This window comes from Pseudochaenichthys georgianus, chromosome 14 (genome assembly GCF_902827115.2).
Source record: "Pseudochaenichthys georgianus chromosome 14, fPseGeo1.2, whole genome shotgun sequence".
Taxonomy (NCBI): Eukaryota; Metazoa; Chordata; class Actinopteri; order Perciformes; family Channichthyidae; genus Pseudochaenichthys; species Pseudochaenichthys georgianus.
In genome coordinates this window covers 28,675,998-28,784,103 of record NC_047516.1, presented here as the reverse complement: position 1 = coordinate 28,784,103, position 108,106 = coordinate 28,675,998, and the positions used below count along the sequence as shown (strand labels likewise).

The 108,106-nt window shown below is 40.9% G+C and overlaps 5 protein-coding genes across 7 annotated transcripts; 1 reads left to right on the top strand and 4 right to left on the bottom strand.

Moving 5' to 3' along the window:
- Nucleotides 1-11,518: 11,518 nt before the first annotated feature.
- On the bottom strand, nt 11,519-35,288 carry slc8a4a (solute carrier family 8 member 4a). The gene is made up of 9 exons (XM_034098978.2): nt 34,554-35,288; nt 34,171-34,246; nt 30,776-32,123; nt 29,612-30,126; nt 19,627-19,733; nt 18,436-18,554; nt 16,273-16,372; nt 14,731-15,003; nt 11,519-13,126 (listed from the first exon to the last, which is right to left on the bottom strand). Exons 3-9 carry the CDS (start codon nt 32,096-32,098, stop codon nt 12,747-12,749), a joined length of 2,817 nt encoding a protein of 938 aa, XP_033954869.1. The 5' UTR covers nt 32,099-32,123; nt 34,171-34,246; nt 34,554-35,288; the 3' UTR covers nt 11,519-12,746.
- Nucleotides 35,289-47,854: 12,566 nt separating this feature from the next.
- cnih2 (cornichon family AMPA receptor auxiliary protein 2) lies at nt 47,855-61,092 on the top strand. Of its 2 annotated transcripts, none has more exons than XM_034098363.1 (6): nt 47,855-48,331; nt 49,153-49,382; nt 51,432-51,500; nt 54,649-54,696; nt 57,883-57,995; nt 58,075-61,092. In XM_034098363.1, the coding sequence occupies exons 2-6, from the start codon at nt 49,287-49,289 to the stop codon at nt 58,262-58,264; spliced, it is 516 nt and encodes a 171-aa protein (XP_033954254.1). In that variant the 5' UTR covers nt 47,855-48,331; nt 49,153-49,286; the 3' UTR covers nt 58,265-61,092. The 2 variants fall into 2 exon arrangements, with proteins under 2 accessions (XP_033954254.1, XP_033954255.1); XM_034098364.1 differs by having other exon boundaries at nt 47,855-49,382; nt 58,075-58,218; nt 58,386-61,092.
- A 4,262-nt stretch (nt 61,093-65,354) lies between these two features.
- tm7sf2 (transmembrane 7 superfamily member 2) lies at nt 65,355-75,648 on the bottom strand. The gene is made up of 11 exons (XM_034099329.1): nt 75,573-75,648; nt 74,224-74,306; nt 73,825-74,021; nt 72,685-72,739; nt 72,055-72,249; nt 70,724-70,827; nt 68,644-68,763; nt 67,736-67,904; nt 67,563-67,643; nt 67,275-67,397; nt 65,355-65,930 (listed from the first exon to the last, which is right to left on the bottom strand). Exons 1-11 carry the CDS (start codon nt 75,617-75,619, stop codon nt 65,770-65,772), a joined length of 1,335 nt encoding a protein of 444 aa, XP_033955220.1. The 5' UTR covers nt 75,620-75,648; the 3' UTR covers nt 65,355-65,769.
- Nucleotides 75,649-75,886: 238 nt separating this feature from the next.
- Nucleotides 75,887-85,882, bottom strand: vps51 (VPS51 subunit of GARP complex). The gene is made up of 11 exons (XM_034099399.1): nt 85,473-85,882; nt 84,345-84,474; nt 84,098-84,244; nt 83,794-84,013; nt 79,519-80,419; nt 78,427-78,642; nt 78,201-78,284; nt 77,953-78,087; nt 77,739-77,860; nt 76,891-76,978; nt 75,887-76,816 (listed from the first exon to the last, which is right to left on the bottom strand). Exons 1-11 carry the CDS (start codon nt 85,653-85,655, stop codon nt 76,556-76,558), a joined length of 2,487 nt encoding a protein of 828 aa, XP_033955290.1. The 5' UTR covers nt 85,656-85,882; the 3' UTR covers nt 75,887-76,555.
- Nucleotides 85,883-87,127: 1,245 nt separating this feature from the next.
- Nucleotides 87,128-99,254, bottom strand: frmd8 (FERM domain containing 8). 2 transcript variants are annotated; one of them, XM_034098836.1, is made up of 11 exons: nt 99,116-99,254; nt 97,870-97,967; nt 97,543-97,710; nt 96,953-97,054; nt 95,298-95,356; nt 94,997-95,163; nt 93,274-93,489; nt 92,971-93,094; nt 92,307-92,456; nt 90,518-90,746; nt 87,128-90,378 (listed from the first exon to the last, which is right to left on the bottom strand). In XM_034098836.1, exons 2-11 carry the CDS (start codon nt 97,958-97,960, stop codon nt 90,266-90,268), a joined length of 1,419 nt encoding a protein of 472 aa, XP_033954727.1. In that variant the 5' UTR covers nt 97,961-97,967; nt 99,116-99,254; the 3' UTR covers nt 87,128-90,265. The 2 variants fall into 2 exon arrangements, with proteins under 2 accessions (XP_033954727.1, XP_033954728.1); XM_034098837.1 differs by having other exon boundaries at nt 97,870-97,962.
- Between the last annotated feature and the right edge of the window lie 8,852 nt (nt 99,255-108,106).

Below are 108,106 nucleotides of genomic sequence, written 5' to 3'. Positions count from 1 at the left end.
CAAAGAAAAGATAAGATAAGATGGACCTTTATTAAAAAAAAGCACACAAGCTTCAACACTGTAGGCTATTGATAAAACAAATGAGAACATATTGTAAATCAAGGCAAATATTATTGAACCAGCTCATGGTTTGAAATGGCAAACATTGAAAGGCAAAAGTATTCTTAAAACCATGTACTAAACATCACCTTGGTCCCATCATATACTCTGGGAAGTGAATATTTACTGTGCTTGAAAACTGGTATCACATCATCATGTGAGGTTGACTTTGCCGGGGCCCTGCCTGCCAGTAGCTTTGCCAATATCTGTGTTGATAGGAAATAGATTAAGAGCGGTGAATCAGCTTAGAAACAGGAAGTGCTCAAACGTTTGTGTGAGTTTATCAAATTTAGCAGTGATTCCATGTCAGCCACAGCTTGTCACAAAAAATCTTACTGATAGTGTGTTTAACAAACTTAAACTAGCTTTATTAAATGTCAGGTCTCTGGCAGGAAAAACATTTTTAATCAATGATTTTATCACTGAGCACAATCTTGATTTTATGTTTTTAACAGAAACTTGGATTGAACAAACAGTGCAGCTGTTCTTATCGAATCAACTCCTCCCAACTTTACTTTTATGAGTCAGGAAATAATGCATAAGAAAGGGGGTGGAGTTGCTATTCTGTTCAATGATTCCCTTCAATGCAGGAAGACATCGTATGGAAACTTTGATTCTTTTGAATATGTGGCCCTTCAGCTGCTATGCTCCTCTCGAGCTCTGTTCCTAAATATCTATAGACCACCCAAATACTGTGCAAGCTTTTTTGATGACTTTACTGAACTGCTGTCTATAGTGTGTATTGACTTTGACCGTCTAGTCATTGTTGGTGATTTTAACATCCATGTTGACAACCCCCAGGACAGAGGGGCTAAAGAACTGTTTTGTGTTCTTGATAACTATGGACTGACTCAGCATGTGACGGAGCCCACGCACAATAAGGGGCACACTCTGGACTTAAATATCTCAAAGGGTCTGAATATCTCTAAGGTTGTGGTGACTGATGTTGCACTCTCTGATCATTCCTGTGTTTTCTTTGAGAGCTCTATTTCTGTTCACAAAAATGCTCAAAAAGAGGTAACCACAAAGCAATATTTAACTGAAAATACTAGGGAAATGTTTACTCAGAATTTTTCTTCCACACTTGCCCCTGCTAACATCTCAGTAAATGAGCTAGTAGATCATTTTAATTCAAAAATTAAAAATGTTATAGATGCCATTGCTCCAACTAAGGTAAAGGATGTGACTGGGAAGAAAATATCTCCATGGAGAAAGGCCATGACTGTGAGAGCAGAAAAAAGAGAGTATCGAAAAGCTGAATGTAGGTGGCGAAAAACAAATCTCCAGGTTCACTTTGAAATCTATAAAGAGAGACTTGGCCTTTATAATTTGGAATTGAAAAACGCACGACAGTCTTTCTTCTCTGACATCATTACCAAAAACAAAAACAATGCACGTGCTACCGTCGACAGACTAACTAACCCCCCAGTGTCAGTAGCCTCTGAATTTCTATCCACCAGGGCATGCAATGATTTTGCCTCCTTCTTCAGTGACAACATTCAGAAAATCAGACAAGCAGTCAGTGCCTCTGCATCAGGTACAGCAAATGTGTTGTCCCTATGTCCACCTAATATCAATTCAAACACCATGACACAATTCCATCAGATTAATGATAAAAACCTAGAGGACATTATTCAACTTCTGAAATCCTCCTTCTGCTGCCTTGATATTATTCCAACAGGATTTTTCAAAGATGTTTTTCGTTGCATGGCCTCAGATCTACTTCATATAGTAAACAAATCTCTTCACTCAGGTATTTTTCCACAGGCCCTGAAAACTGCAGTCATTAAACCGCTCTTAAAAAAGAATAATCCAGATGCTTCAGTAATGAACAATTACAGGCCCATATCAAACCTGCCATTTCTAGGTAAAATCATTGAAAAAGTAGTTTTTCAACAGTTGAGTAATTTCTTGCAATAGTTGTTTCGATGTGTTCCAGTCAGGCTTTCGTCCAAACCACAGCACTGAGACTGCTCTTGTAAAGGTATTCAATGACATCCACTTAAACACAGACAGTGGCAGAACTTCAGTGTTAGTATTATTAGATCTCAGTGCTGTGTTTGACACTGTTGACCACAACATATTACTCGACCGACTAGAAAACTGGGTGGAACTTTCGGAAACAGTTCTAAATTGGTTTGAATCCTACTTAAAGGACAGAAAAAACTTTGTTTCTATAGGTAAATACACATCTGAGTTGACAAATATGACATGTGGGGTACCTCAAGGCTCCATCTTGGGGCCTCTTCTCTTTAACATCTACATGCTACCACTGGCTCAGATAATGAAAAACAACAAAATAAGTTACCATAGCTATGCGGATGACACACACATTTACGTAACAATTTCACCAGGAGACTATGCTCCAATTCAAACACTGAGTAAGTGCATTGAACAAATCAATGACTGGACTGAAAACAACAGATAAAGCCAGAAATCTAGGTGTAGTCATGGACTCTGACCTGAGTTTCAACAGTCACATTAAAACAGTTACTAAATCAGCCTACTATCACCTAAAAAATATATCTAGGATTAAAAGACTAATGTCACAGCAGGATTTTGAAAAACTTGTCCATGCTTTTATCTTCAGTAGACTGGACTACTGTAATGGTGTCTTTACAGGTCTCACTACAAAATCTATTAGAAAGCTGCAGCTGATTCAGAATGCTGCTGCTCAAGTCCTCACTAACACTAAGAAAGTGGATCACATCACTCCTGTTCTGAAGTCTTTACACTGGCTTCCTGTGTGTCAAAGAATAGATTTCAAAATACTGCTGGTTTATAAAGCTTTGAATGGTTTAGGCACAAAATACATTTCTGACCTCCTGCTAAATTATGAACCATCCAGATCTCTCAGGTCTTCAGGGACTGGTCAGCTTTCTGTCCCCAGAGTCAGAACTAAACATGGTAAAGCAGCGTTTAGTTATTATGCTCCAAATATCTGGAACAAACTCCCAGAAACCTGCAGGTCCGCTACAACTCTTACTAATTTTAAATCCAGACTAAAGACTTTTATTTTTGCCGCTGCTTTTAATTGAACTATTCACATCTTAAACTGCACTGTAATTTTTATCCATGTATTTTTTCTTTTAATGTTTATTTTATTATCTTTTCTTTTTAATGACTTTTTAAGCACTTTGAATTGCCTTGTGTTGAAAGGTGCTATATAAATAAACTTGCCTTGCCTTCCCTTGCCTTTGTGACCTGGAGAACATTTCAGCTGCAACATTAGCTTGTTGATAAGCTTGGGATACGAGACCTTTGTGTAGCCATTCGTGGTGAAGGCATCTGTGCTATTGTATGCATTATTTGACCCAACATTTCTACAGGCATGGCAGAATATGGCGCTATTTTCACATGAATATTCTAGCCATTGTCTATGTTTATACCACGAGCTGCAAAATGACCGCCTAACCCCACTGTATAGGCGAGTTGTGTACTTGTTTAGATATACCTGGGCAGGCTCTGTTTTGCCGAGGTCCCCTGGCACTGGTGGCGTTGTTTCTGGCAACGAGGACAGCTGCTCCGGGGGCGAGGGCAGCGAGTTGGCCGGGAGTAATGCCCCCATCTGACCTGTTACGTGCTGGCGTTTAGTGATGGTTGTTTTGTAACCATTTTCATATATCCATGATTATCCACAGATGTGTGTCACTGCTGTGGAAGCACTTTGGAAATGATGCAGGCGCAGCGGAGCAGGCCACGCGCACCTGACACAATTTATATTGTATTCTATTATTGTTGTTCGCTCCCTTCTCTTTTTTGAATAGAGGGTGCATAACATTCAACTGGGGGTGCAATGCATGCCTATGCACCCCCGTAGAACCGGGCCCGGTTAGCTGGCCAGCTCTATTGTCGTTTATCAATCGCTAAGAGATGTCCCGCCCCTTAGCCCCTATATCACGTACAATGTGTTGGAGCGCTAGACGTTAGAATCATGAGTGTTGCATAGTGATGTCAGGAAGTGAATACTATACAATTGGTGCCGCTTGTCATGTGTAATCTTTGGTTATAGAGCATCTTTGTGACAACTGAGCAGTGGTAAAACATTGCCTGGTCCCCCCTATTGTGGCTGCATCTGTGTGTGCTTATCCATTTATTGTTTTTATTGTTTTTATAGTGTCTTGTTGTTTTTATATTGTCTTGTTGTTTTTATATTGTCTTGTTGTTGCGTGTTGGCACCTTGAGTCTGTTGTAATTTCGTTGTACCTGTACAATGACAAATAAAGTTCTATCTATCTATCTATCTATCTATCTACTGTAACTTGTGAAATCAATCAATCAATGTTTATTTATATAGCCCAATATCACAAATGTTACATTTGTCTCAGTGGTCTTCACAGTGTGTACAGAATATCAGTATGACAATACGACACCCTCTGTCCTTAGACCCTCACATCGTACAAGGAAAAACTTCCGGAGAAAACTCACAGTTTAAAGGGAAAAATGGGAGAAGAAACCTCAGGGAGAGCAACAGAGGAGGGATCCCTCTCCCAGGACGGACAGACGTGCAATAGATGCCGTGTGTAAATTGAAAAGATAATACATTTGCAACATAGGTAGTCCAAATGTTTGGAAATGCATGTGTGTATAATAGGAAGATGAATCTACGAGGATATCCATCCAGGACCGATGATCCAGGACCACAGCCACGACTCGCGATCCAGGGCTCGCGATCCAGGACACAGGACCGCAGGATCATCCATGACTCCGGATCCCGGCGTAAGACATCAAAAAGAAAGAAATTTGGGGAAGCTGGGTTAATCGGAACATGAGAGTACACAGGTATAGACAGAGAGAAGGAAGAAGTAAGATGTCCCCCGACAAACTAAGCCTATATCAGCAAAACTAGGGGCTGAATCTAATCAGCCCTAACTATAAGCTTTATCAAAAAGGAAGGTCTTAAGCGCACTCTTATAAACGGATAGGGTGCCTCCCGCCCGAACACAAACTGGAAGCTGATTCCACAAATGTGGAGCTTGATAAGAAAAGGCTCTGGCTCCCATTGTACTTTTAGAGACTCTAGGAACAACCAACAACCCTGCATTCTTGGAACGCAATGCCCTAGTAGGATAGTAGGGTATAATGAGTTCTTTAAGGTAAGATGGTGCCTGCCCATTAAGGGCTTTGTAGGCGAGAAGAAGAATTTTAAATTCTATCCGGTGTTCTATAGGGAGCCAGTGTAAAGCAGCCAGAACAGGAGTAATGTGGTCCGTTTTCCTAACTCTGGTTAGTACACGAGCTGCAGCATTTTGAATCAGCTGAAGCGACTTGACTGACTTCTTGGTACTCCCTGATAATAAATACTTACAATAATCCAGCCTAGAAGTAACAAATGCATGGACTAGTTTCTCTGCATCGTTTTGAGGCAAGATATGCCTGATTTTTGCAATGTTACGTAGATGGAAGTAGGCGGTCCTTGAAATTGATTTTATGTGGGCGTTAAAGGATAAATCCTGATCAAATATAACACCAAGATTCCTTAAAGTCTCACTGGAGGCCAAATTAATGCCATCCATAGTTAGTATATCTTTAGATAATTTGTTTCGTAGATTCTTCGGGCCAAGTACAATAACTTCAGTTTTGGTCGTGTTTAACATCAAAACGTTTAAGGTCATCCACGTTTTTAAGTCCTTAAGGCAGTCTTGAATTTTATTTAGATGATTAATTTCATCAGGTTTGATTGATAAATATAGTTGAGTATCATCCGCATAACAATGAAAGTTTACAGAATGATTCCTTATAATATTGCCTAACAGAAGCATATATAATGTGAACATAATATGTCCGAGCACTGAGCCCTGTGGCACTCCATGGCTAACTTTGGTTTGCGTGGAAGATTCATCGTTAACACGTACAAACTGAGAGCGTTCAGATAGATAGGACCTAAACCAGCCTAAAGCAGTTCCCTGTATGCCAACTAAGTGCTCTAGTCTTTGCAATAGGATATCATGGTCGATAGTATCAAATGCAGCACTGAGATCGAGCAAAACAAGAATAGAGACAAGTCCCTTGTCTGAGGCTATTAGAATGTCATTTGTGACTTTAACCAGAGCTGTCTCTGTGCTATGATGTGTTCTAAAGCCAGACTGAAAATCTTCAAATAAATCATTGTTTTTTAAGTAATCACACAACTGTTTTGCGACCGCTTTCTCAAGAATTTTTGAAAGGAACGGAAGATTAGAAATAGGTCTATAGTTGTCTAAAACCTCTGGATTGAGGTTGTGCTTTTTAAGAAGCGGTTTTATCACTGCTACTTTGAATGATTGTGGAACATAGCCTGATAATAAAGACATATTCATAATATTTAATAAAGAAGTGCTAATTAATGGGAAAACTTCCTTGAACAGCTGAGTTGGAATTGGGTCTAACATGCACGTTGATGGTTTAGAAGAGAGAATCATTGAATTTAATTGTTCAAGGTTTATGGCTGAAAAGCATTCTAGTTTACTTTCTAGTGTAATATTAGAACTTACGTTTCCGGGTGCTATTGATAACACTATACTGGTCAAAGGCAAGAGGTCATTAATTTAGTTTCTAAGAGTAACAATTTTATCGTTAAAAAAGCACATAAAATCATTACTACTGAGTGCTATGGGAATAGAAGGCTCAATCGAGCTGTGGCTCTCTGTCAGCCTGGCTACAGTGCTGAAAAGAAATCTTGCATTATTCTTATTCTAATCTATTAATGAAGAGTAGTTGGCTGCTCTCGCTTTACGCAGTGCTTTCTTATATTCAAACGAGATTCTTCAAGTTTAGTGGAACGCCATATCCTTTCAAGTTGTCTAGACTTTTGCTTTATTTTGCTGGTTTCGGCATTATGCCATGGAGCTAATCTATGTTGTTTTATTTTCTTCTTTTTCAAAGGAGCAACAGAGTCTAATTGTATTCGCAGCGCATCTGTAGCACTATCAACAACATGATCAATTTGGGGTGGTATACATTTTGTATACGTTTCTTCCCCTACATGCAGACATGCTATCGAGTTAAGTATTGGTGGAATCTCTTCCTTAAATTTGGCTATAGCACTAACAGATAGGTTTCTGCTGCAAGAGCTTTTGACTAATGCTTTGTAATCGTAATAGTACTTCAAAAGTTACTAAGAAATGGTCGGATAAAGCAGGATTATGCGGTTTGACTAATAGTTGCTCGATTTCAATACCATAAGTCAGAACAATGTCGAGAGTGTGATTATAGCAGTGGGTTGGTTTATTTACACTCTGACAGAAACCAACAGAATCTAATATAGAGTTAAATGCAACAGTAAATGTGTGTTTCACAGATAATCACAGCTTGTCTGTCTGTCATTTATATTACAAAAACGACTACTAATTGACACATTGATTAATGTGTCTGCGACCTTTCTTAAACTGAAGCCACTTCACCTCCCAGCCTCATTTAGGCCCATTCACAGCTATGTCTGTAATGTGCAAAGAGAGGCTTACAGTTTCCCACATTAACAGCATTTCATATTCAAGTGTGCAATGATGTGTAAACCTTAAGATATTATCACATTCTAAAAAAGCATCATAAATCTCTTAATGTGTCACAATTAACCATGGCTGTGATGCCTGTAAGCTAGATGTTATTTATGATAACAAAAAGTATCCGTAATATATTTCATCCCTCTTAATAACCCATTATCTGTTGCTGGAATGATCCGTCACGCCCTGAAGAAGTGTATCTGGTCCTGTGTCTCGTGCAACCGAGATTGTGTGTGTGTGGTCCATACTTAGCGTAGTGCAGCAGGAACAGGAGGAAGGTGATGAATTTCAATAAGCTTCTTTAATTTATTTTCAGGAAGTTATTTCACGATCTGTTGCCAAAGTTCTGTTAATCCATCCGGTCCCAGGAGGTGGAAGTGACACCTCCTGTTAGGATATTGATGTAACAAACCTAGAGGATTGTTTTATGTCTGTTCTACTAACTTAGAATATGCAGGAAAAAGTCAATGACAAATATGAGTCACTTTGGAAAAACAATCATAGGGGTGGGTCTGTGTAGATAAGTGTCTTTGTGATATTGAGGGTACAAGATAATTTCATAAAATGTCAAACTATTGCTTCAGTCATACCATGAGATAAGAAAATCCTATATTAGTCCCACAGCAGGAAGATTTGCAGTGTCACAGCAGCAAGGGGGATACTGCAATAACATGAAGTGTCTGTACAAAAAAAGCAAGATACAATAAACAAGTAAACCATTCTAGCAATATATAATAAGTAGACGGACCGAACGGCTGAAGAAACTGTACCACTGGGGGGCATTGCAACAATTTGTAGCACTGGTATTATCCGGCTTTAATGTTGTTGAGGCAAACTTGTTGGCACAACATGCCCAGCAGACACAGAGAAACATCATTAGCTTCATGTGGATTCCTCTTTCTGGCCACTTAGTCGATACAATTCCAATATTCACTCTACTTTTAGATGTGTTTTGTTTTGCCTCTAATAACTCCTGGGGGAAATTTTGGGCTCATAAACTGTAAAATGCTTAACGATGTTCATCACATTTGGTGCTGGCCAGGTATCTTAACATGAGATAATCAGAGCATTGCTAGTAAAACCCAAAATGCAACAAAAAGAAGAACAACAACCACAGTGCTGACGCTCATCTTTGGAGACATCACTTCAGGTGAACTCTTCACATTAAACATATTTATTTTATTCATGGTAATATCATATATATGTATTTGTAACCAAACTTTATAGGGGCCCTATTACACTCATTTTCAGATTTCATATCCGTATTTTGTGCCTCCACTGTGACATGTGGATATTCAAGAAGGTCATTATTTTTCTTCTCATACTGCCTGTGCTGCTGCTGCACCTCTTTTCACCCTCTGTCTGAAACCAGAGCCCAGTCTGCTCTGATTGGTTAGCTGGCCGGCTCTGTTGTGATTGGTCAACCGCTAAGAGTACTGCCCCTTAGCCTCTCACATACAATGTGTTGGAGCGCTAGTCAATAGAAGTGCGAGTGTTATATAGTGATGTCACTATGTAACAAAGGAATCCATAGAGTCGTTTCAGGCAGGGGGGAGTGTGTGGGAGAGAAACTCCCTCTGGAGGGATGGGATTTTTACCTTTGGAGACCATTTACATTCACAAAAACCTATGTAACACACTACAGGAAAGGGAAAACCCCTAACAGCATAATAATAATAAAAATAATAAATAATAATAAGGGCCCCTTTAACTATCGAGGTAGCTGATCAGAAAACGTTTTCATGGTCATACACTGCTGCTCTTTAGCTGACTAAGAAAAAGAACGACAAAAGAGATAAGCAGAGGATTTAGGATCAATAAAGTATCACATCACTTTTTGCCTGTTATTTATCAGCCCCTGTCTTTAAACCGCGTATTGCTTCTCAGGGGGCCAGAGCATATCCCAGCATGCCCATGGCAGAGAGTACTAACCCAGTCTCGGCTCAGCCTGTGTATCCCTATAAGTCCACGGCTCATTTCCCGCTCAATACGGCGAAATGGTAGAGCTGGGAAATAGACATGACCAATAATAATCCAATATTTGTAAGCCTTGATAAAGTAAATAGATTTTTGTGAATAGAATATGTTAGGCCTGCCAGCTGCACTGCAATGTACTGGTATAAAGTTTGAGAGTTATTTTTCCAAACTTTCACACTAGGCTGGTGCAAAAGAAAGACAAATCCATAGAACAGGAAATTCTGCAGCTTCATCTTCTCCCAGTTTATTTATTCATAACCGTCCTCAGACTCTCAAACACACAGCATATACGACCTTGATTAACCTTGCCAAAGAGTTGACAGCGCATGGAACGTCTTTTTTAGTTGTCTAAAGTGACAGTTTGTCCACAACAAATACTGATTATCTTCCACAGAGGAGGTTCATTTCCCAGTTAATGCGTTTAGTACATCTTAGTAACATTAGTACATCTTAATGGTTGCTATACAAAAGGCAGAATTATCGACCTACGGTGAGGAAAGCAATGAAATAATAATTATCCTACACCAAACTTCAACTTTCAAATTATATTCTGTAATGAGTTGCTGCTATTGAGCATAAGGTTGAATTATCATCGACGTCTTGAAACCTGAACATCACATAACGGAGCTCAGAGTTTTTTTTCATCAAAGTGGAGCTCCAGTTTCCCTTTGAAGACTTGATGAAAGTCATTTAATTATTTCTATCCTATATTTCGACTTATACTTAAATTCCTCTATCTATACATTCAAAGTGGGTTATTGTCATTTCTGTGACAAATAGGTCGTTTATTCGTCAGATTAAGGAATTTATCGCCATCTCATTTGTCAATATCTGGCGGCAGTGGCTCAGACTTGGCCTTGAGACCGAATGGTCGCCGGTTCGAGTCCCGATCGGACCCAAAAAATACGGAGTGTGGACCGGTAGCTGGAGAGGTGCCGTTTATCTTCTGAGCCCTGAAGTGTGTGTGTGTGTGTGTGTGTGTGTGTGTGTGTGTGTGTGTGTGTGTGTGTGTGTGTGTGTGTGTGTGTGTGTGTGTGTGTGTGTGTGTGTGTGTGTGTGTGTGTGTGTGTGTGTGTGTGTGTGTGTGTGTGTGTGTGTGTGTGTGTGTGTGTGTGTGTGTGTGTGTGTGTGTGTGTGTGTGTTACATAAAGTATAATCGCCTTCTTCAAAAATACTTTGCCTTTAAAATACAATGCACTGATAAATATCAAACCAGTTGTCCCTGAAAATGTTGTGTTGAGACCCCTTAAAATGTGTATTATTTGTTAGGAGTTCCCCCCCCCCAAAATGATTTAGATGGTTTAATATAATAATGTTTAAAGAAGTCAAACAGTTAATGTAAGTTAATTAACTTACAAAAAACCTCATGATTTATCTTGTGGCCCTAGATAGGAGACAGACCTATACTGTAAAAGCCCCATTGGAAACAGCTTTGCCCGACAACCAAATGCATCGATCATTTGGCGGTGATGAGGCTTAATGATCAGAATAACACTTGTAGCTTAATGTAGCTTGGCAACCTCCGGACTAAACTGTAAATTAAGTGGTTTAAACTAGCTCCACCTAGAGACGATATACAAGTAGTAGAACAACATTGCAACGACTTAATGCAGTATTACCAAGATAATTATACAATAATACTTATTTTTATAGTTTAATTACATTTTGATGATGTTGTGTTTTTTCTTTTAGCAATGTAGGGTTGGTGCATCTTCACTTATAATGGATTACTTTTACATTGGTGTACTGATACTTGAGCGAAAGGATTTGAATATTTTTGGTGTTGCATTAAATGGTTACTTTGTACTTTATAATTGTAAATATATAGATAGCATAATTGTAAGTTTGTTCACTTTGTCAAACCACCATACAGCTGGTTTTGTAATTCCTCAGTTTAATAAAATAGTCAGATATGTAGTGGTATTAAGAAATGTGGAAAAAGGAAACAAGGCATCTTACAGCGTTATAAATGAGCAACATTTATTTCCACTTTTTGTACATTAAGCGTGCATATCAATACAACTGAAATTGGTCATATAAATACCTTTACCATAATACTGTTACAATAAATACGGCTCTACTGATCCGAGAGTAAATAAAAACAAATTTCAATATCAACCGCCGTGCGAAAAACAAAAGACTGTACATGTGTTTGGGCACATTTTCATCTCAGACGATGGGTTTGGGGATTGTGCTAAGATTAGGGCCGAATAACTATTCCTATTCTCATCTGGAAAGTGACCCCTTTCGTGGCTGTGCTTCATTCTAAAAGTTCAAGAAAACAGGTGTCCTTCGCCACTTTGTCAATAAGGAAATTGTGCCATGCCTTCGCCAATTTGTGCTGGAGAGCAGAAGTGCACGCACACACACACAGCACACATACACAGCACACACACACACACAGCACACAATGCTCAAATAATGTATACTTCATAGTACAATTTTTAAAGCGGGCACTCTGCTCCAGGTCGATGTATGTTGTAACTAAAAGAAGGCATTGTTACCCTGGCGAGCAGTGACACAGCAGTGATTCACAGCAACACATCATCACATCATGTCAAAGTATTACTTACAGTACTTTAAATAAGATTACCAAGAAGCTCTTAATCTGATAACGTGCTAAATTAAACACACCTATCCATTCACAAAACTCCCACGCACAATGTTCATCTTTTTGATGATACACACAATGAGTAATTAATGTATAGATTGAGTAATAAATATCAACACACAAATACCTCACTCCAGCCTCAGTAATATCTTTCCTTTCAAGCAAATGTCATTAAAATGTCATTCCATGCACTTTCCTTCAATTCACTTTACAACACCTTTCAAAATACTGCTTACATCTTGTGCTTTCTCAACACTACAAACTAAAATAATTGTCCACACAGAGAGAGGACACGATGGCAGAAGTTTTAAGTGACAGAAGGTTGGATGCCGTTCATGCTGAAAGCAATGATTGGATCAATATCCAATGTATCGTGTTTTTAATTTCAGTGGCTAAATCTATACTTAACAGCATAGCAAAGTTCCAAAGTCCAAAGATTCAAAGTCAATCAAATAGCCAATAATAACTAATGATACAAAGAGTTATAAACATCTGTGAAAATAGACAAAAACCGAGAGTAAACACGTTCAGTAGACTGTAGAAACAAGGAGAGGAGGCGCGCTGTGTTTCCCTCCACCTCAGAAGCCAGGCACATGGCAGTACGCCTCCAGGGAGGACAACAGGATGTAGATGAACCAGAGGGAGAGGAAGAGGAAGAAGGTGAGGAGCTTGGGTGTCCGTGGGCCCCCGAGCTCTCCGCCCGCCACGCTGGGACGCCGGCGGTAGACCAGCACCACCACACACACCAGCGCCATGACGGTGAACACGGTGACGGAGAAGGCCAGCGAGCCCGGGTCCACCTTGAACACCTTGCCTTTGGACTTCCAGTAAACAGCGGCGATGGTCCACGCCACCCCGATACCCAGGAACACGTTGACGGCGTTGCTGCCCGTCACGTTACCGATGGAGGCGTCAGCGTATTGGTCCTGGATGGCAGCCGTTTTACTCGCAAATGTATCTGTAACAGAAATGTAGGTATAGATTAGGCATAGAGATCAGTGTGAGCACTCTGACCAGGGACTTTAGAACCGCAAATGACAGTTGGTCCTGTAAGGGTAGCAGGCAATTACATAGTAAACATATACACATATATACATATAGCAAACTTTATTATAAAAAATCTTTCAGATCATTTGTTATAGGTAATAAAAATAAATGTATTTTTGATTGGTCTCTTAACTCCTATCACTTCGCCCAGCCCCATGGCTTTTTTTTTTATAATTAACTAATAATATATTAATGCTTTAAAGTTAGAGACCATGAACATGAATATGTTTTACGTTGCTGGGTTGTGGAAAATCTTTGCAGTGTTTCCCCTACCATTGTCTTGGAGGGGCGCTGTGCCCCACCAACGGAGCCCCGCGCCCCCCCTGCAATTCAAGGTGTTTAAAAAATAAAATAAAATAAACAATATATATTTTTTTTTATTATTATTTTTTTTTATTTGGAACCAAATTGCAACTAATCTATATCTACTATCACTTTTCACATTGAACATGTGCTCTTTTATTAAATAAACTAAACGCTTTCATTTGAAGTTGTGAGTTTAGTGTTTTTGACCCTAAGAAACACTGATGCACTAAAAAAAAGTAATGATTGTTGTTAAGAAAGATTAAGGTAGAGAATAAAATAAGATAATAAAAGACAGATCGTTGGATGTTGAAACTCCACCCAGTCTGCAGCAAGTTACAAATGTAAAAGTTCAACATATTGAGAAATGTGCTTTCTGGAGGGGAGTGAGACGAATATTGATTATAACTCTTGTATCTTGTCCAGCAGATGGTCGGCTTAGTTAAGCTGGGGATGTCAAAGACAACTAACTTTACTTTAAGCGTGCTGACGATGGAATGACACTCAGGTCACAGATTAAATGAGCGGGATGCAACAGGTCAAGTAGTGAGCTTTAAAGGCGCTGGTTATATCCTGTTTCCTTTCTACAGAACCAGGTGAGCTGTTTTCAGTCTTGCTGCTAAGCTATATTAACTGTCTCCGGGATGTAGCTTCATATTTATAGTTCAGACACGAGTGGTATGGATCTTCTCATTAAAGTCTTTGCCAGAGAGTTAACAAGCATATAATGTCAAACCATTCCTTTAAGTTTAAGTTGTTAATACATTTAGTCGCGGTCAAAGACAAAGACGATGTTACCCAGCTAAAAGTATGTTTTGACACAGGGGTAAAACGTGTACATACAAATGGCTTCTGACTGATCTGTGGAGCATTAAATGTTTTGTTTACCACAAATTACTTAAACCCCCCCCTTGTACAACATTTATCAGTATTTTCTTCACATTAAACTGGAAAAACAATTGGTTTTTAAAGCCGGTCTCCTGTGTCAGTGATTAAGACGTGGTGACATGGAAATGCAATTAGGCGGCAGGGAGAGAACAAGGGAAACAGTCTTTTCCTTTGTTTACAGCTTGTTTCAGACACGAGCTCAGGAGAGAATGATTCTGACAGCACATTGTGGCACAGGTTACACCAGTCTACAGCACGCACGAAACACAGAGGTAACTAAGGACACGTCCCCTGTCAGAGTGGACAGACACCACAGACGCCCACCTGGTACAGAGGTGCCGAGGGCCACAAACACCACGGCGGTGACCGAGTCCTTGAGCCCGACGGTGCAGCCGAAGTGACAGGCCAGGTCTCCGGTCACAGCTGTCAGGACGCCGATGAGGGAAATGGACACAAAGAAACACGCCCAGCCATTCCAGTACTCAGTGGGGGGGACAAAAGCGAAGAGGACTTTCCAGAAAACTGTCAGGAAGTGCATAATGTAGTCAAAGCAGGACGGCAGGCGCTCCTCCCCGCTGTCTTCCTCGTCGTCGTTACCTGGCAGACACAGATAAGATGCATGAAGGCAAAATATTTACTCCCTGCGTTTGCATGCTGCTCATCCCTCAGTATAGAAAACTGAATCAGACCAGAGAATATATTCTCTAATATCCTCAAAAGATAACAATCTTGTAACCAATTTAAATCCTGATTATCACTACCCAATATGCATTCCTTTTCAGAGTTTTAACCCTTTAAATTCCTTTACAATGAAAGAATATGTGTATTTTTTATGCTAGGATGTTTTTTTACAGTCTCTGCAGTGTTTTTTGCAGAAACAGGAAAATGGCATGTATTTAAATGATGGTGTAAGTGTGCAAAAATGGCCAAATCTGAAGGAAAATTGAAAAAAATAATATATAAAGTAATTGTGGATGTTATGCTGTAATAACTGTCAGAACAAAATGTAATAACAAACAAGCCAAATGATAGAAAACCTTGAAATAGCAGTGACCTTACATCTCATGTTGGAAATTGATATTAAATCATGATGGAGCAAATAGTTTCAGGTTTCATGATTTAGTTCAACTTAAAATACGTGTCTTACAGTCAAATCTAACCAAGACGATACCCAAACCCCCCCCCCCCCCCCCCCCCCCCATTGCATTCAAGCCATCCGACGATTGTGTGGGTGCTAACCTTTTCAACTCTCTGCATTAAATCTGTAAATATAGCCGCGACTCAGTTCTTGAGACATACGTATAGGCAGGCAACATACTTTCTATTTATATATGCACTCAGCATGTGATATAAGTGAACCTGATATTAAAGAGCGTATTAACAGGAAGACACATCTCTGGTGTCACAGTCAGCTTTTAGCTCAAATGCTTTGTGCACTAGGGCAGATCGAAAGGTTCACAAAACCAAGTGAATGGCTGTTGAAAGGGCAAACAGGGTTCACCACACCATACAGCACATCTGCATCATTCCTTCTGAGCCAATAGTTGTCCGGGCAGAGCTGGACAGATTCGTTTTTTATGGTGAGCCATTCGTAAAATCAGCACATCATGCATTTGTTATGAACCGTCTGGATTTAAAGGGTGCATCAAAGGCATGGAAATGCCACAATGTAATAAAGCAGGCTTTTGTGTTGTAAGCTTGTTCATGTTAAACCAGGATTCTAAACTGAGCTAATGTCAAACTGTAGCATTATAGATTCAAACAAAGAAGTATCTAAAGCATAGAGAGAAACTGAAGTGAGGCAGATCCTGCAGACTTCCTCTTCCTCAGGTGCTCACAGAGGCACGAACAGATGAGACATCTCACCTGCACTGACAGTGACAGCACTAACAAACTGCTCCCTCCAGCTGCTGCTCCCCACCACCAGAGCCAGGTTCGTCTTCTTTATCAGCTTGTCCACTGTGCTCTGCAGACGGCCACAAAGAAAGAAAGCAAAAGGACGTGATGCACAGTATCAACATAATCCTAACATTGCCTATGAGACGAGGGAGTCCAATGTGATGAATTAAGGTGCAGTAAACCGTGTTACTGTTCCCTCGGTGGTGCACTGCGAGTCACTAAAACAGATGCAGGGAAGCACAACAGCCCACAATCCCACAAATGCACATTGCCAGCATGAAGCTGCTCTGCAGAATGTAAAGCCGTTAGTATCAGCGCACACAACTGGAGCTCTGAGAATAAGAGCAGGATAATGTTCCAGCTTAAAGCGGCAAAACACCAATTCTACACATGCAGATTGTTTTCATTTTCAAAAAGATGACAACAGAAAACGTTCGGAAATGTACCTGACAGAAGCGTGTGCAAGGCTACAATAATACAGATGATGTCATAGTGATGTCATTAGGGTTATGTCAGTTTGAGTTTGGAGAGAAGGCGTTCGTGGCTGCAAAATGAGGGCGTGCAGTATGAAGGACGCTCTGTTGAAATTGCTAACATACTATATATGCTATTCTTACTATGAGTTAAACAATGTAATGCCTTTTGACTGCACACTATTCGGTTTTTGTCTATCAAGAAATGACCAAATGAATATAGATTGGCAAGTAATTCTGAGTATGTGACGTGAGATTATCTGAAATTCCAGCTGCCCTGGAAATGCATTTTGGCTTTTTAAACTGGCCAATGGTGGACTACGAGGCGGGTGGCTTTAGTACTTAAAGGGCCCTATTATGCACATGTTCAGGTTCATATTTGTATTTTGTGCCTTTACTGTGAAACGTTTACTTTAATGTTCAAAAAGGTCTATATTTGTCCTCATACTGCCTGTGCTGCAGCAGAAACCAGAGCCCGGTCTGCTCTGATTGGTTAGCTGGCTGGCTCTGGTGTGATTGGTCAGAAGAATTATAATCAAGGCTTTTCAGGCAGGGGGCGGGGGAAGTGTGTGGGAGAGAAACTCCTTCTGGAGGGGACTTTGGGATTTTAGCCTTTGCAGACCATTTACGTTCACAAAGACCTATAACACACTGCAGGAAAGGGATACCCCCAAGAGGCATACTAGGGCCACTTAAACATTGTTTAATAAGTAATACGGAAAAATATGTAACTGTTCGGAAGAGGAAATTTTGATTTAAATGTGCGATTAATTGTTTTCATTCAATGTTAGCTTGGACCTGTAACCATCATGTGATGCAGGGAAGATGTTTTCCTTTAGGTTCCTTCAGTGTGCCGGGAATGGAAAACGTAGTTGATGAATATACGTATTGGAGTATTTAGTACGTTAGTTTGAGATTTCGAACACAACCATGGACATAGCAGACATAAGCAAGTTGCGTTGTGGAAAATGTAGGATATATAGATTTTTTATATATCTCAGCCTCTGTTGCATCCATTTTTATTGAATGGTTCTCTTTACCCAGGCACGTACAACCCCACACTTTATGGCAGTCCATTTCAAAACCAACTTTGACCCCTTTAAATGCTGCATTACAGTTAAATGATACACTTTTCTCAACTTATTTGACTTTTCAAGTTGGATGAAATTATAAGTGACAGAATCTACTTGCAGACCCATTAGTTACATGCACATCACACATAATTCATCCCCCTATAAAAGATTACATATGAATCCTTAAATGTCATATTCTAAATATTATGACATAATTGAGGTTGCTTCAAAAATAAAATCATTAATGTTTTATACCCCCAGCTCTAACAAAATCATACAAATGAGCAAACACTGAATAAGGTCAGGATGGATTGAGCACTCATGGTGATTACAAGAGATTTCTTTAGATGTCATGTTTGTTAATCAGTTGGCACAGTGTAAAATAGTTAAAGGATTTAAAGGTTGTGACAGCTTTTTCTAATGTAAAAAAACGGCTGTAATGGGTACTCAGTATACGGTAAATAATTTAAGAAGAAACTAAATATTGGCATTCATCAGCCTACAGCAGCTTGAGACAAGTACACGATCATTAATGTGATGGCTGAGGGCCACTCTGGAGCAAAGAGCTGATTCTTTTGAGTTACCTTGAATTCATAGGACTCCTCAATCACCACCTCCAGCTTGGTGTGCTCGCCCAGGATGGGGCAGCCCATCTTTGACACGTCCTCCGGTCCCGCGCCTGTCTTGTTATCGTTGGTGTCTCCTGCGGCACAGTGTGAGAAAAGTGTCAACTATGAGCCGTTATTTCCCACACAGGGGATCGGCTACTTAATAAGACAACACATCTACTGATAAGGAAACCCATCTACAATGTGAACTGTTTGATAATGAAGTATAATTAACCATTTGCTTGTCTAATTGATTTCAGGTATAAAAAAGATTTTTTCGATATTGTCTATGTTGATTATTTCTAACAATGCTTTATTTGTAAGTATTGTATGACCTAAACAAGTTTAATTGACGTCATTGTGTTGACATGAGTTGGGTGGGTAGGGGGTAAGCTTGTTATACAATCATTAAAGGAGCACTGTTATCCTCTTTTTCAGATTCATAATTGTGTTGTCTGCCTCTACTGCGACATGTTTCCATGCTTTGATGTTCAAAAAGCTCTTTATTCTTCTCATACTGCCTGTGCTGCAGCACCTCTTTTCACCCTCTGTCTGAAACCAGAGCCCAGTCTGCTCTGATTGGTTAGCTGGCTGGCTCTGCTGTGATTGGTAAATCGCTTAAAGATGTCCCGCCCCTTAGCCTATCACGTATTTTGCAATATTGTCAGATAATTCAACACATGAAAAAAATATGATTAGGTCGTACTTGTCCCTTTTAGCTCTAATCCTGATATCATTATTTTAAACGCTGAATAATTGTTCTGCTGCAAAAAGGGCTCTCAATAAAAGCAATAACACAATTGTGGTGTTGCCAACTAGAGTGGTGTCGTGGGATTTTGTGTTTACAGTAAGCTTCCCCCGGTTACTGTTATGTCACTGTTCATTGTAGTATTTGTTTTTTGGCATTTAAATGCAGAAATGTAATACCTTCAACCCAGGCTATTTGACAGTTCAACAATTTAAACACAAGTGCTCAATCATAAAACTAAGGGACAAAAGAGATCACACCTTAGACCTTAAGAGTTTCCCCAGAATCATGAGGAATTTGTATTGATGCATGTCAACGGCTCCAGTAAGAGACTAAATAAAATATTAACGAGGGAGGATCCAAATTAAAATATATCTCGAGCCATAAAATAATAATGAAAATCTCTCTGCTCAGCTCACCGTGTCTCTTTCCCACATCCAGCAGGATGGGCTCCTCCAACACAATAGTGAAAGTCTTGTTCTTCTCGTACTCCTCGTCATCGATGACCTTCACATTCAGCAGCTTCCTGTAAGCAGAGGGGTCAAGGAACAAGGAAAGGATGGAGCCAACAAGTGAATTGATTAGCATTATTTAGGAAATACACAACGCTGTCAACATACATTAACCTGCAATATATTTAATCAAAAATAGATCCCAGGCATCCAGTATTGCTACATGCTTTTGTACAAAAACAAAGAGTGTAGCCAAGAGGTTAACTGCCTACACAATGATTCATGAAACAGAGATGTTAGATAAGAGCACGGAAGCCTGAGATTTTTCCAACAAAAGTCCTGTAGTACGGAACACCATGTACAACACAAAATCATCTTTTATTTTTCCCCTAGCACCCCACAAGAGGGCGGACGCCTTCTACACCATTAATCCCATTAGAGCACGAGAGGAATAAAGTGAGATAGCCCACACCCCTCCCACACACATACAGTTATTATAAGTCATTGGAAATTGAATTATTATCTTGCTCTCTATGGAAATCAAGCTCCTCCTATCTGGGAATCCATGCAGGATCACACAAGCTCTTAAGACGTGTTTACAAAATACAGCTTTTGCCCTTAAATGCGAGTGCTACCAAAAACATGTGAGTGAGGGTGTCAAACTATGACCGACATATTCAGCCGCAGCCCCGCTTCATTCTCCCACTCTGTCACAGCGAGTCTTTCTCTCCCTCTCCCTCCATCTCCCTAATGATATGTGGGTGGGTCTATTTCTGTCTACTCATGTGCACTCAGGATTCGACAGCACGGTAGAAAGAAGAGCTGTTTGCTTGCAATAGAGAAGAAGTTTCTTTTAAACACGAACAATACGTCATCAGCTGTTTAATGTCAAGGATATATACCAGTGGGAGCAAAGGGAATCGCAGTATCGCCTGCAGTCCTTACCAAGGAAATGAAAGGGTTTCTTTTACACAATATGTTATTTTTAAAAGCAATATGTACAGGGACACAGTAAGTTTAAAGGTCATCAAATAAAATGTAGTGTTTCACCTGCCAGGGACTGTATTCATCCTTTTGTATCTTACATCACACTTTGGCCAGATACCGTTTATCCCGCTTTAGTTTATGAAGCTGCGCAGGACATATAACTGGCAGGGAAAAGAACACATTTACATTTTGCACACCTCTCACTCAAATACAATCTAGATATGAAGGATGGGATCAGGAACAATTTAAATCGTAACCTGTGCCTGAGTTTTTGCTCTAACTTCAGAAAACAAATGTGGGTAATGATACCAAAACCAAATGTTATCCAATCAAAAGTAACTACAGATTCCAAAAAAGTAAAAGGAGCTTAAGGTATGATTAGTTTGATGAATAAGTCTCACAGTTTCTTTTATTTGTTTAAATGGTTTAATATAATTGTGTTGCACTGTTGTTGGAGCCTGGGACCTAAGGTTTTCATCGTCATAACTACACTGTATGTACGTATGACTAATACAAGCCTTGAACCTTGAAATAAAGCCAATTAAAACATTCTGGTTCAATGAAACAACCCCAAAAGAAAACATACACATAGTATTATGTTCATTGTACTGCCAATACATGTACAAAGTGAACACTGTACAGTAAACTGAATAATCAAGAATACATTATAAATATGCCAGCGCTCAATGAGACTCATTGGAATTGGACAATCAAGATAATGAACTATTTAACAAAAGTTCTACTACCCATTAGAGCTCTAAATGTAATGGGATATACACAACATATTTCTAAAGTAAATTAAAGGAAGTCCATGTGGCATCCTTTGTAACTCTCTTGAGAACTGGCCTTGCAAGACTACCAATGAACTACCAACGAACCAATTATCTAGCTAATAGCTGATCGGCTAGTAAGCTAGTTGAAAGAATAGTTCAACATTTGGGAAATATGGATTTCTTGCTGAGAGATAAGAAGGGCGGTTCATGCCATCCTGCCGCCTGTAGTCGAAACATTAAGCCAGAGCTGCTCTTGTTAGCTTAGCATACCATCAAGGCTGCTAACGGTGAACATAAATGGTTCCAGCATGTAACTCACTGTGAAGCCACACCTTGCCATCTCAGCAAGTTAGAATCATTCCAAAAATATCTTTCTGTCCATTGACATTTGGTGAGGAATTAATGAGGTTCCTGTAACTACTGTAACTGTAACTCTTTCAGTTTCTGAATGGTGAGGGAATCAGGTTAACAGTGAAAATAGCACCATGAATTGTCCTGAGCTGCGTATCTCTGCAGGTCTTACCTCTCATTACAACAGTCACAGTAGGATTATCCAGACAGTAAATCCCTCACTTTCTGCATGATATCACATTTCACAGTTTATCATCTCTACCCACCGGCTCTATTCCCGGGAAAGTTTCTGAGAATCCAAAGTCGATAACATTCCTTGCTATCGAGTCTGTCAAACACATATGTGAAGGACGCCACGACTGCATTCTCTGATCGATCTCTGATTCCCTTGAAACACCCATAATCTCTGCTGAGAGGGGAACATCTGCTCTTTTCATAAGTTCCATCAATGCTTTTTGACTTTGAATTTCCTTTCTCACATTTCTCAACAGCCTATTGTCTGTCAAAATGGTATCTGTATATTAATTTGCTGGATTATCCTGGTAAATGAAGGTTAACTATATAGGAATGTTGTGCGTAGACGGCTCTGCTAAGGCTGCGGCCACACGAGGACGAATTCGGTCGTTTGCGTTACTGTTTAGTGTCATATAGACCGTTCGGCCACACGAGGACGACCGAATACGGCACTAAACGACTGAGGAAACGATAACGGGTCCCAAGGTGGATAGAAATGCATACGCAACTCTCTGGGGGGTCAAACGGCTCCGTGTGTACGCCCTATCCGAACATTTTCAGATCACTGATAGTGATTGCGCAATAGCCCCGCCTCTCCCCACCTCTTCTGCTCACCTCCGCTTACCCCGCGCCAGTGCTGAAGTGTTTCGCCACCAACAACAACAACAATGGCGGATCGCAGAGTTGCTATCCTGCTCCGGACGCTATTGACCATGCTACAGTTGTTTGTGCAACATCTACAGCAATAATGATGAGGCAATAGCCCCGCCTCTCCCCACCTCTGCTGCTCACCCCCACGTCAAAGTAAACTGCACCCTGAATTCAGATTATTTATCTTTCTCTCGCGAGTGAAGTCTAATCTGACAGGACGGAGACACGCAGCTCTGCTCACCTGCAGCTCCTCCCGCTGCAGCAAAACACACACTTCAAGTCAGATCATCACCCTTAGCTATTTTGTCCGGAAGATTTAAACTTTAATACACGCTGACTGGTGAAAAACTCTGCCCGGTTCCCTCGGCCCCCACCGCGGAGAATAAACAGAAGGGCAACCATGACAACCATGCTTCTTCGCTGCTTTTGTGGAGGAAGTTACAGCGCCACGTACAGGCTCCTGCATATGTACTGCAGCTTCTCCAGCGGTTGGAGCTAAACGGAGCGGTCTCGTGTGGACAGACACTATCCGGATGACTATTGCGTGTGGACGGAAGCTTGTTTGCGATTGCGTTTGCGTTAATCCTATGCGTTTAGCCGTTTTCGTCCTTGTGTGGCCGCAGCCTAAGATTGTTCCCTAGTTTAGGTTTCATGTTATGTGTTTAGATTTTTGTTTTCCCGATGCTGTGATTGTCTAATTGTCTTCACCTGGTGTTGTCTGTCTAGTATATAGTTCTCGTCTTCCCCTGTCTCGTTGCCAGATTGTCTTGTGTGTTCCAAGCCTTCCAGCGTAAGATCATTTTGTCATTGTCCATAGAGTTATCGTCCATAGAGTTAGATTAGTGTATTAGTAGTTTTTGTTTTGTTGCTTTATGTATTCAGTGTGTTATGACCTGTCTACATTAAAACACTTTATGATGATACTTTGTTTGTCTCTGCATCGTGCATTTGATTCCACGCCTTTGTACAGCCCTAACAAGGAATACCGTGCATTGATTTGTGATTGAGACTGCAGCAGCTGTTAGTCTTTTTTTGGGAGTTTCCCTCTCCCTCACATTGCGCTGGTTGGATAAGGGTGCTCCAGTTTCCTCCCACAACCAAAGACATATACACACATGTAAGTTATGAGGACTGGAGACTCTGAAATGCCTGTAGGTATGGGAGTAACAGATTTTACGCTTCTATGTTCACCCTATAGTATCTCTGCCTTCTGCAGTCTCCACGCTGGGATGGGCTCCAGCCCTCCTGAGAGCCTGACAAAAACTAAGCCTGTAGGGAGAATGAGTGAATGCATAAATGCATGACAGTATGTCGAATGCCCTGACTGAACGGGGCACTGCCATTCAGTTGGAGAATCATGGATCAAACCAAGGTGTCACTGTATCAGCATGTGTCTATCTTGCTGATGTGTCCTTGAGCAAAAAACTGGTGCTCTATCAGCTCCAGAAACACTGCATAGTACGGTAGATATGAACATAAGGCTGCAGCACGATGATGAAATGTGTTTTTCTCATATCCACAGCAGATACAGTACAAGAGATTGTTTCTTGCACTGTTATAACCTAATGAGTGTGATTTATGTGTTTTTTGTATTTGTTGCTAGTGACATGCAAGCTCAGCATGCAAATTGGAGCACTATAAACCAGAGGGATCTGGAGGGACATTTGGGATTGTAGCCTTTGCAGACCATCTACACTCTACAGGCACACAAACACTACAGGAAAGGGACAACCCCAAAAAGCTCAAAAGGGCCCCTTTAAACTAAAACCAACATTTTCCGTTTGCTTGGATTTAATGTTTGCCTTTTTAAACATTACTTTTACCGTCTGAATATGATTGTTAAAAAGCAGGTTTTTCAACAAAAAACACATTTTTAAATATAATATGTTCTTTTTCAATTTTTGTTCTGATGTCCCATAATGTAAGTATTGAGGCATGTCTTTGTTTGCATTGCATTGATATTGAGGGAATCCAAAAGTAATGTAAAGTAATCAGGTTTCTGTTAAGCCCCAAGGTCCCCGCCGGCGGGTACTTTTTATTTATTTTTCACGACACTGTGTCTCAGGGGATCTTAATATTTAAGAACCTATGTGTTATACCCAACCTGATCTCACCAGAATGCGTGACTCCACCACGACTCCTTAACACCACATTGTGTGGTGGAGTCACAGGGACTACAGACGGAAAATAGCCTGTTGGCTAACTCTGGCGCATTTACAGAAATGTCAATTAATGTGCACTGTTCCTGTCAAATAAATATATTAAAAAAAAAAAAGACTAATTTTGTTACATTTACGTGTCGGCACCACGCAAACAACCCCAATGTAAAGTGAATGAGGCTCCTTTGTCCAACCTGATCTCACCAGAATGCGTGACACACAATGCACTGTTTTTTGAGAACAAAAATTGGTAACTAATGCACCATAATAGGCCTACATTCTGACGAAAAATACAAATGATTATGAATACGAATAAAATAAAATAAGCCTCCCGTGAGTTACTACAAGCTTTAAAATAGATTTTAAAAACGTTGTATAGAATACAAAGCTCACTGCAGGACGTTGTAGAAATGCGTGTGTGCACCACGACCAAGGTAATTCACTTTACATTGGGGTTGTTTGCGTGGTGCCGACACGTAAATGTAACAAAGTTAGTGACTCCACCACGCAATGTGGTGTTAAGGACTCGTGGTGGAGTCACGCAATCTGGTGAGATCAGGTTGGTTATACCAGATTAACGGGAATAATCTCAGCTAACTGACGATACAAACCATTTTTACCAAAACAAAACACAAGTCTCATAAAAAGCATCTAAATGACCCCTGAGCGAAAAATGCTAACGCACTTTGGCACAGAACTCAAGATAAAAGATACCCTTATTACTTATCGTAGCTGCACATACAAGATATCCGATTAAAGCTGAGGTTCCACAGATTATTTAGGTATATATATCATCACTGAGTGAGTGATCCGAACTCTTGACAGGGGAAGCAAACACAGACATCACAACACGTACCTTTACGGAGCTTTTACGGGAGATCGTCTCACTGTAGCTGTCAATCTGATCAAAAGACTAGTTCAATGGCATTAAAACGAGAAAAAACGCGTATGAATCGGTTAATCCATAGGTTGATAATGTTTGTGGGTAATATTTATTTTAATTTATAATCCATAATTCCATTTGTATGTAAAAATTAGCTGCTAATAGTAGCCACCAGAGCTAATAGTAGCCACCAGAGCAGCTTCCGGTCTTGGCAATGCGGCAGTCTTACACACACACACTACCAAATAAGGAGTATGTGGGAGTTCCCCTCGATTCCATTGGCTCTGACGGTTAGAAAAAGATGTCAATCAGCAAAATCGACTAAGGGGGGCCAGAGATATGGAAAATCCACCCAAATGACGCCAGAAGTGTTTTTTTTTGTGCTAAATCTCTCTAAAAAGGTCAAATTTCACTTGTTTTGCATCAATCTTGATACAGGGTATTTATTATATGTTGTAGTGTGGATTCCTAAAGCTTTTAGTCTACCATCCCATCATTCAAGGGTGGTTTTCACTATAAGTAATTTTTTCTTTTTGGACGGACACAATAATTAAAATTGTTTTACTGTGTTCAATCTGAATTTACTTTAAAATAAAAACATCTATATTGATTCTGACACTTCTACATCCAACTCACAGGTGTAACCTTGCTTTGAGAAAAAAGATTATTAATTTAACCCATTTAGAAGGGAAGATGGTCATTTGTTCTGGGAAAGTCATTTTTCGAGCCTGAGACCTGAAAAACATCCTCGGGGCTTAACAAGTTTTAATGGGGCGGAGCCTGCGAGCTCGTTCAGGCAGTCAACTCCAGCACCAATGATACATTAACACGTGACGCTCCTCGTCCCTCTTACAACCAACCAAACACAGTGCTGTTACTGCTGCTCGCCGGCCCCCCCACCACCCAGCTTCCACCTGTAGGCTCGGGGGGATAGTTATCTAATCATCACTCTATGTTCTCTGTAAATCTGTGGAGGCCCGAGCCTAGACACCAAACTCAAACTATATGCTGCTTCTAATAAACATATTAAAGAAACAGGTGAGTTGTCTGACCTTTGCCTTGAACTTGTATAATGTGATAGTAAGATTAGATGAAATGTTTCCACAGGTAACTAGTAATTGTAAAGGAATACATTTTATTAAAAGTAACTAATGATATTTGGGAAATGACAGCCGAACGAGAAAATGTTGCAATGTAATTTTTTTCCAACATGTGAGCATTCCATTTGAGAGTGAATGTTTAACAAAAGGAAGCATATCAGTGCTGCTTAAACGGAGCAATGCTTTTCTTCTTCCTTGATGAGTCCCCAGAGAAAGCACTCTGTTGGGGAAAGATTTGAACTTTTCCAAATGCGTAAACATTAGCCAACCCTGATTCTGCGGCGTCTGCTTTTATCCATTTGTGTCATGAAGTTCCTCATATCATTGATCCTGACTGCATTAGGCGTGAGAAAGAAAGAACATCACGCTATTGATTCTCCTTTTGAGAAAGTGATCTCCTCGCATCTCTTTCATTTTTGCTTATCTAACTGCCCCCGTTATCCACCTCAGCCTCAACTAGTGTTTAGAGCCTCACATTTTGAGGCGCTAACGAAAAAACAGATACAAGAGGAAGCTACACACAGCCATCAAAGGGTCTGCGCAGATCTTCCTCTAATCCATAAACAGGGAATGTAAAACAGTATTCTATGTCAGCCTGTTTACCTTGGCTCAGATGCTTGTGTTCGTACATCATAATCTATTTACTGCAGTGCAGAATTTAGATGGTAAATTGTTATTTATCTGCACAGTTGGATTTAAAACCGTTCCTCCATGGCTCTGAGTCAAAAGCTTAAAACCTGCCTCTTCTGTTCCTTCTGCGCGCTCAAACATCGACCGGGATAGCAGATGTACACAAAGACACACATAGCTGTAACACACACACACACGCACGCACGCACGCACGCACGCACACACACACAGCTGCCTTGAGGCCAGCTGCCGAGTGTGAGCTCTTTGCCCCGAGTGCTCCAGGGAAACATTTGTGTAAGCTTTGTTTGAAGGATGAACTTTGTCAGACGGCTGAGCGGTATGGCACATTATGCATAGAGCATGTGCACAAGGTCACGCGCATAGATACGTGCACAAGGTCACGCGCATAGATACGTAGAAGAACTACCTCGAGATGACGTTGACTATTTTTCCGCTGCATCTTTTAACAGGACTGACAGAACGTTTCAAATTAAACAACCTCATAAAAAATGCAGTGTGACTGGGGCATCCGAGGCACAACACGCATTACTGTCCAAAGACTTAGGCACTTAAAATCTGTTCAACAGGGTGAATTCGCTCCAGTACCTTCTACGCCAGCTTTAATACCTTCATGGGGAAAATATAGCTTTCCTTTCTCTTACCGTCTGACAACAGGTGTCTTGGATTAAAACTACACCATGGCTTAACAGATAAATTGCTGTGATTTGACCCATCTGGACTCAAGATCTTAGTCGAAGCACATTCAAAGGAGCACAGGAGTAGCTCAGCACAGCTTTGGCGCTTCCCGTGGCTGTTGTGTTCTCTTTTCATCGACTTTCTCGTATGGAAAGTGATCCAGCTCTCCACGGTCCTTCCTCGCCTGCTACACAGCGACTGCTGAGAGAGGCATGACTCCAGATACATATGAAGTGCGCAGATGCTTGTGTCACTGTCGGCTCGCTACAGACAGATGATCAGAGTCTTGGCTCAGGAGATGAGGATTTCAGATAATGCTCCGTTTGAATGCAGCCTGACGGTCTACTCAACTGTCTCATTAACTGCAGCTTCTGTAGCCGCCCGCGCTCTGTTGAGAACTTTGTGGACTCCTTGAACCCCTCTTCACACGCTTTAATAGCTCCGGATGCTCAAGGAGCTCTTTTGAGTTCCCCTCTGGAGCGACATTCTGTTTGATGTGGGTTTAAAGTGGATGCGGCGCGCAGACATGCACTCTTAAAGATGCACACAGACAAGCGCACTTCAAGCAAGCAAACATGCAGAATAATGTGCAAACAGAGGAATATATTAAAATCACACCTGCACTGCGAGGCAACAAAGACAAATCTGCAGTCTCTTTGGCACGCGGTGTTCACCTGCCTCTCCTCCCACTCAGCCGACCTACACAATACGCCTACACGCGGGCCCTGAAATCCTCCTCACACAAACGGATTAATCTGACACATTTTCATTCCTTTGTTTAGTGCTCTGTGTTCTGAATCATGTCGACGTGATGAGCTTTAAGAGCGCTTTCTTTTTTGGGGATCAAATCAAAAATAACTGCCGTGGATAATTGCAAAGCTATGCACATCGCGTCGTAAAACAAACACCACAAGTGCTCTCGTCATTCAACCAAACCTTCCGTGCAACGTTCGAGGGAAAGCTGGAAAAACACCGGACTTTCACCCCTCTTTCTGCGGCCTCTCTGCTGCCGCATCCATGAAACTATCACACAGGTTTCACTGAATGCACCTGTTTCCCTATGTGCTCAACCCTTCACCCCCTCCCCGCTGCTGTTCAGTCAACTGCCTGATTTTCTTTCCCGCTTCTCTGTCGCTGCCAGACACTTCCTTTTGTTTTCTGAGTGTGTAACATCTAGCCAAATCCCACAGGGCTGCGTGTCAACTCATTCATAGAAAGCTGTTCCCTCACTCCTTCCTTTACGTCAGCCACATTGTTCCGTTATCTGCCGCACAATTATATCCTCCCACATCATCCCTCTGGAAGATCTAAAGTTCTCAGAGCCAACGTATCAATGACGCATATGAATAGCCACTTTAATGCTTCACCAGAATAGATCCTTTACAGTAATCCAGCAGAACTCTTTACACCGCCAACGTGTGGGCTGTGATGTTTGATCAAGTGATTAGAAGCAAAACTAGACATCACATAAAAGAAGGAAAAACTCACATGGTCTCATCGTTCTGAAACTCCAGCTTGCCGGACACGTCCTCGTAGTCTTCGCCGGCCTTGGCGGTGCCCTCGACGGTGCGGTAGGGCACCGCCACCTTCCCCCTGGCCCCGGACGTCCGGTGGACCTTCACCTGCATGTCACCCACGCTCTCGCTGATCCTCATGGACATATTCTCGAAGGTGAAGATGCCGGCGTGGTCGTCATCGTAAATGGTGACAGTGGCGGTGCTGGCGGTGCCCAGGGCGGCCTTGGGGGGGGCGTTGGAGATCCCTCCCGTGCTGTTGCTGGAGGTGATGGAGTTTGGCTCCAGGACAGAGACCTCAGCCCGGTGCACGATGCGTGGATTACTCAGGCGCACATAGAAATGCTCATCTTCTTCAAAAATATCATCATCAATGACACCGACGGTGAACTCTTTGGTGGTCTCGCCAGGCTTGAAGACCAGAGTGCCCTCGGCAAACTCGTAGTCTGAGCCGGCGTTGGCGGTCGCATCCTCCGTACGGTAGTCCACCTGAGCAAAGGAAGAAGCTTCATTATATATGAATTATTAATCTATGTTATCCCTCAAGCAATCCATTACCTTTGAAGTCCTCCACATACAGTTTTTCATGCACTGGTCAGTTTTGAGATTTGGGGCTTTTCTTTGCTTCCATTCCAAAACATCCAAACTCTGTTAGGTGCTTATTTCCCTTTGTCTATGTGCCGTAGATTTAATCCTAAATGTACCTAATGTTACTTCACGCGCATTTTTTGAAACCCTTTAATTAATCCTAAAAAAGATTGCTTTAAAGGTTGCAAAATTGAGTGTATTCATGGAATTTTACAAAACATTTATCAAAATCATTTATTTGTGAGTCAGAAATCTCCACTTCAGTAACACTTACGTACCAAACTATCCACTCTCACTCCTATTTTTAGTCCTAAGGTTTTAAAGCATTGGTTAAAAACACAAAATGTGTATTTATTTAGTGATAAAAGGAGATCCAAAATTATTTTCTACATACTGCCTAATTTGCATATTTAAACCTGTTATTTAAAAAAGAATTGTTTTAATGCAAATAATGAACTCGCAAAGTTTAAAGTATTTTTCTTTCCCTGATTCACACGAAGTATTTCCCTCAAATTGACCATTTGCTGTATTTGTCCTAATGTCTTCTTACCTTCACGGTGCAGCCGCTCTCCCCCCCGTGCCGAGTGACTGACAGCTTCAGAGAGCCGCAGTTCTCGAAGCACTGGTAGTGATCGGAGTCGAACTGCAGGTAGATGGTGTTGGGGTCTTCCTCCTGCCCACTGGCCTCATGACAGCTCACCACCTTCCTGGCCTGGTCGGCGGCGTGCTTCTTCAAGATGTTCCCCGCTCCAATCATCATGCGCGTGGCTTGGATGCGATAGAAGGCCCGGCTCTTATGTTGGTGCACCAGCACTTGGTAGTTGGCCATCTCGATCAGCTGCTCCATGTCTTTCTCCGGGTGCCTTTGTTTTAAATCTTTCAGATTGCGAGCCATGTCCCGTCGGGCCTCTTCTTCCTCATCCTGCTCCGTGCTCCCTCCACCTTCCTCCACGCCCTCCAGCATCCCATCCAGCGCCTCTTTGGGGTGAGTGTGGGAGTTCCCACCCTGGCCGTCCATCTCCAAGTCCATTTTAGTAAACATGGCGTCTCCTTCCGACTCGATGATAATGCCTCGGGTCTTATCAGCACGATAACGCTTATGGACGTACTTGTAGAAGAGAAGGCGGCGGTCTGCGATCCAGGCTTGGAGCACACAGATGGGGAAGAAGAGGAAGGTAAGGACCGCCTCCCACACCTCCACCTCTCCCGGGGAGACCACAGACAGGATGATATACAGCCAGATGTAGGCGAACACGCTCCAGGAAGCAGTGACGAAAAACACCCGCAGGTGCTTTACCTTCCGGACTTCATTTTCGGGCACCACGTGCACACAGATGGCGATGATAATGAACATGTTGAACGCAGCGCTGCCCACAATGGTGCTGGGGCCCAGAGATCCAGCCTCGAAGTTATGGCCGACCACTTCAATGAGGGACAGAAGGATCTCTGGTGCAGATGAGCCCAGCGCCATCAGAGTCAGGTTGGATACCGTCTCGTTCCAGATGCGTACAGTGGTCGTGGTCGTCTCACCGTTGGGCTTCTTGATGGTGATCTCCTTCTCCTGGGAGGTTATGACCTCGATGGAAGACATGAAGCGGTCTGCGATGATGGACATGCCCAGGAACATGTATATGAGGGCTGCAAAGTAAACTATGGCGCGTGCCACCTTGTCCCCCACCGCGGGGTTTGTGGGGTTCCACATGGGCAGCACCACGCCATCCGTGCAGTTTTCAGTGCTGGAGCAGTTGCCTGCTGCGACGTCAGTATCTTCAAGGCTGGCGCTGCCCTGGGAGACACGAGTGACTCCTGGGAGCAGAACCAGCAGCAAGGACATGAACACGCATGGAGTGAGGATACGCTTGTTCAGAAACATGGCAGCGTGATGATGCTTGGAGTCCCTGAAAGATAGAAGAACAAGCATTTTGCGTTGAGGTAATCACATGCATTGGGTGGCTCATCATCAGGGTTCAGAAACACCAGCACAGAAGTGCTCACAGTCTACTTGTGTGTGTGCAAACGTGGGATCCAGCATTTCCGTTGGTCCGAGTTTGGAAAGCCAGAAATATTGGCAACTACAAATCATTGAGTCATTGGTATTGAACTGCCCGGTCCAACTCCCACACATATAATGGTCATTCTGCGCTAAGCAAGCAGCATTATAAATATGCCGCTCTGCATCCGGAGTACTGAGAGATAAAGTGACTCAGTCCACTTTGTATTGTCGAGGTAGAGAGGAGTCCAAAAATAATCCTCGCTGAAAGTAAAAAAAGAAAAGCGATGTTGTTTTGAGGCAGCCGAGATAAAGATATCAAATGATTTAAAGGAGGTGAAGCATGCCCCTCAACTCTGGCGTGTTTTATACTGTCTAATGCTAAAGCTACTTAACACCCTTTTTGCATTTTACTTAAGCGATTTACACTGTCAGGGGACAATTTCAGATCCGTTCAGAGTGGCTTTCTTGGCAGCAGCGTGGAAATCACTGGCAGATCAATACCGTCCAGAGGATTAGCATCTGCATCCATGTGAACAGAGAGAAAAAAACAGCTAAAGAAGGTAATCTAATGCTTCCTAATTCAAATGTCAAGACCACCTCCATCTCAAAATAGGCTGCCAACCCAGTAGAAGAGGTTTGACAATGCTTCATGTACGCCACCTGCTCTCATTGACATGCAGCTGTGAAAAGCTGCAATCTCCACTCTGACCTGCATAACGTTTTCCATCAAGGATACCTTTCAGGGTGAAGCCACGCGGCACAGATGTAGACAACGAGTTGTCAAGTTTGTTGTCACCTTGTTAATAAACGACAAATATATTGTGTTTGTGCAGCAACAGCTTTGTGCAACACATGTCTGCTGACGGAGTGAGACGTCAGCAGGACCGGCACCATGGACAGAAAAACACATCGGCACAGGCAACATGTGTCCCTCGGCCCGATGATACATCCTTATTCAACAACAATCAATAAATAAATGAGAAGACACAGCGTCGTCCAGAGATATCATAGATTCCTTCCTATCATTTAATATAATCCTGCATTCGTCTGGCAGACAACCTTGCACAAATTTTGAGTGGGTGACGTTTCTATGGTAAAAGCAAGCTCTCCAACTGGTGGGAAGGAAGGAATAACATTTCTTGTATCCACAGTACTATAGAGACAAATGTGTCTACATTTTGAATGTGGTCTAGTGGTGCCATACGCAGTTCAGTGACATACATTCCTCTATGAATCACCAGGTGCCCACCAGCTAGCAATGTAAAGACATGTAGAGATACTCTGTCCCTGAAGAATGCAGGATGTGCATCATCGCCACCAAGCTGCATGTCTTTCACCTTGCTAGCCCCTTTTGGACTTCAATTCTCTGCATGGCTGATATTAAACAACATTTTCCTTTATAACAACATCAGTTTAACAGTTATACCACTTTTCCAATTCATTAAGTGACTCCTTCAACCTTTAATAATTAAAAAAATCCCCCAAATGTATAAAAAAAAGTGCCTCCATTTAAATGGAGTCCTCAAACGTGTTCCTGTTTGGTGAGAAGAGGTCTCAGGTTGGCAAGTACACACTTGTTCTTAATAATGAGTTACACTTTGATGCTGCCACTCGTTTTGTGAGACTTTTTTCCCCCTCTTCAAATGGTGGAAGTTTCAATTTGCAATGAGACTCGTCATAAATGTCATTGCTTTTGTCTTGGGAATGAAAAGTCATAAACACAAACAAGCAGAAGGAAAATAAAGAGTAAACAATGCATGAACAGAACAATCTAATCTAATCTAACACACACCATATCTAAACTAAAAAAGACATACGCCATGATAGGTGTTTGCATGCTATGAGCTTTAGGGCCCAGCATACAAGAGAAAAAGACAAGGTGCTCATGCAGGAGTATACTTTAGGTTAAAATGGGTCCTATTTTTTATATTGCAAGACATGTAATTACTCACCGAGGTGCAGTTTTCTGTGAGTCAGCTCAGAGTGGAAGTTATGGCCTCAGGAAAGGAACTTATCTTTCATATCGCTCTGTGGGAAGACAGGTTATCTGTAATGAACAAATTGTGCAGAGAGTTTCATAATCACCATGCAAACTATCGCCGGAGAGGATTCCGTTAGAGAGTTTTAAGAAAACGAGAAGAGATGACAGAGTAGATTCAGCAACTGGAGCAGAAATACAAAAAAAGACATCACTGTTGCACAAATCTTAAATTGCACGTGTTCTAAAACAACTATATTATTGGAGATTACAGAACATAATTCCGTCAGTTCGCTGTGGACAATGGACAAATAGACTGGTCCATTTGGTGCGCACAGCAGTCCCATGGATACTCACAGAAAGCCCCGAATCTCAGCTGGACCCTGGTCTCCGCGAGGCTGCTCTGCACCAGCTCAAGAGAAGAAGACACCCAGTGTGCCATCCACGCAGCAGGCTGGTGTAATGGTGTTGGCTTGTTGCGCTGGTGTCTTGGAAATGACGCGTGTATCTTTCCACGGTGCTTCTTCGCTATTTATTTCCCTGACAGGTAGCCTACCTCAGCAAACTTAACACTGTTGGATTAGTTATTCAATTCCCCTCGCTTCAACGCGGCGACACCGTCCACAAAGCTAAGTCATTCTTTCAGAAAACACTGGGCTACGTGCGAATGTTGATGCGTAAAATAATAAATGAAATGACAGTCTGTCTTGATCCGTCCCGCTTCTTCTATCAGTCAGAAATTCTTCTAAACTATCAATTTGTTTAAAAAAGGCTTTTAAGGTGTATTTTTTTCTCCGTAAAATAAACTGAGTGGAAAAATTCCCTTGCTTTTCTGTCTGAGCGTGAGAGTAGGCGTGAATGAATGGTGACGGATTGAGAGGACGCAAAACCACACAAACGGATCAGGACAAGATGGATATCAAGCAGAAGGATGGTGGCAGACAGGAGAGGAGAGGAGTGTGGTGCAGATGGAAGTATTGTCTTACTCTTACGGAGGGCAGCATTAGCACAAGAAACGATGAGCAAGAAGGCAAAGCCGTAACACTGCAGAAACAGGGGAGGAGACGTTCAGGAACAGCGCCACACGCACGGCTGGTCCTCCTGACTGCGCACCAGGAGTCCAGGACGAATGGCCATTTCACTCCTAAACCCTCATTATATGCTCATCACCGTTATCAGACAGCCATCATCACAGATAGATCTGCTGAGGGTCTTAGTCTGGTAGTCCTGTTCAATGCTCAGTACATGCCAGATGTTGCTGCTGTCTGCTATGGGTTTCTGTCTGGATGTTAATACACAAACACGGAGTGGGCAATTAAACTATTCACTTATTATTGTGTCCTTAGCCCTGAATTCATGATGCAATCTTACTCGATAAGTTAGGGTGAGGAAAAAACAAACCAAACTTGAGTTGGAAGAAAAAACTGAGGGAGATTAAAGAGGCTAAAAGTCGATAGTGAGACAAGCCACACTGATCTTTACCAGTAATGGGGTTGACTAAGGTTTGAAGTTTGCCTATGAGTTGCTATAGAAAAAGCAGCCAATTGTATACATAAAGGTCACTGTACTGGTCATATTGTGACTACTTCTCAGAGCGAAGCCTTTAAAAAAAGTTATTACAAGGCTTAGTTTAATACTTGATTCTGATTGGTCAATCTGGACATTTCGGAGGTTGTTAATTCTCACTAACAGACCCACTGCTAAGGAGAACAGACTGTTGCTAAGGAGGAGCAAGGGACTGTGTGCAGTCATATAAATCCGCAGAAAGAAGTCCGGTCGATTTAATGTACAAACAAACATTCCTTTTTTCCGTGAATATGCACGTTTGTGGAGAGCACGAAAACGTTGGATTGATGATGGCTAAACTGTCCCAAGAAAAGAAAAAGATAAAACAGTGTGTGAGAAGGAAATAGGTTAAAAGAGAAGAAGACAAGGAAGTAAACACTAACAGGGACACGGCAGTGTTTAAAGTTAACGGAAAAGAAAATGTGAACAGACTTGTACATTAACAGCCGTGCTGCCGTCATGGTAAGTGTCGTTGCTGTCGCCGCAGTACGGAGTGGAACGGACCATTTGTTTTCTTTCTGAGCAGAAGCAATACAATAATTTTTAAATCTATAAAATACATTTTAATTCAATCTTGTGAATCTAGTCGATAGTTCATTTAGTAGGTAGCCGTATAGTTATCCCGTACTCAACAGTTGTATACATTCTTAGCTCTGGTGAGGCTCACTAAAGTCTAGACAAAATAACCCTGATGATGTCATCACGGTTATGTTGTGTAGGCTTCAGTGTTTTTGAGTTACAAGCACAAAGACTTCTCAGCGTCTGCTGCAGAGATGTCGACTCTTTAACTCTCTAAAAGTATCTTATTAATCCCCTAAATGTATAGAATTATAATACTAAATCTCTTGATTACCCATTTCATTTATCAAAATAAAAATGCTGATACTGTTAAAATTGGAGACCCTTTTTTTGTATCTATAATGTACTAAGTATTTTATCAGGTATAATCTCAAGAGACCCATCAAAGAAAAAAAACATTTTGAAAACTGAAAAACAGGAAAGAAACTGCATAATGAAAAAATGCAATAATCATGAAAAGCAACAGAAAATAAAACGTTAAACTCCTCAATGCAAGACAGTTTACAGGTAGCTTCCAGCTCAATCTATTTTAAAGGTGCAAAGTACCATAACGTGTTCCAACAGTTGTGAGAGGGATATTTGAGGTTCAGTAGTTTTAAAGGAGGCAAGAGATGTGGGTCAGTTTGAAAGCTTTGACTGTGAAGCTTTATAAATAAATGACATTAGGTGGCCTTCTTGTCTTGACTGTGAGGCCGTCGGTACGTCCCTGAGATGCAGATAACGTGTGACATATAGCATATTAGAATGAACATGCTCTATTTACATGGCTATACATGTTTAGTTCAGTGATTAAATAAAATAAAAGGTAAGTGGAAAGTCAGGTGATTAATCATTTGGGTACCATGCATTTCTTCCTCCAAAAGCGTCACTAGTTGTTCAAGCTGGAAGTGTTGAAACACTGAATAACAAACAATGTTTCCGCCATGCCCGCAGCCAAGCAAAGCAAGAAAATATAACTTTCATTTGTATAAAATTCATTTAGTTTTCATTGCTGGATGATTGGCTGTAATAATGGTGGGATGGAGGCGGTATATAACCCACCTGAAGCGATGATTATGGCAAACCTTGGGGAGAAATAAAAGAGATTAGAGGACAGGAGGACAGATAGCACGGGGGGAGGGAACACTACCCGAGCAGCATGGGGGGGGGGGGGGCACACCGGAAGCCTCTCTAAGAGGACTCAGTATACAATGAAGTGGAAAGTACATCTTGTGCAGAAGTCTCCTAATGACTTTGTGCACATATTTTCTGCAACATATATCACAAAGTTCTACTAAACTTAACACCCTCATAAGTGTCTAGTGATCCATTTATTTTCTAAGTTTGTTATGTAAAAGGTTACTTTCATAAGTGTACTAGATTTTGGGGGAGCACATTGAGATTCAGTTCCTTTAGATTATGATGTGAGTAGCTGCTGCTCAGCAGGCAGTATAACCCATGACACGGATGGGTCCTCTCCACCTGCACTCACAAACCATCACATTCTCATATGAGCAGGTCTGTCTGACGGAGGCCGGTCAGCTCAGACAACGTCACTCTCTATCTCTCATATCTCACCACGGACAGCGATGACCTGCTTTCACACTGAGAGAATGATAGGCTGTGGAACAACAACGCGGTCAATGGAAACCAGTGCACAGAATGCGTCTTAATCTGAAACCAAACGCTCTGAGGCTATTTACACTCTTTTTCTTCTTGTACCAGACGTGCACTTTGACAAGACCTGCACTAATAAGACATGTGAGCGATTGTCAAAGTGACAAAACCTGCAGTTTGTGGAATGTGTTAAAATACCTGATTTAAATCTAGATCACCAGTTGAAATGTATTAGGGCTCCAAGTTGTTCATAATTAAGGTCACGGAAGGTCATGGCCACTTTAATGACAGGTAGGTGCCTTCACAGTCACTGAACTCAGAGAAACAACATGTCTCGCTCCGTGGTTCATTGTACCAACAGACAGTCAAAGAAGTTGGTGAAGGACATTTTAGTATTTAGTTTGTATGTGAGCACCACCTTGCTTGTTAGCTTAGCTTGTTATAAGAGACTTTCCAAATCAGTGATACTCAATTTATGACATGTGCCAAATCTGGCCAGCAACAGGGTGCAGATGGGCCCGCTGAACACTTCTTAATAACAGTGCAAATAATTTTTTCATTTTTTTTTCTTGTATTGTCAATAAGTTGGGCGAATACATACAAAAAATATTTAAATAGAAGAGAATAGTGCAATGTTTTGCCAGGGAAGGATCTGAATGTCCTGGCCTGGTCCTTGGCTGTTAAATGAGTACTCAGTCACTGAAGGATGCATAACTTAACTCGAGGTCTACTTATTAGCTTTAACAGTATCTCACTGCGGATGGACCTGCCTGTGTGTCCTCATGGGTACAACAAGCATGTCACCTTTGATGATGTCCTTTGCTTGTATTAGTAAGAGCAGGGCTTATTGGTCTCATAGGAGATGGCTGACGTTGCCGTGACAGCACAAGCCCTTGATAACTGTTGGAAAATGGGGACCCAGTTTTCTGATGTAACATAAGAGAAATTCACGAAGCTGCAACAACAAGCCGAACCTTTGGTGAGTTGTGCTTTCGAGAAGCAAAAGTGATTTCCACACTGTGTGCCCTCTGGACCTGGACTCCTTGGTATGCTCATTACATCATATATGAAACGGTATTGTTTGGAAATACTTTGCTGTCTGACTTTGGTCTTTTCCAGCTGTTGTGTTGACTTTAAGCCTCTGTGGAAGTAGACGCCACATTTGGATTTATGAGAAGATGAAGCACACATTGCAGAATGAAAGAGTGAAGGCAGAAATATAACTCTACAAGTACAGATGGCAACAGGTGGCTACACGAAGCCCAGTCCTTTTTCTAAATATGCAAATCTCTCCTTACATCCTCGTTGATGACATCTCAACAGCTGTTTCGGCTTTTAGTTTCTTTGAGTTTTCTTAATCTTTGAAGGGGTTTCTAACACCAGCCTCAAGGTGGGGATGGAAGGTGGAGTTGCTCCAGTGTTTGTGAAAAGAGGTTGTGTTTTTCTTCACCACATGTGGTAAGGTTTGATGTGGTTTGGAGAGGTATACAGATACTGAAATATATATATATAAAATAAGACAGATACTCTCATTCAAATGATCTGAATTCCTGCAATTTTAGCACATATTGCTATGTGTGATAATTCATGCTTTGTTATTAGCAGTTGTTGTTGAAACTGAATTATCACACAGACACATGTAGTAAATATCCCTTTTGTCTCTGATTTTGGTCTTCATTACCTCACATTCCACACGTCTATTACCTCACCTCCTTTCCTCGTCTCTCATCTGTCCTGTTTGCTGCTGCTTTGTGTTCAATTAAATACATATTAATATCTTATTATTATCAATAACTTATTCTATTTATTATAATTAGTTTGTAATGTAATTCTGTATGTATGTATTAGATGCTCGTGTTCTTTTGTAAAGCACTTTGCATTGCCATGTGTTGAAATGTGCTATATAAATGCCTTGACTAATTGGTGTTGTTTTCTCCCTGATTGAACTGATTAATTTCACCTGTCCCTATCTTAGGGGTCCTCCTCCCCTCTCAATCTGTGTCACCTTCACAGTTATATTGGGCTGAAGTTATACTCTTAAGTCCCTTTGTGTCTTTATTTATCCTTGTTTTTTGTGAAACTAATTAGATTTATTTGAGTTCTTATCTTCTGTGTGTCTTGTGTTCCTTAAGATCACGCTATTATGTATGGAGAGAATAAGCTTTGTTCATGTTATTTAAAACTCCTGCCTCCATTCCTTCCGTTAATCCTGAACCTCCTAATAAAGAGATCCCTCCTGCCAGAGAACTTGAAACCAAGCGTACCTCCATGAAACATTATATAAACAGAATTTAAAGGGCACAAATAATTTGATCAGGCCGATAAGCAACCGTAATGGATTTGTTGTTGTTGCTATGGTAACTGTTCCGCTACTGTGTATCCATGGACGTTTTTTACGGTTGCAATCCTGCTGAGCTTTTTTTTTTATTTGGCAGAGACAGTATATTTATTTTTATCTTGGAATAAATTCATTTGAAACGGGATAATGTTCGGTGAGGCGCTTGCTGTATTGTTGCTTTACATCACTGTGTGGGTAGTCTCTGTGGTGAACAGGATTCAAGGTCAATGCAAACGTCTGAAGTCTCCTTGTTACCACAAGGTCACAATAAACACAAATAACACACTCGGACTTGTTTTCCATGTTTGTTACAGCATCTGCAAACCTGTGAGCTGTCACTGCCCGAAGGTATTTGTATCTTTGAAGGGCAGGAAGACAAACACATCATAACCCTGTTGTAGAGGGAGAATATCAGGAACACTGTTTCTTGTTAGAGAAAAGGGTTATTGACCGGCGCCGTTGTGCACAATTAAGCCCAGTTTCAAACAGCTCTTTAAACACACATTAAGCAGTTTGACTCCGCATGCTTACATTTATTCCCTTGACCAACTCTATGCCACCCGGTTCCCTTTGGAATCTCTCTTAGTTCACCTTCATGTCCTACTATGCTAAAGTGATCAATAAAGCAGTACGTAACACTTTACATTTCTGTGAGGAAGGTCAGTAGACATTACATTGATCCCATCGTGTTGCTTGTAGCATAGAGCAGATGCGCAATACCCTCTTTGTAACCTTGGCGTGGTCGTGCTTCAATCTCACGGCACTCATCCGGCTGGGCCGTCATTTCCACTGTGGTACTGTAACCAGGGTTCATGAGTAATCAGAACACCATGTGATAGTAATTCTGCTGTGGATCAGCATATCCAGATGCAGATTGAATTACTTTATTTCACAAGGCAGTAGTTCTTGCTGTGTTTCATCTGAATTATCAGAAAGCATGCTCTCCCTGTTTCATTTGTCAGCAATGGTGCCGCAGCGTGCACGTGGAAGAAGAATTCTGCTCTGTTCTAGAGTCATTAGTCCATCAATACCGTTGTTAGACTCTTAATGGGACCATCTGTTGCTGCCTTTGCTGCTCGTATGTCGCCATCTTGTGGACAATGTATAATGTGTCAGTCTTCATTTGCACTAATACACCATTACAATGTTCTTTGAATTCCATAGAGACCACAGATTTGAACCAGGTGAGTTCATGACTAACAGTTTCAGTTTTTGTTCCTGCATAGGTGTAAACACTCAACAAAGCTGACATGGCAAACGTCCAACAAACTCATTTCTAAGAAGGGAACATTGTATACTGCAGTAATGTAAATGGTTCACTTTTTAAAGTGAAATAAAAGAAATGCCAGCGATGCAGCAGTGAACACAGCCGCATGTATCCGAGACATTATCAGGATTTAGAGATCTTCAGAATTTGCTTAAAGGCTGAAGAGTTGTAATAAGTAGCTGTCTTTGCTTTTTCATCATCATAAAGAGGGATACTTTACTTACATATGTTAGCCTCATATTTATACATTCCTCTTTATGTATCTGTCTCTGGCAGTTAGCAGGTGCTTTGGTTTCAATAAAAAGAAATACATTCATAGAAAATACTCATTGAACAATATTTACAAACCGAATTAGAAAAAAAATCCACATTTACACAATGTACCACCTCTATGACATTTGTGTTAAAACTATAAATAAACAAGCTAGAAATAGGTTGACGTCAGTTCACATTGTCATGCATTTTGCATTGTGACAGGAATATATAAAAGGACAGAGCTGCAGTCCCGTACTATGAACACCAGGGGGCAGCATAAAGCCAGCAATGAGACAACATGAAAGAAACAAACAATCCTGGAAGGTTCCGTTTACATGTTTAAACTAAATGCAGCAGCTGATTATTGTTTTTTCAACCAATTTCTTTAACCTCATTTTTCTAAATAAGGTCTACACACTAAATCAAGACGGATAAACTTAACGCATTTCATGAGGATTAATAATTGGAGAAGTTTCTTTGGTGTCTCTCTCACAAGTGACTAATTCAAACCAGTGCCACATTTGAAGAACATGCCAAAGGAAGCAGCAAACACTTGTAAGATGCATTTAAGGTGCTTTACATGGCTGAAGATCAAGTAAGGTATAGTTTTAACCAGAAAGAGCAAACAGGTGTTCAAGTGTTCCCCCTGATGTCCAGAAGACTAACCTTCTTGGACTCCTTGCATTGGTTTTCTTCCAGACTCATGTGGTACTCATGATTTATGGACTTCCGGCTGCAGATGGAGCCAAAGCTCTCTGCTGGTATCAGCCTGTCCATAAAAAACGGAGACCGAGTGGAAATATTCGAAAAAAACTGCTTTGTTTTTGTTTTGGAACATTTGCCTTTTTTCAATTTAATCTTGCATTTTGAAGGTGAGTGAAGTCAATGGAGAGGGTGAACATGAGATCATAAACATAAAGCAATGTGTGAAAACTTGGCAGGTGATTAAGACACTTTTGTGTGAATTCGTTGTTGAAAAGTTAGCTGGTTAGTGCAATATTGTTTTATCGAAACATTAAAAAAACGTATTTGTTTCCCCCTTATGATCGGAAATAACTTTTGAAACCAAACTCTACAAATAAAGATGGCAACAAACCATACCTTATGTAAGATATACATTTTGGATAAGGGTCCCCCCTTATGTCCTGAATACACAAGGGTCCCCATTCATAAAAACATTACTTCTTACATAAGATCCCCCTTATATATGTTACTTTTTAGATACTTTTGTCCAGAACTAACTTTTGAATTAAGGGTCCCCCCTTATATGAAAAGTTGACCTTTTCGATAAGGGTCCCCCTTATGTAGGGGAGACCAGGGACAGTTGTAACACTTTTAGGGTTCTCCCCAATAAGTACAAACACATTTACACTAGGATAGCCATTTTGCTATATTATACATTCTTAATGTGTCAACTACTGAAACAATGCATTTAAGTGTTTTTATGAAATAAGTACAGGTTGAAAAATGTATTTAAATACAGTCACTCAACTGTTACAACCATCCCAGTGTAACAGTCTAATAACGGTTAACTTTTTTCACACTACATGACAAAAAAGAGGGAAAGCTGTCAAATTCTAAGGCAACAAGATTTGAATGGGGTTTCACACATCCTCCAACAAACAATAAACAATGAACAGAACTTAAAACCGAACACCATGGAATTAATCTGATTCAGTTGTGGCAGGTGTAAAAGTCACTTCCATCTGTGCAGTCCTTGTGTGCCCAGGCTTTACAGGAGCAACACTGCAGCCAGATCTCCTTGGACCCTTATCTAAAATGTAACTGTATAGGCTACACTATGCCGTCTTTTTTTATTTTCGACATTTATTTTTGCACACAATACTGTCGTTTTTTCTATGATATTTTCAACATACTATACTATGACTCTTATGACATTTTTTACATACTATACTCTGTCATTTTTTAAATATCTTGTACATACAATATTATGTTTTAAAAAAAATACATTTTCTACATACTATACTACGCCGCCTTTTTCATATTTTTGACAAACTATGTTGTTCTTTCTGATAATTTCGAAAATGTTGTGATATTTCTTATGTCAAAAATGTCACCGAAAACGAAATTTAAAAAACTTAAACAAAATCTCAATGTACAGGCATCACATACACATCAATAAAATAAATCAAGTAATACAACTTTGATTTTAAATGCAAATAATAAATTGAAGGCGAACAGGAATGTAGACTTGTGTAAATAAATTAATAACAACAATACGTTTATAAGTATGTTTGTAAAATGGAAGACAAATGCAAAAAGCAGTAAGTTCAAGTTTAAATGACGAGGAAAAAGTTCAGAAGTTTTGTTGGGCCGGATGCTGCAGGTGCAGACTGGATGGTTTGAGGCTGGGGATGAAGGAGGTCATCCATGATCCATGTGGCCTTCTTTCTTCTCCGCTGGATTCAGTCGTCCTCCTCCTAGTGATGGACTGTGCCAAATTCATCCAAATATATAGAGCTTAACGGTTAAGGGCATATTGTATCACAACAAACAACACAGCATAATATCTCGGGAGAAGTCACAGTATAATATGCAGAAAATATCAGAAAACATGACATCGTGTATTGTGTTTAAAAAAATAGTAAGATTGAAAATATCACCAAAAAAACAAAAAACATGGTATAACATGTTGTTAATATCAGATAAAACAGCATGATATAGTTTGTCGGAAAAGTTCAAGAAACTCAAAAGTATATTGTGTTGAATAATACACAGAAATGAACATATATGGAGCGAAGCCTGCAAGCTATTTCAGGCAGTCAACTCGAGCACCAATCATACATTAAAGGGCCCATGTCATGCTTTCCCGGTTATTACCCGTCCCCTTGTGTGTTATGAAGGTTTTTCTGCATGTAAACGGTCTGCAGAGTCAAAACCCTCAAAGTACACCCTGTAGCGAGTAAAACTCTAACACAGTCTATGCTGCCCCAAAACGCCTCATTGGAGATTTCTCATTTTCCATTATTTACTTCCTGGGTACTCTGACGTGGGGATACCCAGAGGCCACACCCTCTGCCAGCATTTCACGAAACAAAGCTTCACAAACCTTTCAGTGATTCATGCCGGATATGTACAGCATTGGGCACTGAAGAACGATGCTGTTCCTACTTTGTTTGGACCAGCGGGAGATTTGAAAAGGGTTTTACACACCGTCTTATTTGACTTTCTCAGGACTTGAAACTGTTTTTTGGGGGCAGACCCCCACAAAGAAGAAAAATGTTATACACACGTAAGGTCATCATCTCAACAGTTTGTTATGCTCATCGAGTCATCCGTGAGCAGAGCATCAAGTTGGCATGCCTATAAGCTGAATGCGGCGATTACCATGTTGTTCAGCAAATCGCCTCACAAACTTATTAAGATCCAAAGCTTCAGTGCGTTTTGATTCAATGCTGAGTACAGCCAAACTTGACAGTCTCTTCTCTGTCATTGTAGACCGCAAATACCTCATTCCTTCAGTGCTTGGATCCGAATGCTTCTCCTTTTGCACCGTCCCGTTCAAATGAAATAGCCACCAATCATATTTCCATGCTCGCGCCAGGGCCAGGAGAGGGGTTACAAGTCTTGTGCTGCATTCACTTGCACTCGGACATTAGAGATTTTCTCTCATAAATGTCCGATGAGCCACAACTTTTCTTTCAAAACAAAGCTGCCAACTGGGTGGCAAGGCATTTTTCTGAGGTGGCAGCTGCCACCCCGTGCCACCCCGTAGAACCGCCACTGTGTACATACAAGACTTTTGTCGAATATTTAGGAAACTGTGTTATGTAGCAAGCTAGAAAACACAGATACATACATATTTGACTAAAGATTTAGGATATAATCGAATTTCTATAATAATCTAATGAGTACATGAAGAAATAGCTTGCTGCCATGTTTTTAGCACATCTTTGAGAATATAAAATTTGTTCTCAACTTTGAGGGAGCAATAACTAATAAACTTTCCATTTGTCTGCATTTCAACAGCAGAAAGAGTGTTAGAACAGAGAATTTGTACCAGTTGCCTAACTTTGCTGTGATAACTCCAGGGCGCTGTCCATGGTGCTGAAGTGGCAGATAGATTTGAACCCTTTTCGTTAAAACCAATCCTTCTGTCAGTTTTGTATTCGACCTACCGTTTTCTTAATCATTATGCTAAGATAGTTAGTCACAACAATGAGACTGAAGTCTTAACATTGAGATAATAAATGTTATCCCCCCCACACGTTCAGCCTCAGACTCATCTCGGACAGTCATTTGTGCCTGTAGCCATCAGGCTGTACAACAAGGGCTGACCATGTGACCCAATAAAAGTAACCTGTACTGGACATTCATCTGCACTGTTTGTACAGATGACTTTGACCTGCACTTGCATCTGCACACTTACATGTAAATAAATCTAACAATCGATAGTTCATGTTTTTCACTCTTACTTTGTTGCTGCTTTAACTCCTGAATTTCCCCATGGGGATAAATAAAAGTCCATCTTATCTTATCTTAATGAGATTAGTCTTACTAATGAGATACTTAGTCATACTGTAGTAATGAGAAAACTAAGTCATAATAATGTCTTAATATAGTAAATCATATATTTGTTTCCTCTCACTAGCGGAAATGGGCTTCCATAGTTAAGCTTGTTAGTAAGACAGCAGCAAAGCGGAAATAGTTGGCTGGCTAAAATGGATAAATAGTGGAAATATCTTGATGGAGTAAGCAAATAGAGCAATGGATAAACAGTTGAAATAGTGGCTAAAAGTAATACATAAACAGTTTAAACAGTTAGCCTAAAGTGTGGGATGAAAAGTAAGCTAACCATAATAAATGAACAGTTTAAATATTTAAAAACAATGAATAAAAGTTGAATTAGTTGATTTAAAGTACTCGTACTAGCAGGGCCGTCCCTCCCTACAGGCCGACATTGCGCAGGGGGCCTCGGCTTATGAGCTCGGCTTGTGCGCAGTTCTCCGCGCAGTTCTCCGCGCAGTTCTCCGCGCAGTTCTCCGCGCAGTTCTCCGCGCATCCAGGAAATGTCGACGTATTCACCTGTAAAAGCATACTGAACGACATACATGCACATTCACCATTTATCTCACTGTATAAAAAAGTAACTGTGTTGATAATAATAATAAACAGGACATTTTGCAAAGTACTTTGTTTCCCAAAAACATTTTTCACTCCTGTCGGGTGGGGGGCCTCATCTCACAATGTTGCTTGGGGCCCCAAGTTGGCCAGGGACGGCCCTGCGTACTAGTATGAAAAACAGTTTTTTCACCCAATTGATAGTAGGCTAGAATGCTTCAAATCACTTGACCAAGCTTGGACGACTCACATTTTTTAAAGAATATCCACTGTCATGACTAATAATGTTGAATAAAGAACACATTTGGAAGATAGCGAGTGGTGTGGGGGATTGGACCTCATGTGATAAGAACATGGGTTGTGAGTCTGGAAAGGTTGGGAACCACTGCATTACGTCATCACATCTGTGTGACCCGTGCATTTAACGAGACAGTGGTGCGGTTTGTGTATTTATGATGCAGGCGATTCTTTAAAGAGTTTTGCATTTGTCAAAGATATAATGTACAAATAGACATGGATAATCAGCGATGTCAATATTGAATACTTCTAACAAAAGATGTCAAATAAAAAGTGGTTTCTAAATCAGGTAAAAATACACCAAAGGGAATATGAGCAATTTCAATAGATGTTAAGTGAAATACAAATAGACCGAATCATTTTAAAAAGTGACAGTTGATTGAGAGCAACACCCTCTTAGAGCACATTTCGATGACATGATGGATTCCTGAAGACTCTGGTGAAAAGAAAGGAGAGGAATGGAAAGAGAGACACAGAGAGAGAGAGAAAGGAAAAACATTTGCAGCCTGCCCTGCCCCCTCATCGCTCCCTGGTGAACAAGAGATTATCCAAATGTATAAATGCAAGACAGAGGGAAACAGACTGACAGAGAGGAGGAGGAGAGAGGAGGGACAGAGAGAGAGAGAGAGGAGGGAGAGGGAGGGATACACAGCGACGCGATTGGACGAGCGTTAGAACATCAAGCGTGATAGAAATATTTCTCTCGCAGTCTGAGAAATAGAGGTAGAGACCGACAGGGACAGCAGACTCCGCTTTGAACATCTCAGAAAGAGACTTAAAGAAAGAGGACAACAAGGCAATAAGGAAAGGAGGAGACAATAGAGAGCTGGACTGATTGACTTATGACTTCTGAGGGCTGTGGACATTTTGGCTTGAGAACAGAAGAGATTTCAAAGTCAGAGTAAACGCGGCTCAACATGTAGATGTTCTGCACGGTTCTGGTTAAACCTCCCCCTTCCCTCCGCCCCAGACTTGAGTCATTTACCCTGCACGCCAGTCAGCAGAGACAAATCTAAATGTGTTTGGATACATCTGGGGGGTGCGTCTGAGAGAAAGATGCACAGAGAAGAAGTGTGACATGGTGCCGACCCAAATTGACAGAGACGAGGAAAGAGAGGACTGTTCAGGGGCAGACTCGTCTCCAGCCAGACACAGGTATTCTCTATTTGATACTACGATCAGTCAGAAAAGGGTACATGTTTAAGAGAACTACAGTCCATATAATACTCTAATTTTGTAATTCTAAGTCTCTTTGTGTGTTTGGCTTTGTAATGTTAAATAGTTCTTTCATTTGAAATTCCAATGTGTACGGCTTCATTCTTTTATTATATTATAGTATTTAATAGAAGAATCAGCAGTAATTAGCTTTGTGAGAATATAACTGTCTAAAGTGCAAAGCAATACCGTGTATCTTCAATACATTTGCAGATTCATGTTCCAATACATGTAGTAATAACATAAGTAATACTTAGCAGGCTGTCTCTGTAAACTATAACTTACAGACAACACACCTCTGGTTGTTTACAACTGGATCCAATGCGTCATTAATGGTGTTCTTGATTTAGAGCAACAGATTAAATGAAAGCCATACGACTAACTGCCGAACCGTCACAAGCCATAACCGCCCGAGACTATAATCAATAATAATAAAACGCAGCGCTGTGCTTAGTATCGATGAGAATCCTGTGGTCAGCCTGTCACTCACACACTTTGTTGCGCTTGTTACTGTGAGGAGAAAATGTGTAGGCTCTGTCTAGAGAGAAAGTACATGAAGATGGAGGAGGAGGAGGAGGAGGAGGAGGAGACAGACATGTTGCCTGTCAGAGACTAGAGAAAAGGGAGCAACTAGAGACAACCGGCTGCTAACAGACTTATAAGTGCTAAATCAAAGGGGTCGCCCTGCTGTCAGATATACAAAAAGAGACAAAGACGTGACTGCTGGGTATCGATTGTGACTGAGTGCTCTACCTACTTAGACAATACAGCCCCTGCTCGCAGCAGAGGGGGAGACAGGCAATAACCTCTACCTAAGAGGGAGGCAGTAGCCACAGAGAGAAAGAGAGCAGGGGAGAAATCCTCTTCCTCTCTCTCGAGCCATCTCGTCTTCAGGATGGCGGGCTCAGCCATGGCATTCACCTTTGCGGCCTTCTGCTACATGCTCACCTTGGTGCTGTGCGCTGCCCTCATCTTCTTCGTCATATGGCAGGTGAGTAGCACTGGGAGCAGAAATGTATGGTCTGTTAACGCTTCCTCCCACGCAGGCAGACAAACACATCCGCCTACACAGGGTTGAACAACACCAACGGGCACACACACACACACACACACACACACACACACACACACACACACACACACACACACACACACACACACACACACACACACACACACACACACACACACACACACACACACACACACACACACACACACACACACACACACACACACACACACACACACACACACACACACACACACACACACACACACACACACACACAGGTACTCAGGAGGCACAGTAATGACATGCATAAATGTTCCCAATCTCAGTGTAATTGTACCTTATATTTGACTGACATTTCAAATTGCCTCTTCCAAGTCAACAAATGCCACTTTATACCCTTCAATTTCAACACCTACATGAAACTGGAAATACATAATTAGTTGAAATAGACCAGAGAGTTGCAGGAGTTGAACAACATTGTGTTCAGTCTGAATTCCTTCACCTATTTCCGTACGGTAACATGCTGGTTGATCAACAGTATAATGACCTGGAGCTCGTCTGACACCCCTCTACCGTAGGCGACCTGTCATCCCAGAGAACTGACACACAGTTCCTCAAACAAGACGTCCGGGCTTCAGCAAACTGCAGCAAATGAGTACAGGGAGAAAGCAATAATCACACATCTCAGTGCCAGGCTGCTGTGAATCTCTGCCGGCGGCATTTTGAGTGAAATTTGCACAGATATGGCCGCACACCGGTGCACTCGGTTTGCTCGTTTACTCAAGGGCAGGCTGAACAAACACTGGAAGCTGTAATCTGCCACCTTTCAGCATTCAAACCCACGGAGGCAGGAATCATGTGAAATACATCATTATGAACATTAGAAATGACGTACCAAGTGACCAAGTGGGTGAGACTCCATGTGAGTCAGGCCCTGTGTCTGTGAGAGAGAGGTGGCTCAGCGCTCAACCATGTGATCCAAACGCTTATCAAAGTATGATGATGTCCACCCCTTCCCCCAGTCCGCCTCTACCCACTGGTCCAGCACCCCAAATCTACGTGGCTCTCAACCAATCAGAACGTGTTATAGTAACCATGGAGCCCACTGAGGGGCTCACCGTGTCGCCATGGAAACTGCATCTGTTTACAACAGTGTGAAGGAAGACCAGGGAGAGCCCTATAGACTTGTATGGGGAAATTACCAGCAGGGCTTTCTTCTATTTTAACCCGGATCTGTCATTGTTGATCAGCCAATCAGACGCTCTCTTATCTGTGAATAATGTCTGCTTTTATAGCTTCTCAATGAGCCGGCAAAGATAAGCTCCACTGTTTAAAGGCTCCACTGATGATAAGCACAGCGGGTGGCCTTTACACCAAGACGTATTAGTGTTTTTATGGAGCCATTAATCAGAGAGAGCTGGAACAAGTATCCTTCATACTCCCACGCAGGGAGCAGGGGGATGATTGATACGAACCATTACGGTATTTTCTCTACAGTGACCCTCAATTCCATATGGTTATTTATTCTCCTACATACTCAGTTTTATATTTCAAATACAACACTTTGTTCAATGTGCAGTGATTTCAGATAATTGATAAATAAAAGATACTTTTCCCTTCACAGCTGTCCATGTCCGGGTATTTCCACATCATTTCCAATGCGAACAAAGCGTTCATACTTTATCAATATATTATTATTATTTTAGATGAAAAACAGGAAAAAGGGGTAATTCTAGCTCCTTGGGGGACTTCATCATGACACATGAGCTCACAGTACGTATGCACGTAGCATTCAATGGAGCAAAGTGTGCGATGTGGCTGCAGCTGCACCAGAAGCAGTGGGTGTGCAGAACAGAGCGCTACGTGTTGAACAACAGGCTGAGGCAGGAATATTTCTCGAGAGCGTGCTGTTGAAAAGACACCAACTTTGCCTCTATTTGATATACAGTTACAGAATGTGCATTCATTAGTGCCCTGAAGGAAACCCACCGGAAAGAAACAACTAACACGTCTGTTGTTTTTCAGATCATTGCATTTGATGAGCTCGGCACAGACTTCAAAAACCCCATTGATCAGAGCAATCCCACCAGAGCGGTAAGAACCATGCTGCTTCACTTCTTTCAAGCTGATCAAACCCTCGTGTGCACACAGGAATCCCACCTTTTCCTTTCCAAGAAGAACTTTACTGAACTACACATAAATGCTGCGAACACATCCAGGGTTTTACCCCCAAGATGTTGCATTTGACCTTTAATCTATCAGCCAATATTACACACGTCCAAAGCAGAGATCGAAACCTCCTTAAGACACACAGACTCCACGTGTTTACAGATTACCCCTCTATTATCCTAAAGTAGCAAGCACCCCTTTATATAAATGCAGTTTTGTGATTTTGGAATGAAATCTTTCAAATGTTTTATTCAGCTGCAGTTAGTATGCAGATTGAGACAATCAACCTTCTTTCAATACAAAAAAGAGCAGTGAAAATAAAGCTGCCGTTCACGCAATGAAACACTCAAATAAGTGCATATACTTGGTTTCCCTCACTGTAACACAAACTAAAAAGTCACATCTGAAAGTCTCTGTCTCATTCCTTTGCAAGAACAGACAATATCAGCACCATGAGTCAATAACGACGACTGCCATTATTCATTTAGCAAGTTAACAGTAGCTGTGAATGTCTTTTTCACAAGTTAGCTAATGTTCCAGCAACCATGTGAACCTGCATCTGAAGTGCAGCGTGAGGGTGATGAGGAGTGGGAGAGGAAACTGTGAAAGCAGACCGGGGGTGTGGAGGCACGCCCCCAGCTACAGGGGGGTGGACACAATAACGGCAACACCTGTACAAAATATAATGCAACTGAAAACAGAAGCTGTCCAAACACTGATGTGAAGGAGTAGATGTGTTATTTCTGACTAATATAAATCATTAGAGGACAGGTTGGGGTTTTCCCTTTCCTGTAGTGTGTGGTTTGTGTGCATGCAAATGGTCCATCCCAAAGTGCCCTCCAGAGGGAGTTTCTCTCCCACACTCAAACCTCTGCCTGAAACGCCTCCATTGGACTCCTTTGTTGATTTTCGTAACATAGTGAGATCGCTAGGTAACTCTTCTATTGGCTATAATCCACCATTGTACGTGATAAACTAAGGGAGGGACATCTCTAAGTGGTTGAACAATCACAACAGAGCAGCTAACCAATCAGAACAGACCGGGCTCTGGTTTCAGAGGTGCTGGGGGAGGGGCCCATTTCATCAACAACTGTACATGTCACCATGTGAGATGTGTTCAGATAGATAGAATATAAACTGCTGGTGTGTTCCGCTGCTACCAGACTCAATAAACTGCACAAACAGACGAAAACATACCTGGCAACAGCTTCGGAAAATAAACAGCAATTATTTCTGATTTGAGTGAAGAGCAATGTCGTAACTCAACTGCTGCCGTCTGTGAAAAAGACGTGTGACATTCCAAATGAACACAACAGACTAACCAACACGTGCTTCCTCATCAGGTTCCTGTGCAAAGCCTTCCATCACAGTTGCAGTATAAAGGAGAGACAAAGTGTTTGGCTGCTTGACAGAGGAGGGACTGAAATGTAGTATTATTCCTTCTTGCTAAGCCTTTGAAAAGAGCTTGCCAAATTGCTGCAGTATTTTACCTCTTAATTAAATAGCACATTACAAAAGTCAAGCCCTTGACCTTTCCTTCATTTAAAGCCTTCTTTATTGGTGAAACCAGTTGAATCAATTATATTGTTCTTCCCTGCCACTTAAATAGCGTACGCATTATTCTCTGTTCTTGACTACTCTCTTTGCCGTTTATTTCTTTGACTTGTTATGCACACTGTGACATGTCCCCAATGCGTTTGATTCATGTCTAAAGTCGTGTTTCGCTTATTGCAACAATAACAAAATGCATAGTGCAGTTATGACCTGTAACTAATTAGGGCAGTTTCCAAGTTGGAAATCTAAACACATACAGGAGGACAATAATTTGTAAGTGCGATTACCAACCATAAAATGTCAAATAATTTAGCCGGCACGTCAAATACAATTCTAAACACTTTGTCTCGGGGGCAAATTGAAGAGGCACGTAGTTGGCCTACATTCATGGAAATTAAGAAAAAATTACTTTCATAAAGAAAGGAGCTCACTTTACACATCAGTCCATTGTTGTGGTTTTCACATTTCAAAGTGTCATTGAAGGACAAAGCACGCATAATAACAAATTGACAAAAACCAACATCTGAAAATGGACATTGGCGCTGGAGAGCCGGCGTCGGTCTTGCACGCTGGATGTTGTGGATTCAGGGCAGAATCTACTTTCAGGTCACCGAGGGAGTTTGAATTCATGTCCACAGTTTGAGAGAAGGTGCAGTCTGTGCCTCGGGCCAAAGGGAATCGACATCACACAGCCTCCATTCTGGAAGCCAACATCCTGTAACTTAGACAGATGTCTTAATATGTCCCAAAATGAGTAAGAGAGTCTTTCCAGCTGAAGCTATCTATAGCATATCAATGCTGCTTATCCAATCACAGAGTGAGTGAAGCAAAACAAATAAAAGATCCATCTGGTAATTACCTAGAATATTGGTTCTTTTCTTTGGTCAATACCAATCAGAGAATAATGTAGATTGATGAATTACAGCACAACATCTCATTTGCCTAGCTAATGAATAGACACCCAAATATCAGCGTAGAGGCCCCTAGGTGCTGGCTATGGAAGATAAATGGCTTTCATTTGGAGAAAATTATCACTGAGCCCTCTCACAGCTCTCAGGAGACAAGAACATGTGACCTCTACTGAAAATGGCTGATGTTCTTTATGTGTTGATGGAAAATATCCATCAAATGGTCTTTCTCGACAACCCATAATTACATTTTTCGCTTAGTTGCAAGGGGATTTTTGTTTTCATTATATAATGGAAAGCGACTTAAGAATTTGAAATGGAAAATGACGTTGTTTTGGCAGAAAGTTATTATTCATTATATGTATTTTCCAGCCATATCTGTAATCATAGCCATAGCACTGACATTTAGGCAGGATTCTCTTTGTGTTTGAAAGCTCTCATCAGATCTAGCTTTTGCATATTGTTGATGCGTCAGTGAAATATGTCAACAATTGTCAGCTTTAAACAAAAGCATGTGTTATCTCTGCCTGGAGATGTTCATGGGAGATACAAGAAGTAGGTAGGATGAAGAAATATGCAGACCATTAACCAGACATTCCTTACATTTGCAGAGGGAAAGGATTCTCAACATTGAAAGAATCTGCAACCTGCTCCGCAGAGTGAGTAATCGTTTTTTACTTCTTTTTTCTTGTATGTTTTGCTGCTGGTGGATGACTAAAACAGAGGGGCTTCACGCATGACCATTTGACTTTCTAGCTATTGTGAGGACCATGACGCACTCTGATTAATGTCACATGTAGCTTTTCTGTACATGGACATAACTGTAACTGGACATTCAGTTACACCGTCAAGGTTCTGTGTGTTGTGATGGATTTATGTTTCCATTTCAAGGCATTCAAAAAGAGAACTTGATGTCCCTGAAAATAAACGTGACTTGCTGTGGAGGCCATTTTGACAATTTATGTGTTGAGTTTTAAATAAGCTCAACTAATCATTAACAAATAGAACAGTGAAGTTTGATGTATTAGAGATGGTAGCATGCTAATGGTAGTAATCCACATACATTTAAACAAAGTATAGTTTAATCTCATAAGTTCAGAATCACAATTTGAACCATAATGCATTTCAATTGTGTGAAAATCGTTTTTTTTAATGATTTGAATTAAGAGTTAGTCATGGGATACACTGGGGTTAGTAGATAATGCTTAAAACATAAATAATACATGAATGTGTTTAAAATAACAACATTTTCTAAACATAAGTGCAGTAAAAAAAGTGGAACTGAAATGTTTTATTTATTTTTGACTTATTGAAATGATTCTCAAAATAATTGAGGTAATAATTTGTTTGGACATTTGAGGATTATGGAATTACATAAATACGTTATAATAGCTTATATAAAGTCATTTTATCATTTAATACCACCACAACTTTTCAATTAATATTAAGTTGGTTCAACTCAATAAAGCTTTTAAAGTTCAAAGCAAATTATGTTGGTTGTCCTCAATAAGTTTGGTTAGACAGAACATACTTGTAGGATCAACTACAACTCTTCAATAATGAGAAGAGTTGGAACTACTTAAAATGATATTGTTTTGCCACAGAGTTGCACTGAAGGGAGCTTATGTCACAAATATATACCCACTCCACTATCATTGAAAAAGAAATGAGTGGACACGTGTGTTAATTATAGTCTATACGGGAAATGTTATTTATAACAATAGTCTTTAACTGTTGCAGAGAGAAACAATTTGAAAAGATGTACACATTACATATTCAAAATTGAGAAAAAAAAAAAAAGGTTTTAACAACATGTTTATTTATTGACTTGTCATTCCTGTATAATCATTTTGCGCAAAGATGGCACTGTTTGTCAGAGCACTTCATCCTTCTGGGATTTCATGAAGAACAGCTCCAACGCCTGTGCGTATGGGAACGCCTCTGGTGCTGGTCCATTAACTGCCAGTGTTTCCCACAGATCTGAAATATACTTGGGGGGGTGGTGGTAGCAGGGGGGGGGGGGGGGGTTGTTGACGTGCAACAACATTAACCTTTCTGTTGGTCGCTTGTTAGCAGACCCTTCACGCGATGGCAGAGCGAACAGGTACAGGCAGGGCCCATAATGATCGCCTTATAGTTTAAATATACTACCCACACATGAACATATGGAAATGGGTTACTATTTAAAAACTTAAATGTATTTATAAATGTATTTAGGAACCTATCCATGTGATTTTTAGTGGGGGTCGACCTCAAATCCTCTACGGGGGTCCAGGGGCATGCTCCCCCGGTACGATTTTTATTTCATTTTGGAGTTAAATGCATCAATCTGGTGCATTTTGAGGGGGAAATAAAGAGACTAGATCTATGGAAACACCTATATTAAACAGAACTGTATACATTTCAATAATCATAAAATCATGGCCATAACCAATAACATACCATTTCCAATATGAAAAAAACACTGAAACTTGTTTCTTAATTTATTCTTGGTTCATTTATAGTTGTGAGTGTGTCTGTGCTCCTGAATCAGCCTCTCCTGTCTCCCTCCTCTCCCCCCTGCTCCTCTTTGAGGCAGCAGCAAAGACTAGTTTTCTCTCAACAAGTTTTAAAAGTGTATCTTACCTTTTTTCACCTAGTTAACTTTTTATTTATTTATTCATGCATATTTTAATAATCACATTATATTTCATTTAGCTGACGCTTTTATCCAAAGCGACTTATAATGACCGATTACAGGGACATTCTCCCTGGAGTAACTAAGGGCTAAGTGCCTTACTCAAGGGCACACTATAGGTGGTGTTCCTGGCGGGATTTGAACTCACCGCCTTCCGATCTTCAGCCCACCTCACTATCCATTAGACCAATCACTACCCTCTCAAATGGAAATATGTGTTTACATAAATGGTGACCACACCGTTTGAGACCCACTGAGAACTTAGACTAAGTTAACTATCTAAACACTCAGAGAGTCCTTTACCTCACCTGAGCTGAGCTTATCCCGAGCTTGAATGACACACAGAGAGAGACCAATCAAGGGCTTTGATTTATGATCTGTATGACAGTGGCCATGTCGGCAGGCCACATCATGTGGACAGCCATCACCCTGTGTGAGGCAGGCCACTTAACAGGCCAGAAGGAGGCGAGATCAGAGCAAGGGAGCGAGGGATCATTGTCCACAAGTTAATCGATCGCAGATGTCGTCGTGGTCACGGACGAATAAAACCCCGCCCAAAAAAAAACGAAATGGGTCGCGAAATATACTTGGGCGGCCCGCCCAAGTATAGTCTATGTGTGGGAAACTCTGGACCGTGATGTCATCCATTGGTCTATGGCCTCATTTTACAAAACTAGGCGAGGTCATCCAGCAGTGAGTCTGCCTCCAGTTGTTCCCACATTTACATCCAGGGTTACCAATGGGTCTTGATCCATTTTTGCCAATCGATCAAATTGTTTTGTTAGGAGCCAGAAGCGATGTAAATAAAATACAGGTTTCTGGCAGATCTGCATTGGTTTCACTATTCAGACTCTTAGGCTATGTCCACTTCTTTTATAGAGCCTATGATTTCTACGTACCTCTCAAAAGCAGTGAACATGTACGTGAAACTATATTTTATCCAGTCTTTTACTATATTTGCATCCGTAACAGCAGGTTATTTGTAACATTTACACTTTCTGTGTGAAAGTCTTTGCCTTGCAGTGTGATTCTGGTTTTATCGAGTGTATCCAACATCTAGCCCATGCATTTTTCAGTGTTTTCCCCGCAGTTGTTGAAGAGCGATTACTCATGAGTGTTATGTTACGCAGACCTATCTAACCTGCCTCCCTGTGCCTGCTCTGGTTAGTTGGTGGTACCGGAGTACTCCATCCACGGGCTCTTCTGCTTGATGTTCATGTGTGCTGCAGAGTGGGTCACGCTTGGCCTAAATGTCCCACTTCTCTTCTACCATCTCTGGAGGTAAGGTCCCATAACATATGTCTGACATGCTTTTGTATATCTGGTGCGCGCGTGAGCCAAAAGTCTCTCTTTTTTCCAGGTTTCTTCATCGGCCAGCTGACGGCTCTGTGGTCATGTATGATCCTGTCAGTGTGATGAACGCCGACATTCTCAATTACTGCCAGAAGGAGTCCTGGTGTAAGCTAGGCTTTTATCTGCTTTCTTTCTTCTATTATCTCTACAGGTCAGTACAAATTCACAATCTTCTCAATTCACAGATGCTTGATTAGGTTTCAGTGATGGCTTTCAGATTTTCTTGCAATGTTCTGTGACCTTAGTTGCAAAAGAGAAGCGCAATTACAGTTTTCTCCGTATTTTCCATCTATTGCCGTGGACTTTTTCCTGCTGAAGTATGGTCTACTCCTTGATCAGCTTCTAGCAGACAGGATATCTGGAGAAATAAAAGGACGTATCAGTAAGAAAGACTCAGAGGAACAAATGGAGACATTAACTCTTCCTCTCTCCATGTATCTTTCCCGACACTGGCTTGGGTTGTCAACAGTCTAACATTGGACAAACACAAGAAGACTTATCCGAGTGATCATTTGAATGTAAAGGACTCCATTATATCACTTTGACCCAGACCATGCTGTCAGACGACTGGACAAAGTTTGAAAGGACTGAAACAAAACAGAAAGAGGACGCGTCAGGTGTGTTGCCTTTGAACCATTATACGAATCAACAGTACATCTCTGAAGGGCTGGAGTTTTCCCATGCTGCTCTTACTGATCCAGTCGCTCAACTCACTGTGAATCTCCAAACACTTAGGGGCTGGAAAACGAAATAACATGTCTGTATTCTTTGACTTTGAAAATGTACTCAGAGCAGGGTTGTTTTAGTAAGATTACATGTGCTTAAGATGAGAGACATCTGTATTATCAAACCACTGCTTTGATTGTGTTAGAGGTGCATATAACTGTAAGAAACAGGTTCAAGTGTATAGGAGGACTTTAAAGCACTGTAAGCAATTGACACGGCTGGCAGGGGAATGGAGATGAACCAACACAACATCTCCTTGACGCCACCCCCTACCAAAAGTCAAATGTCACACTGTATCTAAAACAACGAGGAATAACTATAACTTTGACCGCGAGGGTCAGTGCTTGTGATGTGCATTTCATAATAAGTATGTCCATACATGTAAGGATGTATTTTAGCTTCAGGTTCATGCTTTTCAAAGAGCTTCGTGCTCAGACATTTAATGCCAAAACATATATCTGAAAAAAACATTGTGCCAAATCAATTGGGGCGAGTGAAAGGAAACTAATAGTGTGGCTTTTTCAACTACATGCTCAGGCACTGTCAAGTTCTGTTCTCTATTTTCACTTTCTGTAACACACATTTCATTTTGGCACAATGTTTTTTAATTGATGAACATTTAAAAAACATGTAGATCTGTTGTGGTTTTTTTTTTTTTAAGTGACCTTTTTCCAGTTTATTCTAACTTATCAGCATCTATACTATTGTCGTTTTTAGCACAGCAAATTTACTCTGATGTGAGGTAGAATGTAGAAATCTCATGTACAAGAAGCAATTAAAAACAGCAAACAAGCAATGTGATTGGATTGAGAAGACATTTCCATGCAGTGTTATTTATGTATGTAATAACGGCGAGTGGGATACAAGCGGCAGACGAGACAATTATTGCCTATGACAATGTTTCCGTTTTTCTCAGAAGTGTAAAGGCAGTGATGTCCTCTCATCACGTCTGCAATCATACAGACAGAAGTGAAATGCTGATGATGGAGATTCGTAACAGTAAAGCCTTTCCTCAACTAGCCTTTGTTATCATGTGTTCATTAGTTTGATCTGTGAGTAGATAAGTGATGGTTCAAATGTGTGATTTTAAACATCAGTAGAAAATACAGAAGATACTGGACCCTGAGAACAAACTGTGTTTGTCATATGCCCGACACGTAGTAAATGGTGGCAACAATTCATTGATGCAAGTTTTAGTATCACTAATATTCAGGATGTTCTTTCAACCCTAAATACAGATCACAATTATTATTGTTATATGTACATAAATCATTTTCAAATTGTGTGTATGTTAGCCTATGACAGGTTGAACTACATTTCAATTGGAAGCAGAGATAGAATAAGGCTGGCATATTTATAAGTTAGTTGGTGTCAATAAATCCCATGAGAAGACTTAAACCAATGTGTATTCTGTCTGTGGACATCAGCCCCAAAATGTGTTCCTAAAGTGTGAAAGAGGTTACAAATATCTTATTTAATCTTAAAGGGTAAATCATTTCCAAGCTTGGTACTATTGTTTTCAGAAAATGTCACAAGAAATGTGAAATGGAGCATTTCATGGGGCCTATTTTCAGCAGGGGATTGATACACATTGCTGCACGAGTGAGTATTTACCATTGACTTTATTTGCAGCAGGACCCTGACGCACCAAACATCCTTCTTATCTTATATAATATCCTCAGTCTTGTTTTTTAAATACGAAGTTGATTCCAAATTAAACAATGTTTTAAAAAAGAATGCTTTCAAAACAATATTAAAATGTCCTCTGTAGTGACTGCTTCTTACAGTCCATTACATTATGCTTCACCTTTCAGGACAAATAATAGCTTCAATGATATGACACTAATTAAGAAATCTGTGTGGTAGAGCTTCACCACAAACACAAGTCCTGTGTCGATCACAGTTTGTTTTTATGTCACTTTGGAACAAATCAAGGGTTTTAAAAGAACAACTCTTGAGAATTTCAACCAAACTGCAGTAACTTTAATAATCTTCTGTGAGCGTTTTTGCACACAGTATCAACACTCTGCCAACAATATGAGTGTATGGAGTCTGGACAATCACTATTAAAGCACAGTAACACGAGGACAACATGAGAACTGCCGCTTGGTTGAATGTCATTATGTAGTTGCTCTAAACAAAGCATTTTAGAAAATTGTATTTGAGTATATCTATTTGTATCCGTCTTTTATACATTTGTCATCAATGTACGCTACAGTGAATTTGGTGGATTATTTTATATTTATTAGGTTACACTATGACGTACAGTTATTAAAGCGATTCTCATGCCGTATTCTAATAAAACAGTTGCCAAAAAAAGATCATCTCCAAGCTTCTTACTTCCTGTCTGCTGACGGTCAGTGTCTTTTGGCCATCTGTGCAGACGTGATGTTCTGCCAACACCAGAGATGAACTGGAAGACAGAAATATAACTGAGGATGATGAGGGTTGTTCGAAAGCGAGAATACTGAGTGGTGCATTAGACGGAGGATAGCACACAAAGGGCCACAGCAGAAGCTGTCGAAAACAGCTGCATTCAGAAGTGGTTTCAGAGACGTTCGCACAAGCTCTTAAAAAGCACCAAAATAACTGAATTCCATGAACAGTTTGCTGATGTAAAAAGAGCTTCTAGTAGAGATGCGACAAATTGAGGATGATAGCCTTTCATTAATGTCTGCATCACAAGAATACTATACAGAACATCAAATTATAGAGCTCTGGATAGCTATTGGTTTGGATAACAAAAGTAATTTGACACAAAAGAACATGTATATCTCCACAGAAAGAGATTACTGATGAAATGAACACTGCAGCTTTATAACATTTAGCATTTTTGACACTTTTGTGCAGGGCAGTTTTCTTTATTCTGCATTGAAATGGATGAAAGGAGACGCAGCAGGTAGTTAGCAGTTGAGTCATTTGTAGGGTCTGTAATGTTTGCCAGGTCTAAACAATGATTCAGACAGAGCAACACCAATGGCGTTTTCCCTCTGTTGGAAAAGGACATATCATTCCCTGTCCATTTGCTGTCACCATGGAAACTAAATTGTATTAGAAATTCCTGTTGACTCACTCGGAGGCTCTCACTCTAAACACACAGAAAACAATTCAAGTTCACATGCCTGGGAGCATTTATTTCATTTTTCTTTTTAATTCATATTCCATCCGATGCTATGTAACAGGTTCATATATGTAGTCATGACGACCACAATCCCCCTTTTTTTCTATGCATGACACCTGCTTCTCCCAGGATACACACAGCAACACACACACGCAACACATGCATCTGCTTCCCGTCTTGCCTCCTCCCACGGTTCGCACCGTTTCACACTCTCAATCCCGGGCTCTTCCTTTTTCCAGCACTCTCCACCACCATAATTGTCTCAGCGCCTTTCCCTTCCCTCCTACGTCTGTGCTCTCAGAGAGGTGTTACCATGGAAACTGGCTACAACTGATGGAGCTGAAACGTCACGATTGGCATACAATTGGCAAGTGCACGCACAAGGCAGAGTTGGATGCATGCAGACACACACATGTTGTCTATTCATTATTATGTAAGACACTCCGGGATGTTGCATACTATTATGGATGTTCAGACATGCGTACAGAAGAACATACAGTGTATAACGGCAACATTTCAGAGGCAGAAAGCACAATTTCAGGAATTGATTTCGTTAAATAAGTGTATTTTGACATGAAGGGTGAGAATGGGAAAAGTGAAAATGACCACCTTATTCACAAATCAAACCTGGTTATTACATTTACATAAAGTCTATTTACATGTATTGACATGCTGTTGCGTTTTGTTTTTTTGATTCCTAAAATAAAGGAGCCGATGTGCTTGCTGCTGTGTCCAAGGATATGTCAAACCTGTTCACACTTGTGTTTTTATTTAACAGCGGATCGTCTGTACAGACAGAAACCTGTGACAGTGACTCAGATGTTGTCTCATTTCTATAAAAACCCATCTCTTCTATCTGTAACTAGAAAAAAAATCAATGACGTGCATTATTTTTTACAAAGCTTGACATTGTATTTGTCAATAATGTGCAAATTACTTTCTAAAACCAATCACAAAAAACGTCCTTTAAAATGTGTTTATCCTTAAACTAAGAACTAAATCAGCACACCATTTATAAACTAAAGTGTCTGTAGGCACGCTGGTGTCTTTTGTTAAGACAAGTTGAAGTTGTTAATACATGATCGAACTCCTGAAACGTTTGCCAAGATGATTTAAAAACTATTGTAATGGTCTTGCAACTCAATTTAAGAGATCATAATAAGATCAAATCAGAACATATTCGAATGGGGGGTTTATATCTGAGGAATCGCTGTGTCCTTTTGCTCTCAGTAAAGACCATGACAGTGTCTTATTTTGCTCCTGTTGACAAAGTATTGTATATTGATCAATACAAACTTGGAGGATTTTATTCCTGTTACATTGTTTGACTATTATTACTGAAACCAATCTATCTCTCAATCAGACGTATTATATGTCATGGCATCATGTTTTACTGATATGTAAAGTAACATTTATTTTATAAAAATGTCTCACAGTATGCAATACTTTGTATTTTGAAACAAAAAAGACAATAAAGTCCAATAACACAAAAGGATAGCTATGGACACCACGGCAGGTGCAACAAGTGCTATGAAGTCACATTCAAAATGCAGTGCCTTTATAATCAATAGCGGAACAATTAACAATTAATCAATAGACCAAAACACAGATAAACGTTTTTAAGTGCCAAGTTCTTACAAAACGTGTTATGGCAACATTTGCAACCATGACAATTAGGATTGTTGTACTCACATGTCCGAATTAGAGTCTTGTATACCAACAGTCCTCCTCTGCTCCCGCTTCAACTTCCCTGCTGTTCATTTTCATTGCATTAAATATACAGTCCACTTAGCCTCTCTGTCCCACTATAACCAATCCCAGTTTCAATTTCACAATGACCTCAACCGATACAAACATCAGAAAGGCCTCATTGAAGGCTCCCGAGTGAATGCTGAGCATTTAGCATAGCATTTAGCATGCCGGACCCACCATCTGTGTGTTTGATTAAGAGTGGTTAATAGGTGGTGAATTAAACCAGTGATAAATGAACAGAGATATAACTTTTAATTTCAGTCATTTTTTTAATATTGCATTGTCGTGCTGTTCACAAACTGCTAGCCCCACCCAGGGTGAGACCACACCTCCCACATCCCTTTATGTCAGTGAGTACTTGAATGAACACGTATCTTTTCTCTGTGTCATCTCTCTTGAACTGTGCCTACCTGCAGCCGCAGACTCGCAGCTTCTTCTCTGCCGTTTATACATCCCTTTTCTTATCTTGTCCATTTCACGTTTCCTTTATGTGACTTATATTTTGACTCTGAAACAGATGCAACTTCAAATTTAGCAAAGCACAATACCTCAAATGTGTATAATAGTTTAGTAAAAGTAGCTATTTGTGTACTTCCCTTCATTGATTTCAGCACCATCAAATTTAACAATTGGAATATGCGTTATTATCTGCTAGGTACCACATAATAAAGTGGTACAAGAGCAGTATAATAAACAACATTGGGGAAAATAAATATACAAACCATACACACACCTACAATCTGAGAATATTGTTAGTTATTTCATCATGAATCCAGCCACCATGAAGGCACTGGCAGCATTATACAAGCACATAATTAGCACTAAGTAACATGAAAAACAACACAAATAGTGTGAGTGCTGTGTAAACAAAGCTAGGGGGCAACTGCACTGTTAATGGGATTAAAGGGTGAATATAAGGTATTAGTATATGCATTAGTGGAGGGCTCTTTCTTACGTATGCGGACACCTCACTGCAGTGTATATGCACAGGGTTATAATTGAAAAGGGATTATATGCAAACAAATTGGGGGTCTTTTGCAACAAATTAGATGTCTAAATCTGTTTAAAAAAAAGGTAAAAACAGGCAAACTCCATCATTAAAATGCCAAGTTGCTGGCGTTTATATATTATGGAAGATGTACTTCTTAGTAACCACCTATTCAAAGAACTTTCCTCAAGGTGAGGCAGCAGTCAATTCAAAATACGACCACTTGCCTCCCACACAGTGAATCAACCTGCTCTTATTCAACGCTTCAAGTAGGAGCACGGCGTTAATGATTATTGAGGCCTTTTTTAAGGAGCCTCTGACAGCAGTTACTAATGCAGCCCATATACGTATTGTTCTCTCAGAGTAATTAGGGAACAGAGCCAATTGAAAGCTGAAGCCTGACAGATAAAGCCCAGCGGCTCGGAGAAGGTTTGAACACGGGAGAGAGAAGCCATTTAAGCAGGATGATGATAACAGGTTGGAAAGGTTATTACGGACTCACATAGCTGTTAGCAGCCATCTTCACAGACTCAAAAAGGCAAACGTATAAATAGTCATACAAACATTTCAGCCCCCCGGAGCGCTTTCCCGGACATTCACAGTCTGCGAGGTGAATGAAATGATGATGGAAGTGTCATTTTGGGTTTTGTTTATTTTTTAAATGAATTTTACAAACACGCTTTAAAAAAGAGTAGACAAGCATGGTAAAAATGCCTTTTATTGAAATAAGGCACTAATGTTTTTATGGAATTGCATTTCATCTGTCATTTTCCTAGGGTTGTATTTTCCAATTAAAAATGTATTTTCTTTTCTCACGTTTATAAAAACTCATTTCCTTATCTCATTTTTATGAGAAAGAATCCCAAGGCCTGTGCTGTGTTTGGATGTGCGGATTAACCGTTATCAGACTCCTATGAGCTTTCAAAGTCAATATTCAACAACTTCGAAAATAGTGATCCAGTGAACATCATTTCGTATTTAAACCTGCAAAAGCACCAGATATTATTTGTGGTCTATGAAAGTGAAAATGGATTCACATTTCAGGTTATTGCTATGTGGACTTGAAGGATGTTGTGAGACAGTTTTGGTCCCGTTCCAGCCATCTGCTCTTCCGTTTAGTAGACATAAGGGAAGATCCTGTAGGGCACACGTTGACAGTATGTGTCCCACGCTAGTCCGTATTTGGCCCTGCACTGTCTCTCATCACGGTCCTCTCGGTGAATCAGCAACACGGCGAAATATATGACATAAAAGTAAGGCAGGAGATGTGAGAATCCTAAAGAAAAGACGAGAACACATGACATGTTAGCAAGAGGAAACTAACAATGGCAAAGTGAAACTATACCCTATATAATTCACAGAGGACTGTATTCATTTAAATAGATAATGACACCTTTTTCCACTAATAATATCATTGTTCGTGATGTGAATGGCATCAGAGAAGATGTAATCAAGTGTGCATCCTCCTCTGAAAATAGCTGAACATTTCCTTTTCAATCTGTCAAGAGCTCTGAACTGAATACAAGTTTGATTAAGCTCCAAGTGTTTATTCTCCTAAATGCTAATTAGAGTTTTTCAGAATAACACCTTTTGTCCTTCAGTCAGGGTCTGACCACTGTTCCACTTTCATACGTCTGGAATACGCCGTCATGATTCCTTTTCTTTTTGATTGTATAGTTTAGCAGTATGTGACTTTCTTACAGCAGCGTTCAAGGCAGACACTACATCTCAATTACAAAAGCAGCTACACAAGTGAGTCATATAGAGTTTGAATACCGATGAGCAGAATGTGTCAGCTGTGACAAAAGTCTGACAGCAGCCAGAAGAGGAAGTGAGTTTTCAAGGGAACATAAGGCAGCTTACGGAGGAACAAAGAGAACACATTGTTGCTGCCTCTATGGCTTCTGCATCCCTCACAAACAGGGTGTAATTATCTAATAAGGCAAGGAAGGAAATAAGATACATTTGTGGTTGCTGCTGAAATGTCTTAAAAGGCACCGAATATCGTGAAATGTCAGAAACTGAAGGTTGGCATAGAAAGAATGTCAGATTCTTCATTTTGTTCCCCTTTTGTTGTCATGTAGTTCCTGCTTTAAAGCAATTATAAATTGATATTTTCAAAGCAACAATGGATCACATAATTATTTTTAATGGGGAAGGGATAAACCCACAGAAACCTAGGTTGTCAAAAATAGCAATATCGATTTAACTTGTTAAATATAGACAGCTTTTAAAGTTTATACAGCTAAGATACAACAGTTACTTTAGGAATTTAGGATACTAACAATTAGGGAAATCATTTTTTATATTCTTTCCTTGATCAAGCCATAAACTGTACACAAAAGGTACCAATTAAAAGTAAGATGTTACATTTCAAAATGCTGTTTTTATCACACGTTTCACATCGCAATGACGATATATTAAAACACTGTTTTGCACAGCCCTAATACACACATTGGTGCATGCACACTTTACATTTCTAGCAATAAATCCATCTGGATACAATAAATCACCAGTCTGAAATCATTTCTTCTCCCTAACGAAGACCCAAAGAGATTGTGCCGTGTCATTGTGGCCTGCATGCAATAAGAGCCTTGCACAGGCTTCAAAGATGTCTTACCACATGGCAGGGACCAGGCGAGGGCCATGAGGAGGTCCCCGAGGTAATTGGGATGACGAACGAGACCCCACCAGCCAGACACCAGCAGCCGCTTCCCTGTTGCTGTGGCGATGGTCTCCAATCCTGCGAAGAAACGCGTCAATATTTAGATATCTCGAAGAACAAATCACTTTAGAGATCATACCCAAAGGTATTTAGAGCACGAGTTGAGAGACATACAAATAATTAAGTTGTGAAAGACAAGTTGGATCATTTGTCTTTTGTTTTATGTTTATAAAAACGACTGACTTGCGACACTTGGATGTGTAGGGTCTCGTCTGAACTGGTTCTTCTGTGAGTTGGATTTTCTGAAGACATAATATCCAACACCTTGTGACAAAGAGACAAATGTTAACATCACCATATTTTGCCATGAATAAAACATGTGACAGCCTGATAAAGAAGCGAGCAAACATGATTACCATTCAGTGCTATAATGGCTGCTGCTCCCAGTGAGCTGAGGGCCTGGGGGTGCACCACCAGGAAGGCCGCCTGCATGCCGTATGTGAAGGGGACCCAGGCCAGGTCCCCGAACACCAGCATGAAGCCAAAACCATCATGCACGATGTCCATGGTGGTCAACACGGCCTCCTGTTTAAACACAACAGTTCATGGCATGAGGGTTATTTGATCTGTTATTTAATTTGTTTATCTGACGGGGTTAACCTTAATAATAAAATAACCTTAATAGACATTTCTGTAGATGCGACAGAGTTAGCCAAGAGGTTATTTTTCATCCGTCGTCCCTGGACAGATGTTGTAAAGCATGGGGGTTACTAAGGGGAGGCTAACACGGGCCGGTGTCTCTTTAACATTGAGCTCGGACCCCCCTGTGGCCCCACTCCAAAAGAAGAATACAATTTGTGATAGGTATTTATTTATTTTATACTTTCAAGTGTTGAAATCTTGAACACTGTCTTTGTCTCCTTTTTCCACTCAATGTGCCTCTTTCATAAGCAATCTGGCCCCGGCACGTGTTATTGGTTTAAAACCGCCACTGTTGTAAAGTAACCCTAAAAACAATGGATTTTAAATGCAAAATAACAAGTTAATACAATCAGAGTCCTACAATGCAAAAACAACAACATACATGTTAAAAAAGCAAGATGGAAGCCATAGGTTATAGCGGTACCTAGAGTAAAGAATGAGGGCAGTACAGTGCACTTTTAGGGTTGACGGATCAGATTGATAACTTACCAGTTTATAAAGTAAAACAAAAATAAGAAAATAATAGCTACAAATCTCTCTGGTGCGCCACTTTTGAAATATCTGCAGGGGGGAAATTGAATAATGACGGAAGAATTTAAAGCATGATCTTTGTTTCCGTCACCTCGTTCCACAGAGCGTCCGCCACATACAGCAGCTGGAAACTGTTGACCAGTATCATGGCGAGAGACGGGGACCCTCGGAGCTCCACCTCCTTCATCAGCATGCCCAGGTTTATGACCACCTGAGAGGTACAAATGCTGATTAGCATCACTAGTTAGGAAACATTTTACACTGGCACTTCTTGGTCTCAATATACGATAAATGGATAAGATGGAAAAAAGTAGTTGTCAGGTCATCTAAAACACTCGGAGACTGACACAAAAACAGCACCCAACACGGTCAAATCCAGAGATATCTCGTACAGGTTTACCTAATAAATGTACAATTAAATTAGATCACATTAAAAAAATTACGTTCTAAGATTCCAGCTGTGGGACCCGTTGCATGTCACCTCCTCACTTTCAGCCGGCCTTCTACACTTTTCCTTAAAAAAATACATCATATTTGAGATTTCATTACGCTGAGATTTTTATCCAAAGCAACTTACAATGAGTGGAATAAACCATGAAGATACAACTCAGAACAGGAAGAAACATGATTCATCTTTTAAAAAAAACTGTATCAATTTTACCGGGGAATTTTCTTTAATTAAAAATAACTGTTGAAAGTTTCCATGACTTGGGGAAATCATCAGTCAGCTCATTGCATGGAAACATATGTGTACTTTAGTGCATTGTGAAGTTATATTTGACATGATATTTAAATAAAGACCATTTTCTCTCTGAGCCTTGGACAACCAATCAAAATGCAGCATCTAATAAATGCTCCTGAAAGGGACTAACATCACTCACGCCTAGATGAAATGCAGGGAGAGTAAACATTTAAGTCTCTATTTAGAAGAAGCATGTTACTCTGGCTCGCCCTTGGCCTCGCAAAGACTATGAACTTCATTTGAATTAAAAACATAAGAACATTTAGGAGACTTTTAAACATTCAACAGGAAGCAGAGAACTCCCACACACTGTCTGTAGCCAGTTGGTGGAAGCTCGTTCTGTCCTCTCCTACGCACCTGGCCTCATAAGATTCACATGTGCAAAGGTTTTAAGAGAAATGTAAATAAAGGGCTCATTTAGCATTCCCACTGGCATTTCACATTATCATTCATTTAGACGCAGGTAATGATGCCTGCCCTCCAACACATGCTCACTGTGTCAGGTCATCAGGGAGAGAAGTTCTGATTCATATTATGATGCTAGAGGAGAACAACATCGCCCCCTGTGGGTCTTTTTGGGCTCTCTTAAAATCACCATTAAGAGTTAAACAATGTTCACAACTACAGTATGTCACTTAAGGTTTTAGTTTTAAGCACTACATTTTGAATAGCAGGTATTTTTTCTTTATAAATAAATGCTTTACTGAATTGCTTTCTATTTGTAATAGAAAATGACAGCTGAGGCTTAACACATTTTCTTAAAGGTCACCTATTATGCAAAATCCACTTTTTCATGTCTTTTATACATAAACATGTGTCCCCTCTGTGTGAAGAGATTCTGAAAGTTTCAGGAAAAAAGACCCTCTCTCTTTTTGTCCTGATCCATTTATATAATAACCCGTCTGGAAATGAGCTGATCAGATGTTGGCCACTTTGTGATGTTTGTTTGGGTCGTATAACCATTGGCCAATAGCCAACCAAGGTTATATCCGTTAGCGCAGCTAGCACCAGATTCTAATAACAACAGCGCCGGTACCGGTGCGCCCTCACTCTCTCTCCCTTGCTCGCTCCCACTTGTGTGTGAACGGCGGGCGCCTGATAAGCCAACATCCCCCACTTTCATCACTTGCAGCGCCCATCGTACGGGGCAAATGAAAAGTGTAACCGGGGTGAAAAGGGTGTTACATTTACTTAATTATGAATGTTGTTACATCAAGGCCGAAAATTAGGATGAGCCCCAACGGTCAAAAATGTGTTTTCCCCTCCCAGAGCTGCCAGCGCAGCGCCCCCCAGATCTGGCGCCCTAGGCGACCGCCTATGCCAAAAATCGTCATAAAATACAGTATATATGAACTGTTTATAACCTTTGTAACATAAGCTTTTAATATTGGGATGTGAATCGATCGTGCTGTCCTGCAGGATGACTCACCCAGCCAATCAGACCCGGTCGCAGCTCACAGAAATATTTAAGGTCAAAGTTTCCAATCCGGGGGTTTAGCTCTCTTCCGATGAAGAAGTCATAAAGTGGATTTCCTGGAAAAACAGACAAATGAATGATTTTTAAAACTGTGTAATTGAAATGTGTGCAAAAAGTGAAAAGTCATTTAACATAAGGTTTACATGTGATGTAAGTCTGTCATGTCGTTAACTTCATCAGCCACTTTTTAAACAATATCAGTGGTCAGTTTATTGGCTTTTTCTGAAACCAGAAACTATGCTTTTTCAAAGCAGACATTCTGACACCAACATGTATTGCATTAATAAGGCTATATTCCACTTAGATGCATCCGTTCAATGGTCACATGCTGTGAAGAACAGCCTGTGATGTTCAATCCTCTGCATCTGTTATAGGCGATGAGAAGTGTTATTTGTGTAGCCTCATAACACCTGCCTGTCTCTGCCATCTCTCAGCTATTTTCTACAGTTCTCAGAATGCCTTTCAACAACAACCAGAAAAGGAGAAACATTTTTTTTCTTTCAATTGCTTGAGTATGTCATGCAAGCAGCTCTGCAAAGCTGTACTTAGCCACAGCGTGCTTTGAGCATAATGTAGAATAAGCACTCAACAGGTAAGTATAGACTATAAGGTGAGCTGTAGGCAGTGTGGTAAATGTTTACTCAGGAGAACTGGTACATTCGACAAAAATAGATACAGTACAAAGAACTTGATAAATGTTTATGTTGAAATTGAGACATTAATAAGTCACATGTAAGACTATTCAAGGACTTTTAAGGCCTAGTATTTATAAAATGGAATTTGAGACATTTAAAGACTATCTTAAGGACCTGTAGAAAACCCTTATCAGGCTAACTAGCATTTGAAATTAGCACCAAACACCAAGTACAGGTGAGGCAGTTGAGAATTTCTAAATGTTAGCACGGATATGTGCAGCTAAGTGTGGTTAAATGTGCATCTTTCTTTCATTTATCTCTAAAGCAAATCTAGACCTACATTCACACATAGGAGTAGCTCAATAGCATAGCAGTGGCAACAACATGCTGTTATTGTTTCTTCAAAAACTGGAATGTTAGCTAGCTAAAGCTGAATCACAATGACGGATGTTCTCAGGTTTCTACAGAAGCAGCCGAGCACAGCCGGGGTAGCGAGGTCAGCTTACTGGAAAGAGTGTTCACTTGATGCCGTTAGATATATACCCCCAGGAATACCAACATTATCCAACAGACAATAAAAGAGCCCTGCAAATGCATCTCCAGTTTCAAAATAGTACTTTAAGGTGGGATTTGAACCTCCACTCTCACCCGTGTTGCCTCCCAAAGCGAGAGCATGAGAAGGAACCCAGAAGGAGCGGATGTAGAGGTAGAGGGAGAACAGGTATGACCCCGCTATCGCACACGCCGCCAGAGGCAACAGCAGCTCGAACAGAGACCCCAGAGGAGCCCCCAGCCCCAGCAACAACATCAGCAACACGCCGCTGATGCACAGGCTGTGGAAACCTGAGGGAGAGAAACAAACACAGCTCAGTGCTGGTGCCCGGGGGGAAGGGATAAGCAGACTGACACAGCTGGAAAAGATGGAACCTTAGATTGTGTAACTTAAGTTCACTTTAGCTCAAGCTTGGATCAGTGTAGAGGTTAAAAGAAGATGCATCAAAAAACATGACTCAAATGTATTTCGCATTGTACTACATTGAAGTATTACATTTGAAAAAAGCATTTGTACTCAAACTTGGGTAAAGCACAACTTCGAAATAATACAGCTATAATATACTACATTCATGTAGACATTATGTCCAACAGCATAGTCCTCCTCCATTACTACAAATACAACATGGTCATTAACTATTTCATATTTAAAATATGACTAAAACTGTGCATTGATTTATTATGCTAAATCCTAAAAAGAAATGTAAGAATGAATGATATAATTACCATTTATGGGATACTTGAGACGCGTTCCATTCCTCAGCACTAATCCTTCAGACAGCTGCAGGTAGATTGAGTCATTTTAATTCTGAACACATCAAACATATCCTTTGCATGAGTCAAAAATAGGAACAGAGTCCACATTTGAATGAGTCATTTCAATCTGCTGCTCTATGGGAAATGCATCGAAGATCCGGGTCATTTTATCCTCTGCAGTCGAACTATTGTACTTTATCGTGCCACTGCTAACGCTGTGTCCAGCACTTTATAAATATCCATATGTTTCTTTGTGCGCCAACCTGATGTACTTATATGATTCTGTTTTCTTCAAGGTTGTGTCTTCCTGGTCGAATGTACTTATTGTAAGTCGCTTTGGATAAAAGCGTCAGATAAATGTAATGTAACTTATTTTTAGCATGCTATATTTGAATATGACTTTATAGTTGGACATTTTCGCGAGAGCCATGAAGCTCAATATCACTCTAACACATTACTAAACATGAAGCCACTGTCAGCAGCAGCTTAGACTTTGCATTCAACACATCTCGCTTGGCTCTTTTTAAAAGGTAACTGTTAGAGCCAGTCTTTTGGTTTTGTAAAAAAGGCCAAATATTGTCACCTTATCGTGACCTCTGTAGTCAAGAGACTATAAAAGACTACATTTCCCACGGCACCAGCCATTCAAGATACACAGATAGGGGACACCTGTGTGGAAGAGGCCGTTGAGTTTTAATAGCCTACACAACGTAAAGAAAGAAAGACGATATTAGTTGTTTATTCTTTTATTTGAGTTTTGCCCCGTTTTCTTTTGATTTGTTTGACAAAGGCCTATTTTTGTGTGTAGAAAGATTTTTATTTGTATTAAACTCAAGTGGCGCAACATCAACACATCATCGGAAGCCAAACAAGTCATAACAACTGTAAGTAAATCCAATAAAACGAAAGAACTGTCTGTTTAAGGCGTCTAAGCAGCTTGATGGAGAAAAAGGGAAGGAGGCATGACAGTAACTAACACATCCACAGAAAAGCATCTTAATGATCACAACTCTGTGTATGTCCAGATGCAGGATCCTATGGCTGTTTTCATCACCACAGCTGGTTTTAATGTAGGTCTAACCTTGACCCCGGATGCTGAGCTTGTCTTACCTTTCCTAATGGCAACACATAGAGGAGGGCATGCAGAGAGATCCAGCCCAGCAGGAGCACAGGGGCCAGAGGGTCCCACAGCTGGTCAGTGGAGGGGAGGGCAGGGGGCCACTGGAGCAAACTGGCCTCAGGGGATCGACTCGCACCTATCAGGAACATCACCGTCAGCGGCAGGAGGACGGGAATGCATAATGCACCTGAGAAACGGTTACAGAAAGAGAGATGAAACATTGCTGACATTACTGTCATTGTGTTAAGGGGATTTGTTTAGGTTGTGCTTAGCTGTGTGGCAAATGTAACAGGATAATAAAGTATACAGTTTAGAGGTAATGGTTACATAGAGATCAAAACAGCTTAAATACAATGAAGGTAGATGTGGTGCTGCTGCCTGTCACTCACCCAGGGTCCCTCCAAACTCCCTCTCTGTGTCATGTGAGGGTCTCTGTTTGAGCCCTTGACTGTTCCGCTTCATTATTGGTCTCCTGGGAAAATATGATGGTAGATCAATTTCAGTCAAAATATAGACATTTGTGAAACAATTAAATAGTAATTAAATGGTAATGGGAATTAGTCAAAATGACAGCACAAGAGATTTAGATGATTTCATTTGTAATCTACAGTAAAAAAAATAAAAATACATAAGTTTACATAGCGAGGTATTATTACAGATTCAAGGCCCTACATATCCACACAGGTGTTTTTAATCACTATGAAGAAACCAAACTGTACTTATAAGAAAGTTTTATCAGCAAAGTGCGACAGATGCCAACCCCCAACAAGTTATAAAATAGTTCAAAGGCAAATAACGTGAAGTTATGATATCTTTAAATCCAAAGTTGTTGATAATGTAAGGATCCCCTCATTTGTGTTGCTTGAACTTTTATATAGTATATTTCAATATATTTAACAGGAGAGGTGGAAGAAGTACTCAGATTGTGTACTTAAGTAAAACTACCAAGAGTAGGAATACAAACGTTAGTTTACTCATTATACAGATTGGTCCATTTCTGAATAATATAGAATATATCATATGTGTTGATTATAATGATTGATGCATTAGAGTGTTATCAAAGCTGGAACTCAGTTTAATTCCTTTGCATATAGTGCAAGGCAGCTTGTGGATTTACTCCAGATGTAATATAAATTGAATTTAAATGTTGATTAAATGTCACATCATTAATCCAAATCTGCAACGTACCTAGAGGAATAGTGGGGTAAAAGTACAATATTTACCTCCGAATTGTAAGGGGCTACTTTTAATACTTAAAGTACGTGTAGTAATAATATTTCCCTTGACATTTAAAATACAGGACTTATAATATGTTCCTGTATTATTTCTGAGCATGAAGACACTTTCAGAAGCCATAGACCGGTGCAAAAATAAGAAATAAAAAAAGCGAAGGGAAGTAACAGTGTGAGATTTAAGTGTCGAACAAACTCGGAAATATTCTTTTATGTAGCCCATTCTTCACATTTCTTGACTTCATTTAAATAACCTCTTATTGTGAATTATTATGACTGTTAAACCACAGAGTTAAAGTACAGTTCACACCGCTGGTATTTCCTGTGTCCATGCAGCTACATTTCTATTATGAAACATGAGACGAAAGGCCGTCTAGTTGTTGTCCCATTTAGCTTCTAATGCTAAAATATTCATAGCGTAAGAAAAATGAATTGACGAAGTCTAACGCGTATATAAAGAGCAGAAACAAATGAATATTTGTGACAGAGTAAATGCTGTGTCTTACCGGTTTAGAGGTGTAGATGGGACGGTATTATTTTCCAATGCATCCATCCAGCAGCATGCAGATGGACACGCCTCCAATGCACGTTGAACAGCACAAAGATGTCACTCAGCCAATCAGATCACTCCGTGGTCATCAGAAGAGGGTGGAGAGAAGAAGGCTTGGCCAATCAAATGAGCGCTTCAGGTGGCGACAGAAATACTGGGAGGAATGGCTGCGGACGTTGTGAAATACACCTGAATTACATTGATAATGATATTTATATATATTTGTGAAAATACTATTTAAAACGAGTATTGCAAAGGAAGACCACACCGTTTTGATCACAATCATACAATTTAATTGAATACATAGACATTATATAATTCCTTCACTTATCTGTTGAAAAATGTCACAGAAAACAGAGTCAACCAACCTGAAGGCAAGAGTTACAGTAAATCTTAGTGACTTTAGTGTTAGACAGGGATCACATAATCCGATGACATTCATATTGCATATTGTTCAGCAAAAGATCCCTAAAAGAATGTATATATTACAAGAGATTTCCCCTTTTTCACTATGTTAATATTCTGCAATCACAATCACTGTTATTCCTTTAAGGGGTGCTTAAAAGTTTCGCTTTAACTTGAATTATTCATTTTTTCAAGTTTGCAGATAGAGGAGATGAGAGGGGGTGTTTTCTTATAATCTATGTTTTGTAAATGACTTTTATATTATTACAACTAAGAACTGTGCACTTTGTATGGCAAGGGCCTGAAAAATGATGTTCGTCAGATTCGACAGTAAAATGTTGCTTGATTTCCTTCAGACTGCTACAGTTTTAAAAGTGCTACCCAAATTCCATATAACAGTATCATTTGAATCTGAATCAATACATTAAACAGTCATTCTGTAACTGCTGTTATATCTCCGATACACGATTCCAGAGTTGTTCTGTCTGTGTTTGTGAACTGGTGTTTGGAGAGGACTGTGCTGCACTCTGAGCTTTAACCCCGCTCACAGATGACCTCGATCACACTCTGCTCCATGGGGGCGGGATCCAGGCAGCGGTGGGCGGAGCTCCCCACTATCTCATCCAGCAGAAAGTGCACGAGGTTCTCATCTGAGACAAAGCGCCACAGGTACATCTGCAGGTAGTGGCAGTCCACCTGGATCTGCTGCAGCCCGTAGCGGCCAAAGGTGCGCAGGCGGACACACTCCAGGAACGTCTTCAAACTGATTTTGATGATTCCAGTCAACACAGAGACCTGGGACGGTGAAGAGGTGTGTGAGAGATGTTTTCCACCAAAGCTTCATCAGAATAACAAAGACCTGCACTCACCTTGTTGAACTCCACTGAGCTGAAGATGTCAATCCTCTCAGAAAACAGCTTGTGTATGTTGCTCAGCAGATTAGTATCCATGGGAACACTGCAGACAGACACAAATTCATTACTCAAGTGCATCCACAATTAAAACAATCACCCTTTTCTTATGATTGAAGACAACACAGTAACAATTTACCCCAGGGGGTGAAAGTGTAGGATGTAATACAGAGTAGCTGCCTGCTTCTTTTATCTTACCAATCCACTCATATACAGAGAGAAGAATGCATACGCGTTGGATATATGTAACTTGTGACAGTGTCAAGATTAGTGATAGATTTTGCCTTTAGATTCAGGAAATGTACATATTCTCCATCCAAAGTATGCATTATTCTCATACCAAAGAAATAAGAAAACTATATGGAATCTAATACCACTTTAACACTAAAATAATCAGGTATATGCTGTTTTTAAACACAGGAAACCCCGCTTAAACTAGGCTATACTCTCAAGTCCTAAAGCTAGTCTCTCTTTCAAAATCTCAAACCAGAGTTGATGATTGTTGGAACAATGGATTTGAATAAAGTTTCTGTGAATTAAATCTGATGACTTTGAAGAGAGCATATCAAATCGTATGTTTTTTACATTTATAGGCTGCATTATTTAAAAAAAAACCATGTTGGTAATTATAATTGAGCTTGAAAAGGGATCAAAATAAGGGTCCATCTAAGTGTCATGATTCCCAGTGATTACAAAAAACAATGTCCGAGTCTGATCGGTTGTAAATATAGAAGAATGCAAACAAAACCCAAATTGTTATCATGCATTTTTTCTTTTTTAAACGTGTGTATGTGCAGCTAGTTCACCTGGGAGTGTAGCTGGCAGCGTAGCGGACCTGCTGCCTGGAGCTGCTGTACACAGAGAAGGTCCTCTTGCTGGAGTCACTGCTGTGGGCTTTCCTCACTCCTTCTTCATACAGAAGACCGACCTGTAGAAGAGCAGAGAACGTTCGTACACTGAGCAAAGTATAAAGAGTGGACTTGAGTACATAACACAGATGAAAATATTGTAAACCATTACCTGCACATCTATGGAGGTGGTGTCCTCTACGACTCTCTTCATCACAGCTCGGACGTTTCGTGGCTCGATGGTGTTGACCCAGTCTCGTGTTTCAACGCTCTTTCTTAACATTTGGGAGATGATCAGGCCCTGGACCTGCAAAGACAAACAAGATAACATACACACGTGTGAGAAAAAGGTTAGGTTGAATATTTCCTGCATTGATGTCTCCATTTCCCCCTCAGTAAGAAAAGTAGGTGAAAACCTACCTTCACATAGTGGTTCAGCAGTTTCTGCGCTGCCTCCCTGGCTTCTGTACATAAAGTTGTGACGGGTGTTACGGGACTGTGGTGCTGAGAAAGTACACAAAGAAGAAAACATGTATTTAGATGGCAGTTAAGTACGCAAGAAAGAACACAAAGTAAAATACTTTAGTATGACAGTGTAATGTGGGCTTTTGTGCATGCCGCTGCATTTTAGTCTCAAGCTATTTACCTGCACAAGGAACTGTTCGTCTGTGAGAGTGAGGATGTAGGAGATAGTGGAGGTTTCATAGTCCAGGCAGAGGCGAGACAGCAGCAACAGCAGGGCCGGAGGAGTCGAACCTCCCTTGTCGCCTGAACTCTCACAGAACTGGCGAGAAGACTGGCAAATAAACTTTATAAAGCTCACCACCAGGCTCTCACGCACACCCTGGCTGCAGAATTCACCCTACGAGGAGAAGACACACAGCTGTCAATCTCAAGATTGGGAAGAAAATACTTATTGGGGGGGGGAAGCTGTTAAAGGGATGGTTTGGATGTTTTGAAGTGGGGTTGCATGAGGCACTTATGTATCAGTGTATGTCAGTGTATTTCCTACAGTAGATGGTGGCCAGGAAGTCCCAGGTTTGGAAAAACAAACAGCAGTATCGGCACAGAAGCTGAACAAGGTAAAACATTTTAGCTGCCTAAATAAAACTCAATATCAGTTTAAATGTACGCTATATGTTTTAATATTTTATTAGCTATACCTTGCCTTCAGACAGCCCTTTCTGACTGATAACTGAAGCTTTTATCCGTCTTTTATCCGCTCTCACCCAAGCCACAAGAACCCGTCTAAAAAAACCGTTTTTCCTAGCAGAACGAAGGGGTTGTCGGTCCACCGCTGCCTCGTTAGTGGGATGTGTGACTGTGATTAGTACGTGTTCACCGACATCCCATTATAACAAACAAACCAACCGATGGAGGCAGCGGTGGAGAGAGCAGGTTGCTTGTTCTGCAATGTAAAATGACTGTTTTATTCAAGGAGTGGTGACGGATACATAGATAGCGGCTTCAGTTCCCCATCAGAAAGGGCTGTCAGACGGCTATAAAGCCATGAAGACATTCAACGTGTCGTGTAGACTAATTCATATAGGTGGGCCTTTTTTTACATGGCTCAAATATGTTTCGCTGATGTCCTCGTCTCTAGTAGTACATTGCTCTTCTTCTGTGCCATAACTCTGTCTGTTTCTCGTTATTGAAGGTGTTCCGACCGCCATATACACTGACTAATTCAAAACAGCCAAACTATCTCTTAACTGTTACACAGAAGTAAACTATTCACCTTAAAATACGGCTTGTTGGAGAATGTAATGTCCTTAGCTGTGAAGAGATGCACAGATGCCAACACTGATTTAATCTGGTTGAGAATAGAGGCCGACAGGGAGGAGAGCAGCTCTGGCAGGCTGTTCGGACCATCTCTCCCAGAAGGCCCCCCTCCTCCGCCCACTGAAGCACTGGCCACAGAGAGCCGAGGGGTGGCCAGGGCCTGCCTCACGTCCGTCAGGCTGTCCATGTAGAAGCTCTGCAGGGCGGCCAGGTACTGCTTCACTCGCTCCGTGGCTGCACGGATCACGATCTCTGTCCCCTTGGATGGCACTGAAGAGCCTGGCAGCAGTTTGGTCACGGCCTGAAGTCTGCGGTGGAAGCGATCAAGGGCCCGGACCAGGAGGGAGTTATCTCCGACCCCTTTCTCCTCCTGTATCCTCCGCTCCACGAGGGAGAAATACCGAGCGGCCAGATCATCCACGAATGCGTGCAGCTTAGCGTTGGCCATCTCTGGAATGTTTTTGGATGCGAGCTCCCCCGTCTGAGCATGGCTGACAAATAGTTCTTGATAGGATGTTATTACTAGACATAAGCTGCTGACAAATTCATTGCAGCCTCTGTCAATGAACTCCAGGATGTCAGTGTTTGAGGAGGGAGAAAAGATAGCGCTGGCTTTAGGGGAGCTAGCAGCCGGAGATCCTGTAGAGGCAGGAGATGACAGCCCGCGTACAGAGGCATCTTTCACGGCTGAAGCAGACGGGTAGGGTCTTATCTCTGCTTCCAGACCCTGGAGGTCCGACTCAAGTCGAGACCGCGCATGGCTCAAGAATTTATCACAGAGCTCCTCCGCTGGCTCATCCAACTGTAGCAGCAGCTCCACACACTCTGATAAATCTTTAGCGCTTGACCCACCATCCCTGAGAGACAACGGCAAACAAGTAGGCAGACATAGTTGATTCACAGGAAATACATGTGTCTTTTAACATGTTCAAACTGCAGAGAGATGCGTACCGGCAAGCACATTCAATAATGACAAAACAGCTCTATTTGGGCCAATGTTTTCTTCATTTACTTTTTAGTGGAGGAGTATAAATATCTGCAATAAACAATGCAACAGTGAGATGAATCTAACTGAATTGTCCCTCCTGGCTTCCTTAAAATTGACAATATTGCAGCAATAACAAAAATAGGAGTTTATTCATCTTGTTTTGTGTCTAAGTTTAGAGGATCGTTACATATCGGGTATACAATGAATGTGCAAATGTTGCTTGAATTGTCTTTTCGCTACCAAAGCAGACGTTGATCATCCACGGCGCCGAACAACTAGTTCAGAGGCGTGAGGGTAATTTGTCAATGGCGGTGTAAAACAATCAATACCAATCTGTTTATAAAGAATTGTGAATCACTGGAAACACGAGAGGCCCTAGCAGGGTTCATACACTTTTTCACCAATGATTTTCCATGACTTCTCAATGACCTTTACTTCATTTTCCATGACCAAAAAAAAATTCCCACTGAAAATGGTTTATTTGAACATGGAACAGGAAAATAAGATCGGCATATGAAACATGTTGTGCCTATCTAAAACAAATCAAATAGTAGGCTTACTAGCTTCTACACGCTAAAGCAACTGTAGTCAGGGAGGCAAAGTCATCAGGTATGAACAAGGTGGCAAGGACCCGACCCCTGACCCCCTGAAAGCAGCAGGTAATAACAGAAATGCCAAAGAGTCACATCTAATAGAAATATATAAAAGCATTTATTTTAATTGTGCAGCAGTCAGTTTATAATTCTGGCAGCACTGTTGAGCATTTTGAAAATGTATTGTCATGCCTCTGTGCAAGGCTTAGTCTTTCTATCTTTATAGCCAGTGGTGTAAAGTAACTAAGTTCATAAACTCAACAAGTACTATACGTGGGTACAATTTTGAGATACTTGTACTTTATTTAAGTATTTCAATGTTTTGCTACTTTGTACTTCTACTCCTCTACAGTTCAGAGGTACATGGTGTACTTCTAATCATCTACAGTTCAGAGGTACATGGTGTACTTCTACTCATCTACAGTTCAGAGGTACATGGTGTACTTCTACTCCTCTACAGTTCAGAGGTACATGGTGTACTTCTACTCCACTACAGTTCAGAGGTACATGGTGTACTTTTCCTCCACTACATGTATTAATCCCTTTAGTTACTTTACAGATGTGGATGAATGATGGTAAATGTAATCAAGTGTTAAATCAGACTTTAGTTCCACCTGGAGTAAATCCACCAGCTACCCTGCAGTCTACAAAGCCATTCAAACTAGCTGCACCTTTACCAGCTTTGAGAACACTTTCATGATCAATCATTATAAAACATATCATATATATTATTCTGAAATGGACCAATCTGCACAACGACTACTTTTACTGTCGCTACTTTCACTATATTTTGATGATAATACTTTTGTACTTTTACTTGAGTAACATTTTGAATGCAGGACTTTTACTGTAACAGAGTATTCCTACACTCTGGTACTTCTACTTTTACTCAAGTACAAGATCAGAGTACTTCTACTTTTACTACAAGATCAGAGTACTTCTACTTTTACTCAAGTACAAGACCTGATCAAGTACAAGACCTGAGTACTTCTACTTTTACTCAAGTACAAGATCTGAGTACTTCTACTTTTACTCAAGTACAAGATCTGAGTACTATACTTTTATTAAGTACAAGATCCGAGTACTTCCACTTCTACTAAAGTACAAGATCTGAGTACTTCTACTAAAGTACAAGATCTGAGTACTTCTACTCCAGTACAATATCTGAGTACTTCTACTTTTACTTATCTGAGTACTTCTACTTTAACTCAAGTACAAGATCTGAGTACTTCTACTTTAACTCAAGTACAAGATCTGAGTACTTCTACTTTTACTCAAGTACAAGATCTGAGTACTTTTACTTTTAAGAACAACATCCGAGTACTTCTACTTTTACTCTAGCACAATATCTATACTTATACCACCTCCGTTTATCGCCTATGAAAAAAACTATTAGAAAACTAAGGCTAAAGCTAACGTTAGCAGATAGTGACAATGTATGCTAGCTAGCTCAACGATTCCTTAAAGGTGGGGTAGGTAAGTTTGAGAAACCGGCTCGAGATCGCTAGAATTTGAAAATACACAACCGGAAAAAATCTGCCACTTCCTTATAGAGCCCCTCCTCCAACACACACGCGCACATGACCAATGAGGGCACGAGATAAGTTTGTGCCCCGATGGAAGGCTGACAGGCAGGTAGGCCATAAGTAGGCCGTAATACTGTAAAAAGTACAACCAATCCGTTTAGCCGGGCCGGCTAAACGGATTGGTTGTACTTTTTACAGTATTACGGCTTCTACAGATGACATTTTTTTATGGATTTTTTGTCAAAGCACTTAAGATATTCATTGCTATCGGGATGTTAAGAGCATTCCATGGAATATAACAACAAGTGTATCTCGAGCCGGTTTCTGAAACTTACCTACCCCACCTTTAATGATATTGTGACAGAAAAACATTTCAGTTCACATCACGCTCTGCCCCTCTGCTCTGCCCCTCTGCTCTGAACACCTGAACGGACCGTTCTAACAGCTGTTCACCAGCGGTGCAGTCTGTGCCACAGTGACTCCGCACAGTTAACGAACGCACCGTAGCTAATGTAGCTGACCCTAATACCGGAGCAGCAGAGTTCAACCGACAGGCAGGAAGACTCGAGCACACAGCTCGCGCTTCATATATTAAAAAATAACACCATGCGCGTGTTATGCGCATGATGGCACATAACAGCTCGCGACCGCAGATTATTTTGGCGATTAGATCAAATGTAAATTATATTTGACGCAACTTTAGTTACATTTCCATGACTTTTCCAAAACTTTGGGAAAAACATCGTTTTCCATAACTTTTCCAGGGCCTGGAATTTGCATTTTGAATTTCCATGACTTTTCCAGGTTTTCAATGACCGTACGAAGTAGAACCCTGCCCTAGACTCTAGGGCCTCTTGTGTTTCCAGTGATTCACAATTCTAGGGCCTAGACTATAGCATATAGTCATTAATATGAACGAAATATATTAGGTTGAGGGGACCTGTAGTATGGGAGACAAGCTGTGAATGGACAGAAGGAAGCGCACAAGACCGATATAATATTGAGATAACAATGGCAACGGTCTAAATAAACGTCATGTAATTCTTTTAATCCTATTGTATTTCTATGTTTTTTTCTTTTTACACTTGCATCTCTAATCTGAATGTAAATTGAGAGATTCCCACCTGAACTTCTGTCGAAGCTCCAGTGCCAGCTTGTCCATGATGGCGTGACAGTCATCCTGAATCCCTTTGAAGGAGGGCAGGTGGCTGTACTGCTGCAGCACACAGCGGGCCAGGCGGTGGGATCTCACTGCCTGAGCATAGGCCTGCATCTCCAGACACTTATTCAACCTGGCAGGCAGCTCAAACAGAAACTGCAGCTTCCTTAACAGAGTGTGAACCCCTGGGGTGAGACAAGAGAAACATGTGAAAATCACAGCGTCCTTACAACTGACTCAACAAAACAGACTGTCGGTTGAGGTCTCACCTGAGAGCTTTGTAATCTGCGCGTGCTGGTCTTGAAGAGTACCGCTGATCCGAGCGCTGAAGTCAGTGATTGCCGACATGTTAGCAGACAGGCAATCCATTTCATCCTCCATCTTTTTGAAATCATTCTTCATCTTTCTTATGGTGTCTGGAAAAACATGGCTGGATGGTTTAACGATCCGATCCATCGATGCACATTTCAATGAACCATTTCAACAAGTGGAACAGTAAGCCAGGCGTTCCCTCACCTGTGGCAGATATGAACTTGTTGTAGTTTTCATACACCAGCGTCTGCATGTCACTGTCCAAAGAGCGGATCTGCTTGACCATACAAGTCTCCTGGTCCATCAACTCTGCTAGAGAGCACTCCCTTCTTAGCTACCATTGAACACAAAACACATAAGGACACAGTCACAAACAGTACATAAAACACAAGGTCCAGTGTTACACTGTCAGTATACCTTTTTCCAGATGATTTACTTAAAGGTGGGGTAGGTACGTTTCAGAAACCGGCTCGAGATACACTTTTTGTTATATTCCATGGAATGCTCTTAACATCCCGATAGCAATGAATATCTTAAGTGCTTTGACAAAAAATCCATACAAAAATGTCATCTGTAGAAGCCGTAATACTGTAAAAAGTACAACCTGGCCTACCTGCCTGTCAGCCTTCCATCGGGGCACACACTTTTCTCGTGCCCTCATTGGTCATGTGCGCGTTCGTGTGTGTTGGAGGAGGGGCTCTGTAAGGAAGTGGCAGATTTTCTCCGGTTGTGTATTTTCAAATTCTAGCGATCTCGAGCCGGTTTCTCAAACTTACCTACCCCACCTTTAAGTAAAAGTAGCAATACTTCAATGTAAAAAACTCAGTTAGAAGTAAAATTGTTCTTAAGACTAAAAGGTATTTGCATACAAAAATACCTTCAATAAAAGTATGCGTTATGCAACAAATCTTTTTTTCATTATAGGTATTAGAATGATTGATCCATGAATGTGTTCATCACTTCAACGTTGCATTTTGTAAAAGGTGGGGTTTATTTGAATTACTTTATACACTACTGGGTAGCATCACCTATAATAATAATGTGTGCCTATTTTTCCTTTGAATTAATATCCTAAATTGAGTGTCCATGTTGCCTGCAGGTGATGGTCACACACACTCAAATGTGGGAGTCAACAATGATTGCTGAATGGGACTCTTCCTAATTCATTGGTTTCATTTGAATGTGTTGTCTATTAATCAACACAATCATTTAGAAAGGTAACTAGTCTAGGTCTTCACATTAGAAGCTTCGGGTAACACTGACATTGAGACAGCGAACAATAACATTATGCGTCACAGTGTAAACAGTTCACATCACAACAGTGGTCCTCACCTTGTTTAAGAAATGCTCGGGGTCAAAATGCGGCCCGTTGATGTCGCAGGGATCCAGGGACTGCGCCTCCTCCTCCTCCGCCTTTCCTTCCTCGTTCAGCCCGTAGTAGAGCTTCAGCATGCCGTGCACCCTGCGCTTCTTGTCGGGGCACGAGTCCTCCGACACCACCGCCTCAGCGTCCATACTGTACCCTGGACAGCTGACAGATAAAACGAAGGTAAACACAAATAAAGGGCGACCAGCTGGCAGGAGAAAGCTAAACGAAAAGAGTTATTCTTGCCCTAAAGTGACAGCTAACCGTGCAACTAAGCTGTCTGTTCTTAATAACAGGGCTGTAATAATTAATTGGCGAATGTCATTATCTGCTGTGAGACACAACAAGCTAGCTTGAAAACGTCACTGTTCCGGGTTTGTAGCCTATCCGGTGTTACGTTTTCAAAGAGTAAGTGAAGTCAAGAGAGTTGACTACACTCACTTTTTGAGGAATGTACTTGTCTGACAGCCCGGAAGTACGCTACTGCGCATTTCATACTACTAAAACAAGAAATAAGAAAGCTTTACAAAAAAATAATTAGCTTGCTATTTTATTATTCTACCGAATCACAAACAGTAACGGGTCAGTGGGTTATCCCGTGTTGTTCTTTTATTACTTCTACTTTTCTTTTTTTATGGCGGACTACAAACTGTTAAAGGTGCCTGCCGCCACCTAGTGCACCGGAGTGTGTCACGTCAAGACCGAAAGTAAATGTCTTTAAACGATTAAATAAAATAAAACGATGCTATACTCCAGATATAGAATAGACAATGCAGGTTTCCTTTTCATGAAACCTGCATTGTTCAAAGATTTAAATAAATCCCTTTAAACCTGTGGCATTACTCTGTCAAAGAGAAGGTGTGGTCAAGAGAATAGACTCACTTCCGTGATGAATGCACTTCTCGTCTAACAGTCCAGAAGTGGACTACTGCACGTCACACACTCTTAAACATTCTAAAGTAACATTATATTACGAGATATTTTCATGAAACCTTTGTAATAATATTACATAAACATTAATTAACAAAGAAGCTGGCTGGCCTCATGCAACTCTTGAGAACCAATGGTTTGTCTGAGTAAAATATCAATCAACCATACAACAATTAAGACAAACAAGAATCAAGAAATTACACTAAAAACAACAAACCATGTGCTCATCTTTAAATCCACTGCGTTGACTGTTTAGACCTTGAACAAACCACCCTCACCACCCTCCATATTCTTCCGTATATATTGGATTAGTATGTTGTTTGTCCATTTCAAATGGATCAGTGTTGGATCCTGTTCGGTCAGGAGGGGGCGACAGTGGAGCGTTTGAAACTGAGGAAACACCTTTAGGCCGATTTGTAGCTTCTCTTTCTGCAGAGAAAGACCTGTCTAACAGCAATACCTGATCATAATGATTACAACTCGGCATTTTCTGAATCTATATGGATTTATAAAAACTAAGACCACTAAAAACAAGGACAATTTTGGACCTTCTTGACTTATCAATCATACATTTGTGATGCTTAATCAAGGAATAAACCAGAGATCTGTTCTTGCCTTCTCTTTTGCTGGAGTGGAAATAAGAAATGGAGACATTTGAATCCAGTACAAACGAAGGGCAACACTCTTTATCTTGAGAAAAAAACACTTTTCTTTTATTGGTCAAAGACTGAAAATCTGACAAGACTATATAATATTGCATTATGCACATCAATGTATCAGTGGAATCATAACCTGTGATCTGCTCGGCATTGTTCAACTTATTAGTATTTATTTAAAGTAAATACAATATTATTAGGTGCATTGAAAACTATTTACACATGAATCATAGAGCAACAGTTAAAATAGGTCTTAACGATAAACCACATCCCTCACTATATTACCAATTTGTAACCAACACGTTCTTGATTTCACCGTAAAATAAATCTACAACTGTATTATCTGAGAAGAGCGCAAAGCAAAATATAAGGTTTTAGGAGAAAGAGGTTAATGGCGAGACATTTCTGTCTTCGGTGCCTCACATAAATGAGATCATTAGGCTTACAATTATGGACATCCATGTATAGAAATACAAACATAGTGCCTCGATAAAATCCCACATAAGTAGGTGAAGTATTACACACACCTTTAAGAGATGGATAGGCCTGGCATCAATTTATTTAAAAAAGAAAAAAAGCATATCAGACATATTCTAATGAAGGCAGATTAACCACTCCATTGAGAGGAATCACACTGTTCAACAGCAGCCCAGGGTAGTCATCCACTTTATCAATATACTCACATCAGCTACAGTATGAAATATGAAATGCATGGTGTAGCTGGAAATATATTATAGAACATGATTATATATATATATATATTTTTAAACCATAGCAATAATATCCCTTCCTGGTTTCCAAGCACCAAAAACAGTCATTCAGACGCCAACTGAGTACAAGCAAAAAGGCACTTAATGCAAAGTGATTGCTTGAGAAGACAATGACATATTTCTTTGCTTCATTCTTGTGTATGAACACTGACAAGTATATGAAAATGAAATACAAATATGTTCATGTAAAAGCTCACAAACCATAGAAAAAAAGTATATAAACAGTGTATTAGTATTAATAGTGCAGTATCAGGTGTGTGTAGTCTGATGTGGAATGCCTATTCTACAATGTGACATGCATAGTGTACGTTAGCAACAATAAGTGGGACTGCTGCAGGTAGGTTACAGACACAGCTGACATATTGAGTTAAAGAAAAGTATAAATATGTCAGTTGGCATGCTGTGGAAAAATCAGGAAGAATACAAGATGTGGAAGGCAGTATGTCAAATGCTATTAGTGATTAGAGCTCGTTTGTTGAAGTACATGAAAGAAGAAACGGCCTGTATTAGCATTAGGGTGAAGTTCAGAGAGGCAAATGGAGGGACTCTGAGGTCTGGCTTTAAGGTAGCATACTGTGTTGCAGCACGTTAGAAGGCTTGCTTTGGTGTACAGACAGAGTTCAACAGCATAGGAGCAGAGGTTATTGGTCAGTTGGTCTGCCACAGAGCATATAGTCCTGTCCTTTGAAAATGAATCTCAGAAATGTCTTATTTGATAGAAGCAGTTTTGCTCCTCAACACATTATGAAAACTGTACTATTTCTAAACAAAAAAAAAATGAAAAAAACAGGAGGCCACAATTGCGTACAAACAAAAGTGTATCCATCGTAGTCACCCATTTTTGTGTTTGCAATGGAAACAATTATTTCAACGCGGGGTCCACGGGTAGTAGAGTGCCAACAGGAGGTTGTTTTTTCTTTCTCATCAGTTCTGCATCTGTTTTACTTTGATGATCAAGTCTGAGCGGTGCATGGACGATGCATCACTTGAAACTTGGACCATCAAAAAGAGATCGGTTAAATTCTACTTAGCTCTTTGATCAACCAGTAATCACAAAAGAACACAAAGTAAACAGCTTCGCAAAAATCAGAAGGCCTCAAATAAATGGGCTTCGAGCCTTCACATTTAAACTGAACGTCTTAAAAAGGGATGGTCTCATGTCCTTGGATCCAAAGAGCACCTATTCTGCCAAGCTGCTGTTATTCTGTTCTCCTTTTAAACTTGAACCTGCTTATCCTTCAGTCGCATAACTATGGTGATTTGATTCAATAATTGCTAACAAGAGTTTTTGTTAAATGTCCGTTTTATCCTATTCCTTTTTACGTTCACAGCAGAATTATTTGATATGAATGATATCTTTAAACAATGTACTGAAGAGATGCTTCCCCAGCAGACACAGTGCTCCCATACGGACTCAGTAACAACCACTCAACGTTTCTACCAGTACTTTTCTAAAGTGTCTTCACCCTTAGATGAGGACAAGGCACTGGCAGTTTGAAAAAGCAGAACAGTTGAGAGCACGCCCTTATATCGTCCCCTGACAGTGACATCATGTTGAGTGTGTTAACTCTCACAAAAAGATGGTATTGTGATATATCTTTTTTACGCCAAAGTCCCCCAAAAGAGGTAAAGCAGTGGTTATACTCTAATGAGGTTTACATTTTTGAATAGCAGTAAACGCAGCTCCCGAGTGCTGCAGAAAGGACAGAACGGTCATGATATATACAGTCATCAACGGGGTCATTGTCTGAGTATCTCTGTAGGGCTAACTTAGCCTCACGAAGCTGTATGCACCTCCGCCAAGGATAGTTCACGGCTAAGTTTGCCTTTCAGCAGGATTACGGGAAAAGTGCCACATATTCAGGACATTTAGTGGAGGGGTGCATCACGTGCTCAAGAAGAACCCACGACATCCAAATCACAGGGTGGATACATTAGTGCTGGATTCATAAAGTGTTTGAAAACTTAAAAAACATGTTCCAAATTGGGACACTTAATACACAGTTAGCATTAAACTACAACACATCTGTGCTAATGAGCATACTGCAGTTGGAAACAGGATACTTCGGGGAGCACCACTGGCCTTGGCGGAGGTCTGCTCTTTTGAAATGTCATTATAGTTTCTTTATGTAAGGCTACCTAATAGAAAATAGCCCCTTCAGTTCGACCTCAGAAGAGTAGAGGTTATTAGACCCTTTTTGTTTTTCACATATCTGTATTCTTAATATAAACACAACTTCCGAGGATAAACATTGTCACTCACACCGAGATGCCTCACTTGGTCCTTTGCATGTTCATATCTTTTCAGTTCAATGTCTCAGGCTTGTATCAAGTCTTCTCCTTAAGTATCAGTGTCAAGTGTTCAGGTTTGGTCTTTGAGAGGCATGGGGGCCTCTGGCGAGTTTACCCCTGCTCCAGACTCTCCGTCACCTGCACTGCAGAGTACGTGGCTGCAGACACCTGGCGGGTGAAGAAGGACGCGGCTCGCTTGGGTTTCAAACGTTTGATTTCTTTTCCTGAAAGACAACGGAGAAGAATATTGATTTAATACACCGATTGAAGCTTCTAAAAAGGAGTCTTAGTCTAGAAGTAGCTTATTTCAGAAAGGGCAAATTGCGAGTAGTATTTACAACTATATTCAAGAATCAGACTCACCATTGTCCACGTAGCTGATGGTGTTAAGTGAATGGACCCGACTGCAGACCACGCTGCTCTGCCTGCGCAGCATCCCACGCCGTCCTCCTCGTCCGTTCTTGTTGCTGCCGTCCTGCCCCCCAGGCTGCTGATGTGCCCCCACCTCTCCGTCCATCTCGGCTGCAGCTCCTCCCTCAGACGCAGACCTCAGCTCCACACAGAACTCAATGAAGCCGCTCATTAGCTCTGCCTTGTAGACAAAAGAAAGAAGATCGAATGTTTAACAAGGCCATATTACATCGTGTGTTATATAGGTTTCTGTGCATGCAGATGGTCTGCAAAGGCTGAAATCCAAAAGTTGCCTACAGAAGGAGTTTCTCTCATTAAAGCACGTAAAGATGTCACAGTCTCAAATACAATTATGAACCTGAAAATGAGCATGACAGGGCCCCTTTGAGTCCAAGCCTTAAACTAGAGCTGCAACAATTTGTTGAACAGAAAATAAAGACTATTTTGATACTGGATTAACCAAAGTCATTTTTTTCTGGAAAACTGTCATAAAAAGCAGTTTTCAGCCTCTTAAGTGTAGAGTTCTTGCTTTTCACATTTAAGTGAATAAATGAAATACTAATTAAACGGCAGATACAGTATATCGATATTGAAAATGATAGTGTATTGCGGCCCTATCTTAAACTGTACATAAACAGCCATAATTTTCGGACTATAAGCCGCGCCTTTTTCCCCATTTTTCGACCCTGCGGCTTATATAACGGTGCAGCTAATCTATGGATTTTTACAGCTAACGGCCACTAGGGGACCTCCTAAATCTATGGATTTTACAGGTTACAGTCCACCACCTTTAACTCTATGGGCTCTATGGCCAGTCCGCGCCCCCCACCTTTAAGCGGCGGGCTCCAGCAGGAAAAGCTGGAGGCCGGAAAAGAGTGAGACAGGTAGCGCGCAAAAGTAAAAGTGGAACCGAGAGTGGTACGAGAGACAGAACGAGAGCAAGACAGACAGACATTACGAGAGCGAGACAGTTTGTGCAAAGGAAGTTTTCATGCACAAACCCTTCGTTCAGTGGGAGGCGTGGATGACTAAAATCATTCACCAAAACTGGTCACATGCGAAAAGCAACTTTTGCTCAAGTTTGCGAGTGGATCCTGACAGCGTGGAGGAGTGTCAAAACATCCACGATCACCAACGGGTTCCGAAAGGCTGGACTGTTTACATATGGTAATTAAACATTAAAACACCTGCGGCTTATAGTCCAGTGCGGCTTATATATGTACACATCATTCAATTTAGCTGCTGCGGCTTATATTCAGGTGCGCCTTATAGTCCGAAAATTACGGTACTTCACATGAAGGGGCATATTGCCAGTTTTGGATTAGGTGCCTGTGGGATTGTGTATCGTGCCTCAACCATTATGTAACCTCTCTTCACCATCTGTTGACTTTTAAACCTAACCATCATTGAACACGGATGATACATAAGAGTACAACAAAACATTTGAACTCCATTAGGTTTCAACACTAATATCGAGTGTTGGGTTAAGAAAAAATATGCATAGCAGCTGCAGCAGGAAAACACCAGGTGTTGTGCGCTGTGACACACATAAAAGGACAACATCTGTTTCAGCAGCAAGATGTTTCAGAATTGATGATGACAGGAAAAATAAATGCTGAACAGTGGGGCGATGTCAGTACCCATGCTGGTTGGTGACACTGTATGCGCAGGTGTTAAATATAGTCTTGATTAGGGAATTCAATCTTATTATTCACAAATATTCTCTTGTCTTCTATTTCACCTGTTTTGAATAGATCTTCAGCAACTTGTTGACAGGAGTGCCGTCTTCCTCTCCATCAAACTCCAGCCACAGGATGTGTGAGTCCCCCTGCTCCTCGGGGTAGCTGTGGTCCCAGGAGAGCTCGTTGAAATGCAGACCCAGCAGCACATGCTGGGAAAACATGGGTTCAACCGGAGTAAGCAGATTTGTTTTCATAAAGGGAAATGCTCTCAATGCTTATGCAAGTATCCACAAGTTCAAAGTGACAAACATGGCATTGTGCTAGGCCTTTCACAGTAACTACTGTCGTTGGCTAATACATGTCCCATAAATAACTATTTTATTGTTATATTAACACAATTGTATGCCACTGATATAGTGGGAAAATAAAGCAAAAACACCCTTTTAAAGAGCAAAAAGATCTAGCTTTCAAGAATAGTAAGAAGTATTGGAATGTGAAAAAAATATAAATGATAAACTCTCTGGCCCTGTGTGCAATGACTGCATAAGGATGATGGAACTGTGGTGGAAGGGAAATCCTGCAGTTCTGGCAGTATGTTGGCTAAAATGTGAGTGATATTTTTTTATTTAAACAAATGTAAATATAACGGGCAGTCATGAGGTCAGCATGTATTATCATCAGGTATACATATATGGGACGATAAGTTGATAAATGTGTGCTCACCTTCTCTTTTACATCCATCACATAAACTCCCTCCAGGCAGATCCCAACGTTGACAGCTTTGCGTTTGGCCCTTTGGAGAATCCCTTGCACTGGTTTGTCAATCTCTCCACCGAAGAAAGCGCACCTGTTTGTGTAGTAAATTCAGAGTATTACTTAGCGTGAAAAATAAATATGTATTTTCAAACTAAATATGTATTTCAATTATTTAAAATAATATTCAGATTCTGATTGATATAAAGACAACGTCTAAATGTTAACTAGGTGCCAAAATGAACATAAATGGCTCATTATACAGCTCCTTACCCATAGTAAGGCAGGTTGTGACATGTGTTGAGGTACTGGTGGAGGAGCTGTGTGGGCTCGGGAGAGTTCCCAGCAGGTGAGCTGATCTTCCTGTACTCCTCCAACAGGTTCTGCTCCAGCCCCGTCTGGCGGCTCGACTTCCCTCTCAGAGTGGAGAGCAACCCCCCACTGCCCATGGCAACATGTACGGGCAGGAAAGAAGACAGCTTCTTCCCTCTGTGGAAAGCAGAGGAGGAAAGTTTGAAAGTGCATCTTTTTTGTGCAAATGTAGGGGTTAAGATAACGTTCAATTACGTTCAGATTATTTATCAAAATGTACTTTTGTTTACACGTTTACTCGTGTTTCACAATGCTTTGGTTGCTCTGTATGTACGATTTACAGGATGCAAGATGAAAAAAACAACGAATTGCAAGACGATCATGTGCTACTGTATAGTGCCATTATTACTATGAATTTCTCCTGAAATAATCCGTTTTGTTCACTCCTACAGGTAAACCTCAATATACAGATACATGTCTCTCCTAAATCACTCAATTGACTGTTTTTCATTAAAGCTCGTTACATTTATTTGTTTTTTTGTGTGTTTTTATCATGACCCTGATGAAGTCAAAACGTGCTGCTTTCGCAATAACTGTCTTTCTATTGAGCTTTGTTTCTTCAGGGACATGCAGAACAAATCCCCTGATGATTACCAAGAGTTCTTCTAAAGTAGTATCTGCACCCAGTACTTATAATACAAAGCATGTCTCCATCAGTAGATGATGGCTATCAATCGTCCAATCATATCGTAATTTAAGGATTTTATTCGAATGAAATATGAAACATTGTTTAGAAAACAAGTCTCTCATTTCCTCTAGTGTTGGGAAAGCTTGGCACATGACGCTCAGTGTCATGGTCAGAGAAGAAAGACTAAACAGTGACAAACCACATGCACAAACTCAGACATTAATACTGTGTGAGCAGATACATGAGACATTATCATAAATATCCATTCAGACTTTTGTTTATTATTTATTATATATTCTGTGCATTCTTGTACTTACTGTAGCAACTACAAATCATAACGTTACAGTCGCACATTTTTATCAGCATTTAAAAAAACAACACCTCCTTAAACATTTTCTACAGAATTCCTATGGATTGTCTTTGAATTGCAACATGTAGTTGCCGATTGTACTTTAGGAAGCTTATTTTATGACTTTATAAAATGTTTGCTTCTTGCCCTTTTTCACAGTGTCCATTTTATTCTAGTTCTAGTTAAGCTGAATCGAGGCAACCTCTCACCATTTGACAAAATGGCAGAAGGGGTCAGTACTTACTTCTTCATTTCCTAAAACGTCAGCTGACAACTTAAAAAAAGGTCCATTCAAGCAAGAGCTGAGCCCACACAGAAAGAAGTCTGTGTGGTTGATTATCCTACTAGACATCAGCATTTATACTCTTAAGTTGCAGGTCTCCCTTGAAAAAGAGATCTATGATCTCAATGGGACCAATCTGGTTAAATAAAGGTTTGAAATGAAATGTGTCTGAAAAAAGCTTAAAACCAACATTTAGTAGTATGCATCTTCTCATCTGGAAAATGACTCTAATTCGAAAAATATCTAACTGTTGCTTTAAGAAACCAAGGGTTCAACAAGGCACTTACCTGAACATTTCAAAAGCATTAGAAAACCCATATCAACAATTTGGTCAAACTTTATTTAACCATATTTTCTAGCTTACCTTATAGTAATAGTGATTTGTTGCCCATCAAGACCAGTTCCCTCATCTATAGCGAGAGACAAGGCTCCAAGTGTGGTCCAGTGCTCGGGGTCGCAGGGGTATCGGCCCATGAGGATGTTGCCCCTGGCCTCCTCATACAGGAGCCTGAGCACTCCCTCATCCTCTATCTGCTCAGCAGCGAGACAAAGACAACAATCCTTCAATCATCAGGAAAATAAGACTCCAAGTTCCTTGTGATGAACGACAAGCATTTCATAATTAGCTTATATCAAATATTATTGAATGTATTTGACAATAATACCTGCAGCTCTTTAGATTTAGGATAATACACGTTCCGACGGTACTGGAGACACGGTTCATCTGAGGAAGAATCAGAGGAGCATGATTTATTAGGGTGGGGCGACCTTGTGTATTTTAAATTAGTACGATCGTCACTGTTGGAGCTTGAGCCCAGCCTCCCAGAGTGGAAGGAGAGAGGGTTTAGACAAACACTGTGATAGACGAAGGAGTATCTAGCATATCTAATCCTGTACTCCTAAAAAGTAAGTAACAGCATTTAAGTGATTTTGCAATATATTTGTGATGCTACTTGTGTATGTTAGTGCTTGTTGGGGAATATTTTGCTTAGGTATCTAACCTTTAACCCAGTCCATCACTGTCTCCTGTCCCATGGCTTAGGTCTACGGCCTCGGGGTATTGCTGCTATCTCTCTTAAGAAGGAGCAGCTCTGGCTCCTTCTGGTTGCCGAGCAAAAGCTGACCTGAGATAGTTTATCGTTTGTGGACATCTGGGAGTCCTTCTTATCAGGTGCGTAGGTCCCACTGGCGTACATTCTTTGGTCATGGACAACAGTGTTAGGCCCCGTCCACACGGAGACGATATCAGTTGAATCCGCTAACATTCTCTATCGTATAGACGGTTCGCCCACACAAGGCCGAAACGGAGACGCGGATTCGGAGCCAGAATCCGATACACGTTGATAACGGCTCCCCTAGGTCTGAGGACGAAACGCTTGCGGCTCTGTGTGTACGCCCTATACGACCATTCCCTGAAAACGATGACGCCATAGCGTCTCTCCCCACCTCTCCTGCTCAGCCCTGCGTCATTCCTGATGCGTTTCGCCAACAACAACAATGGCGGATCACAGGGTTGCGTTCGTGCTCCAGACGCTACTGACCATGATACAGATTTTAGTGCAACATTTACAGCTCCTCTACAACAACCATCAGCAACAATAATAATAATAATAATAATAATAATAATAATAATAATAATAATAATCGTCATCGTTCTTATTCGCTGCTTTTGGTGTATTTTGTGGCGGAAGTACAGTGCCACTTACAGGCATATGTATATGTATACTTATATGTACTCCAGCGGTCTCGTGTGGACAGACACGTTTCTTGAGCCGATTCTGTGTGGACGGAAGACTTTTTTGATATCGAATTTGGTTTGTCTCCGTGTGGACGGGGCCTTAGTTTGATTTAGTGCCCTGTTTGTTTAGTCTTGTTAATGAAGAATGTTGATAATACACTCTGAACTAGTTAAAACCTCCGTATACGGAAGAGATCTTCAGAATTGGACGGGCAACCGCTGTGTCAACTCGTGGCTGCAGCACATGTCTTGTCAATTCTCCGGCCATAACTTCATAATAAACCATCAGTGTTTCACTGTATTTAGACTCCATTGCTCCAATTTTCATTACAGTGCTAAGCTGTCACTGTTGTGTTTTGCGACATTTGCAATGCCACATGGACAGCTCTGTATGCTAGGCTAGTACTTTTAAAACATACACTGTATCCTTTGTAGACTTTTTTGGACAGGATTTGCCAACATACTGTAGACACTGCTTAACTGATCAGGGTCACTGAACATCCATAATCCCAACAACGAAAGCTGACATAATTGTGGTTACATAAGCACATAAACGCAGCAATATATGGACCAAAAGCTCACCTTGTGAAATGTCTTCCTCTGAGGCTTCAGTAAAGCGATACAGCAAGTCCTGCCACTGACGACACAGCTTGTATGGTTGATGCCTAGCCTTTAACTGTAATTCTGAGGAGGAAGAAAATGTAACAAAGTGAGAGGTGTCCATTTTCCTGCTGTAAATATAGTGTGTTTTTCTGTTGTAATACTTGAGCTGCTTAGATCTAAGGAAGGTAATCTTGTCTTAAGAGTAAAGTTCAATGGTAAAGGCAAAACCACAATCTCAAATCAATAGTTTGCTGTGACTGAACTGATTTTTAAACTTAATTATTCATGCCAAATTAATTAAACATACTGTATTGAACCTGCTTGTAGCATTTTATTGCTAATCCAAGCAGTATTGTACTGTATAATGCCTGTTTTATTTCCGCTTGTTCAGGCACAAATTCTACACACAACATCCCACACACAACATCCTACCATAATCACATAAGTAATATTTTGTAGCCAGAATGTGATGTTTTATTCAAGAAAGTAGGATTAGTATACACATATTGCCAGATGAAGCATCACAGCCTTAATTAGTGTAGAAAGTGTGAACAAAAAAAAGTCCTTACCGAGCAGGGGAGAAGACAACCAAAGAGCAAAAGCATCCTGTGCAGTCTCAGGAATATGGAGAGCCTCACGAACACTGCGGCCCAACTCCTGCACCGAGACACTGCCAAGCCCTTCTACTGTTAGGTGCACAGCGCTGTCACCACACAGGTATACAAGCACATCTTGAGCTGTGTGAACAAACACAAATGAACACAAAAATAATCAAATATACTGAGACAAGTAAGCCAAAGAGAAAAAAAGAACATATCGAAATAATGCATATTAGTAATCTCCGAGTGATTTTACCCTCCATGAGTTACATTATTAATATATAAGCTGAGGCGTACCACGGGAGAGAGTTGCAGAGGAAGCAACACTTCCTCTCTGCGAGTGACCATCTGATGAATCAGGAGGAAAACTGCAGTCGTCTCCGTCCATCTCTACTCTGCAACACAATGGTCAAACACAAAAGTTATCACAATTATATACACAGCAGCATTACATGTACAATACAACATATTTTGTTTAAGGCTTAAGAAAGTCAGAATACATGAACTGGAAAAGTAGTACATAGAAATGTGGATGTGTGAGATGGCCAGACAGGAGCAAAAAAATCCCTGATATTTAGTATATATTTATTTGTGTGAAAGCTCTGCATATGTGGTAGTTTTCAGGGTTACAGTTATTACTTAAATGCAAACATGCCACTATCTTTAGCTCACTTCTATCTATGCATAATGCTTTACTCATGCATGCTTCCTAAGCTGCCTGATGTGGGACATAGGGCCTACTTGTATGTACATGGGTGATGGGATTGGACTACTTAAGTGTGCTATTTCTCAGCACAGAACTTTATAATGTTCAAAAATCACAATTATCTATGTACAGTAAATAGGTTTGTGTGTTGACACGACAGATATCAGCAATATTCCTGGTGGGGTCTTCCACGGGGACATATGCCAATTCATCCATGACCTTCAGTCATATCTGAATAAACAAGTAATCAGATAATTTAGTTTCACTATGCACCAGCGCCACCATTTGGCAGTAGCCTAAACAAACAGAGACCCTGTGTACAATAACAACACCCCAGTCGACTACTGTTGACCTCACCCTGTGAAACCAAACTTATAGTCGCCCCGGCATGTCAATGATATTCAGCAGCGTTTGTATGGCATTTGTAAGGGCTTTAACTAGAGATATGATAGCCTAAATACAACGAGGATATATATACAGAGAGACATATCAACTACATGATGTCCCGTGGTACTAAGGCTAACTAGCTAACTTCGTACCATAGCTAGCTTTACATGCCATCTCAAACTATGTTTAAAATACATACTCAACCCCACTAAATTCACGAAATATGCCTTGGCTTTAAGGCTAGTGAAGCGACCTTGCTAGCTAAAGGTGTATTAAAACACACACAAAACATTATCGTGAAACTAAGATAAAACAAAACGGTTCACTCATCACTCCATGACTAGTTTGTTACTTTGGTGGTAAGTTAGCTCCCTAATGGTGTTTTTCACAACAGTCTAAGATCATGTTAATAGCAAGTACAGGAACGAAATGTCTCTGCTGTCCACCTACCTGCCAGTTTAAGTGAATTCCCCTCCACTTGCTGTTATGCGGATGGGAAGGTTAATATTGTAAATACTGCAGCTAAATACATTAGCTAATCAACGGTTAGATGAAACTCCCCCAGCAGTCACGGCTCGCCAGCTTTCCGGGCAACCACAACAGTTAGAAGTTGCGTCACGTGACTGGAGAACGATTCGCTCACTCTGAACGGCTCTTTACTGGGTGTGACTCTGAAAGACTTAAAACATCAATTTTATAGAGGTATGCATGCACGCACGTAGAAGACAATAACACAGTTAAGAGAAAATATGTTCTAAGTGTTAGTCGGGGGATGATTTTAAATAATATAACCAACTTACAGACGGTGTGTACAGTTTGAACGCTTTTACCAAGAACAGGCTCAAAAAGGAAGGATCTCGAGAATGAGTCGAGTATTCCAGCGCGCGCGTTGTTGTCTCCCTTCGTCATTGAACCGTCATTACGTCTGTATACGTGGGCACGCAGGCAGACAAGTAATTTATTACCTGCCTCGTAGGCTGCAGCCCTACTGTTAAAAAACACAGGCCTTGATAACCTAAATACTTTAAAGGTGACATGTCATGCTTTTCCGGTTATTACCCGTCCCCTGTGTGTTATGAAGGTTTGTATGCATGTAAACGGTGTGCAGAGTCAAAACCCTCAAAGTACACCATGTAGGGAGTAAAACTATAGGTTACTTACATAACCCTAGGCCTCAGAGTGACATGAAGTGAGATGTCTCACTATGGGATGCGCCTCATCGCGGAGCAAACAGAAGCATCAATCTCATTACGCCAATCCTGATTGGCTGGTGATCTTGACGTTAACGTCAGGGGAAATCACCCCCTATAAGTAGCCTGCGCCACGACGCATGCGTCATTCAAAATAAGCACCTCTTCTCGCTTCACCATAGCAAGGAGGGCCGTCTGGTGAGACATCTCACTTCATGTTACTCTGAGGACTAGGGTTACGTAAGTAACCTATAGTTCTCATTCATAACACTCCGTTCGATGTCTCACTATGGGATATTGTAGCTCCCGTATTGCCAGACGAGCTTATCTCGAAGATCACCGATCAACCAGAATTTAACAGGTGGAGTCCCGACTCAACAAGGTGCCCAGCACTGCTCGGGCCACGCTTGGAGCGGAGACGTCTAGCCTGTAAAAGCAGACAAAAGTGAGCGGCGAAGACCAGCTTGCCGCTGCACAGATGTCTTGGATGGAAACACCCTTGAACAAAGCCCAGGATGTAGCCAGGCTCCGAGTCGAGTGAGCCCGCAGACCCGAAGGTGCTTGCAGATTCTGACTCGTATAGGCCAAAGCAATCGCCTCCATGATCCAGTGGGATAGTCGTTGCTGAGTAACAGGCTTACCCTTGTGAGGTTTAGCCCAGGACACGAAGAGTTGGTCATTAATGGTGCATTTCCACTGCAACGGGGTAGCCCCGTTTAAGCGTCCCTAAGCGTCCTCGCTCAGGCCTCGGGCTGCCTCGCTGGCCGGCCGAGGCCGTGGCGCATTTCCTGGGGTAGCAACGCAGTGTAGGCGGGGCGTCGGCTTTTTGGGCGGAGCGACGCTGGGTAAAACTGCAGTGGCGTCATTTTCAATGCGACACAACTCACAAAACACACACAACAATGGAGGATGTGGAAGCGATCGTTTTCTTGTTTATTGTGAAATCCATGGTGCTGACATGCTGTGCTCTGCATAACGTCTGCGAGAGTCATGGAGAGGACTATGATGATGGGTGGAATGCACCAGCAGCAGCAGAGCCTGGGGTAGCAGTGTCTCAAGGTGCAGAGGAGGAGGGCACTGACATCAGAGAGGGTTTGATGCGCTACCTGAATACCTACATATGCATTGTATTGCATTCATTGTATTGAACATAAATAAATCTTTTTTTTTCATATACATGTGTTTGTCAAATGTTTTAAACAAATGTGATCTGAATTGAATATTTAGTAAATATTTGAATTTCAAGCACCAGTAAGTACTGCCCCATAATAAGAACATTTGAGGAAATATCAGATCATGAAAAGAAAATCTTTCTAATAAATTAAGCGAATATCAAAGCTAACTATAAACATAAATACTAAAGTGTAAAACACAGCAAAACTATATTCATAAATGCAAGTGTAAAATAGTGTGGACAATTGTAAACATGGATGGAAACTAAAGTATCCACAACATAAAATAATATATTAAATATAACCTCAATCTTTCTTCTAGACATGTTAAAAGCTTGTTTGAATGGGTTATAGGTTTATTTTGTTCTCTCGTCTTTGAAATATATAAGGAATGTGTTGTTTGAGTCTAGTAGAACGAGGGTATTACAATTGAGCAATTTCTACATGTATTATGTATTTATCATGTATTCTTAATACTATTACAAAATAAACATGTAATAATGTTTTAGAGGAGGACCTCAAGCTAGCAAACTCAATTTCTTGCTTTAAATCTCTTAAAAGTAAGGGGCTTTTTCCTAACTGATGGTGTTTATAAATTCATGTATGTTTATATCTTCTCTAAATCAAGATTATGTGAATCTGATTTTTTTCTGTTGGGTGCCATTCATTATCAACAAGAGATGAGATAAGTCAAAGAAGTACTTTATTGATGGCAGTATAAAAATACAAAAAAAATGTTGTATCAAAGGCATGCCATTAAACAATACAAATAAAAAATGTAAAACTGTATTGCAGCCAGCATAAATATACATGGAATTGTAAATATAAAACATTTTAAAGAAAATAAATAAACAAGGAAGTACAAATGTTGCATTTAAAAATTAACTAGATACAAAATATATAATATTTACAATAACTATTAAGGTTTTTTGAAGTATCACGGAGGAGACGGGCCACGTCGGCTGCCCAGTCATGGTGCCGTTCCTGCTGGGCCCGATCCTCTCCTCCTCGTTTCCTCTTGCCTGGGTGACAATAAGATAATAATTAGCAATAAGGAAAAAACACAGGACAGGTACAGGTCACACAAGGATATAAGAATAACATGTATAAACAGAACAACAGTAAGGTGAACTAAAGAAAGTTCTGGCCCTAGATGTTTACAATGATTGTGAAAGTGAATTACATTATGTCCAGCCTGTTGATAATGAATATAAATATATGTATATGATAGGATGTCACACACAACTGTACTAGCTGCTTACTAGCTAAGACTTTACTTGTAACAGAGCATTTCCACAGTGGTATAGCTTATTTTAATTACTGTTGATGGATGATCCAAGGTTTAAAAAACAAAACACAATTCCAGTCGTTTTGCCATTTCTATTTCTTACCTAGAACCACACGCTGCGGTGTCGTGATGGCACTCGGTGTTGGTGGTTGAGTTGGTGTCGATTCTTCGGCTGGGGTCCGTTCTGGATTCAATGACGATGTGGACGGAACACTGCCATCAACCGTTGTTCGGGAATGTTCCTCCTCACGAGTCCCAATGTAATCATCTAGAACAGCAAAATGACTTGTTAATTCCACAAACTACTGCAGCACAATACTAAATAGCAACAACAACTATAGAAAAGAAAAACTGAACGTAAACAATGGCACATATGGTGTTAGCAAACAATAGCTCTATGTAGCTATGTAGCTCTTCGGGGCTCCATAAAAGCATGGGTTGTCGAACATTAATGTAAGGATAAAATAGACTTCTTTGTTAGAAGTGAGCGTACCTTGCAGGGACTCCAGTAAAGCCGTTGCCATTTTCCCTACATTGCCGGAAAGTCCTCGAAAATCCGCGTTCGGACATCTGTGCAGAGACATCCTGGAACACTTTCACATTTCGCGTTGTTCCGTCGAGCTCCCGCTGGATTTTATCATCCCCAATGAGATTAAGGAACGTCATCACCTCACGTCACAGCCCTGGCCTGGTCTGATAGAACCACGATTTTATAGGGCCGGAAAAAGCAATAGAGTCTGGCTGCAGACCGCAGCAAGGAGGCGGATCCTATAGGGGCGTATCCTATAGGGGCGTTTCCTATAGGGGCGTTTCATATAGGGGCGTTTCCTATAGGGGCGTTTCCTATAGTGAACGACGGGAGCCGGCTCTCGCCCGCGAACGAGCCGTTTTTTGTTTGTTTTTGCGGAGGGATCTAGATCGGCATGAAGGCACATTATGCAATGTGCAATGTGGACATTATCCCGCTTATTACACATGGCCACATTCTCAACAAAGTAACGACATGACTCCCAATAATAATTGAAATGCTTTTATGGATTTAGAAAAAGATTTTATTGATTTAAAAAATTGTTTTATGTATTGATTTTAATTGACATGCATCCGCTAAGAATAAGTAGAATAAGTAGAATAAGTAGTCCGTTGTTACTGTTTGAACTAACGTAACAACGGCAGGAACTGCTTCTATAGTGTTTTTGAGGAGCTTTTTGATTGCAGATTTGAAAACATCGTTGCTTGCTTTAAAAGTAGCACAATTCATTATGTCAAACCTTGAAAGATATCCCTGCCCTAATGCCAAAAGTAACTGGCAACTGAATATGTGTCGCCATAGCTATGATGTCTATGTCTGGACCGCTGCGTAAAAAGGAGGGTTTCTGACCCATTACTTCTCTTCTTACTGTCACGATCTGTCTTTATGGTGTCTTGTCTTGTCTATATCTGTTTTTGGTTTTCTGTCTGCGTTGTGTTTTGTCTTGTTTAGATCTGTTTGTGGTTCCCTGTCGTTAGTTTCCCTGGTGTGTCTGATTACCCGATTGTGTTCACCTGTGGCCCCTGTGTTTTCTCCTCCCTCCTCACCTGTGTCTTGTTTGTGTGATTAGTCTTGTGTGTATTTAAGTTCTGGTTTTTCTGTCTGTCTTTGTCGGTTCGTCTTGTGTATTGGCTTGTCCACGGTGAGTGTTCTGTTCTGTCATTGTCCTAATAGCCTTGAAATAAAGGAATTTCACGTAAATCTGCATTTGGGTCCTACCTGCTTCACACATCGTAACACTTACTTCTATAAGAATAAAACACGGAGGACGGAGATCTCTTTTTGTCCCCCTCTTCTCCCCGCTTGCAGCCTAGCAGTTGATCTCAAAGCACGCTCCCCTCTCCTGCAGGGAGAAAAACTATATTTATATACTTTATATAGGTTGATACAGTAGCCCCTTTTTTAAAATAGTTGTTATAGGTGTTGCCATCTGTTTTGTGTAGCGTGGTTCTACAAGCAAGTCAATGCATTCATTGGGTGGTATCAGAGAGTTACACGGGTCTGTAAATGCAATGAAAACAATTGGCCACATGTAATTTTTACTTTTGAATACTTTAGTACAAAGGATGTCTTGAATAATTTAAGTGATATATGTGTACACATATAAATCATTAGTCAAAACAGGGCTACATTTGATTTAATTAAAAGGTATAATATGTGGTAAACTGAAGAGCCCTTTGGGAGCCGAAAGAGCCGGCTCTTCTTGGTGAGCCAAATGATCCGGCTCACCAAGAAGAGCCGGAATTCCCATCACTAGAACAATGACTTCTTCTGCGAGGATTTATAAAAGCAGCTGGAATCCCTTAAAGAGCCTGTGACACCATCCCAACAACTGTTGTGCAATGAAATATTGGGCTACTAGTAATCTCGAACCGTCAGTTTAAAAAAGAAAAAGCGATACCGTTCCGTTAAATATCAATAATTTCGAACATCGCGGGGAAATTCCTTGACTCATTTTGAAGTTTTGGGGGAAGCCGGAAGTGACGTCAATGCGGGAACGCTTCGAGAGCCAAACACGGACAAAGTGTGTTGTCATGCGTAGAAATGGTGAATTACTGAGATTAGGCACGTTAATAACGTTTTAATGAAGTTGACTACAGTATATTCATATTTGTCAGTGCTTTCATGTCAATTCGGCGACATAAACATAAATGATCGTGGTGAAGATGATGATTACATTAGGATTAAAAATCGGGAGTGAGAGCTGCTGAATTTCCTCCCGTCGGATGTGATATAAAAACAAATCGATTATTTTTGTGGTTGTAAACTCAAGTGGATGAAACTACATTTATTAGTGCTTTCATGTCAATTCGGCGAACATATGATACATTAAATGATGAGTGAGGATGATGATTAAAAATCGTTTGTTTGAGCCGGTCTGCATTTCCTGATGAGAAAACAAACCGATGCTTTTTGTAGTTGTAGTACACCAACAACATGGATTAAACGTGTGTTTTTTTTACCACAATGTTGGGGAAATTAATGGATAACATGCACGGATTATTATTATTATTATTCCCACTCCGATCGGGACACTAGGTCCACCGTTTCCCCGCAGCGAGGCTCCCCCCGTTGACAGTTTACGTGGGCTGGGTGCAGTGGCGGCAGACCCGGCGGCAGACATACGTCTCTGGGCGGGCATTTGATGTACCAGGGCGGGCCCATCCCGAAACTTACATTTCCCGGGAAAACTTAATTGTGAAAGAGCTGACATGCTGAAAACCCAACGCCTGCAGGGGGGTCTGGGGAGATTCTCACCCAGGAGATTTTTTGAAATACTAACATAAAATACACATTCTGGTCCTCTCTTGAGAAGAAAAATAAATAAATCTATTACTACACAACATATTTAAACAAATGAATGCCATTTTAGTTTTTTGTTACTGTGTTCTGAAAGCTGAACCTGCTGCTCCTCACAGAGAGAAGAGGCTGTGAATTACTTTACATTGTGGATAAGGGTGGATTGCCCCCATTGTTCTGTGTGTCAAAATGAAAGACAGCCCACACATCAATCATCAAACCGTGGGGTCTTATTTAATTACGTGTTGATTTCTATCAACACGTAATGTTGTATCGATGTATATAGAGATGTACTGTAACTACAGCAAAACCTGCAACAACACCACGTCGTTATCTTGATTCTGATTGGCCAGAAGACATTATCAAAGATGTTCTATTGAGAAGATGATCACTACGTGACAAAAGTTTTCACGTAGTGACTGCTGAAATCAACCTTACTAACTGCTGTCTGTGCAATTTACTCCGCGCGAGTTCGCGGACTTTATTTACTTTACTTTAAAATCATTTTTCATGGTGGGGCTAAGACATTTATTGGTATGGCTGTAGCCTACCCAAGTATACCCTGGCGCCGCTACTGAACATAATAATAAAACAATTAAAATGTTGTATTCAGCCCTGATTAAAACAGCGGGCCCAAATCCTGGATGGCCGGGCCCACATCCTGGATGGGCGGGCCCGGCCCCATGGGGCCCGCCCATGACGCCGGGTCTGAGTGGCGGACTGGCCATCGGGACGAATCCCGATGGGCCGGTACCGAAGTGGGCCGGTCGGATAAGTAACTAGCACATCCCCCATAGGCGGCGCATGAGGCTCAGGTTTGAGAAGGCTAAATAACTTATTTTACCTGACGCTGCCCGCCTCCGGCGTCTATAGAAAAGAGATCAACTCAGTGTGCGGAGTTTAAATCTCTCAAGTCATATTACAGGATAAAGAAAATACAGTTTAAACTGCCATGCAGAGAAGACGCCGACGTGTCGCACTTATCATTCATATTACATCATCAATCAGATCATCGATCATATAATATCATAATAGGCCTATATCATATATTTCCTTATCTGAGTCAGCTTCTCCAGCCTCATCTGGCCGTGCAACACTCACAGTGTCACAGACTGGATGCAGAAGTATTATTTAACACATTATGTTGACGAAACACTCGAGACAAATGTAATTAAAGTCAGATCCACTCGTGTCTTAGACGTGAACGCGCTCTCAGCTGGAGAGAGAAACCCTGGCTTGATTTACCAGTTGATAACCAGCGTCGTATGACCGCTTAGTGAGATCTCGTTTGTTAGTTTGTTGTTGTTAGTTTGTTTGTTACTCAAACATATCGAGGGTCTGTTGAACTGGCTTCGTAGTACAGGGCACAGGTGGCGAGCAGCGCTAATGTCAAAGACACAGACATTATACATTATATTTATATTTTACCAGGATGCAGTGACACAAATATTTACATATTTACATTTAATATCTACAGCACCCTGACATCCCCCACTCCCCCCGTTGACAATTTACTAGCGGTACCGAAGTGGGCCGGTCGAGAGTCCCGGGATGATTTTTAGTCCCAGTCCCACTGGCTACATGACCATATGATCGCCCATATTGACCCACCTCATTCCTAAACTTCTAACAGATACAACATAAACCGATCCTTCAGCCTCATATGAGCTCTCAGACACGTTCAACATTAACCTGTCATCGCTGTCTGAGCTTGCTGCTGTGTGCGCCGTCGTGCGTTTACATCTGACTGTATATATATAAAGGTTTACATGCAGATGCTGGGATCCTGGACGGTGCAGCTGGAGCACTGTGCCCGCAATGACGTCACCCATCATTTGGCGGGACTTGAAGAATCCGCGAGAAGATCCAGAAAATGGTCAACATTGAAGGCAGATTAATGGTTATCAAAGTACAAATATCCAAAATCAGTTCAGTAACGGTTTTCAAGGGGACAATATGTACTCAAATTGATGGGTTTGGATGATGGGGGAAAACCGTGTCACAGGCTCTTTAAGTTGCTATTGGATAAAAAAAGTTAGGAAACGCCCCTATAGGATCCGCCTCCTTGCTGCGGTCTGCAGCCAGACCCATCTCGGAAAAAGAGGGAAAAAGTACCCGCTAGCCGGTACTAGGCTATATGGAAATGCCACCAAAAACTGGCCTGGCCGCTTGAGGCAATAGTATGAAGCTGCAGCGTCGGAGACAGCAGTTACAGAACCGCAGTTACAGAACCACACACACAGGTCCCGCGTCACGACCGCACACACAGGTCCCGCGTCACGTGCTCCGTCACGTGACGGGGTCCCGCGTGACGGCGGCACGTGACGGAGCACGTGACGGTCAACGCACGTTCACATGAATGTTCATATATATATATTCTGTTAATTTTGTTGAGAATTTCAAAAATATAGTCTTATGTCTTTTATATGTATATTAAACAACACTGTTAATTTAGTTTTGGGT

Excerpts from the sequence above, each read along its gene's own strand:
- slc8a4a (XM_034098978.2), bottom strand. The coding sequence starts at position 32,098 with ATGTTTCTGAACAAGCGTATCCTCACTCCATGCGTGTTCATGTCCTTG. Across the intron at positions 18,555-19,626 it reads GGATGTGGGAAAGAGACACG|GAGACACCAACGATAACAAG; the intron begins GTGAGCTGAGCA and ends ACTGTGCCGCAG. Across the intron at positions 13,127-14,730 it reads CCTCGGCACCTCTGTACCAG|ATACATTTGCGAGTAAAACG; the intron begins GTGGGCGTCTGT and ends TTTCTGTTACAG.
- cnih2 (XM_034098363.1), top strand. The coding sequence starts at position 49,287 with ATGGCGGGCTCAGCCATGGCATTCACCTTTGCGGCCTTCTGCTACATG. Across the intron at positions 54,697-57,882 it reads TCTGCAACCTGCTCCGCAGA|TTGGTGGTACCGGAGTACTC; the intron begins GTGAGTAATCGT and ends TGCTCTGGTTAG. Across the intron at positions 57,996-58,074 it reads CTCTTCTACCATCTCTGGAG|GTTTCTTCATCGGCCAGCTG; the intron begins GTAAGGTCCCAT and ends TCTTTTTTCCAG.
- tm7sf2 (XM_034099329.1), bottom strand. The coding sequence starts at position 75,619 with ATGGATGCATTGGAAAATAATACCGTCCCATCTACACCTCTAAACCG. Across the intron at positions 74,022-74,223 it reads GGAGTTTGGAGGGACCCTGG|GTGCATTATGCATTCCCGTC; the intron begins GTGAGTGACAGG and ends ACCGTTTCTCAG. Across the intron at positions 67,905-68,643 it reads CGGACGCTCTGTGGAACGAG|GAGGCCGTGTTGACCACCAT; the intron begins GTGACGGAAACA and ends GTGTTTAAACAG.
- vps51 (XM_034099399.1), bottom strand. The coding sequence starts at position 85,655 with ATGGACGCTGAGGCGGTGGTGTCGGAGGACTCGTGCCCCGACAAGAAG. Across the intron at positions 84,475-85,472 it reads CCGAGCATTTCTTAAACAAG|CTAAGAAGGGAGTGCTCTCT; the intron begins GTGAGGACCACT and ends GTTCAATGGTAG. Across the intron at positions 80,420-83,793 it reads GAGCTTCGACAGAAGTTCAG|GGATGGTGGGTCAAGCGCTA; the intron begins GTGGGAATCTCT and ends GTTGTCTCTCAG.
- frmd8 (XM_034098836.1), bottom strand. The coding sequence starts at position 97,960 with ATGGACGGAGACGACTGCAGTTTTCCTCCTGATTCATCAGATGGTCAC. Across the intron at positions 97,711-97,869 it reads CTCTGCAACTCTCTCCCGTG|CTCAAGATGTGCTTGTATAC; the intron begins GTACGCCTCAGC and ends TTGTTCACACAG. Across the intron at positions 97,055-97,542 it reads GTTGTCTTCTCCCCTGCTCG|AATTACAGTTAAAGGCTAGG; the intron begins GTAAGGACTTTT and ends CTTCCTCCTCAG.